Below are 116738 nucleotides of genomic sequence, written 5' to 3'. Positions count from 1 at the left end.
ACAGGACTCACTCGACAATTATGCCTTGAGTCAATGAGTCAGCAAATGAAGGAAAGAAAATTAATTGAAAGATGGTGTGAAAAGGAGACATGAATCATTTTTGATACTGTGCACAGTGTGATTCCTAACTGTAAACACGAATTAGTGTGCACTCGTGCAGGGCAATAAAAGCTATGTATATCGACTCGGCTATTGGTGCTGATCAACAATATATGTATATATTTTATGGGTTGAACACGCTTCTTTTTGGGTGTTACACACATCCACATGATCCACAAATTAATAAATGGGCATTTCCGCGGGTCGCAGACTTTATTTTTATACCCGACACTCAAAATGAGTATTGGGGTATATTAGATATGTGGTGAAAATGGATGTGTGTAACGTCCAGAAGAATCGTTTCCGATCCCATAAAGCATATATATTCTTGATCAGCTCAATAGCCGAGTCGATTGAGCCCTGTCCGTCCGTCCGTCTGTCGTCTGTCCGTCCGTCTGTCCGTCCCTATTAGCGCCTAGTGCTCAAAGACTATAAAAGCTAGTGCAACGATGTTTTGGATCGAGACTTCTGTGATATGTCACTGTTACAGGAATGTTTCAAAACATTGCCCCGCCCACTTCCGCCTCCACAAAGAGCGAAAATCTTTGGCATCCACAATTTCAAAGATACGAAAAAATTGAAAGCGCAGAATCGTAGAGGATGACTATCTCTTTTTGAAAGCAAAATCTGAACCAGATTGTATAATTATTATAGCCAGAATCAAGAAAACAATTTCATTCTTTCTCGCTCTGTCTCTCTCTAACACACAGGTTTCATGGTCGGTTTTGCCAATTGCAAAATATGAGTTCAAGGATCTCAGAACCTATAAGAGCCAGAGCAACCAAATTTGATATCCACACTCCTGTGATATCGGACCTTGACCATTTTGTGTCCAAATTTCGCCACACCCCCTTCCGTCCCCGCAAAGGACGAAAATCTGGGGCATCCACAAATCTCAGAGACTATTAAGGCTAAAGTAACCAAATTTGATATCCACACTTTTGTTAGATCTCACTTTAAAACGTATATCTCAAAATTTCACCCCACCCCCTTCCGCCCCCACAAAGAACGAAAATCTGTTGCATCCACAATATTGAGGATACGAGAAAACTAAAAACGCAGAATCATACATAATGACCATATCTATCAGATTGCTGAATCTGGATCAGATCAGATCATTTTTATAGCCAAAAGGAACAAATCAATTTGCAGTGGCTACGCAGCGCCCGACGCCACGCTCAGACTGATTTTCTGTCTCTCTCGCACGCACTTTTTGTCGTGTCGTTTGATATTAGCGGCGTCTGCCGTAGGAGAGCCATACTGACTAAGTATCGGGTATAAATGTAGAGTTGCGGTGTCCGCAGCAACTCCCAACGTTCCCCCTCGTTTTTGTCTTGGGCGTTGACATGCAATGACTGCATCTTGCAAGAGGCGATGCAATTACTGCACCGTCAAATGGATCGTTTGAAACCAACAGAAGGCTGTTACGCGAGCATGCCGGAAAGATAGCTGCTAGACTAATATTCGAGGAAAATGAGCACTAAAGTTACTAAGAGAACTAGGCATGCATTCAAAATACAATTACCACTACAATTACATATTATAAGACAAGGAATAATTCGATCTAAAAAGTGGAAGGAACAACGGTAGAAAATTTCTAGTAAGTCTAATAGGAATCGTGATTTGTCGTGGAATCGTGAATAATATACCATGGTAGAAATGTGTTCAGAAAACTTTAATTTGGGGTCTAACATAACACCAAGATCATCCACCAGAGTAATTCTCTCAAGAGAACCACCAAATAGGGGATAGGGAGCCAACAAGGGGCTAGAACGATGAAATGTCATAACTTTGCATTTCGAAGCATTAAGGTGGAACAAGTTTGCTTTCGTACGCTTTTGATGTACAAAAATGATTGAAAAAAATATTTACACCGGGGCTTTTTAGGCCATTCGATAGCTCTATGTTTAGTACAAAAGATGGGGTTCATCAAATGATTTTGATTGATTTTGATGCCCCTCAGAACAGATACGAGATATAATATTTTTTGGTGGCCTCAAAATCATTTATACTTTTCTGCTGATACCACATGTTGTGCCGCTTAATATACTTTAAGGCCGATATAACCATCCGAAATGACTTGTGCGATATGGGCACATTGACAAACGGACGACCCTTAGGAAAGAACGACTGATAGGGTCCAACCAGAGCTTCGTAGCCGTCGCCAAGATGATAAGTTCGGACACAACCTCCAGAACCTGCAACGCTCGCATAGTTTTGTCGTAAATCTCATCTTTAATATAATTGCAAAAATGGGATATTTTGATAGCTGGAAATTCTCAAAATTCTCCAATAAATTCGTTTTCGAACAAACGGTTCGTTGCGAAAACTTTTGTGGCATTTGGCTCGCTCTAAAACACCCGGGCTCAAATTCATATATGCATGACACTAGCCTCCTTTTGACCGATTTTTAAATTCTTAGACGATCATGGAAAATCTTATTGATGGACGTCATACTAATGCCCAAGAATGCACCAATCTCTCGCTTTGGGACATGACGATCTTGCTCGATTCCTTCGCTCACAGCATCGATATTTTGTTGCACAACAACTGATCTTGGACGTCCTTCACGGATTTCGTCCTGCAACGAAGGGCAGTGCAATTGGCAATGGTGCTTTATCAATAACAGTTGAACTTAGCTGAACTAAGCAATCTGGAGCTAAGAATCCAGTGTTCTCGGTTTCTCTTAGTTTTTTGCTAATCGATATTGAACGCGACTGTACAAGAAAAAGTTAAGCAATAGCATAAGGCGCGACGATGGTAGGCGTCAAAAGCAGGACGATAGAACTTCTTTGGATGCTCAGACAACCGATGGCAGGCCTGCCGCCTCTCTCAGGAGGCACCATTAAATGTGGAACCTTGGGCAAGCCAGGTCAGATAAATTATTGTATTTAAATGTTAAGTGAGGTAAAACTTGATAGTTTGGTTTGCACAATGTTCCACATTGCATGGTGACTCCTGGCAGAGTCGCCAGAGGCAGAACTCCTCCCTGGGCTCTTTGGTTGGGAAGGACTGGTTGACTGTTGCGCCTCCTAGGCTCTTTCTGTTGTGGTACTGAGGACGCTGTCCTCGCTGTTGTACGGCCTTGCCAGTTCTTTGTAAATAAAATCAAGCACAGCCAAGCATCTAGCTACAAATCTCTCGCCCGCTGTAAAAAGCCGATACGACCTGCTCGCAAGTTTCCGATGTTGGGTGGATCTCTCCGCGATATCTAGAGACAATCATCGTTTCAGCGGACGGGCCTCGAGCCGACTATAACCACGACTTTATCTGGTTTATCTTGGGCTCCAGACCTTTCTGGGGTTAAGGACCCGTTGGTAGAACTAAAAATTATCAGTCAATTAGTCAATAATACAATTTAGGCAAAGAAAATGATATATGCAACTGTTTACATTATTTGTGCCTTCTTGGCAGACGTGTCGTTACATGTTGTTGTCGCTAACTGTTTGCCTTGACAGCTGTCACAGAAGTGCCAAACAATAGAGTGAGTCCTAGCTGTATGTACAACATATCCTGGTGTTTATTGGTTTTCTTAAGTGATTACAAAATACAGTACTAACAACGCACTCACACACTTTTTCATCCATATAAAATCATACACGCAAACAGAGAAGGAGGGATCTCCTGGGCAGCCTTTACTGTATCTCCTCGGTGATGAGCTTCTTGAGGGTGCACTCTCCTGCCCCGAGCTTGTGAAGTATGGCCAGGATGTCCTCGCGATAGCGGTCCTTATGCGCCACCTCCTCGGTCGTGTACTGGTCCGTGTCGAATCGGGTCATGCGCCAGATCACGTTGAGCTTAGCCTCGATAAGAACGTAGTTCGAGGGCGGACAGAATCGCGGACACAGATCGTTGATGAAGTGTATCATGTCGGGAACGCTGCACGAGTTAATCCGATTGTTGATGGTGTTTAGTGCGAAGTCCTGATATCTGGCCATCTTCGAGTGAGGAAAGACATTCTCGCAGCTCAGACATCGCCAGTCTGGCTGCAGGGTCCGGGTCTGAACGGGTATGACCAAGCCCCGACAGCCCTGCTCCCGGCAGAACAGCGCAGACAGGTACGTTCCGTTCTCCTGCAGGGGGCGAAACAGAGGGACGGGTTGGTTTTAGTTGGGGATCAGAGAAATGGCTAATATGGTTTGTATTCAAGTTTCTGTTAAGTTCGGGGATCGGGTTCGCTGACCGCCTCTGTCACTTCACGGCGCAGTTCATTCCACTGAAATCCGAATTTTTCGGAACATTGGCGAACTCGAACTAGAATTCAATGTGTCATGCTTATGGAAATCTTATTTTTGGAGGTGAGTCAAGGAGGAGTTTAGTATTGTCAATATACAGACAGGCATAAGTCCAGACAATTTAAATATAAATCGTTTAAGTATACGAGTATGCATGCATAATGAAGATTTGATAGGCAAAAGACTATGTAATGTGTACTAATCGAAGGGTAAGGAGGGTAAGGGATCAAGGAGGCCCTGAGCTTTCCTTCTGCTCTTGTTGTTGTTTCCTCGTCACCAGCTTGACGCCCCCCTTGGCGACACTCCTGGCAAGTGCAAGAAAAAACATAGAGCTAATTTAATTAGGGAACGCATTTGTGTCAGGTGGCCTGGCCTGCCAACGCCCGAGGCCATTATTCAACTAATCCCGCAGAAAGAGCAGCAATACCACATCATAATGAGCAGATACAGATATATATATACACATTTACATATGTACACCGAGAGAAAAATAGTAGACTCAGTAAAAAAAAGCACAGCGATATTTAAATAAAACATGTGGTTTTTAAATACAAACACGCTGAGATTAAATATAATTGACTTTGATTCCAACATATAAAATTGTATTTAAATGTCGTTTTAATAGAGACCATATTTAATCCAAATTTAAAATACTATAAAATTGATATAATATATTAAATTTGTATGAAATATTTATATATAAGTATATATATATAATATATAATTTGAATATGGAATTATTTAATTTAAGTATGAAATGTCAAAGATAATTATTTAAATATTAATGTGAAAACGAAAGTGAACGTGAAAACACTTCAATTCATAATATTTCCACTCTCGAAATAAATATAATCGCATAAATAATTAAATCGAAGTGTAAATATTAAATATTAAAATTTCAGCCCTTTTTTCTTTAGGTGCATGTATGTATGGATGTGAGTATGTACATATATGCCCACTCAACATATGTACATATGTACATACACGTGCTCGTATAGGGAGATAGAGAGAAAAACAGCGACGTTGACATCTAACGTTGGCCAAGAATATACATATGTATTCTGTTGAAATTCATGCAAAATATTTGTTCGAAATTTCAATAATTGCTTTATACGTAAGTGAGGGCCTTTGCCAGTGGTGTTGATCGAGGGCCATGCCTCAGATCAAGACTTGTGTCGATGGGACGAAAATGCTAAGCGATAATATTTAGATTTCAGCATTATAAAATGAAGCCCTTTTGCAAAAAGGGTAAGTTCCTAAAGCTCTTGTAGCAAAGCTTCTTAGAAAGTAGAAAATCCACTCAAAAAATGTGACTATGCCGTGCAAAGCTAGGAGTATTTATGGAGGTTAAAGCTTCCACTGACAGGATTTATGCAGCAAAATTGTTAAAGGTGATATTCCAAGCTCACGATAATCCGAGCAGTGAGCAGACTAAATCGATATTATATTTCGATAAAGACTGTATCAGTGCCATGCTTATATGTACATGGGCCTCGCGCACACTATTGTCGGAAGAGGAGCCAAAAGCGGAGCTGAGCGTAGGAAGCTTTCAAAATTCAGATCTAAGCTTTTTGACTAACTAACCTGTCGACTAAGTTGAAAGATTATCTGATAGCCGCAAACATATATTATACGTATGTATGTACGTGTATCTCAATAAAACGATGAATATATTGGTGCCTAAAGTGTACATTTTAGTGTGTCGTATTCAAGTGCCGGGGAGTGTATGTATCATAAAGCTGCTGTGGGAACGATCGGTCAAAAACATGTTCTCCTGAGAAAAACATATCTGTTTTTTAGATAATCAAAATAAAAGTTCGCAGTTTTGTAACTTAATGTTTCTATATGGACATATAAGTATTTACTTCAGAAAGATTTGGAAAAATCGGACCACTAATATCAAATATGTAGCTGCCATAGTAACGAAATATTGATGGTAGATATCAGACGCACTTTCAAATGATAAAAACAAACATGTTTGATCGATCAAGCAAAGATGAGCTTATCTAAGCGAGCTTTTAGAGCACTTTTGGGCTCCGCTTTCGACTATAGTGTGCGCGCGCCCTTAGATAGTTGAATAAGAACCTTGCCCCGGAGCCGATTGGCGATTCACCTACTCACAGTGTTGTCATTGCACCTGGTACAGTCACACATGAAGTGCTTCGTCATCTTAAGGAAGATGCCGCGCGTAAGGTTGCCCCAGAGGATCTTGGTGTAGGTAGTAGTAATCTCCCCGCCCTTTGGTATGTCTCTGGCAGCCCGGACTATGGCCAGGCGCCCGTTGTCGAAGTAGTGGCTAGCGTTGGGGGTACACTCGTGGTTCATGATCGCCGTAAGCGGGAACAGGCCCCGTAGTAGCGTCTCGCGGCCGTCGGTGCGGCATGGCGCTTCAAAGGCGTTCGTGTTAAGCACGCCGACAATGCGGAAAAGCTGATCCATGAAGGGCTTGTCTGTAGTTGGAAAGTTGCGGAAGCATTGCGCTGCCTTGATGATCTCCTGACGGAAGCCCCGTTCAGCGTTCGCCTGCATGGCGTCCACCAGGTGGCGCTGCTCCTTTCCTAGATGGAAGACCCGTACGGCGGTGAGGATGCGCAGCGACAGTGGGTTCACCTGCTCTTCCTCAGCGTCCGCGTCCTTTGGCTGCCAGCGGCGGAAGTGCTCGCACTCCGCCCGGTGCGTCACCGATCCGGAGCAGGCGGCGCACACGGGCAGCGTGCAACGCTGCTTGCAGAGAAAACCCTGCGTCGGTAGCAACCGGTGGCAGCAAACGCATGTGCTCAGCTGGCCCTTGCGCGCCGTAGGCCCCACCACCAGCGCGCGTTCCCGGAAGATCAGCTCTCCTGCGACGATGTCCCGAGTGGCGAACACCCCGCGGCCGGCCACCGTCGAGGCGGCCAGCGTCCAGTTGGGCTCCTTCTCGCGCAGCTCGCCCAGGTGCATATCGATGAGCTGCGCCAGTTGCTCCGGTGTTGTATCCCGGCAGGGCGCCATGTGGGCCAGCATAGTAGCCGTTGTGTTCATCCTGTTCTTTGACGTTGCTCGGCGATGTCCGACGATGCACGATGATGCCCTATGCTACCCGACGATGCCCGACGATACTCGACGATGTCAGACTGCCCAGGATCGGACCAGCGAGAGAAACAGATATACACGGACGGAGAAATAGCAACCAACGCGACGGGCGGCAACGCAACGAGTGATGTCGCTTCTCTGGTCTGGCCTGGTCGGGTCGCGCTATGGGAATAGCGACGGAGACAGCGACAGTGACCGCGACAGCGGTGACAGCAGCATGAGCGACGGCGACACCGACAGTGACGCTTATGACGTCGACGCCCTCGGAGAGCATTAAACGCAACTAAAAAACACAAATTAGAGAAAGCAACAGCAACAACAAGAGCAGAATGTGAAAGGAGGAGCAGAAGAAGAACCAATGATAGCAACAAGAAGAGAAGAGAGTGGATGACAAGAGCAGCAGTGCGAAGAAGTAGCAGGGTACAGAGGTAATAGAAAGGAGAAGGAGAAGAAGAAGGCAGCAGTAGCAACAGAATGAAGAGGAAGCACTGGACAAAAACAACATAAAGACGTTAAAGCAGGGGACAGGGACGCGGACAACAGCCACAGTAATCAAAAGGACACGAAAGGGATAACAGCAGCAGCAAGATAAGGAAAAAGGAGACAACAAATGTAACAGCAACCGCAAAAGCTTATGGGGAAGGGGGTGACAGCAGAAGCAGGAACAGCGACAACAGTCAAATATGATTTTTTCCCAAGGCGCGACATACACGCACATTAGTAGAGAAGCACATAGGCACGACACACCACACACGCCACGAGTGCGAGAGGGAGAGGCGACGCCAAGCGGATTTTGCTTTTGACTCTTATTCAATTTGTGTTCAATTGGATTCATGTGGGGTAGGAAATGAAGGGGAAGGAAATCCAACACGCGCCAGGGCAGTGGATGCAATGGAGGAAGGTACACTTATGACAGGGTAAGGCAGTCTGAGATAGCACTTAACATACATATGTACATATGGATGTACAGATGTACAGATGTACATATGTATGTATGCTTAGTATTATAATCCATTGCAGTTGTTCTTGTGTGTGTGACTGTCGTACCTTATATTTGTATGCCTTGCATTGGAGAACATGCTCCTCTCTCTATCTATACATACATATGTATATGCATGTAGCTCTCTGCCTCCGCCATTTAGCAGTTTTGTGCGTTGATCACCTTAGTCGTGGTACATCCCGACCACCAACTACATCCACCCCGTGCGGTCGGTTATGGATGCCATAAAGCGAAACCATAGGAAGGCTGCCGTCACCCCCGTACCCCTTAAAAAACTTGAGCAGCTAAAGTAAAGATTTTCCCTCTCCATCGCCTTGGGAGTCTCCAGCTGGTTGCGGTGCGTGTCGTTGCCACATAAATTAAGACGTCGTCGGCGGGCCAGGCCGGGGCCAAAAGGTGAACCGAGGCACGTGACTAGGTTGGCTGCGTGGACGGTTGGCTTGTCGCCGTGACTGTCACGCATTGTCACATGTCAGCGCCGCTGCCGCCGCTGTCACCGCTTCCAGGTAATCATCCTCCCCTCGGCCTTTAGACTGTTAACGGGAATCCTCTTCTCCACAAACTGCCATGCCTCCAGTGCCCACGCACATATGCATGTATGTATTACAAACCCGTAGGTTTCCATTACCTTCGACTCGAAACCAAGCAACTATACGAGCCATATGTACATATGTACCTATAGGTATACAACACATATACATGAACAATACATATGTACATACATATGTACATATATACGGGACCTTTCGAATGTGAATTTGAAATCTATTTTCATTTTTTACGTGCGTTTAATTGCCCCCAATCGAAGAAAACAAATAGCGAAATATTCCAAACCAAATGAAGAAATCGAAAAGCATTGGAAAATTTTCCTTCTAGAAAACATTGACGGGGAAATACCCTTTAACGAAGAGCCAAGAAGTAGGGGTAGAGGTTTGAAAACGAGCTCCACCAAAGTAGAGATTCCGTAATTTGAATAACGAGCTAATCTCCAAATGTGTTTAAGACAGAACGTGACTAGTTCATGGGGAAATGCTTTTCAGAAATCGAATTAAAATTGCTTAATATGGACACTAATTAAACTAAATTCAATTAAATCTTGGTAGTAGATGTTGAGGCATGTTAGTCAAAATCAATACAACAATTTTGATGGATCTATATGAAAATGGGAGCGGATTCCATTCAAGCAACCAAAATACATATACTTATGTATGTACTCGAATAATTTTGAATATTTCTTCATTGTGTTTTTCGTTTTCATTCTGAAGAATTTTAGCGCAAATTTTATATTTTTAAAAGAATACAAAAAAAAGCAGGAACCAATTTAAGTCTTCTATTTTCGAGAATTTGTGGTGAACGGGGAAGGGACAGGAGCGTGCGGTGGGGTCTAATATGTTATGCGATTTATAACTCGGGTGAGTGAATGAAAGAATGAAAAATTAAAGAATGAGTGAGTGAGTGGGGGAATGAGTGAAGGTGAATGAATGTGTGTGAGTACTTGAACTAGTTGGGCCTCCCCCCGCCTTTGGGTCGTTGGCAGATTGCCCAGTGCGAAGCAGATTTGGATTTAGTTATAATGGATTCAGTCCACTGTTAAGGCGCTAGTTATGTAAATCATTCGGCTGGGAAACAGATGCGCAGCACAGCCAACAAGTTGCCGTTGGATGGCGGGAATGGTTTGGGGAGTCCGTACTATATCCATTTTTATTCATGCATTGAGCCAGCACTCGACCAAGAAAGAGTGCTTCCTTTTGGGGCCCTTCTGTGAGCCTTTTTTGCGTCTGGCGGCTACTCACTGAGATATGGTTTTACAATATATCCGGCTGGATCCACTGCAGAGGGAATCCAATGTGGTTCACTTAAATCCCTTAATTGGATTGATTCTCCTCATAAAACACTACTTCCACATCAATAGGGCTGATTATTCGCTGATTATTTTCCTAGCGGATGCGCTTTTAGCTACACACTTATATAACATACATATGTACATATATACACATTTGCAGAGGCGTCCCGAGCAAAGGGACCAATCCCGTTACTTGAGGAAATGTTCAAAGTTCTTTGACACTTGCTAAGCGAAAAGTCTCCACTTCCATTGGCTAGCGCATCCTCCGCGGTGGCGCCCCTGCTCGATATACAAACATACATATATTTGCGGCCACTTCGATAAAGCTATTTTGGTTTCACGCAGTGATTGCGACACGACTGAATGCACTCGCTCCCAAATTGGATGCTGTTGCAGTTGCAGCTGCTGATCAAGATCCACATCCAAGGGAGAACTCACCGTTGGATCCTGACAGCGGGGACACTGGCACATGAAGCCCTTGGTCATGCCGAGGAATATCTTTCGGGCCACGGTGGACCAGAGCATCTTAGCATAAGACACTGTGATCTCGGCCCCGCAGGCGATTCGCTCCGTGGCGCAAACGATGATGGTCTCGCCGTCCTGAAAGTGGTGGCCGGCATTCGGAGTGCACTGGTGGTTTAACAGCCCCGCCAGGGGGAATAGGGCGCGGATCAGTACCTCGTGACCCTCGACGCAGCTGCGGCTTTCAAACGCATTCGTGTTGAAGGCGCAGATGGTGCGGTAGAAGAAGTCGAGCATTTCCTGTTCTCGGGGGAAGTCCTCAAAACAGGCGGCCGCCCGCTCCACCTCCTTCATGTAGTAGCGGTCCGCGTTGGCCTGCATCGCGTAGAGGAGCCGCCGCTGCTGCTCGTCCAGGAAGAAGCAGCGTACCACGCTCAGAATGCGCAGTGAGCGCGGATCGATCCGTTCCGTCACCTTGGGCTTCCACTTGAGAAACAGATCGCACTCGATCTTGTGACGCGGCGATTTTCCGCACTCCCCGCACACGGGTAGGCCGCAGCCGGCGAGACAGAGAGCTTCCGCGTCCGTCTGTCCCGGCACCAGGCGGTAGCAGAGCGTGCAAGTGCGCAGGTTGGAGGAGCGGTGGGCCGTTGGCCCCACCAGGATGGTGTGCTCTCGGAACAGCTCCTCGCCCTTGGTAATGTCGCGGGTGGCGAATATGCCGCGCCCAGAGATGGGTGAGTCAGACACCCTCCAGGCGGGCTCCTTGGGCCGCAGCTCCCCCAGATGCAGGTCGATTAACTCGGCCAGTTCCCTTGTGGAGGCGCTGATGGCCATTTGCTGTGGCTGCCTGGATAACTGTTGAACTGCAGGCCCCGGATGCTCGGGATACTCGGGATGCTCGGACATGTCGGTTGGGTAATCGAAACTCTCTCTCGCCGATAATCGAAACGCAACTGACCGCGCTGCCAGCAGACTCTGCTCCCATATGGCAGTTGTTCGCCGTCTGTGCGCTGTTTTTCGCTCTCTCTCTTCCGGCCGGGCGCTATTTATAGTCCGCGTGGCCCTCAGATATCCCATGCGCGGACTGGACACGCGGATTCGGTTGCGGGGAGGGTAGGAGTAAAAGGGCAAGTAACATCAGTACGATTCTCAGCCGCAGGGCCATCACAACATAGAATGCAGGTAATAATGAATACATTTGTATGTATGTATGTATGTACATATGTACAAATGTTTGTATGTGCACATGTACATATTTCAATATATGTATATGGAAGTTTCTATAGCTGCTTTATCGTAAAATGATATGATCCACACTACTCTACAAATTTATTTGGTGATGAAATTAGGAGTGTTCAATTTTATACACTCGATGAAGAGTGCGCATTGACTTATTGGCATAGTACATTCAAGATCTTCGCTTTGTGCGGGAAGAAGGACTAATGGACAGCTTTAGGCATAGAAGGTGGTGCAACAGATTATAAAGGTCGCTCGTGCATAGTCCCACACTAGTTCCAAAGTGGTTTTATATACGCGATACTCAAGAAGAGTATAGGGGTATATTAGATTTGAGGATTTGAGAATGGTTGTGTGTAACGCCCTGAAAGAAGCGTTTCCGACCCCACAAAGTATGCCCCAGTATTGATCAGCATCAATAGCCGAGTCCGTCGGTCCGTCTTGTTTCACGCATCGCAAAATGGTTGATCCGGGAAGGGCTTTCAATGGAACTGAGGCCACAATGTCCCTTATTACTCAGTAGCCTCCTACCAGGCAACCTCTCCCTCAGGTTATTTGGCAGCCGTCTCTAATATTCTCTTATCCAGTGTACAATTATATCGTATTACCTAAGGAAATTTTTTCGATCCGAGTATATTGCGTGGGGACTGAATAGATTAATGGGGACTTTCAACGACTCTAAAGAACACACAAAGTTCTTTGAAGATCTAGGACGAATGATCTGAATTTTTGAGACAGCCCCCTGAGATTCAACTTTTTCGGTTTCGTATTAATGGGTAGGCCACATTGATGTGGGAAAGCAAAAGTTGAAGGATATCACGTTAGGAGAGAACCTCTTTGTACATATCTATATTGTTCCAGACAGGAGATCTATGTATGATGACACCTTTCTGCCTAGTTCCTATTTCCACCATCAGGTGGTGCTGTGACCGCCAACCGCTTTGAGAAAAGCCCCTATAGCATGATCTTCGGCATTGAAGTGCGTCACGACTTTCCATCCTGACTTCTACACCGATGTGATATACATACTTTGCCCAATGGATATATGGAAGTCCGACTTGGTACGACAATAGCCGAGTCGATTGAGCCATGTCTGTCTGTCCGTCTGTCCGTCCGTCCGTCTGTCCGTCTGTCCGTCCGTCCGTCCGTCCGTCCGTCCGTCTGTCCGTCTGTCCGTCCCTATTAGCGCCTAGTGCTCAAAGTCTATAAAAGCTAGTGCAACGATGTTTTGGATCCAGACTTCTGTGATATGTCGCTGTTACAAGTATATTTCAAAACTTCGCCCCGCTCACTTCCGCCCCCACAAACATACGAAGATAAATACAAAGATTCAAAGATACGAGAAAACAGAAAACGCAGAAACGTAGAGAATGACTGTATCTTCTATACTGCAGAATCTAAACCAGATCGTATAATTATTATAGCCAGAATGATGGTACGTAGATAGGTAACGGATATACGAGATTTTTCACTGAATAGCCTTTAAGGATAAAGAGTTCCACAAATTCCATCTAAAAATAAACATATCCATATCCAATGGGGCAAGGCTACCCAAACATTTGATAGACGCGGATCGGTTGGCGTTTGATAACATTTGAATATTTACATATTTATTCAATACTTCACAATATTCCTTTTCATGTTCAGTTTTATTTCAATGAAAGGTACATATATTTCTTCTTATATTGAACATGATACATGGGGTAATGGACTTATTTAGTTGGATAGCAACAACTCGATCTCTGATCGATGCCTCTATGTTCCATATTCTATATGTAGTACATTCGGGGTTTTAGTTAGTTATTGTTGAACACAAACAATTCGCAAGACCAGGGCTTGGGCTGGTGGGTGAGTGATTATTTAAATGCTTTTGTTAGTACGCTACAATTAAAAAAGAAAAAGAGACATGTGGGCTCAGATGCATGTTTTCGCGGAGCAGCATGTGCGAGAATGGAAGGACTCCCTGTAGTACATACATACATACATACATACATACATGCATAGGAACATACATATGTACATATTTATGTATGTGTCTTTAATATATAAATATATGTATATATGTATAAGGCGTATATTTCTATTTCACTTGAGTTGGTCCGTATGTACATACATCATCTCTTTTTCGTTTCATTTTTATTATTATTATTATTTTTATTTCCCCTCTACGTAATCTCGCCTTGCTCGTCTGATTTATTGCACGCTTAACAATTAAATATACAATTATCGAAGAGAAATTAGATTAGGAGCGGGCGAGCAGCGGGGAGCAGGAGCAGGAGTCAGTAGTTGGGCGCATAATAAATAGTTAAGGCACTTACATATTCGTGTTGCAGGGGAACAGATTAGGGGATTACAATTTTATATAGAAGTAGGATTCTTTAAGTTTAGTTTTAGTTTGTATGTTACACAAGGCACGTGGTTCGTGGTATTTTGACCGCCCCAGACCTCCCGGACAAGCACCTAGTACTGGTACCAGGGCTGGCGACGCACCCATTGCAGCCGATTGCTAGTCTGATCAGAGCGGATCTTGATGCTGGCTCCCTCAGCAGCACGTACCGTCTCCTTCACCTGCAAAACGAAATAAAAGAGTCAGTATAAGGGTCAGAGACAGAGAGAGAGACAGACTTACACTCTGCATCAGATTCTGGGCATTGCCCACCAGCATTTCGGTGGCTTCGCGGTCCTCATCTGAGCCCTGGGCTCCCAGCATGGTAGCTTTCACCGTAGATAGGATCTTTAGCTGCGTGCCGATGGTGGGGATACGTTCGCACACCTGCAGCAGGTTGGTACGTATGCGTCGGTCCGTGCACTGGCGCGCCAGCTCCTTGGCGAGCCGCGTTACGTCCTCGGAGGCCTCGGCAATTTTCTTGGCCGTGGCAATCAGCTCCCGCTTGCTGCCCCGTGAGTCCGAGAGCACCAGTTCGCTGAGACGGGCCATCAGTATGGCCATGCGCTTGGCGGCCGCAATGATCTCGTTGTCCTTGGACGACCATTGACGCACCTCTTGGTGCAGTCCCCTGGCGGCAATCTTAAAATGGGCGGTAAAATCACTTATTTATCGTTGTTCAGATCTTTTTTCAAGTCTTTGCTTACCAGAATGGGCTGATTGGCATGCGGCATGGTGCGGAAGACGCCCTCGTCCTCGTCATCCGTCTCCGGCGGCGGCGGCCGCACTGGTGCGAGTCCTTCCCTGGGCAGTGGTGGACGAGGCGGCGCTCGCTCAGCTAGAACAATTTTGGCATCAAAGGGAAACTCTTGCTGATGATCCACTGTGCGATTTTAGCCACTTACCATTCTGATTGGACAGGTGCAGGGCACTAAGCTCCGGAATGGGCGGCGGCAGGGATGTTGGCAGCGGTGGCGGCTGGGGCGGCGCGATAGCGTCGCGCACCTCGCGCACGTCCCCAAGCAGGCGCTGGAAGGAATTCTTCCAGGCAGCGGCCGCGGCCGGATCGGCTATGTTGGTTGCCACCAGCTTGGCGTCGCCGACCATGGCGGGCAGGGAGCGCTCTAGCCTGTTGGCGGCGGCGTTGAGGCGCTCGGTGAAGATTGGATCCTCGGAGTTGTCCGCCTCCTGCTTCGCCACCAGCAGAACGCGGTTGATAAGCCGGGCTATGTTCGAAGTGTTGTCCACCATCTTCTGGGGCTGGCGGGCGTGAATGGCGTCCTCGCAAAGCTTCGCGTACACCTGCATGTGCTCCTCGGAGGTCTTGATGAAGTCGGCCGGGTCCGTGGCCTGGTCGCAGAGCGTGCGCATGCGCAGCACAGTGTCCGCATACTGCTGCTTGAGGTTCTGCAGGTGCTCGTCGGCAGCCTTACTGGCCGGGTAGTTCATACGTATCCGGCCGGCGCTGATCAGCTGTGGCGTGAGCGAGTCCACCTGGGCGGCGGAAGAGAGCAGGATCTCGGCGATCTTCTTGTTCCCGCACGCTCCACCCGCGGCCACCATGCGCGAGGTCTTCGAGGCGCGGTCGCTGAAGGCTTGCAAGTTGTTGGACTTTTGGTTAAAGTTCTGCTCACGGCCCGGCGTTCCCTCAGGCAGCATGACCGCCTCCGTGAACTGCTTAAGCGGTGTGCTGACATCCATAAAGTCCTGCACGATGCGGTTGACGAGCGCGTTCTGGATAGCCGCCTTCAGTTCGTAGAGCTTCTGGGTAAGTTGCTTGGCCGCCTGTTTGGCGGCCGGGCCGGAGCCGGCTGCTTGTCGCTTGAGGCGCTCTACTTCATCGCAGAGCTGCATGATTTCAGCTTTCTGATGGCCGGGGCAGCCCTCGGCCACCTTGCGGCCCTCCTCTACGATCAGGTTGATGGCACGCTCCCCGAGGCCGCCGTCGTTGATCTCCGGGTGCTGCAACCACTTCACGGCCTGCTCCAGGCGGCCCTGGATGGTGTGGGCCGTCTGCTGTACGCCAGCCTTGTCCACACCAAGCACAGCCTGGTGGACGAGGCCCTGCAGCTCACCGAGGCGTTCGCGGATGCCTCGGGCCAGGGACTCAGCCTGGGGTGAGCTGCCCTTGCCCTCCTGGCGCAGCTCGCAGAGGCCGTTGGCCATGGCAGTTATCTCGTCGGCCAGCTTGCGGATGGGATAGGAGTCCTGGGGCAGGCAGCGCTCGGAGATCTCATTGGCATTGTCGATCACCTGCCGCAGGGCCTTCTCGCCGACGCCTCCGCGCAGCGCATATGGATTGGAGAGCCACTCGTTGGCCAGCTCCATTTTGTTGCTGATGGCATTGGAGAGCTTCTTGAGCACTGTGAGGTTGTCCAGCTCGCTGGTGTCCTCGTCGTAGGTGGTTAGCTGCAACACGCGGATTATCTCCTGCAGCTCGTCGCTCATCCTGGCCGCCAGGTAGTTGCGGTTCTCGGCCGCCTCCTCGGCGCCCTTGCCCTGCTGCTCGATGATATGGATGTAGACCTTCATGCTGCAGATGAGGATGGGGGCCAGGGTCTTGACCTGCTCGAGGCATCGCACCAGAATCTCGCTATGCACCTGGTGGGTGAGCTCTTTCTCGCGGCCGCCCACCTCGCGCGACACCTTGCTGAGGCAGGGCGAAAGGTCCTTGAGGAAGTGCACCAGCTGCTCCATGGTATTGATCACCTCGGCCACGGCCAGGTAGTCCAGCACCCGCTTGCACTCCTGAATGATCTTGCGCACTTCACTCTCGTCGAAGCATAGCAGCAGCGAGGAGGTGCCCTGCAGAATGCCGCGGCTCCCCTCAATAAGCTTCTTGCGCGCCGGCCCCGAGTAGGGGTCGGCTCGCAACATATCCGAAGCCTCTTCCAGCAGCTGCGAGGCACCCTCCACGCGGTGCAATGCCGAGGGCATGTCCTGTCGCAGGATCTTGTCGTCCGAGCTGTTGATCGTCTCCCGCCCAACCTTCACTAGGTTGGCCACAGCCGCCGACACCACCTGCACTGGCCGGCTGAGATCTGGCATCGCGTTGCCATCCTCGGCCTCCTCGTGCAAGATGACCAAGCGGGATACCTACACACGCAGCGGGGAGAAGGGACAACGAGTAAAGGATAAGTTAGACTCATTACTTAACGGTTTAACACACACAGATCTTTCGACTGTCTAGGGACGATGGAGAGGAGAACAAAATTAAGCTCCTTAAGGGAGAAGATATGCTGCTCTCTGATTACACATGATACACATCTCTCGATTGATCTACATTGTCGGACTTGACTTCGCTGGATGGACAGAATGTTATCTAGTTTCTATTGAAGATCATTGATGACGCCATCAACTTGTCCACTGGGACAAGTTGTTCAGATGCTGATTTATCACCTGTTGTCAGATGAGAGGGGCAATGGAGTGAAGTCACTATGGGTAGGAGATCAGCAGGTCAGCATCGATTAAGTTCTGTATCGATTTATCCAATGTAGAACTACATGTACAGCTACTCGTACGGGGGATCGGACAAAGGGACAAAAGGGGAGTTCGATTGAAAAGGAGTCAGTTATGTGACGGAATCTGTTTCGATCATACAATCAGACACCAAACCATACAATGTACATACATATGTTCCAAAGGGAATCAATTATCCCTCCATTGGTATCTGCTTTGGTCATGCTTTGGGTGCCTCCTTCCTAGTTTGGAGCAAGCCGATATAATCCTGTGCCGATCTATGGGTCCGCGCAGCCGGCTGTATCACGCAACTCCATGTCGAGCCTGAGCTCCACCCGCTTGGGCGTTGAGCCACGACCCCCACGAAACTCTCCACGACGAGCAGGGGAGCAAAACACGGAGTGCGGTGCGGGAGCTGTTGACCATTAGTACCCCGCGCAATCACCTGATCGGTCCCAAACTAGTCGACAGAAGCAAACCCACTCCGATTTGACACTCTCCATTCATTTACAACTTCAGATAATGAGATGCAGATACATTTAAGAGGCATTTAGATATAGATTCAGAGAGATTAAGACGCATGGGCGAACCCAACAACGCAACAAGGTGCATGGCGTGGTAAGGTCACTGGCTCGTTAGGCGTTTTGGCCATTTATATTTGTAGACAGCCGCAAACTAATCTCTTCATTAAGCTCAACTAATCGAAACCGAGCTGCGCACCAGCCCAAGCTGTTGTACCACTGGGGATTAGGTGGTTCGCTGAGTGTCCACGGGCGAGTCTTCAGCGGGGATTACACGGCCTTACCTCTGCTTAACGGCTGCCAGACCATTCTTCTGAATCTGCTTCTGCTCTTTCTTCGGCAGACATTTGGAACCAATTACCGACATGCCCTCTAATTATTATTTAATTGTGTAATTAAGCGCCGTCTGGCAGTCATCCTCTCCACCAAGAGAGGCCTCCCTCGTCCATTCGCCATGTAATTTTACACGCTATACGTATGTAGGTACATACATACATGTACATATGCATATATGTATACATATATGAATGTAAATATGTACATGGTATGTATGCATGCTCGGATAGAGACATGTACATATGTATGTATGTAGTCGAATCTGTTGTATCAATGTGTCGATTGATGTGCTGAATGATCATTTTTATACCCGATACTCAAAATGAGTATTAGGGTATATTAGATTTGTGGTGAAAATGGATGTGTGTAACGTCCAGAAGGAATCGCTTCCGACCCCATAAAGAATATATATTCTTGATCAGCATCAATAGCCGAGTCGATTGAGCCCTGTCTGTCTGTCCGTCTGTCCGTCCGTCCGTCTGTCCGTCCGTCCGTCTGTCCGTCTGTCCGTCCCCTTCAGCGCCTAGTGCTCAAAGACTATAAGAGCTAGAGCAACGATGTTTTGTATCCAGACTTCTGTGATATGTCACTGCTACAAAAATATTTCAAAACTTCGCCCCGCCCACTTCCGCCCCCACAAAGGACGAAAATCTGTGGCATCCACATTTTTAAAGATACGATAAAGCCAAAAACGCAGAATCGTAGAGGATGACTATATGTTCTAGAGTGTAAAATCTCAACCAGATCGTATAATTATTATAGCCAGAATCAAGAAAACAATTTCATTCTTTCTCGCTCTGTCTCTCTCTAACACACAGGTTTCATGGTCGGCTTTGCCAATTGCAAAATATGAGTTCAAGGATCTCAGAACCTATAAGAGCCAGAGCAACCAAATTTGGTATCCACACTCCTGTGATATCGGACCTTGACCGTTTCGTGTCCAAATTTCGCCACACCCCCTTCCGCCCCCGCAAAGGACGAAAATCTGGGGCATCCACAAATCTCAGAGACTATTAAAGCTAGAGTAACCAAATTTGGTATCCGCACTTCTGTTAGATCTCACTATAAATTGTATATCTCAGAATTTCGCCCCACCCCCTTTCGCCCACACAAAGGACGAAAATCTGTTGCATCCACAATATTGCAGATTCGAGAAAACTAAAAACGCAGAATCATAGATAATGACCATATCTATCAGACTGCTGAATCTGGATCAGATCGGATCATTTTTATACCCAAAAGGAACAAATCAATTTGCACTGGCTACGCAGCGCCCGACGTCACGCTCAGACTGATTTTCTGTCTCTCTCGCACGCACTCTTTGTCGTGTCGTTTAATATTAGCGGCGTCTGCCGGAGGAGAGCCATACTGAATAAGTATCGGGTATAACTGTAGAGTTGCGGTGTCCGCAGCAACTCACAACGTTCCCCCTCGTTTTTAATTAATTTGTTTGCCAGCCACAAAGCAACCCAACTGCCACTGCCACTGCCACCGCCACCGCCACCACGTTCCACCCAACAACCACCCAGCGGATGATGACTAAGGCAATGAGTTTGCTTTTTGGCACAGTTTTCAGACCACAATCCTCACTCATCCGCATCCGTAGCGGTAAAAGCCAATATGCCCACACCTACACCTACACCTACACCCACAAGATCAGCACACAGCGGAGGCCAACATACTAGTGCTTGTAGGACAAATAATACCATCTTTCTCCACGCACTATCCATCCTATAGGGAATATATAGAGAGCACAACACAGTATGTACATACATATGTATGTATCCGTATTCCTATTTATTTTGTTCACATTTGTCTTTAATTCTGAAACCGAGAGACTTCCTAGGGATCTTTTTAGTATCTTTGTTTACTTTTCAGAGGGTTCTACTCAGGTACCATTCCCAACTGCTAGGATTTTTCATTCGATGTTCACGCATAACTGACAAATTTTCGTTCAGGAAGGAAACAAAATTGGTAACACCATTCAACAGCCAACAAACGCTAGCATCAAAACGATAGACTTTTTCTGATAGACTTCGGGATCGTGCAATTTTGAATGAATTAATGAATTTAATGAAAACGGCATGTATAAACGACACCTTAAATGACGTTTAATAAACGTATTATCAATTTTCCTAATGAAATCTTAGTATTAAGGTATTATTATAAGTATTGCTTATATCCCAGATGGGAAGCTTGAGCTGCATAGGCCGGAATTTTCAGAACTGCAAAGTACATATGTACATAACTCCAATCAAGGTGTATAATACTCATATAATATGGAAAAAAGCAGGTATAATACTATTAATTCCGAAAATTTTGGTCTTACGATGGTTTCTTTTCGTTTTATTCGAAATCTGTACACACATTTATGGGAAATTTTTTGAAATTTGGCTGTAGTTGATTTTATATTACTCTTCTAAAATGTATCACATAAAATATTGTCCAATCGGGAAGTATCAATCGATTTTCTGGAAGAATATGTTATCCAACCGGGGATTATAAAATTGTACACTTATATCGTACAGCCGAAAAATGAATGATCTGTAGAAAGGATCATTCTACATGACGCCTACAAATTCGATTAAAGTCTTCGATTTCAATAAATCAATCTGCATTGTATCACATTTGTTAGGCACATTTTGTTACTATTTTGATCGTCATTTTCTGGACGAAAATCGATCGTATGTACATGTGCCTACACCTACACCTACACCTACACCTACACCTACACCTACACCTACACGTACACACATAACTTTGTCCAATTCTTTTCACCTCAGCTATGGTGCACCCCCTCTTGCCACGTCTGTGTCCAAATGTTGCTATGATTTCATGGTTGGTTCGTCGTAAATGTTTTTATTTTGGCGCTTTGTTGTTGGATTCTTTAAACGTATTTTATGCTGCTATTTTTGGAACTCGGCCAAATTTCGTCGTCCACCACCCCCCCACCGTGTCCATCACCCATCAGCTCCTCCGGTTTGTGTTCCTCTTTGGCTGTACTTTGGTACTTTTGTACTTTTGCTTTGCTAGGCTTTTCTTTGCTTTGCTTTGCTCGTTTTTCCATTTTCATTTGTGGCGTTATTAAATTAAAATTCTGCCTGTCCTCAGGCTCAGGTTAGCTGGCTTCTGATCAACATTTATTATTTCTACCTCATTTATTTTTAGATCCGTTAAGTAACGGCAGCAACAATAACGAAAAATAAAAAAGAGAGGCCTGCTTTGGACGTCGAAGCTATTCATACCCTTCTAGATCGATCGGTTTCATGTCAGATCGATTTGCATGTGATATCCATATGTATGTACATACATACATATGTTTGTCATCCAATTTCGATACTCTAAACACTCTGTATAATTTTGCTAGAATAAATCCGCTGCGTGTGGTGTCACACAATCATTAAGGTTCCTTTTTTATCCCTGTTCCACCAGGACACGTTCGGCGAACGCTTCTGGATTATACAGAGGCTAGGTTTCAGATGAATATTGATCGGATCTGTTTTGATGATCCAATATTTTGTATTAAATCGACTGACTGGAGCATGTATTACGATTTTTGGGGAACAACTATTTTTGATTGAAAACAGAACAGACACACATTCGCGTAAACGTCGAATGGAATATATGTACATAACATATGTACTTCTGCTTAACAAATATCTGGTCAAATGAAAATACCCTCTGCAAGGGTATTGAAAGATGCAAAGACAGAGTAAGATGCTGTGCTGATCTTTCAAGTTTGTTTCATCTCATGATGGAAATATACATATGTACATAAATAGACACACATACACATATGTATGAATCTATACATGTGTAGGTATGCATGTTGATGGTGCGAAGAAGATCGGGTGGGTGGGGGGAGGTTGATTCGTGTATATTTAGCATAACATCCAACATATGCCACACAGATGCAGTGCGTCGATGTTCTGCGGCGGCAGGTGAAAATATAAACACACAAACACACACACACACACACACACACACACCAGGATGGATAGAAGGATCGGAGTGGAGTAGAGGCAGTGATACGTATTTCGATTTCATACTTAAAAGGAGAAAGAGAGAAATGCTTTTCTATCTATGTATGTATCTATTTATGTATGTATGGACTTGACTTGACTTGTATTGAACTTTACCTTCTTGGGCGCCAATTTGGCCAATAGTTATAGCTAATTGTGTGAAATTTACTTGAGATTACTTTTCAAACCTCAGCCTGAAGGACCCTTCTCCCAGATATGTATGTCTTACCTGCTGGGCGACAGGATCTAATATGCTTTCGATAGTTTTTGTGTGGAAGACGGGCATTTTGGCTTAGGTCTTCTTCCTCTTCTTGGGATTTTGTTTATATCAAATCTCTCTCTCTGTATCTCTTTTACGGGGCAGCAATTGTGTGCTTGAATGCTGAAAAGAAAGAAAACATTGAAATCAGCCAAGAATTCGTCAAGACAAGATAAGACCGACATCCCAACAGGTTATCTCTGTGTGGATTCCGGACATATCCGGAGCCAGGCGAGCAATCTACCAATCACATGAATACTTTCGCAACAAGATTCCCATACTCCACCCCCATACCGGTATCTAGTTGGGGATTGGGGATGCGGGGCTCAGTTCGCGTTAATACTCAATTCCCCACTCAATATCGTTTGCTTTGCGCTGTGAGTGTACTTTTTCTGGTGGTGTGGTTCTGTTCAGTCTGTTTCGGTGTCTGTTCGTTAATTCGTTTGTATGTTTGTTTGGTTTTAACGATGACGCATCTTGTGAGCTCATTCTAAGGCAGAGCGACATCGATGGCCAGACTGCAACAACACACATACATATGTATACGATTATACCCGTATTATTGGTGACGTGACGCATTAGCCCGAACTTAGGCGAACTATGGGTCCGCACCCTTTGCGTGCTTTAGTCCCTGCCTGGCTGGTGGCTGACTACTCAAATAATTGGCAATGATGTACTACAATGAATGAAACACAATGAAACGGAAAGTGAAATCCCAGCCAAAAGACATTGAAAATACGATTTCCTCCTGAGGTGGCGCCGCGAGGAATAGTGCGTGCAAGAAGATAGTGGAAAGGTTTTCTGTTGTCTCTCTCTCTCTCTCTCTGTTAGCTGTCTGTCCTCCGCAGTTCCTGCGGTTGCAGTACATCTTGGTTTGGATTTCCGGATTGTTGAAACCTTTGCACGCCCGACACTGCCATGTGTAAATATCGAAACATATGTATGTACAGAGATCTTTAAACAATTTCTAGAAATACTTTTTGATGCGCCTCTGCCACTTATGGAATTTTGCGTTCAATTTATTTTCGCCATTCGGCCAGCTCGAAATTCATAAATGTACAACAGCCACAGCCGCCACAAACAATATGTGGGCTGGGGTTTATTGACTTGGGGCTGTTCGCTTATAACCATTTATGGCCAACAAACTGTTGAAACCGATAGGCCACAACCGATGGTGACAGCGGAACAGGTTGATCCGATCGAGGGTCACGGTAGCCAGCGACTGATCCCCTCTCGATCTGAACCGATCCGATTCGCCGCAAGTCAAACCGCTCAGAGGGAAGGGAAGCTCTATAAGTGCCGCTCAGCCAGGGGGGCAGGCCCTGCTTTTTGTTTATTAGTGCAGCAAACGGCTTCATGTGGGATGCGATAGGAGTAGGGAGTCGCCTGTTTGCAGCTGTGGCCCAATATGAGGGGAAGTGATCGTTGTCCGCAGAGCGCACAACAACAGTAATGCATGCGATCGTCCGCGTGCGCGCTTCTCTTCAGCGCACACACACTTGCTCAAATAATTGCCGCTACACTCACACCCACTCATGTAGTATGTACATTGCTTGTGCATGCATATTTAGGGCAGCGCTTGATTTTTAAATATTTGGGTTGTGTGTAAACACAAACGAGGGAGAGGGGGCTCGTTGCTGCTTTTTACATTCACATTTCTTCAATAGTCTCATAAATTTGTATGGTTGCATATTCCGCTTTTGATTCTGCTTCTGTTCTGGCTCTTTGTCATCTCTTCGCACGAAATATTAATCACAACACTAACACACTCTCACATTGAGCGAGTGGCAGCGACAATGGGCTCAGTTCACGTTCACAGATACAACAAGAAACAAACAAAAACGTAGAAAAATGAAAAGCAATGAATAAAAAAAAAAAAAACACAATATTGGGGTTCTCTTCTCGGTTCGCGACTGTCAAATCAACAACTAATTTACGGTCAACGCTCGACAGTGTGTACATATGTAAGTTCATATGCACATGTGTATGTAAATAGGTTCTGCCGCTATTTACTTTTGTACGTTTGCTCTTCGCTCTGGCCGTCGTTTGTGCAGCTGCGCCCCAACTTGCTTGCCCGACTTTTGAATACTGACAGAAAGATTCCGATTCCGATTGGGGGGCACACACTCATCCAGCTTGCGCCATCAGCGCTGACGCTTTTATCGTTGTGTTGCTTTTTTGCAGCTTATTCTTTTCCTCCTTCTGCTTCTTCCACCTCTGCTGATGTTTCTGCTTCTGCTTTCTGGTCTCCAACGTTCTAGCATGCCGTCTCTTCTCTTTCACTCTCTTTCTCACTATATACCGTCATCTGGCCCTATCGATAAGTGATATCGATGAGTATTCGAATTCTAAAAAATGATCGCATTTCAAACGGAGAAATACCTTAAATTGAATAACACCCTCAAAATCCACTGTACGATTGCATAATAGTTGGGCCCCAACGTGCATGCGATCTGTTTGTTACGTCGTACTGGGTTTTCTACAACACCAGTCATGTATTTAACGCGAGCTGCACCATGCAACATAAATAAGTAGGTATTAAACACATACCGCACTCCAGCTTATTTCCGTTGACTGAGTTTGAGCTGAGCTTCAGCTGGGGCTCGCTCGGGTGCAGGTGCAGGCCTCCGTGCCTTCCGTCTGCGTGAGCGAAGAAGTTCACACACAACAGTCGAAGGAAACGAAATAACGGAAAATAAAGAAATAAAAGCAGTTAGGAAACATCTCCACCGATACCCCCATTCCATGTGACGCTGACGATGAAAAAATGAATCTTAATCCATATCGATGCTGATTTAACCTGTTACTTCATCTTGAACAACCAATCGAAACAATCCGAAGGAAACAGAGGATCGCTCTCCTCGAGTGTAGGGTGTCAACGGAGTGCGGCCAAAGTGCTTTGAGGAATTCGCAGTGGCAAGAAACCACCCACAATCCATGAGGCAGCCACATCACATATAATGGAAATTGTGGGTTTTAGTGGTGCGCGTGCGCATGCGCCTGCCTATGCTGCGGCACGGAAGCAAATCCAGCTGCCGGCGGGCATTCCACCAGCCCAGCGCCACATTCCAGCCTAGCTCCAACGGCTAGGTGCTGCTAGCGGGGTAATATATAAATGAACGAGTTGCATGGGGCCAGCCACCAGAGCATTTGGAGCCTTCGCAGCGGGCACATCGTCAGAGTCTTCAACGGCGCATTCGAAACAAAAACCAAGCGACATGGATAATCGGAGCGCGGTAAGCCGGAGATCGAGATCGGAGCAGGGATCTGGATGAAAAAGGATAACAACGCTCTTTCTTTGCAGCTGCTGAGAATCGCTGTCGTGATAGCGATGGTTCTGCTCTTTGTGTGTGTTCAGGAAACGAATGCCGGGTATATATCGAAGCCGGATGGGGGTTGTGGGTCCGGGTTCGAAGGGGCACTCACCTCTTACTCCCTACTTCCAGCAGTCAACAGAAGAAAAAGAAGATTGTGATACACGTGCCGATTCACAAGAAAATCGAGAAACATATCCATACGGTGGTGAAGCATGTGCACCACCACCACAAACCCCTTGTCCTGAAGGAGGAGAAGAAAGTCATCCACGAGGACCATCGTCCCATCCAGATACACCAGACCAAGGAGCTGGTACACCACCACGAGAAGCACGACCATCATGACCATCACGACCACCACGACTACCATGAGCACCAGCTCCAGCACCCGGTGTCTGAGGTAGAAGAGGAGGAGGAAGAGCACATTCACCACCATCACAACTACGAGCACAAGGGCCGGGACGATTTTATCGGCGGCGATGGGAGTAGCAGCGAGGAGCGCTGACTATGCGACGCCTGCACCGAGTGTCGGGACTTAAAGCGTCTGCGCAGACTGATCTTTACGTAAAACTACCCAAAATAAAATAAGCGCCCTAGATGCTGTTCGGATTTCTCATTTGTGATTTTATTAGGTCAAGCCTGCATTATTTGTCTTTTTTTTTTTGTTTTTTTTTTAATAATTTAGAGCGCAGTTTAAGTGTGGCTATGGCGACAATCAATAAATAAGGGAAGATATAAATTAATAATTTAAATTTAATTTTAATAACAGTTCGATAGGTGGAGGACCACATAAATAGCGAAAACGATAGTTGGCTACTTGTATCGTAATTGTCTTCTATCGATACGATAGCAACCAGTTGTCGTCCGCATATGCCCCACCTCTAGATACCAGACAAGATATGAGAAATCACTCGAGGCAACAACAACAGCAATAATAACAACGGGCAGCAGAAGCAGCAGAAGCAGCACTTGCCATCGATAGTTTGCCACCTCTAATACTTTGCGAAAAAAGAAAAGAAAAGTAAAACAAAAGAAAAAATTACAAGATTGGGTGCGATTTTCGATTTTGTTCGTTCGCTGCTGCATTTCACATTCGCGTTTAAGCCGTTGTCATCATCCTCGTTCAGCGGAGCCCCCAGCCATAGCACCAGTATCAGCCTTGCATTCGCTTTCCTCCCCAAGGCAACCACAGCAACGCCTTCGTCCCCGTGCCCATTCGAGTGCCGTTCCAGCCAGCCCCTTGCTTGCCAGCCTTCCTGCCTGCCTGACCTCCAGCCTTCCTGCCAGTGCGAGCCCCTGCTTTATCAGGAAAACCAAAAAACAGACTTCTAACGAATTCTGACTAAGCACAGCGCGAGTTCAAACTCGGTGAAATCGTCGAAAGAGCTTCCCATACATACATAAGCAGTGGCAGCAGACACCGTCATATCCGCTTTCAACAATTAGCGACCAGGGACGGCTCAGTGTGGATACCCGACCCTGTAACCGGCCCAGGCAGGCCCCGGCCCCGCCCCAGGCGTGCAGCAGCCACAGCCCCAGCCCCAGCCCCAGCCCCATCCACAGCCCCATCCTCAGGCCCAGCCCACTGGCGAAGCTGTGCGGGGAACAATAGAGATGCAGTATAGGCCACCATGGGTTCGCAGACCTTGGAGATACTGCGCCAAGGCGTGTGGGCCTCGCTGACCGGCGGCTACTTCTACGATCCGCATCAGGGAGTCTTCTGCAACGTAGTGCACCTGTATCTCTGGCTGTATCTGGTCTGTTCGCCCTTTGTGGCGTACTTGGTAAGTCTCTATAGAATGGAATAAACCATAATCCCTTGGTTTACTCTCTCTACTCCCTCTTGCAATCCTCCTAGTATTTCCCGAGCACTTGGCTGACATGGTGCCTGTACTGCGTCATCACCAGCCTCACCATTCTGATGGTGAAGCTGGCCAACCTGGCCCTGCATCGGCTGTACGATCGGGCTCAGACCATGTCCGAAGTGAACCTGAAGAGCCAGTTCTTCAAGGTGACCAAGGAGACGGAGCCCCGGCATGACGATGAGGGTGGTATCGAAATGAAGGTAATACGGCCCGGCGGCTCGCGCATCTCCGTGGAACAGGCCATAAATGAAGCCAGCGAGGAGAACAGCATCATGTCCATTGACAACGTGAACAGTATCATTGGTGAGTCTTTGAGTCGCACAGCTCCACTGTCGGTTTGTTCAACTTACTCGTTCCTCGGCTGCTTGCAGATCTCAAGGTTGATGTGCATCGCAAGAACAGCTCCGAGTCCATCGAGCTCATGTTCTATGCCCCATCCATGCTGTCCGGCGGTAGCCAGCAGGACCAGCAATCTCTGGCCGGCTCCGCCAGCGTCACCAAATCGATACGGAGCGCGAGCGCCGCCACCAGTGCCGCAGCCCAGGCAGATCTCTTTAGTAAATACCTTACCGTCTATCCCGAAGTGGTGGAGGCGGCCGGAAGTAGTGCCGGCAGCGCCGACGGTTGTGCCAGCAGCGGCGGTGACAGCAGCAGTATGGTGCCACGATCCGGAAGCGGAGCTGTAGCATCAGCAGCTGGCGGAGGAGTCTCCGCGCCCACAAACATCCGCACTGGACACCTCTCCCGCAAGTGCTCCGAGGTCTTCAGCCGACGCCATCGACGTCGTCTGGAGCGCCAGAGCAGCCTGGATGCCGCGGCAGCCGCCGCGACCATCTCCCATGACCAAAGGCTGATGCGCAACCAGTCGGACACGATAGCCACAGCTGCCCCCTCCTTTCTGCACTCGCAGCCGGCGGGCAAGGCCCGAGGTCAGGCCAATGCCAGTTCCCGCCAACATTTCATTGCCAGCACACCGGCCGAAGGTGGAGATGGAGACACCGCTACTGCCTCTGGGACGGCATCTTCCTCCACAGCGGTGGTGGTGATTGCCCCACACTCGAATTCCGGCTCAAATCCAGGCCGATCGTCGCGCCTGCAGCGGCACCGCAGCTCCGAGACCCACGACGAGCGCCTGAAGCACCAGAGCCGCGGCGGGCTCTTCCAGCCGATCCTGCACCACCAGCATCAGAACGCGGCCAGTAGCATCGGAGCCCTGGCCGTGATCGGCGGCAACAGTGGCCCCAACGACGTGGAGGACATGGAGCTGGGGCTGGCCCGAAACTCGGGCAGCGGCGGAGTGTCCGACGCCTGCACCCGGGCCCTCCAATCCTGGATACTAGGTAAGCGCATGCCACTGAACCAATGACTGTCCTCCTCTAATCCTCTCCAATCTTTCAGATTCCTCGTCGGATGTGTACCTGGAAGACGATAGCTATACCAAATCGGATCTGGGCATCGAGCAGCCGCACCTGCCGACGTTCCGCCGCTCCCACCTGCACCATCGGTACCACCACCATCACCACCTGCACCACCACCTGGGCGGAGGGGCCATTATCCGCAAGGATTCCACCAGCACCATGTCGGCGCTCCAGCTGGCGGGTGCGGCTCCGCCTGATCCCACTCGAGGATCGACTGGAGGAGGAGTCGGAGGCTCTGGCTCTGGCGGAGCTGCAGGTTTATCTGGATCTGCTGCGGTTATGAAGGGACGACGACATTCCAATGCCACCAGCTACCATCACAAGTACAGCGGCCAGGCCTCCAAGTCGGCTCTACTGTCGGGTGGAGGCCACTCGTCGACAGGAGCGGCTGCTGGAGTAGGTGGCAGTGGTGGTGGTGGGGGGCAGCAGACTGGCGGCGTGCGGAGAATCAAAAGCACCGCCCTCGAAGTGCTCTGTCCGCAGCCGTCGGTGTCCAACCTCAGTCCGCATCCCAACAGCGTGGAGGCCATCTCGGGCCAGCAGCAGATGCGGAATCCCCTTCCACCGCCGAGCAAGAGCCTCGTCCGGAACCAGCATCTGAACCTCTACACCTCCCAGGGCTATGCGGACTCTAGCCACCCATCGGGAAGAGGAGTTCCAGGAGGAGGAGCGCCAGGAGGAAGCACCTGCAGCAGTCTCTTCTTTGGCAGCTCAAGCGCTTGTGGATCCACGACAGCCCTCCTGTCTGTCGACCCCCCCGTATACCCCATAGTGGAGCATTCGGAGAACGAGAAGATCGGCCGCGGGGAGCAGCCTGGTCCCCCTCAGCAGGAGAATGGACATGGGAATGGGAGTGAGAATGCCGAATGCGATGACGACGAGCTGGACGACGTGCCAATTCGGCGACGGACCCGCGCACTTGGCTGCAGCCAGACCCACCGCAGCGCCGAGTCGGATGTGGGTGGGATCCTGGCCGACGACGATGATGATGTTTTCAAGGACTTTGACGACAACCTGGAGCACATACTCACTGAGCTGCAGCAGACCCACAGCCAGTTGGACGACCATCTCAAGAGCTGCGACATCTCTGCCGCCTCCTCCCACCACCAGCACCACCATCACGATCAGCCCCATTTCCACCGTAAACTGGCTCCAGCGGAGGGATTGGGATGTGGAGCAGGAGGAGGACCCGAAGCCACTGTAGGTGACGACGAAGACGAGGAGACGGAGAACAACACGGGCTCCCGTTCGCCGCTACTCAGCGAGCGCAACCGGCAGCAGGCGTCGCTGCGGGAGATCGTGGCGGACAAGATGCTGCGCCAAGAGCTCACCCAGTCGGGAGTGGGAAGTTCCGCCTCCGGATGTGCGATGTCGTTGGTGCATCTACCGGCGGCTCAGATACATCCGGCCCATCCAGTCGCCCAGCCCATGCGCAGCGAGGCGGACTCGGGCTGCCCCTCCAGCGACTGCGAGCAGGTGAGTGCCAGCTCGAAGGACCAGCTGCTGGCCGGCATGTGCATGGAGCATCATCAGGCGAGTGTCCTGGAGCTGGACGAGGAGCAGCCCTGCACCTCAAAGATGGCGGCCAAGAGTCTGGGGGCCATACCCAAGGTCGTCAAGTACCGGGAGGTGGACGAGCTGCGACGCCGCCGCCTCGTGGGACTGGGACTGGGATCGGAGCAACAGGACGCAGAGGGCCCAGCGATGGCTGGCAACGAACTGGCCCTGGTCAAGTCGCAGTCGAAGCTGCAAGCCGCCGCCTCTCGCAACTCCTCATCATCGAACTCGACGCACAGCATCAGCCTGACGGACAGCCTCACAGCGGACATCCACAAGATGCTCTGGCTGATGCATGGCGGGGCTGTCGACGAGCGCGGGCGGCCCATTGCGGGCATCGCCTCGGACGGCACCCCCATTCCGGCCAGCAGCAGCCTCGTGCCGCCGAACATGTCCAGCGCCCACTTTCAGTTCTACCAGGACGCCATCCAGGCCCTCCAGGGCACCTATCCCGCGGCCAGCTCCATAGAGCACATGACCCACATCGAGCGAGCCCTCGCGCGCGACAAACTGCGGCTGGACGCGAAGCTCATGTGCGAACAGCTGGCGGCCGCCGCCGAGGCCAACTCCAACTCCAACACGCACTCGCACTCCCACTCGCAGGTGACCAACGCCTCCTCTACGTGCAGCTCGCAGCCACTGCCGCAGCCACAGCCTGGATCGACCCTAGGCATGCTTATGGGCGGCGGTCCCTCATCGCGACACGCCTCCACCACCGCCTTTTCCGTGCAGGGCCTGATCAACGTGATCCGGAGCGATGCACTTCAACAGCTGCACGACGCCGTGGCGGCCAATGCCAGCCTCCACGAAGCCGCCTCCGGAGTAGTCGTATCGGGCGGAGGAGGAGGAGGCGGTGGAGGCGGCGGAGGTGGTGGTGTGCTCCAGGCCTTGGGTCTCGCGAACCACCCCAGCAACCAGATCAGCCACATCGGCCACATGAGCCAGCCTATTCTGAACGTGGACGGGCACTTTGCGCCGTACTGCGACTACTGGCGCCCCGCCTGCCTCCTGTCCGCGGCGGAGAAGCCGGCGGCCCCGAAAAGCTTCTACAAGTACCGCTTCAATTGGTTCGGCCAGGAGCGGGAATTCAAGATCGCAATGGACCGACTGGAGTTGCTAGCACTCTTCGACCGCGACCTCCACTGGCTGCACGTGCTCCTGGCCAGCGTGCTCTGTACTCTGGTGGCCTGCCTGGGGGCGGCCATTCTCCAGCACGACCACTACAAGGATCTCTGTGCCCTGCTCTTCTGCTCGGTGATCGCCGGGGCCCAGTACTCGCTCGTGAAAAGCGTCCAGCCCGACGCGGCCTCGCCGGTGCACGGCTTCAACAAGACGGTAGCCTACTCCCGCGCCATCTACTTTTGCCTTTGCGGGGGCCTGCTCCTGCTGCTAAAGCGCTTCGACACGAATTACGCCGCGAGGCCACCCGATCGTTTGACCTTCTTCGGGGTCCACTACTCGCCCGCGGACCTGGTCGGACTTCTGCTGCAGACGCTGTACGTCCTGCTGCTGTGCTTCCCCATCATCTTCTCGGTGGGGCTGTGCCCGCAAATCAACACCTTCCTCATGTACCTTCTGGAGCAGATCGACATGCATGTCTTTGGCGGGAATGCGGCCAGCAGTCTGCTTGGTAAGTCCATCCACCAACCCATAGTGCCCCTGCTCTGGCTAATCATACTATTATATTCTGTGAAGGTTCCTTTCTTTGCGTCGTACGCTCTGTCCTGGCCTTGATGCTCCTGTACGGACCCCTGTACGGTGCCTTGGACGAGCAGCGAGGCACCCAGTACATCCTGTTCTCGATATTCTGCGCCATGCTCATCCCCCTGGGCTACCATCTGTCGCGCTGCGCCAGCGACTTTAGCCACCTGTGGCGCCTCATCAAGACCTGCATCGTCAGCACGTACCGCGATGACGATGACGAGGAGGAGGACGAGCTTAGTCATGTCCACACTGCTGCTCCCACTGCCACCGCTGCCACCGCCATCCAGCTGGCCAGCAGCACTCCCAAGCGGAAGAGGCAGCAAGCGGATGACAGAGCAAAGGCAAAGGAGGAGCCGCCGCAGGAGCAGATCGAGCTGGGCACGCTTGAAAAGCAGCCGGATGAGGAGCCGGAGCCGGAGCCGGAGCAGGAGCAGGAGCAGGAAATGCAAAGCAAGTCGAAGGCCTCCTCACTGGGCAGCAGCCAGCAGATTGCAAGCAGCAGCAAGCGGCCCATAACCGCTTCCAGTTCGTGTGCCTCAATAGCACAAGGAGAGGCAGGAAACGAGGCGGAGGCAGAGGCAGAGCCAGATGCTAAGGCTGAGGTTCCTGGGGAAGGTCAGGCACTGGACATGCTGACCACACCCCAGCATGAGCATGAGAATGAAATGGGGGACTCCCACGAAACAAAGCTGGCCACCACAGAGGAGGCCGAGGACAAAATGTCCTCGTCATCGACCACCAATCCCGTAGACATGTCCACCCTGACCGCTGGGGCGGGCACCGGCAGGGAAGAGGATGTAGAGGATGATGATGGACACCACCAGACGACCCATGGCGAGGAGAGGTTGTCCAACCAGCAGCATCAGCAACAGGAGCAGCAGCAACCCACCAACTGCACCACGGAGGCCAGCGACAGGAGCAGCAGCAGCCGAAGCAACAGCAGTGGGAGTGGCAGCGGGAACGACTTGCCCGATCCGCTGCCCCGGAAACTGCAGGCGACGGTGACGACGCGACTGAAGAACGACCTGGTCGTGATGACGCTGCTGGGGGTCAGTGTCCTGGGGCTGCACTGCAGCACCGTGTTCACCGTGCTCCAGCCGGACCTCAACGTGGTGCTGTACGTGTTCATCGGAGTGCTGGGCTTCCTGCTACACTATGCCGTCCCCCAGATGCGCAAGCACATGCCCTGGCTCTGCTTCGCCCGCCCCCTGCTCCGGCAGCGGGAGTTCGGCCAGTTCGAGGTGACCAATGCCCCGAAGATCATGTGGTTCGAGAAGCTCTACGTCTACCTGAGTGTGCTCGAGCGGAACGTGCTCTTCCCCCTCCTGGCCATCTCATCAATCACCGCCGACTCGCAGCTGATTGTCGAGAAGTTCGGCCTGCCCTGGGGCACCCTTATCGTCTCCATCTGCGCCCTCAAGTGTGAGTAGTCCCATCGCATCCCATCCCCTCTGTCTCTGTCCATCAGTCCATACAAATATGGAGATTCGAATATGTAGATTTATAATTGTATCTCTTTATAATCCATCCCTGTCTCTCTCGCTCTCTCTCTCTCTCTCTCTCTCTCTCTCTCTCTGTCTGTCTTGGTCTCTCTTTCGTAGTTGTGAGGAACGCGTACTCGGATCCGACAAACCAGTACCTAATCATCATCTTTACGGTACTATTGTTCCGCATCGACTTCGCTATGGCCACAGAGACCTTCATCATCGACTACTTCTTCGTGTCGCTGGCCTTTCGCAAGTGCTGCGACTTTCTGCTAAAGGTAAGTGCATTTGCAGCCCCTTGCTCCGACACCCGAATGTATTCCTATTCGCAATCCATTCCCTTGCAGCTCCAGTTCATTGTCACCTACATCGCCCCCTGGCAAATCACGTGGGGCTCGGCCTTCCACGCCTTCGCCCAACCGTTCAGCGTGCCCCACTCGGCCATGCTCTTCCTGCAGGCTGGCATCTCTGCGCTGCTCTCGACGCCGCTCAATCCGTTCCTGGGCAGCGCCATCTTCCTCACCTCGTACGTGCGCCCGATTAAGTTCTGGGAGCGGGACTACAACACGCGCCGCATCGATCACTCCAACACGCGGCTCAGCTCCCAGCTGGAGCGCGACCTGGGGGCGGACGACAACAACCTGAACAGCATCTTCTATGAGCATCTCACCCGCTCCCTGCAGCACTCGCTCTGCGGGGACCTGCTCATGGGTCGCTGGGGAAACGTTAACCAAGGGGACTGCTTCGGTGAGTGCCATCGGCCGTGCCATCTCAACTCGTCGTCGAATCTCCCTATATATCGAATCTTTCAAAACCACTTAACTTGCAGTGCTCGCTTCGGATGATCTCAACTGCTTGGTGCACATCATCGAACTGGGCAACGGCCTGTGCACTTTCCAGATGCGCGGACTGGAGTTCCGGGGCACCTACTGCCAGCAGCGCGAGGTGGAGGCCATCACCGAGGATGTGGAGGACAACGATGGCTGCTGCTGCTGCGATCCTGGCCACCTGCCGCGGCTACTTAGCGCCAACGCCATGTTCTCGACCCGCTGGCTGGCCTGGCAGGTGGTCGCCGCCCAGTACGTCATCGAGGGCTACTCCATATCGGACAACCTGGCCAGCGCCACCCTCCAAGTGTTCGAGTACCGGAAGGTGCTCATCACCTACTACATCAAGAGCATCATCTACTATGTGGTTAGGAATCCCAAGCTGGAGCAGTGGCTCGCCTCGGGCCCCATCCAGGATGCGCTTCAGCACACGCTGGGGCGCCAGTTCGTGGACCTCGATCCTGTTTTCAACTTCAATCTGGACGAGGACTTTGACTTCCGCGCCGTCGGCATCACGCGCTCTAGCTTCTGCTACGTGTACCTCAAGTGGATAAACTACTGCGTGGACATGCGGCGAGATGCGGCTGCCTCTTCCTCCATGGCGCCACGAGCCCCCCCGCCAAGCACACCAGCTGCCGCGCATGCAGTCCCTCAGCCCCAACCGAACTCAACGCCTGCCCACAATGACTCAAAGAGCACGCCGAACCTCTCCTCCCATGGGGGCTCTACCGGAACGGGCTCCGGCCAGTCCAAGTCGCAGTCCCAGCAGCAGCTGCGCAGCGGAGGAAGGACTCAAAAGTGTGCAAACCAAGACGGAGGTGGAGCTGGAGCCGCAGGCGGAGGACTAAGTGCCGCAGGAGGTGGTGCGGGAGCCGGAACAGGAGCGGGAGTGGCTGCTGGCGGGGATCAGCTGAGTGGGTCGCACAGCTTTGCCAACATCTCACGCCAGACTTCCGAAAGTGCGCCCGGCCTCGGAGGCTACGTCACCTACAGGGACCAGAACGTGTTCGTCAAGCTGGCCAAGGCCACGACCACGAACACAGTGACGACAGGAACAGGACTCCAGGGACCAGGAGGGGCCACGTCCATCATGACGACACCCAGCGGCAAGACGCTGCGCAAGGAGGATTCAGTGACGACGGCAGAGAGGGAGAGGCCTGTCCCACTCAAGCTGAAGCTGGCCAGCGTGGGCAAGGACGCGCCGCTGGTGTCCCTGTGCCTGGCCTTGGGTCTGCTGGCCCGCCGCTCCTTGGCCACCGCCTCGCACAGCTCCATGTCGGGGGTGGAGTTCTTTCTGCACGGTCTGCACGCCCTGTTCAAGGGCGACTTTCGGATCACGTCGCCGCGCGACGAGTGGGTCTTCGCGGACATGGAGCTGCTGCACTCGGTGGTAGCGCCGGCGGTGAAGATGGCGCTGAAGCTGCAGCAGGACCACATCACGAACCCGGACGAGTTTCTCGACCCGCACGCCCTCTACGAGGCCATCGACAACTGCTCCAAGGAGCTGGTGATTTCCCACGAGGCTGATCCCGTGTGGCGAAGTGCCGTGTTGCGGGGAGCCCCCAATCTGCTAGCCCTGCGCCACGTGATGGAGGACGGCTCGGACGAGTACCGCATCATCCGCCTGACGAAGCGCTTCCTCAGCTTCCGCGTGATCAAGCTGAACCGCGAGTGTGTCCGCGGTCTGTGGGCGGGCCAGCAGCAGGAGCTGATCTACCTGCGCAACCGCAACCCGGAGCGGGGCAGCATACAGAACGCCAAACAGGCCCTGCGCAACATCATCAACTCGAGCTGCGACCAGCCCATTGGCTACCCCATCTACGTGTCGCCGCTGACCACCTCCTACGCGGACACAAACGCCCAGCTCTGCCAGATCATTGGCGGGGCCATCACGCTGGAAACCATCCGGCAGACGGTCCTCGGCTGGTGGCACCGCATCCGCGAGCGGTGCCGCCAGGGCTGCAGCTCGGGCTCGGCCCTGGAACAGAACTCTGCTCAGCAGCAGCCGCAGAATCCCCTCCAGATGGGGGCCACCTGCAACTTTGGGAGTGGCGGCAGCGTTGTGGGTGCCACCTCCACGGCCACTGCCGTAGGAGCATCCACTGGATCCGGAGTAGGTGTGAGTGTGGGCGTGGGTCTGGGTCTGGGTGTGGCTGCTCCTGGCACCGCCAGCAGCACGGGTGGCGAATCCGGTGAGCTGGCGCCCGTTTTCATCTCGGCCCCGCTCTACAACACCCTCACCGTGAACAGCTACTACGGCGTCCGTTCCAGCAACGTACCCGGCTCCCTCGCCACCCACAACGGTAGCTACGTGAGCGACAGCCTGGCGGTGGTGCGCGGCGGCCTGGCCGTGATGCCGGTCAAGCCCACCTCGACAACCCTCATTGCGGGCCTGCTCAACCGGGAGCGCGACCAAGAAACGGCGGCGGCAGCCACTTCCAGCACGGGCTCGGGCTCCACCATCACCACCAGCCTCAGGGCCAGCAGCAGCAGTAGCGGAGTGCGCGGCAGGAGCCAGCTCCAGCAGGCGGGAATGGGAACCAGCAGCAGCAGAGGCAGGGATCACGAGCGAAGGGCCACCCTGCCTATAGCCAATGGTGAAGGACCAGGAGGAGGATCAGATTCGGGCAAGGAGCTGGCCATGCCCTACACGCAGTTAGACCACGACCCGAGCCCTCGCAGCGGCAAACTGTCCTCTTCCTCGGGCAGCCTTGGACTTGGCGTGGGCCTGGCCATAGGCAATATCATAACCACGCCGGGAGACTATCCGCGGAAGACGAAAGGCCCCATCTGCCTCACCTCCGCTCCGCTGAGTGGCGAGCCGGGAACGGGACCTGGACCTGGACCTGGATCTGGAGTGGGAGTAGGACCAGCAGCTGGAACGGGAACGGGAACAGGAACTGGGCCATTGGCCGGATCTGGGCCCACTAGGAAGCCGCGCATAGAGATTTTCAAGAAGGTCATCATAGTGGATGAATCGGGGGTAAGTAAGAGTAAGAGAGAGCACAGCTGGAGAACTGCGTACTGTACTGATTTGCTCTGATTGATCCGTTTGCAGATCTACGACTGCCTGGACGTCATTGGTGCCGTCGTCTGGCCGAGCGAACTGATGCGCAACAATGGAGGCCGCCTCTCGTGGAAGGACTGGGAGCCCAGTGCAGGGATGGTGGGCCATGTGGTCCATTGCTGGGCGCCCAACCACAAGGATGTGCGCTTCCGCTCACATGTGAACCGCTGCGTGTACCTCGTCGAGATCGGGGACCACTACGTGCCCGTTGAGGAGCTGGGCCTGCGGGAGTACAACCAGATAATGAGCAGCTCCGATGAGATGGCCAACTCGCGGCGCAGCTCCATCCAGCGCGAGTTCCACGAGTACAACATGCAGCTGAAGCTTTCCGGGCTCACCCCCATTATTGGAGGTCGGTCGTCGTCAGGCAACGCAGGTGCAGTGGCAGGGGCAGGAGCAGGCGCATGCGAGTCAGCCAGCAAATCGCACAAGGCCAAGATACGGGCCGTGAGCAGCAGCAGTTCTGAGGACGAGAGCACGCCCTCCGCATCCGCCCGTGGACTGCCTGGCCTAGGTGCCAGGTCAGCGACCGGACCCCACTCCGCCATCGACTTGATGAACTTCAACACCCTCCTGAGCATGTGGAAGCTCATGGCGGACAAAAGGAAGCAGGCGGCAGCTGAAGGCTCTGGGTCCACAGTCCCGGATGACTTCGAGGGATTCGATTATGTTGGAGAGCTGTCCCCGGAACTGCTCCAGAAGCTGGACGAGGCTGCTGCGGCCCAGGAACAGGAGGAGCAGGAAGGACCCGACCAAGCCCAGCCCCAGGCGGTGGAGCAAGTGGTAGCTGGAACCGCGCATGTGGATGAAGAGGAGACAGAGCAGGAGATGAATGAACATCCGGACCACCCTGATTTGGAAGTCGATGAGACGGATGAGGTGCATGTGGAACTGGGACAGGAGGAGGTCGTTATAGAAAATCCAGAGGAGGAGATGCCACCCAGTGGCACAACCCCACCCTCCCCACCTATTTGTAGCCATGTACCTCGACCTGTACCTGGCCCGGCCACTGACCCAGCAGTAGGAGAAGAAGAAAGCGAAGAAGAATCGAAGAGTTCCACCATACAAGTGGAGTCGGAGGACAAAGCTGAGAAGGAAAAGGGGAAGGATGCGGCACAGCCGGAGGAGGCGAAGAGCGATGAGACCGAGATGGAGAACGAGAACGGGAACGGGACAACAGTCTAAGGAACAAAGGATCGTGGACACATGACTATATATCTATAAAGATTTGCATTTGTTTGCCAAGCAGACGGTGCGTGCACCGCACACAGACGCTCCCTTAGAAAGACACACATGTAATACATATCAGAGAAAGAGAGAGAGACACAGAGAGAGAGAGAGAGAGAGAGAAAGAGAGAGAAAGAGAGAGAGAGAGAGAGATAGAGATAGAGATAGAGATAGAGAGAGAGAGGGAGGGAGGGAGAGAGCGGTAGAGAGAGAGAGAGAGATGTGTGTGTCCGAGAGTGTGGAAATTGGAGCCAGGAGCAATCGATGCGACAACAACAACAACAATTGAGAAGCACTTCCAAGAAATCAAAGTAAAGTTTATAAAACGACTGCGTTTAGTGTAATTTTGGTTACCGGTTATCGAAATCTAAATCGCGATCGAGATCAGATTGTATAAGTTCATATTTGATATATACCAGACTATATAGACATACATATATATACATGGATATAGATACTAAATTCGCACGAGTGTAAATACCCACTATATAGATACATATAGTATAGATACATATATATGTAGATAGGATTAGATTAGGGACAGAGAGAGATTTGTTATATCAGCTCAGCGCTTTCCTTGCTCGAAGGTTCTGGGCCTGTGTCTGTATCTGTGTCCTGTGTGTATATACAAAGGTTTGATTAGCTTTTTCACCATCTCTATTAACCCTAGATATGCTTATCTCATATACCGTATACCATATACTATATATGTATATGTATATAAAGAAACAAATTTACAATAATTATGATTATGAATATAATAGAAATTATTAAGATTTTATAGGAGAAGAGAAGGGAGGAGGAGGAGGAGGAGGAAGAGGAACTACGATAATTCTAAAGAAATACCAACAAACAATACATTTTTAGTATTACAGAACACTTTATAGATCATACTAAACATATACATATACTCTATTGAATATACATGCATGCATACATACATACAAATAGCAAACACAATTAAAGAGCGCGAATCCGGGTGAGGATGGAAGGGGCAGAGGCAGAAGCAAAGGCAGAGGACGAAGCTCTATACCTGTTTCTAAGAAATATTTAACTAATAATTGTTATAACCCAAAACCAAATGCTTCTCACATGTATTTTTTGTTGTTCTTCTCCCCATGCTAGCCAATATTCGTGCAGATATTAAGCAAACCTAAACAAAGAATTTATATATATACATATTTATATATGTAATCCATACATACATGCATACGTAAATTTGTGTATGTATAATATGCGTACCTATAATTTAAAGCTTAAAGTTAAAGAACCCAAATTCACCCATCCACCCCTCCACAATCCACTCCACCAACATACATCCGCACACAAAACATACCAAAATAGACAGAAAATCTATAATATGGAAAACCATATATAAAATAAATTGAACATCAACTTAGCGAGAAGATGCAAACTAAGGAAACCACTGAGCACACAGATGGAGCAGAGCAGAGCAGGAACGAAGGGATTCGAGTTACAAAACCGCATACAAACGCGTATGAAACACACACACAACTCCTAGGTGTAAGTAAGCGTTGATGGGACAGGAGAAACAGGAGAAGGTAGTAGCATAGGAGTACAGGAGAAAGTGGAATGAATGACGACACGACAAGCTCTCACGTTGCCTTAATATATTAGACTGATTTTTTCTACACACACATATGTAGATGTATATATAATATAGTATGTATATATCTAAGCAACGTATTACTATATACGCGTATATGTGTGTGTGCTTGTGTGTGCGTGCATACATGTGTGACCAGAACCCTCGAAAGTTTCACTGGGCCCAGATCCCATCCATATCCGCATCACGATCTGGGCTCAACTCATATCAACCCTCATCAAGCCGGAGACTCCTTCTGGAGAATAGAACGGCGGATGGCGGTGTATGCTCATACTAACCATAAATGCAGCATTGTTCAACATCTGTATATAATAATGCAATGCAATGACAAAGTATAAGTACGTTAAATCTATAGCAAACAGAAGCCTATTCGAAGCAAAACTTGAGCATGATACCTACTGATGATTACTGACTGGAGGATGGGTAACGCGATTGATTACAATTACGAATTAAATTATACTAGCAAATGGAAGAATGAGCACTCCTGTGTATATCTACCTATATTATATGTGTACATATGTATCATTAACTAGGGCAGAGCTTTGTGCACAGCAATACCAAGCACCAAGCAAGATCCCAAACAAATCCTAATCCCAATCCCAAATAAAGATATGTGAAGAGACGCCACCTGTAAATAATAGTAAGGACTGTAGCAAAGCGAACAAAGTTAACGTTTGTAAGCCAAATTCTGAATTGATCGATGGATATTCGGTATTCGATATTCGATCCGTATCATATGGATGGATATGAAAGATACATAGATGTGAATAACCAACCATAATCAAATAGCCAAATCTCTCGCGCACACACAACAAAACAAACAGACAGGAATATATATATGTACATACATATACATATATATATATACATATACATATATATAAATGTGTGCGTAAATATGTACGAATTGCATTAAACTTAGTCGCTAACAAAACCTAAACATTTTCCCACAATATTCCAATTCCTACCCCGGCTTTCCCCCTTGTGACCCCAATACAGTTTTTAGTTACATTTAAAACAAATTTCATAATAATGTATAATATACACAAAAGTATATACATACATATACATATATATGGTATATCAATTAAATAAATATAATGAAACTTGTTATACAAAAGTCCCATTTCGTGTGTTTTTAGGACATTGGCAGGGGCTGGAGCAGGGGTGGCCACAGGGATGTCAGCTCGCTCAGGGCCACGTCGTACAGCAAGCCGTGGTACTCCTCCAGCAGGACTACAATATAGAAGGGCATTAGCGAAATGTGTTTTCTGGCAATCTAGCAGATTATACTCACAGTTCGGCTCGCTGGCCCACTGCTCGTGCAGGGCGTGGCGGGTGTGGATCTCCTTGCTGATGAGGGCGCGCTTGAAGCGCAGCACCTTGTCGTTGAGGTTCGACCAGCTCTTGATGAGTGTGGCGGGTGTGACCCTCAGCTTCCGCTTGAACGCCGCCAGCCGGGGACAGATGTCTCCAGCCAGCAGGAACATGCCAAAGTAGCTGTGAAAAAAGGTGTGTAAATAGTTAATATCTATAAGTTCTAAATAGATAGCATCACTTACCAGCAGGCCTTCTCGCTGAGTGGCATTTCTATCTCGCATAGAGGAAGTGGCCAGCCAGCCTTGCCGAACGTGGCTTCCACAAAGCAGAGGAGCTTGCCCGACGAGGCTTCGAAGCGCGGCGGCGGATCGTCGCGCACATCACGCATATTGCACAGAAGAGGGACATAGAGGAGCAGCCACTCCGGCTCAATGGCGGTAATGCCGCGCAAGAACATCTTCTCAGAGTCATCATTCCGCAGCTCGTACGCCTCCTGATAGATGATCCACTCGGGCGTCTTCTGCTTGAGCACCGAGGAGGCGTGCAGGAAGGCGGGATCGACCATGTCGGCGCAGTTATAGGCGTACTTTAGCCGTCGCCGTTCCTCTTTGTCAGCGATCTCAGCCAACGGCACCTTGCGCGCCACTCGATCGCCCATACCAGCCAGCAATATCTGGCGCAGTAATCGGGCCTGTGAATCGCTGGGCGGCTTTAACTGGGGATCCACGCTCAGCTCCACCCCGCTGACGTTCAGATTTATCTCGTTGGTCAGCTGGACGCGTAGCTTGCGCACCTCGCTGATCGCCTTTTGGCGCAGTCCGTTGTTAACACAGAACTCAGGCAGCTGGGCCCTGGAGCCGGCATACTCTGCCGCCCCCACAGCTCGGAGGAGGACCATGGGATCACCAAGCAGCTGGAAGTTGCCGCCCGCCGCCCAACGCAGGCGCTTTTCGTGGAACTTGTTGGCTTTGGGGGCCACGTCCTCGGTCCGCTGCACGCCTGTCTCCTGCAGCAGCTCCTGCACAGAAAGCGCGGCCACCAGGCACACGGTGTAGGGCAGCAGGTCCTGCTGATGAGACAGGGCCAACATCTTGCCGAAGCGAGGTGCCACCGGGAAGCGGGAGATAACCTTCCCCAGCGGAGTCACGGCCGGAGGGAAATCCTTGGCGTCGTTGGGCGTAGCCTGCAGGGCGCCCAGGACCGTGAGACGCTGCTCGGCGGCTTGCAGCTGGATTTGCTCCGGCGGCGTGGGGAAGGGGAAGTGGACGACGCGGTCGATGCCCATGGTGCGCATCTGCAGCATCAGGTCATCGACGGGCTTCTGCTGGATATCCGGCATGCCGAACTCCATGAACTGGTGCTCGTACACGGAGCTGGAGTACAGGCGGTAGCAGTGGCCAGCGCTGATGCGGCCCGCCCTACCAGCCCGCTGTTCCGCCGAGGCCTTGGACGTGTAGGTGACCACGAAGGCGCTGACGCCGGTGAGCTTGTCGTAGAGTCGCGTCTTTTGGCGGCCGCAGTCTACGACGTATTTGATGTGGGGAATGGTCAAAGAGGTCTCAGCCACATTGGTGCTGACCACGCACAGGCGACAGCCCTCGGGGACGGGCTGGAAGATTCGGTTTTGCTTCTCGGAGGAGAGCAGCGAGTAAAGGGGCAGCACCCAGAGTGGCTGCTTCGGGCCAGAGGGCATGCTGGACACCTCTGCGCCTCCCAGTCCGTCATCATCATTCTGGTCATCTGCGGAAAATGCACCCTCTTCGTCATCCCAATTGGGATCCGAGTCCCCCTGATCGTGCATGTCCGCTTCGGTGTCGTCGCCGGGCAGCTTGTAGTCGTCCAGGTTGATCTTTGGTAGGGACATCTGAGCGAGGAACTTCTTCTTGGACTTGCGGATATTGCGAATCACACGCTTCATATCAAATTCAAGTTCCAGCTCCTTAAGGTCCTCCGCAGATTCATTTTGCATATTCTCCTTTGCTTCTTTCTGCTTCACGGGATCAGAGTCGTGATCCAGATCGCCGTTTTTGTCTGTGGGACGACAGGGAAAAGTTCGACGTAGCTTGCGCACGAGCTGATTGACCTCTTGCTGGCCAGTCACGAAGATGAGAATCCCGCCCTCAGGCAGCTGGTTGTGTATCTTCAGTGCCTTGCGGTATGCCTCGGCCACGTAGTCGTCGGGGGTGCGCTTCTGGAAGTGGATGGTGACGGGAAACTGGCGGCACTCTACATTGATCAGCGGCGGGGGCTGCTTGAACAGCCGCGTATTCTCTGTGAAGTCGGTGACGCGGAGCGTGGCAGACATGATTATGAGCTTGAGGGGACTTCCGCGCTTGTGTCGCAGGGGAACTATGCGGGACAGCAGTCCCACGAGGATATCCGTGTAGATACTGCGCTCGTGCGCCTCGTCCAGAATAATCACAGAATATTTGTTTAGCAGAAAGTCGCTCTCGATCTCCTTCATCAGGACGCCGTCCGTCATGAACTTTATGCGAGTGGCCGGACTCACGTTGCCCTCGAAACGTATGAGGTAGGATACCTCGCGCTCCGAGAGATTCATCTCGTGAGCCACACGCTTTGACATGGCTATGGCAGCCACTCGCCGCGGCTCGGTTACCCCGATAATCTTGTGCTGGGCGTATCCTGCCTCGTAAAGGAACTGCGGCAGCTGGGTCGTTTTTCCCGAGCCCGTCGCACCGGCTATAATCACAATGGGATTCTCGTTGATCGTCTCCATCACCTGCTGCTCCTCTGCGAGGATAGGCAAGCGCAAACGTGCCTCCTGCACCTTATCCATGCGATTCACGGGGACGTAAACTGTTTGATGGCTGCATTTGGGTGTGGCAGCAACAGGTTTCGGGTCTTCGTTCTTGGGTATGCGGTCTTCTTTCACTGGTACGGTCGTGGGCTCTATTTCTGATAGAGTGAGACCATCCGCAGGTTCTGGTGAATGTTCTGCTGCAGATTCATCATCGTCACTCGAAGAGGCACTCTCCTCTTCGTCGTCTTCTTTTAAGCTAATTATATTAGGATTCTTTCGCTTGGCATCCAGCTCCTCCTGCTCCTCGGTAAGCAGTTTACGCTTGGCTGCCCCCTTGATGGCGTTCACACGACTCCTGGGTGTTTTCTCGGCCTGCGCTTGAGCCTGCCGTTCCTTCTTCTTGGCCAAGTAGTCGTCCAGAGTTTGCAGGCGCTTCAGACCCACCGTTTGCACCTGGGTGATGGATGTATACTGCTGGAGCTCAGCGTCAGGTATTTGTACAGATGCCAAGTCTTCTAGCAGCTGGGCTCGCTGTAATTGCATGAGAGGATATGTGATGGGGTATATTTTGGGACTTGTACGTTACTCACGCCTTCCTTTTTCTTCTTCTTGTCTACAATCGCCTGCAGGTGCTTGCGCTGCTTCTTAGTCAGGATCTTCACATTCTGCGTCTTCCCAACTACAGTCTTGGTTGCGCGCTTCTGTGAGGGCAGCACCAAGGCATTAGCCTCATCGTAGCCAGCGCCGATTCCGCTACCCCTGCCCGCGCCCCCGGCCACAGAGTCTACATCTATTTGAATCTGGAAATGTTGGGTTGGTCAGTCAGTAATACGAGTGACGTGATTTTGATGGGAGTATTTGACCTTTTTAACTCCGGAATTGTCTACAATCGTTTGTGGATTTTTTCGCGCTTTGGCATTGTGAACTTTTTTGCCCATTTTTATGATGCAGTAAACATTTACATATATTTGTTGAATAGAATAGATTTAATGGACGGCAATGTTTTTAAAACATTGAAGCGAAATCTGTTGCACGTGTAGGGTAATAGTTATGACACTTAATGATCCGATGTATCAATACAAATTTCTGGCGATACCAACATTTACTATCGATACAAAACTCAAATATCAAATCGAAGTCCATGTACATTAAAGCATTTTTTTTCCACAGCAAGTCTAACCTGTAAGTCAGCACAGAGTTGAAAATGTTAGATCGCTGCTGCAAAAGCTTAATTGGCAAAAGTCTGATGTCATGTCCACGCTCGATGTATCGATCTTACATCGATACACATCGCAGCTGCTAGTGGAACCTATCAGTTCCGGAAAAGTTTTGTCATCACTAAATTGTTCTTAAATTCGTAACCCGTCAAAATAGAACTGAATGAATGTTTTATTTAATCGTTAGCAGTACGTATAGTAACAAATATTTAGTGTGATCCTTACTGCGGATCGTCTCTGTGTGGCCCAGCCGCGTCAAATTCGTTTTGCTCGTTAAATGGTATTCAAATATAACAATCAGCAGAACCGGGCAATGCAGCAAAATCAGAGCCAGCAGCACTCTCACAATGCTCGTGCCGCAGCTGCTCCGTACAGAAAACCTTTTCGTGGGGCACCAGTGGCCGGGAGCAAAGCCAATCAAATGATGTACTCATCGTGCCAGATGCCCAGCGACCCACTATACATAGACTTCAACAGACCCACGACCGTACCACCGACCAAGTCTGCAGCCGGGTCGGCAACCCAGAGCCAGGCCCACGTCCTTACCGTTCCGGCTGCCAGGCACCAGGGTACTGCCAGTCCGGCGGCCAAGCCCCAAGTCACTGCCTGTTCGACAGGCCCGCTCAAGACCAATGCCAATCCTGCCCAGTCTACCGCCTGGGAGATGGCCAGGAAGAAGCCGCTCAAGAGTAAACAGCAGCCCAAGGGCAAGCACCAGCTGCCGCTGCAGCAAGCGTTCTCAGGACATTTGAGCGGGAATGTACACGCAAATGGAAATAGCGAGGGCGTCCACAAGTGGCCTCCTAAGCAGCGCTTTCATCCCCAAAATCGCTTTAACGGTGGTGGCTTTAACAGGCCTCCACCGAGCCATGCTTGTCCACATCACATGATGCCCGTCATGGGACCAATGGGACCGGGCCCACGACCACGCTGCGGAAGGCCAATGCCAATGGCGCCCTTTCCACCGATGCCTTATCCACCACAGATGGTGCCGCCCATGGCCATGCGTTGCCCCATGCCACCGATGGGTGGTCCACCGCCACCGCCTCACTTCATGCGCCACAACGGTCGCGGCGCTCCAATGCACATGATGGGCGGTCCACCCATGCACTTGATGGGTCCTCGCATGCCGCCGCGTGGAATGCCGCCCGGGGGACCCTTTGGCGTTGGAATGAACATGAATGGCGGCCCAAACGGGGGCAGGATCAAGAAACCGAATCCGGTGCTGATCAAGCAGGTGGTCAAGGGAAAGAGCACCATCAAAACGCTTAAGAATATGGTGAATCAGTACCCGCTGGACAAGCCTTGGGTGACGGAGCAGATTCGCGGGGAGCACGACAAGAAGGTGGACATCGAAAACCGTCTGAAGGGCAACAAGGACGATGAGCTATTTGCCCAGTTTAAGGTGCAGCGCGATAAGTTCGTGGAACTGTACGAGGGGGCGCGCGAAAACTATCTGAAGCAGGAGGCAGCCTCTGTTATGGCCAAGGTAAGCTTGATTACCTCACATTCCGACTAAATTTAGGATTTAATTACTTATCTTGCAGGATGCTAAACCAGACAAAGACAAAGAAAAAAACACAACTCAGAATGCCGCCCAAGATGCAGCGACTCCAAGTCCGTAGGCAGACCAATTAATGCGCAACGAAACGACCGAAGATCCAATCAAACATACAGCAACAGCGACAACAATGAGAAGTACAAGAAGTCTGAAAAATGAATTAAAAACTAGCCCGAAAATAAACACGAAAACAGTGATCATGTGCCAGAGCTGCACCAGAGAACAGAGAAACAAAAACTGATCTTACGAAAGCTGCATGCACCGAAATGATGATACCCTACCCTGCCCTGGCCTGTCCAATGCTGTTGACTGTCGGGTCTCGTCACAATAAGTTTTTGATTGCGTCAATGTAGTCGCACTATACACAAACAGATATATACATACATACATTAAAGCATACATGTATGGCATCTACGAGTATAGCCAGCCATATTTATGATTCTTATTCCCCTCCCGAGAGCTTGCTGCTGATCGCGTGGAGCGAAAGAAATGAAATAGCGATAGAAGACCCGTACGCGAAGGAATGGAGTCCCTACTGCATGTACCCCAGCAACTGAACTGAAATCCTTGATTGTATTTTTAGGTTCACTCTTAGAAATCACAAATTAAGAACACTATGTAAATATGCTTTCCGGCTGATTGCATTCACGGATTGGTATTTTTTTTTTTTTGCTTTGTCTCTCTCTGTCCCCGTCTAGCCTAGCCTAGCCCGCCCTCATATCTTCCAATACCTACTACCTGCCTACCTAGCGATATTAGACGTAAATGCAACCTCTTGTAAATAGACAGACACAAGCCAACGCATATATGTAGAACCTAAATGTTGGTTAATAATTCCACATTGAGAGAACATTGAGTATTCATACACCCGTCCATGCACCTGAGCACTCAAACACTCATCGCCCATCCATCCCCTCTACACGCACTGGCGTGGGCGGAAGCCATAAGAAACAGTCGACACTGTAATTGTCCCCCGCCTGTCCCCGTACCCATACCCGTTCCCGTCCCCACGAGAAGGAAAGGAATTTCAAGAAATAGAGATTTCAAATGAAACTGAAAACTAAAAAAAAATACCATTGAAGGCTTTTTATTGGGAGGGTGAAGTGGTGACGGTGGCTTCCTTTTGTCCATTTTCCCAGCCACTTAGCGAACAGAACTTTTGGCCAATATTCGTAACCGTAACCGGCAATTGCGTAAACAGCCATAATGACATGTACATTTAACCAAATTGCCTACATCTACGGCGAATATAGGCCCCGGCCTTACATCCAGTTGACCAGACCAAAAGTCGACCAGAACCAGGAGCAGGACAACGATGCAGCCCGGAAGTGAAAACCAGCCCGAACTGAACACCCACTCCGCCGTGGACTATCACTGGCGGGTCTGGCAGCTGACCGGCCTGATTCGTCCGGCAGGCATCTCGAAAAGCCTCTACCGGACATACGCGATCGGCCTAAATCTGATGGTCACTCTGCTCTTTCCGCTGAGCCTGCTGGCCCGGCTCATCCTGACGCGCAGCATGAAGGAGCTGTGCGAGAACCTAACCATCACCATCACAGACATAACGGCCAACTTGAAGTTCGGAAACGTGTACCTAGTGCGGCGCCACCTCGGCGAGATCCGCTCGCTAATCCAGCAACTGGACTGCCGGGCCCTGGCGATTTGCGATCGCGATGAGCTGTGCGCTCTCGTCCAGGCTGTGACGACGGCCCGGAACACATTCCGCACCTTTGCATGGATCTTCGTGTGCGGAACCTCGCTAAGCTGCGTCCGTGTGGCCCTTGCCAGGAGCCGCCAGTTGCTCTACCCGGCCTGGTTCGGGGTAGACTGGAAGAACTCGAACGAGGCATTTCTAGGAATTTACGTGTACCAGCTGTTCGGCCTGATCGTTCAGGCGGTGCAGAACTGCGCCAGCGACTCGTATCCGCCGGCCTACCTCTGCCTGCTGACGGGCCACATGAGGGCCCTGGAGGTACGGGTGGCCCGGATCGGCTGCGAATGCGGCAGTGGTCGGCAGAGCTACGATCAGCTGCTGGCATGCATCCAAGACCTGACGCTCATCCACCGGATGCACACCATCATCCAGCAAATCCTGTCCGTGCCTTGCATGGCCCAGTTCGCGTGCTCCGTCGCCGTCCAGTGCACGGTCGCCATGCACTTTCTGTACGTTGCCGACGCCGACGACCGGCTGGCTATGATCCTCTCGGTCATTTTCTTTGTGGCCGTCACCCTGGAGGTGTTCGTCATCTGCTACTTCGGCGAAAAGATGCGCACGCAGAGCGAGGCCCTTTGCAACGCCTTCTACGCGTGCAACTGGGTCGAGCAGCTGCCCCGCTTTAGGCGCGATCTTCTCTTTACCCTAGCGCGGGCCCAGCGACCATCGCTTATACTCGCCGGCAGCTATATTCCCCTCACTCTGGAGACCTTTAAGGAGGTACGTGCCCCTTAGTGACCCCTAATGCTGTCCGTGGCACATTCTTGACTTTACATTACTTCAAGGTTATGCATTTCGCCTACTCTGCTTTCACACTCCTGCTGAGGGCCAAGTGAGGATGTTCCAGCCAATGCCTTGCCAACAAGTAAAAGAGTTGAGAGCGCACAACCTGGGCAGTTCTTGACCACATTACACGCAGCCACTCCTATCCTCACCATTCTTATCTCCAATGATCAATATAAACAAAGGTTTCCAATCGTTTTTCCGGCAAGTGAAAGAGCTTAGAGGAACAAATTTGGGCAGATCCCGATTGAAAAATACAGATTGTAGTTGCTTGCGCTATTCCTTATTGCACTTCGACCATGTGGGCAATTCGACAATGTCGCACGGGACATGCGTGCACATTTGGAGTGAAAAAATCGTTCAAAATGGAACGGATTTTTATGTTGACATTAGGTTTAATTAATTAATTTTAACTGTTAATTAGACCTACAAATCTGGCAAAGGCAGAGGTTCATGTTGGGCAATTTTTCGTTTTAAAGATAAATAATTGCAAAACACCACAGAATTCAAACGGCCCAGCACCAAAAGGGAAGAGAGTGGTTTTTGCGGTCAACGATTCAAATCCCGATTTGAACGAAACCTGACGCAATATTCAATCTGACCTGGAAAGCTGTGCGCATTAATGTCTCTTAATATTTGGTTTGGAATTACATACATAATACCAAAAATGATTTACGTTGTTTTAATTTATTTTTAATTTTATGATAAGCACATTCGCCAAGGACAAACATTTTTTGAAGCAATAAAAGATCAAATCTATAGCGTTGGTCAATATTGGCTCAAAATCTGGAGTTTTGTTCAGGTATTTTGTTCCAATACGTACATGTATGTAATAAAGAAGAACTTTTATCATGAATCATCCTTCTTCAAGGATAAAGTGAAATCTGATATTAACAACAGAAGATTTCAACCCATATCTGCCAAAGCACACGCTATGTAGGCGGTTTTCGCTTTCTCGGAGAGCGAATACGTGCCCACAGCTGTTTTAAGGCCAACAAATGTTGCAGTTCCCTTGACAGAATTACGCTGGTTGAACTAAAGTTTTATGAACACCAAGGCATCTACCAAGGAAAAGGTCCAGCTCCATGCGGCTTTCAAAGTAATTTATGGACTCCTATATAAGAAAGAATTTATATCCTTCAATCCACCAACGCAAAATTAGAAAGAATCAGCTGCCATATTGGGTTATGGTGGAAGTTTAATGCAAAGTGGAATTAAGGAAAGGAAAAAAACAAATATCAGCCATCCTCCTGCTGCACCTCGGCAGGGGCAGGTACTGGATCTTCGTCGGGTACGTCCTTTTGTTTTTTCCACATCTTGGCAGCGGCGAGGAGCTTGAGGTTGGGTCGCGCCATCTCATCTTCGGGGAAGATGTAGTCAAATACTTCCTCCCATCCCTCCTCTACGCCATCGTCGGAGACGATCTTCTGTCGTTTCTTGATGCGACGCGGCATCTTTTCGAGCACCTTTTGCAGGCACTGGCCATCATTGGCATCCCGCTCGAAGTCACGCCAGGCCTCCAGCAGAAGGACGCGCGACTCCTTGTCGCCCAGCTGGCGGAGCATATCGTTGGCCCGCTCATAGACGCGACGGGCCAGGCGGACATTGAGTCCGGCATCGAGCCCGCTGTCGCCGTGATTGAGGCCCATCTCGAATTTGGCAAATGACATCCAAACTTTGACGTGCTGAGTGCGCTCCAGGAGACGCTCGTACAGCTGGCGAGCTAACTCCGTTTCGCCAAGGGCCACCTCGAAGTCGATGAAAGCCTTCCAAAGCAGCTCCGGCATGTCGAGACGAGGCTGATGAACGGCCAGCTCGAATATGGCCCTTGCCCGCTCCGTGTCGCCCAAGAGGTTCTCCAGCTCGGCGAATTTCATCCAGGTTACGCAGTTTTCGGGTCCGAATTCGAGGAACTTCTCGTAGAGCAGACGACAGCGCTCGAATTCTCGCAGCTGGATCTCTAGATCGATGTAACCCCGGAAAAGCTTGTCCCGGGGGCACATACCGATGGCGAAACCGAGCGTCTTGCGGGCCCTTTGCAGCTCCTTGCATCGGATCTCAAATTGGGCGTAGAGCAGCCAGACCTTGCTGAAGGTGAACTGCTTGTGTGGCATCAAGTCGAGACAGGTCTTGTAGATTTGGCGCGTCCGCTCAGTGTCCTCCGTTTCCAGCTCCTCGTAGAGGGCGTAGTTTATCCAAAGGTAGATATAGCGACGCCAATAGTTCTTTTCATTGGCTGGCGGAACGTTGGCGATGGCCCGCTCGTAGGTGTCCCTAATGAGGTCTTTCTCGCCATCGGCCTCGATCAAACGTAGATAATCGAACCAGGCATCGTAATTGGTGGGATTGGCGGCCACCTCCTGCTCGTACTGGTACTTCCGCTTGGAGACGATGACGTCCTCGATACCGTCGCGGTCACCGTACTTCTTCTCGTGTATCGTGTAGGCCTTGAACAGTTCCTTGGTACGTTCCTTGGGCAGATGGTCAAGAGCGTACTTGTAGATGATGCGGGCGCGGTCGTGCTCCTTCTGGCCTTCCTCGAAGCGCGCGAAGCCGATGAAGAGGCGCTCCTCGATGTACTCGTCGCCAAAGAACTCTACGGCCCTTTCGAACACGCGCCGCGACCCATGGATGAAGCCATGCGCCTCCTCGAACCGGGCAAACTTGATCCAGTTCTTGACGTCCGGATGAACATAGACGAACCGTTCGTAAACCTCGCGCGCCCGGTCAATCTCCTTATAGCGCAGCTCGAAGTTCACGTATGTCTGCCAGGCCTGCTCCTCTGGTTGCCACTCCATCCAGCGTTCAAAGACTTGCCGGGCTCCGGCCACATTCTCCAGCATCTCCTCCATGTAGGTATACTTATACCAGAACTGATTCACCCTCGGCATGATAGTCACGGCCCGGTCCCACAGGTTGCGGGCATGGTTCACCTGTTTGTTTTTCATTTCCATCTCAGCGTACTTAAGCCAGATGGTGACGTTGCGGTGCTCATTGTCCAGAGCGCGCTCCCAGATGGAACGGGCCCGCTGGATCTCCTGCTGCTGCTCCTCCCATTGGGCGTACTTGATCCAGTGGCTGACTACCATGCGGTTCTTGCGCAGATTGTCCTCGAAAGTCTTCCGCTTTCTCTGCTGGTAGTCGGCCAATTCGGCTGGATCAGAGATCTTCTGTTTTGGCGGTGGCGGCAGAATCTCTAGGTCACGCTCCTTGGCTTCGCGCAACAGCTGCTCCGCCGTGATCTGCACCTCGGCCGGCGCCTTGTTCTTCACCTACAAACAACAACAAATTGGTCAAATCCACTGCACATGTGGGCGTACCGTTGATACTAACCTTGGCCACCTTGGGCATCTTCTGTGGCCGGTCCATTTCCGCCTTTTAATATTTGTTTTTAACTTAATTTAACAATAAAAATTATGTGCCAAATAAATGCAAAGACAACGTAGAGATGTGATCGTGAATGTATATTGCTTAATCGATACATCGATATACGTACTTTTTACGATACATATTTTAGGCAGAAAATATCAGTATCGATGTTCTTGTTCGAAATTTAATATTGCCAAATGAAGAGTTTTGTGATTTATTTAATTAATGGTCGTATTAAACCGGACTTCAGTTCAACTAAATATCAGATCAGATATTAAAACATTCAGTGAGTGCGAGAAATATATGAGAGCATATACCCTCCCCGAACACCCCGGACACACTAAAAATGTACACTTCAGGCACTAATATTTCTGACACAAGACAAAAAAAACGGTGAATTTGAATTATCATCAAATCTCTTTTCAATTTGGCATAAATTAAAAAAAAATTGCATTATTCATTAAAGTAGATTAAGGAAAACAATTTAATTAAAAGAACTCAAATTTCCGTTCTTAAAAAATGCGACACATTGAACAATTATTTATTTTGCATGTGGTCGCGACCGGACATAGATTTCACTGGTTCCCCTAAACTGGTGGCTGAGCTCAAGCCGTTTGGAGGAAACAAAATACGCAAATAAACGTTGATATTGTTTAATGATGACATTATTTAATATACCGTTTATACAATTTCTAGGCTAGACACTGACAAAAATGTTTGAAAGAGAAAAAAAAAATTGAGACTCAAATTTTGAACTCATCTAAAAATTCTCCATGAATGACTGCCGTTACGCTTCTCAGACTTCTCCACCAGCCAGTGGTTAGGGTTCATTAGATAATCGCTGAAATAAGAAGAAATTAGTGCCCGGTTTCTATGGCTGATCACAAAACCCACCGATGCTCGACCAAGGTCTTCTTTGTGTGCGCTCGCAGCGTGTCCAGCGATCCGGCCGAGCCACCGTACTCCTCCGGAAGCATTTCGCGTGGCACAAAGGCGTAGAGCGATTCCATGCTGACTGTATGAAAACGTATCTGGAACGGTATTTGAAGGGACTTCTTATATTTTGCCAGACCAATGAGAATCCTTTGAGAAACGCACCAGCTTGAAAACCTCGTCGCTGATGAAAGGCTTCACTACGCTCACGATTCTGTCGAGATACGATGGACAGTTGACCATGTGAATAGCCCGGAGACGCACGGGAAATGCCAGCTGAAGGAACTTGATGTATGCACGTAGCGTGCTGATGGTTAGGCGCGATATGTGGCGCATGGTGGTCCCCTTCATGTCAAAGATCTGTACCTCGCCTTCGGATAGGGTGCCCGGTCGGGCTGGATCGTCCGGAGTGATGAAGCGACAGTCGGCAACCATGAAGAAGGCGCGCGTGTCTTCCGTGTGATGCATCTGTGGAGCAGAATCTCTCAGTTGGTTCCATGATAGCGCAGATGATTACTCACCTTTGTGGCCTCAAACTCCCGAAAGCAGTACAGCGACACCTTGTAGTTATCCGGCGTGAGGCCTGGGAGCGGCAGTATGTCTCTGAAATATTTATGTATACATCTAGCAATCACCAGCCACTCTCGGTCTTCCGTCTCAGCCTCAGCAATGCTTACGCATAATCGAAGGTTCGCTGGCTGTCATCGTCCAGTGGATCCCGCTTGATGAACAGATGGGGATGACGGTTGCGCAGGGAGTAATTCACCTCGATGAGCTTCTTGGTCTCCTCAAGGTCTCCGTACATGCACTGGTAGAAGCGCCGCAGCAGCAGGGGCTCTGTAAACAGTATTCCAGCATTAGTAGGTTTATCCGTCAATGACGTAACTCGGGATGGGCATCGCAATGTTGATGGTCTGTTCAGTTGCTGCTCTGCCTACTAACAACCTCATTAAGACTTATGGACGTGCTGGGTCTACTAGGTAACGTGTATGTTGTGTTTGGTAGAAGGAGGGATGGTCCCATAACGCCGTGCGGCCTGTCGCGTGGAGCACCTGTCCCATATTGATGTATTGTCGGCTCTGCCTTTTTTACACCTTACCGCGACTTTCCCTGCAGGTTTTCTTACCAATCTCTTGCGGTAGCTTATCATTTCCTTGGAACCACTCAAACAGTTCGTTCAGATCGCGTCTCAGCTGTGTTCCATTCTCGCTTTCGCCACTCATTGCCTCGGCCAAATCGATTCGCCTTGCTATCGATTGGGGTATCGGTTCTTGTATCGATGGCTGTCCTGTCCTATCGCTGCTCAGGGCGGGCTCCTCTTCCGATGACAGACCGTAGTGCTTGGAGCCTGTCGGGCAACTGGCGATGTCTAGGGTTTGATTTCCTTTACATATCATAATATATATTGGAACGGAAATATTGATTTCTGCTGCGTGGGTGATTAAACACGTAATTTTTTAATTGCTTTTCGCCGGCATTTGGCTATGGCTGCCGCTTAATAGTGCCTAAATATGACTTGCGTCGTTTCTCCAGCCAAGCCCTGCCCAGGCTGGGCCAAGTACAGCTTCTATTGGAACTCAATCTGTGCCGAAATCTACCTAATCGCCTGGTCGTGTTCTGAATCTAAATGTTAAACCGAAACCAAATGGAACGTCTTCATATCGATTTTTGGAATAATGCGGCTTCGTCATTATAGTTACCTGATCTGTATGGTCATCATTGGGCCCGATCTTACACTAAATGAAGGCCATTAAGCCCAAACTGATGTAGCAATTTGACGGCTCATTTAGTGAGTTAATCATTGTAGGATTGGTTACGAGAGCTAGAGGATCGGCGGAGGGAATGGGCTGTACCAGAGCCACTGGGAGAAAGATATACTCGAGAAACATGAGCAGCCCGCCAATCGCCAAAGGTTAAGGCGTATCGCAATGACAAGTGGGGACGATACCGGTATCGATCCATCAGTTTAATGGCGAGGATCAGTGCATTTTGGCTTACAATAAGTATGTTGGTTTCTGCTATACCATAGGCTATCCAGGTAATAGGCATCAGCAGCGAGAGCGTCCAGATGGAGGTAGCCTGTGGCAGTGTGTTCCACTTTTGAAGAGTCCGCATCGCATGGTTTATAATGATGGTTGCCAGCAGAATGTAGCCCATATGAGCTTCAAGCATCCTCGAATCCTCCTGAAACGAGTACCACATAAGCCCCCCGATTGCTGCTCCAGTAACAAAGCACTTTCCTCTAAGAGCGTTTTTCAGTCTTAAGGGCACAAATTTGAAGACAAAAGCAATATGAGCCATGTGGAAGATGGTGTTACCGAGGTAGACTCCCAACATCACATTGTCCCCGCTGAGGATTGCTAGCCGCAGCTTCAACATTGTAAGTATGAGCGATCCGAGCAGTATCTCCGGATTACACACCACCGACGAGTGCACACCGTCCAGCACGAAATCCTTCATGCGGAGGAACAAGTCCACGATGTTCATAAATACGACCGTGTTTCTTAGACTGTCCTTAAAGGGCGATAATGTGGCGGAGTAGAGCGAAATATGGGCTCTGAAGAAGTCCATGTTATGGGTAACAGAAATAATTTTTTCCGAAAAATTTTATGATTAATGATTAATAATTCGCGAGATTAAAAATATTCCATTGAAACATTAAATATGAAACTGATTCAATTTTATAAAAAAAAAATAAAGAATACGGCATTTTCAGCGCTCACTTGGACACAAAACAAAGGATTATTTGTACGAATATGATATAAACTAATCATAGCTCCGAGTGGGGTCTGCTCATTGATCACATTTGAATATCACGACATCGGCCGCAACCATCTGCTGAGAGTTGGGTCCTCCTCGGCTTCTTGCTCAAAACCAAGACCAGCGACTTTTGCTCAACCCCGTTACCTTCCAATACCGCTCATCACACAGGTAGCCGCTGACAGAGAGGGAATGAGGAGAAGTTGAGGCCTCTTTAGCTTCGAGGGGCTTAGAGGAGCTGTTCGCCTTACCTCTTCTCCTTGATGGACTGTATCCCCCTGGCTTTGAGCTCGGCAATGGTGCCGGCCTTCCCACCGTACTCCTCGGGCAACATATCCTTAGGTACTTGCTTGTACAGGCTATCCATGCCCTCGGTGTGGTATTGGACCTGCAGCAATCAGAGAATCACAGTTAATAGCTAAAAATGAGTTGATAGACGGGGGAAACCATCGATCGTACCAGATTCCGCACTTCCTCCCTCAAGAAGGGGGCCATCATAGAGATGAGCCGATCGAGATACGAGGGGCAGTTGATGACGTGCATGGCCCGCAGGCGCGAGGGATATGCCTCCTGCAGGAACTTCATGTAGATACGCAGAACGAAGATTGATATGTAGGCCAGATGCCTGAGCGTGTATCCCCCGATGTCGATGATCTGCACGTCTCCGTCCGCAATGTCCGAGTCGTCTAAGTCGCGCCACTCCCCCACCTTTAGCTCCACGTCCGGCATCGTGAAGCGAGCATCGCTCATCATGAAGAAGATTTTGGTTTCTTCCACCGAATTGCGCTGCCAATAGATACCAAAACCAAGGGAAGTGTCATCAACAGTTTTCAAATATTTGCCCCATTGCTAATAAATCTTATACGAGTATAAGACAGGAGGTAGAGTATTCGCCGTACCGTATGTGGATCCAAGTCAGCCATGCGGAAGAAGAGGAGCTTGTTCCCCTCTGGCGTCAACCCCGGGAGTATCAGCAAGTCACTACGAAGAAATCAAATAAGATTGGTTAAACTCGTGTCTCTCATTGGCTACCGTCCCCTTCCCTCCATCACTCTGACACTCTGACAGACACACACAGGGGGTCAATGGTTTCCTTTCCGCTTCGGCACTTACGAAACTCGTAAACCCTTGGCCGTCATATCGTCCTCCATGTTGCGGTCGATGAACAGGTGCGCATGCTTGTTTCGCATGCTGTAGTTGAGCTCCACCAGAGGCTTGGTCTTCTCCACGTCGTACTGCACGCATTTGAGGAATCGCAGCATCACAATCGGCTCTGGACCAAATTAAAATGGAATGGGATACCTATTAGCAAACATCATCTGAGGGGATCAAGAGTGTGCAGGAGTATGTATGAGCTTTGGCACGAGCATTAACTTCCCTCTAGTGTGTAATGGCGTTACAAGGTTAAAGGTCTGAGGGTGGGGCGTATCGGGCGTAATGCCATTAATACGCCATTAATTTCTGTGCTTGCACCGTCTAGACACTCGACTGGTTATCAGTCGGAGCCGCACAGTCTCTATCGCTTTTGGTCACTATTCGAAGTGGCTAATCGAACCTACTGCTTGGGGAAGCTTACCAATCTTTTCGGGAAGATTCGGATTGCTCTCGAACCAGGCGAGCAGCTCCTGCAGCTTGTCGCTCCAGGCGGAATCGGTGGGAATCGGGCGGGAACTTCTTGCCGTGGCCATGTCGAATACGTCTTGCTCCGGCGGCAACAACCGCAAACTAAGTACCGTACCCCATTTTCATTCTCGTTCCCACTCAATTGATAAAGCTAACGAGCCCACACACAAGCAACACACACACACTATTACTCCATCCACTAACAGCGCTCATTGCAAGCGATCTCCACTGGCTTTTCACGCTACGATCGGCGATCGGCAAGAGAGCTTTTGCACGAAAGCCCTCAGATATGACCCTCCGTATCGCGTCTACTTACTTACTCTCAGGCTAATGTAATCGAGTAAAGCTGCCGAGCGAGTTTTCATTTCTTTTTTTTGGATCTGAATCCGACGGAATGGTGTGTGGTATTGGGATTGGGCGAAGTCGGAATACATTTATCCCTAATAACATTTATAGATTCTTTATTGAATACTGGATCAGACATCTATATGCATAGTATAATATAATACACATACAAACATATACATATACATACATACATACATATGTATGTATGCATATTGTAGAGCGCGGCTACAGTGTCGGCTGTGTCTTCTTCTGGTTCTCATCGGGATCGGGCTATCACTGCCGTTTCTAGTTTAACTTGTTTAAGACTTGTGTTAGTTTTTCACAATATTCAATATTCAATATGCATCCAGCAGATGACACCTCTGCTAAGAAAAAAAAAGTATTATTTATATTTATACCTTTACACGTTTGTGTGTGTGTGTGTGTGTGTGGGTGTGTGTACAATATGGTATATAGTATTTAGTGTAGTATGTATATAATATATAGTATACGGCAAACAGCACATGACTGTATGCATGCATGTATTGTACATATGTATGTACACATATACCCTTGCCGAAGTATGAAATCGCATTCCAATCTATCAACGGTCGCAAAATGGTTACAAATTTTAAAATGTTAACATTGTTCTTAGACCTTAGGATTTCACCTTGTTATCAATAACAGCTGTTGCTACACCTATCTAGATCTGGAAATGGATATGGATATGGTGAGGATAGTAGGGCCAAAAGATGACAACTGTTCCTCCATAACGCACATATGTAGGTACATCCATATGCACATATGTATATATGTATGTACAAATGGAACGATAGATCGATATATGTATGTATGTACGTACGGTACGGTACGGTATTGGGATACCACATGAAGAACATCAGGTCAGCGGCTCGGTAAACCTAATCGTAAACTTAGAAACTACGTCAGAGGAATACACTGTTTGTAGCACAAAAGTATATAGCTGCCATAGTTAACCAAAGCACTGTGGCAGATTACATAGACATAACATATTATATCATATCGTATCAGATCGTATTATCTCTTAAACTATTGACTATAGACTTATTGCAGCTTGAGTTGACACCACGGAAGAGACCACAAAAAGCTCTCTATTTGATAGAGAAATTTTCGGACATGGAACATGGAACAACATTTTTGGCACTGGCAAATGCTAGAGTTAAGAATGCACACATCGACAGAATGGGGCGGGCTCACGGATTCCCCCCATTCCAACATTTATACATGCAATGTATATACATACATACATAGATCAATCTTAGTGTCTAGTCATACGAACTCTTAACTGAATGACTCAGGACTCGATGGCCGAAAGTCCTGGATGTAGGGGAAAGAGTGCCCCTAGTCGTCCTGCCTGTGTGGATCTAGGGCCCATCTCTGGGGCTGCATCTCAGAGCGCCAAGGAAATACTGAATTGTACCCTGACTCTAGTCTCTCTATCAATACTGAAACTCGATCAGGTCGGGGGTGGTCCGGTCGGCGGCAATCCTTTGGACCAGGTTAAGCCGCCCTCACATGGTTTGGGTGCGGGCCACGGTGCCCCGCCGCTGGCGTCGGGACTAGCTGAAGATGCTCCGTCATAAACTGATGAGCGTGGCCTTGCGCTGGGTCTCCAGGCGGATCTCGAGCGTGGCGTAGGGAGGCACGCTGATGACCAACAGCACCACCAGAGCGATGATCTTTAGCGACTCGCAGAGGAAGCCGTGCCCCGCAAAGGTGATACCCAAGCCCAGGAAGCGGAGGGCCTGTAGAGGCGCCGATACCTCGGTCACATGGTTGGCATGATTGAGGGTGACCAGCGAGAGGAGCAGAGTCTCCCACATGCCGTTGCAGGCGCCCCATGAAGCGGCTATTACGTAGAACAGTGCACTGTCGTCGTTCGACGGCTTCCAGCTGGAGAGCGCGAGCAGCAGGCAGGAGTGGAAGAAGAATCCGGCCACTGAAATGTTAAATGAATGGAGAAGCAGGCATGAGCGGGGTAGCACATAGATCTTGGATGGATACCTACAGATCACCACGATGCGCTTGACGTGCCGTAGCAGCATGCTCAGCGTGCAGGAGACGATCAGCTGCATCAGTCCCATGCCAACCATGGCTCCAGCTATCATGCCGATGCCCAGCGAGCAGGAGACGAAGGCCCGCAGGAAGTCGCCAAGCATGTATGCCTGCTCCGTACCCACGAAATAGGCCAGCGGTCCGGCAAAGAGCAGCGTATCCGTGATGCTGACTTCCCTCAAGCCCAAGCTCCTCTCCTGTCGCGAGGAGCCCGTGAAGGCGGCCCCGTGCGCCCTGCCGCCAACTACCGCGACCAGGGAAAGGATCAGCGATACCAAGGAGAACAGCACGTACAGCCATAGCAGCGACTGGCCACCAGCCCGGGCGCCGCTCTCGATGAACCCGACGTAGATAGAGCGCTGCGTGAAGCTGGATCCGGTTCCGTTGGCCCAATCGGCCACCAGCGGTGTCTGCACCCTGAGCGGGCACATGTCTGCCCCGCAAATACGCTCGCCGTGCTCGTTCCGGTTAAAGAAGTCCCGCAGCTGGGGCGCAGTCGCAGACCCATTGCGAGTGTCCCCCGCTCCGGAGCAACTCCAGTCGCTGCCGTTGCATACGAGCAACACCGAGGCCAACAAGGCACCCACGATGAGACCTAGGTCCTGGGAGGCGCGGAACCAACGGGCCAAGCGTCGCACCTTTTGCTCCCGGTTACAGAACATCTTGTGCTCCTCGTTCAGCACGTCCACGGCGGCCTGCGCTTGCTGCTCGCAGGCGGCCTGGGAGCAACTCAGCCTCCCACCGAAATGGACAATGAGCGCCGCCTTGCAGCCATTGGCGCCGCTGATGGTAAGGCCCAGCAGTAGGTAGGCCGGCAGCAGCGTGTATATGGAGGCGTATATGTGCGACAGTACGAAGAGCATCACCGCTAGGTAGTTGGCCGCCAGAAGCGGCGTGTATCCGTAGCGGCGCATCAGCCATGCGCTGGGCAGGCACATGCCGGCAGCCAGCAAGAACAAGGTGCTGAGCAGCAGCGACCCGATATCCGGGCCGATGAGCAGCCACTGCTCCCGGTGGTGCCACACCGCATTGGAGCCCTGCAGGGCCATCATTGGCAGCAGCACGGCGTTCATCAGGCCGTGGGCGATGGCCAGGTAGCTGAACTGGCGCCACACCTTCTGGCGCACATGGGCCGGCACTCGGTGTCGGCAGTTCCGGTTGTTCAACGTGATCAACCGGCGTATGGAGGTGGCCCCGATCGAGCTATTGATCGACTCACGGCGCCGTGACGCCGCGAGGGCCGCCTGAACCTGGTACGAGGACACCGGATTGATGCGGTGCGAGCGCGTGGATACCGGCGATGGCGAGTACGCAGCAAAGTGCGCCTGAAAAATAAATAAATCAAACGTTAAACAAGAGCAATACGGAGTGCGAAGAATTACGCGGCTCAGCGGAGCTTTGCGATTCACAAGCTGCTTCCGGAACCCAGTGCAGCACACACAGCCCTGGGCTAGGGATTTCCACCCATCCACAATCCCTGCGTCGATGTGACTGTATGTCCACCCACGCACCCCGGCACTTTAATTAAAGTTGAGAGAAGTCAACATGGGGGACTGGACGACTTAATTATTTGTTGTGCAACTGGGGAAAATAATCCGTTTTCATCTTCTGACATTTGCGGGATATCCCTGTCCACCCTCCGCCTCTGCATATTCCTCCTCCGGCTGTGATTCCGAGTCTCAGTCCGTCTTTTTTGTTGACATTGAAGACAATTGAAGCAGAAGCTCAATCTGATTCCGTCTCTGACTGTGACGCGTCCGATGCGGGGGCTCACTCAATTCCCATTATCCGATTTGCACTGATTCTATTAATAAATGAAGAGTGCCACCAGGCAAGCGGACACACCACACCACACGACACCACCCACTCACCTCCATCATCTGGTCATCCCAAACGTTGTGGGCTCCACCCGAGCTGCGGGTACGCAACACGCGATGCCTAGTGGTTAACGAATGGCGATGCTGGTGATGATGATGCTGGTGCTGATGCAGATACTGGTGTTGATTCTGCTGCGGAGGGACGTTCTGGTGGTGGGAGTGCGATGTAATTCTCTTCGTTGTCCGCCCCAGCATGGTAAAACCGCTGAACGTGCTGGTCGTTGTGGTTGCCATCGTTGTTTTCGTCGTAGTGCAGGCCATGGCCTCTGATTGCGCGGGACCACCTCCATTGGCGATGGGGAGATCTGCGTTTCCAGCTCCGGCAGTCGAAAGGCTCAGCGAGCCGCCGCCAACTCCCAGGCCGGCCATGACGTAGGCATTGTACGAAGATTGCTGCAAGAAACCGGAAATAGTTAGGTAATGATTCCAAAAATGAGTAAGGATCGATAAGGAGTGACTGGAGGAGGAGTTTCTGCATCGAGTCATCTATCGAGTGTCAGAGTTTAACGATCTGGACTCACCTTGCGCTGCTGGGCAAATGCGGAGAGCCGCTCGCGCTCCCTACTAGTGTCTCTGGCCCGCTGCTCCAGCAGCAGCTCGTACTCCCTACGCTTCTCACGCTTACGCTCGGCCGCCTCCAGCTCGTGCAGATTCGGCAGACTGCCCATCGCGGCCGATCGCTGTGATTTCAACGCCTTCCGTTAATGTTATCGGTCTGTGGCTTCGCTTCAATGGTTTCCAAATCAGAATCAGAGAAAACGAGACCGAGAGCGGGAGCGGGAGCGACTGTAAATTCCGATGCTGCTCAGAACGAATCACTGGCGTCCGAAGGTGCCGGAAACGGCTCTTGAGGCGCTGGCATGTCCCCATGCAATGCGAAACTGTCTCGCTGGCTGTAGGCTCCTCCCTATCGGTGTCGTTTTATTCGGTTTCGTCCCCGTAGTAGTATGCGTGGTCATGGCTGCCGCTGCCACTGCCACTGCCCCCACAGCACAAGCATCCTAATCTTCTGCGTTTGCGTATGCGTTTGCGTCTGTGTACGATGCGCTGATTTAATTACTTTTTGCGCTGTATTGGCGCGGGTTCATTGCCCACCGTTGTGGGGCCGCCAGAAGATTTCTCTTGACTATATCTGGTGACGCTCGATCTCAAAATGCAGTCCAATCATACGATATTTGTCCCTGGGGATGATATATTAAAGTCATGTACACATATGACCCCACTTCCCACTTATCTGCATGTATGTATCTGTGGACATATAGTTACAAACACACATCATATCATCAGGTGTGTCCATTTTGAGTTATCTACACATGTGCACACCGCCCACACACATGCATGCATAAATGTACATACACACACACACATCATTCATGCATGCACATGTAGTTATTCTTGACCTCAAAGATTGGACCACCTGGGCCAGACCCACTTTTGGCGTCCATTGCGACCACATTTTGAGGTCATAATCATCTCATAAACAGTCTTACTTCGTTTTTATCATCCTGAGTTAGCACCCGTTATCCACGCCCCTTCCCCAGGCCCTCGGCCCATGGCCCACCCAGTGCCCTCAATTGTGGCGCAGTTGCGATTCTGTGCCACACGCCCTTTGGGGGCGGCCTAGGGGACTCGCCCCAGAGACAGGAGAGAAGAAGGCCATAAAAGGAAACACAAATGTAAAGCGTAAAATGAGAAATGAATAAAGAATATGAATATTGGAAAGACCTTCCTCCGAGCAGATGAAATGCATGCTAATCTAGGGAAAATATAGGGTATATACATATAGAGACCTTCTCGATATTGGTTGCAGTTCACTTCTCAGGGCCTCTCTGGCACATCTCTACTTGAGTTATATTTCCTGGATTCGGGTTCGGGTTCTGGCTGGGCCCTGTTGCCGCACTTCACTGGGGTCTGGTCTCACTTTATGTGTCAGCAAATTGTTTATAAGCCCCCCACTGCACCGCACAAGCAACAAAAAAAGAACCTCAATAGCCAAAAAACCGAGGGTCATTCCACTCAGATTCAATGTCAGTTTCAGTTCCGTTCAACACAGACACAAGCATAAACAGAACCGAACATCACAGCACAGCACAGCATAGAAGAGGGCAGGACAGGACAGGACAGAACTCCTTGGTCTCCTTGGTGCTGCCGCGCTCTCAGCCTCACGCAAACTACTCGCAGAATACACTGAGCACAGGAGATTACTGCTGCCGCTTCTGCTCCTGTTAACGGCTGTCATCTCGTGCCTTCGATGGCATCGCCTTCCTTCGCGCTGACATGCGCACAACTGATTGATGCTGTACACCACCCTCACCCTTACATGTACGAAGCCCCAGCCCATGTGTCAAAACCACCCACTGCATACAGGTGGAGGGTGGGGGGAGCGGGGAATGGGAAGCACCCTTAGCGCTTGTGTGTCTGTTGATTTAATTTTATTTAAAACTATCTGCAAATTGGCTAACAAAAACGTGCTTAATGTGATAATTTGAACATTAGATAGATCGAGTGTGGTGGCATTGCCAGCACAGATTATAATATGTTTGTATGCATATGTAACGGGGGGGAGCCGGGAACACGAGATGCGGTATAACAGTTATCGAAATGCAGTTGTCATGATGTCTGATGTCTGTTGTCTGTTGTCGGGACTATAGTCAGACTTTTGTCATTGGGATACACAGTCGATCGTAGTAATATGCACGTATGTATGTATATCTGGGTGCAGTCAAAAAATTGCAATATCTCTCTGTCAGACACGTTCACACACACACACACGAGATAGATTCACGTATTGCCATCGATGATCCCAAATTTTGAGCTTAAAAACGGCGATTTGCGGCAGGGAGGGGTTTCTAGTTTCGCTGGGGAGCCTCGGGAACCGGGTAGGCAAAGTGGAGGTGCAGGTTGCACCAGCGCTGATGCTTGCAGCCCAGCGCCGACTCGGCCTGTCGCACCGCCTCGAGGAAGGGATGCGTTCCGTAGTCAAACTTGTTCAGCTGTGACTGCAACTCGTTGGCCGCCGCCGCCGTATGCGCCGGGAGTTGGAAATGTTCGTCAGCCAGCCCCGTTTGTAGACGAACGCACTGGTCCACGATGAACTTAAGCGCTGCACGGCGGTGCAGCTCAAAACAGTCGCGCGGTCCGTACAGAGCCCGCTGCTCCAAGCACAGGCGCATGTCGTAGGCAGCCACGTTGCAGCAGTATAGGAAGGAGCGCAACCGCTGGCAGCTGACAGCGCTGCGGTTCATGTTGGGCAGCAGCAGTTGGATCAGGGCCTCGGTATTCGGCTCGCAGGAAAGCCCGTACTCTGCTAGAAGATCAAGGAGACTGGCCAGCTGCGGCTGTGACTCTCCGTTGGGCATAAAGAAGCAGAGCTCGTAGGCCCGCGCGAGCAGCACCTGGCGATAGTGATAGCAGCTGTAGTCGCTGATATGCTTGCGCAGGAATTTTTCCGTTCGCAACAACTCCGACTGGAGCAGGCAGGGGCCGCTTCGCAGCACCCACTGGCGATGTGACCAGGCATGATAGTTGCTGGCACAGCGATCGGCGGACCGCTCGCAGATGCTGATTTCATTGGGCCAGTCAATGGCATCGGCGCCTGCAAAACGATTAAGAAAAAGTTTAAGCAGACACTCTGAAAGATGCACTGGACTTACTTTGAAACGAGTACAGCCAGCGGCGGTAGGCGAACGCCTCGTTCGACTTTGGTTTGATGGAAAGGACGAGGGCCGAGAACTGCAACTCCTTGTTTATGCTGAGCCGGTTCTTCTGCACCAGCTGGCGGCGGATATGCCAGAATGTGGTCACGTCCGGATTAATGAGCAATGCAACATTCAGATACTTAGCCAGGGCATCGCTCTGCTGCTGTTGCTGGAGCGTGCGCAGCTGCTGCTGTAAGGTCTGTCGACGATGCAGGATGAGGGTACGGTGGGCGTGGTCGTAGACATGCTGGGCGCACCACGACTCCAGGCCTAGATTGTGCTCCACGTGCACTACCGGCGACTTGTTGCAGTTCGTCTCCTTCGGTATTATCTCGAACGACGCACTAAGCAAATTAAACGTGATAAGGGGCCTCTCTGATGCAGCGAAGTGTACTTTTTGAACTTACAGATCAGCGTCCTTGACGAAGACTGCGTTAATATCGCGTATGATTTTCTCGCAGAGCACTCTCTTCTCATTGTTAAGGTCGACTTCCATGTCTTCCTCCATTGCACTATCTCTGTGTGGGCGATTTTCCTGACTTTGGCTGGTCCAGCTTCCTGGCTGCTTCCGTTTGGTCTTGTTGATAGCTTTCGTTTGATTCGAATGTATAGGCACATTGATTGCTTTCAATTAACATTCGGCTGCTCAATTCCCTGAGGCCTGGTCTAGAGGGGCTCCAGTTAATTAAAGAATCCAGCCTTGGATGAGAGGTTGTTACGGAGGCCCCAGTAGCAGAGCCATCACAACAAATAAATTTCAATTAAAAACGAATTTATTATTCCTATTCTAATAGGCAGACGGTTGCGGAATGAAAACGAGGTCGGGCATAGGACCGGGACCGGGAAGAATTTGCGATCTCGCAAAGATCAGTCCAAACTTTAGTTCGTGCAGCTCTCGTCTGTATTACTTGCATCACACATGGCGGACAATTGCTCCCTGACCAGTCACAAATTTAAGCAGATCCAAATGCCAATTAGGAATGTTTAGGGGAGCGACCATATGTGGATACCGACCACTGTCCACTGTTGTTGTCGTCGCAGTGGGTGTGAGAGTGTCTAACATATGTTTGGCCAGCTATCGATGTACCGCCTATCGGTAGGCTAATGCAATCGACTCTCACAGTGTGACCAGAGAGGAAACGCCATTCCAAATAACTATTTACAGCTATATATCTATCCAATTTAAACATTAAAGTTATTGATTATTATCAAAAAAACATATATACATAGCTCGTTTGATTTTGTTCCCTCTCTAGGTCACACACCCACACCATTCCTAAACTTTCGTAAATAGTAGCGATATTTTATATACAAATTATATTATGATTTTGCATAAAACTACATTAAATTATATCTACAGTGCTGAGGGTCCTAGCCAGCTAGTAATACTAAACAGAATATCAAACTCAAGGAATATCATTGAGTATCATGAACCAAAAATAACGATTAGGGTGAACTTATTCAGTTCGTTCACTGCAGTGAATAGTTCTTTTTTGTTCCATCACTAATTGAGGGATTCCAAAACACACTGCACGTGTTTCTCGCTGCACGAGAAATTCAAAATATCTCAGAATGGACAGCCGGTTTTATGCTCTGAATATACGAAGGTATCAGCAGCGGGCGCAGATAGAGACGCCCGACACAATCTATTGGGAAAGGCTAGAGGTAACCGAGACTATGGCTAACTGGAGACCAAATTTCCGAATCCAAAGAATCAACTGTTGTTTTTATTGCATTGTAGAAACCCGAGTTCCTCAAAGAGTGCAACACCATCGACTATTTGGACTTCAGCCCCAGCGACCCAGATAACTTTGTCGTGACTTGCTCGGTTCGCGTCCAAATATACAATTTGGTTACCAAGCTGGTGGTAAAGAACCTATCAAGGTTCCAAAAGACCGCCTATGGGGCGACATTTCGGCAAGATGGCCGGCTACTGGCGGCCGGTGACGAAGAGGGCCATGTCAAGCTATTCGACACCACCAGCCGGAACATCTTGCGAATCTTTAAGGGCCATAAGGCGCCCGTGCATAGGACTTTCTTCACCAACGACAAACTGCAGCTGACCAGCTTCTGCGACGACAAGTCGGTGCGCCTGTGGGACGTGTCCAACGAAAAGGTGGTAAACACTTATAACGATGCCCACACGGACTACATTCGCGCTGGGGCCATGCATCCGCTGGCGGGCAACATGTTTGTCTCCGGCGGCTACGATGGTAAAATTAATCTGTATGATACGCGTGCAGAGAACGCGATTCAGCGTACCCTGGACCATGGCAGTCCGGTGGAGTCACTTCTCTTCATGCCCAACGGATCCATATTCATCAGCGCTGGCGGCAACCAGGTGCGTGTCTGGGACCTCATAAGCGGCTGCCGCCTGCTCACGATGATGTCGCAGCACCACAAAACAGTGACCTGCCTGCGCCTGGGAACTGACGGACGACGCCTGTTCTCCGCCGGCCTGGATCGGCATGTTAAGATCTACGACACCACCACTTACAAAACCGTCCACACGCTTACCTATCCCAATGCCGTTGTGAGTCTGGGCGTGGCCAGCGGCGATCAGGCCGTGGTCGCCGGCATGGTGGATGGTCTCATCTCAATCAAGCGTATGATCGTCGAAAACAAACCGAGTCTCCTGAACAAGATCCGTGTGAGTCATGCGGCTAAAGAAAAGAGGAAGCTCGTCAAGAAACTGATGCGACCGGATACCTCGCAAGCGGTGGACCACACCATCAAAAACAGGTTCAAGAGTACCAAACTCCAGACCTACGACGTTCATCTCCGCAAGTTCAACTTCAAGAGGGCTTTGGATGAGGTTCTCCTCCCTCTTCAGGTGGAAAAACATCCAGAAAACACTGTGGCCGTCATCACAGAGCTGCTGCAACGCCGGGCCCTGGACAAGGCCCTGACCGAACGACCCGACGTAGTTCTCATCCAGTTTATCGATTTTCTTTGCACACACATGGGAGAAATCCGTTTTATGCGACCGCTAGTGAATGCCGCCAATACCGTCCTCGACATCTTCGATGGCAGTTGTGTGTCGTATAGTTTAAAAGTGATGGAAGCACTACAACGACTGTCTACCGCTATCCAGGCGGAAATCGCACTCACTGTCGAGATGCTCCAGCTGAAGGGAGCCATGGATACGATTATTGGCGTCTCCCTGAACGACAACTACAGGCCGAAGACGCGCACAAGTACACCAAAGGAAGTCCGAATGCAACCGTCAGCGCGCGCGGAAAAGTACGTGATCTATGTTGATTGACAGCGAGAAGTTAGGGAATGAAGGGAACAAATTTGACCTTAAGTAGACGGAGACGCATTGGAACGGCCTAATAAAAGAAGAGGCTCATAGGGGACCATTGGTTTGACGACGGGTGATGATCGTGTGAAGTCCACGCCTATCCATTTAAGATTATAATGAATAATAATTAAGTTTTGAGTTGACCGCTCTTTAGTTTTGGAATAAATATTGCCCCGACTTGTATGCATATATTGGGTTTTTTTATTGCTGCGGACACCGCAACTCTACGGTTATACCCGATACTAAGTCAGTATGGCTCTCCTCCGGCAGACGCCGCTAATATTAAACGACACGACAAAGAGTGCGTGCGAGAGAGACAGAAAATCAGTCTGAGCGTGACGTCGGGCGCTGCGTAGCCACTGCAAATTGATTTGTTCCTATTGGCTATAAAAATTATCTGATCTGATCCAGATTCAGCAATCTGATAGATATGATCATTATCTATGATTCTGCGTTTTTAGTTTTGTCGAATGTGCAATATTGTGGATGCAACAGATTTTCGTCCTTTGTGTGGGCGGAAGGGGGTGGGGCGAAATTTTGAGATATACGTTTTATAGTGAGATCTAACAGAAGTGCGGATACCAAATTTGGTTACTCTAGCCTTAATAGTCTCTGAGATTTGTGGATGCTCCAGATTTTCGTCCTTTGCGGGGGCGGAAGGGGGTGTGGCGAAATTTGGACACGAAACGGTCAAGGTCATATATCACAGGAGTGTGGATACCAAATTTGGTTGCTCTAGCTCTTATAGGTTCTGAGATCCTTGAACTCACATTTTGCAATAGGCAAAACCGACCATGAAACCTGTGTGTTAGAGAGAGACAGAGCGAGAAAGAATGAAATTTGTTTCTTGATGCTGGCTATAATAATAATACGATCCAATTCAGATTCCGCAGTCTTAAAGATATGGTCATTATCTATGATTCTGCGTTTTTAGTTTTCTCGAATGTGCAATATTGTGGATGCAACAGATTTTCGTCCTTTGTGTGGGCGGAAGGGGGTGGGGCGAAATTTTGAGATACACGTTTTATAGTAAGATCTAACAGAAGTGCGGATACCAAATTTGGTTACTCTAGCCTTAATAGTCTCTGAGATTTTTGAATATCCCCAGATTTTCGTCCTTTGCGGGGGCGGAAGGGGGTGTGGCGAAATTTTGAAACAAACTCGTCTCGGTCCGATATATTAGGAGTGTGGATACCAAATTTGGTTGCTCTAGCTTTTATAGTCTCTGAGATCTAGGCGCTAATGTTTTACTCTAAGCAAAGCCGCCTATGCTACGTGTGTGTTAGAGAGAGACAGGGCGAGAAAAAATGAAATTGTTTTCTTGATGCTGGCTATAATAATAATACGATCCAATTCAGATTCCGCAGTCTTAAAGATATGGTCATTCTCTACAATTCTACGTTTTTGGTTTTCTCATATCTTTAAAATTGTGAATGCCACAGATTTTCGTCCTTTGTGGGGGCGGAAGTGGGCGGGGTGAAGTTTTGAAATATTTTTGTAGCAGTGACATATCACAGAAGTCTGGATCCAAAACATCGTTGCTCTAGCTCTTATAGTCTTTGAGCACTAGGCGCTGAAGGGGACGGACAGACGGACGGACGGACAGACGGACAGACGGACAGACAGACAGACAGACAGGGCCCAATCGACTCGGCTATTGATGCTGATCAAGAATATATATACTCTATGGGGTCGGAAACGATTCCTTATGGACGTTACACACATCCACTTTTACCACAAATCTAATATACCCCAATACTCATTTTGAGTATCGGGTATAAAAACGAGGGGGAACGTTGTGAGTTGCTGCGGACACCGCAACTCTACAGTTATACCCGATACTAAGTCAGTATGGCTCTCCTCCGGCAGACGCCGCTAATATTAAACGACACGACAAAGAGTGCGTGCGAGAGAGACAGAAAATCAGTCTGAGCGTGACGTCGGGGGCTGCGTAGCCAGTGCAAATTGATTTGTTCCTTTTGGCTATAAAAATGATCTGATCTGATCCAGATTCAGCAATCTGATAGATATGGTCATTATCTATGATTCTGCGTTTTTAGTTTTCTCGAATCTGCAATATTGTGGATGCAACAGATTTTCGTCTTTTGTGTGGGCGGAAGGGGGTGGGGCGAAATTTTGAGATATACGTTTTATAGTGACATCTTAAAGGAGTGTGTGTACCAAATTTGGTTACTCTAGCCTTAATAGTCTCTGAGATTTGTGGATGCCTCAGATTTTCGTCTTTTGCGGGGGCGGAAGGGGGTGTGGCGAAATTTTGACACAAAATGGTCAAGGTCCGATATCACAGGAGTGTGGATACCAAATTTGGTTGCTCTGGCTCTTATAGGTTCTGAGATCCTTGAACTCATATTTTGCAATTGGCAAAACCGACCATGAAATCTGTGTGTTAGAGAGAGACAGAGCGAGAAAGAATGAAATTGTTTTCTTGATTCTGGCTATAATAATTATACGATCTGGTTCAGATTTTGCACTCTAGAAGATAAAGTCCTCTTCTACGATTCTGCGTTTTTAGTTTTCTCGTATCGTCGAAATTGTGGATGCCAAAGATTTTCGCCCTTTGTGGGGGCGGAAGTGGGCGGGGCAAAGTTTTGAAATATTCTTGTAGCAGTGACATATCACAGAAGTCTGGATCCAAACCATCGTTGCTCTAGCTCGTATAGTCTTTGAGCACTAGGAGCTAATAGGGACGGACAGACGGACGGACGGACAGACAGACAGGGCTCAATCGACTCGGCTATTGATGCTGATCAAGAATATATATACTTTATGGGGTCGGAAACGATTCCTTCTGGACGTTACACACATCCACTTTTACCACAAATCTAATACACCCCAATACCCATTTTAAGTATCGGGTATAAAAATGAACAATTCATGTCGTTTGCCAATTGCCGGTTTGTAATGTACAATTCAATTTTGTCTGCCTTCGTTGGAGTAATACAAAATCGGAGCTATAATGGAGGAGGCAACCACCAAACTGCTGCCCTCGATTTAACTTTGTGTTTATTATATGCTGCGACTGCTATATGATTTTTCATTTACTTTCACTTCTGGTTGCTCCTTCTCCCTTCGAGTCTAGTCTACATATGTACGTATGAGCATATGTTAGCTTTACTCGTATTTAAATGTAGATTTAGATTAATTGTAGGTTTACTTTATTTTATTTTAATCTATTTTATGGTACGATTATTTGGAAAGACGAATTTACACTTGAAGTTGCTCTCATCGAAGTTGCGACGCATCGTTCTGTTCTGTTCTGTTGTTTTACTTTTTAGCTTACATTTAGTAAATAGATATTTGTATATGTATATGTATAATTATGTATGTGTGTTTCTAGGTATATATTTATATCTATCTCGCTATATCTGTGCCTTATATCTCAATGCTGCTTGCATCGCCTGCAAGCCACTAGAGAGAATCTTATAAGATTACACAATTTGTTAAACTAAATAAGAATACAATCAGGACTTACGACTTAACTAGTTACACTTATGTGGGCGAGTTTTTGTGGGTACTTTGTGGCTCCACGTGTGTAAGTGTGGGTATGTGTGGGTGGAGGAAGTAAGTGGAAGTGTAAGCGGAAGTGAAAACCGAGGAGCCACAGCATTTACAATTAAATTACAAATTACATTCATATACATAACAGATATTGCCTTTACATGTTGCACTCTGTTCCTCCTGCTGTTCCAAAACTCTATACAAAACACACCATCATGAGATTGGCATGGGTTCGGGATCAGGGCTGGGACTAAAGGACTCTGCCCCTACTGCTGCTGCTGTTGCTTTCGATTTTTGGCTCACTTAACCGCTAACAGATTATTTATGTCCGTGTTCACACATAACATATATACTATCCATGCTTGAAACATAACTTGTCTACAAAAACGGATCAAATAATATAGGAAGCTGGATACAAATATAATATTTGCTATACATAAAGAAAATACAAATTATTGTTTGGGGACTGTCCGTCTGTTCATCTTAGGGATCGTCTAATAAACAACTGATCAAAAACTGTGTGGGCCAGAAAACAGGGGGCGGGGCAAAACATGTCTGTGCTGATGCTGTTTTTTGCGGTGCTGGTGCTGGTGCTGGTGGTGGTGGTGGTAATGGTAATGGTGTGTAGAGGCGAATCCGGACTGGACTGAACTGCCTTAGCCATCCTCCTTGGGCGGTGTAAACCAACCTGCACGTGGTTGGAATGGGATAGTTTCAGTTGTGAATCTTCCTAAGCAGCCAAGCCATCATTTTTACTTACCGTTCTTTTCATGGATCTGCACAAGGGACTTGAAGCTTTGCTGGGCTCGTGCCAGGCTGTACTGGCCTTGGGTCAGTGCCTGTTCATGATGAGACTAGAAGAATTATTTCATTATCTCCTAGCGGAAGACAACACAATGCCTACCTTGGTTGCCCCAAACTGTATCCGCGCCTTGCCCTTGACAAGGGTGGCGGCTATCTGCATGATTACCGCCTCGACAGTGTAGGCTGAGCTCCAGCCCTGTTTGGTCAGCAGCTCCATGCAAATGGCGCCGCCGATGAGCACATATCCACCTACATATTAATAGAGATCAAATTAAAATTCTTCTTTGGTCCCTTAAATGGGTGATTGATTGAACCTGAGATGATTGGGTGCACGACGCGGACAAAGGGCGGCTCAAAGGGATAGGTCTCCTTGAAGAGGATGTTAAGGAGTATGCTGTCTTTGCCTTCCTTCTCCTTGAGCATTAGTAGATCACTGTGCAGCGGACTGTCGGGGTCCACTGACTTGAGGCGGATGTTCCACTCGTAGATCGAGTCGTTGACGAGCTCAATCAAATACATATTCTTCTTGAAGGCGTCCGATCGATAAATATCACGTAGTTCCTTCATTAGGCGATCGGTTGCCTGCACGGAACCTGAAACGGAACCCTAAATCAAATCAAAGGAGAAGAGTGAGTTAGTTAGTGCCACAGCCAAGTAGCGCACATGCCCAAGGGCAACCCACTTTTAAATAGTCTTGTCTTTGACTTTGACGCAGTCTTTCTAGGGTCGCTAAGTGCTCCACTTCCATGTCATCTTTCTGCAATGATTCAAAATCTGATTGCAATCGGCTTTGCGATTAACTGAGCTTTGCCACGCACCTTATTTGTACTCCGTACATCATCCATTTCCAATGGCAAATCCTCGTCGCCCTCGCTCTCCTGTTCGCTCTCGCCAATGGGGTCCTCGATCTCATCCTGATCGGAATCGGTCTCCTCGTTGCCCCCATGCGACCCCATTTTCCTCTGTTCGCAGCGCAGCGGGGAAGCCGATGGCGGTGGCGTTTGCAATGGCAACGTTAAATTGTCTACATCGGGTGGCAGTGGAACGTTGTGTAATCGGCACAGCTCGCGCAGCAATATGCCAACCTGCAACATTTCGATTTGCGGAATTGATGAATTGGTAAATCTATGTATGCTCCTATTCCTGGCGGGATAGCTTTACCTGATTGATCACGTGATTATCACGACCATTTGTATTGCTAAGTATTTGAACAGCATTGGTGACGCTCGTCTCCTCGCTCTCCGCAAACCACACTGGCGGCGATGAGGGATACGTTTCCTGTGGATGAAATATCGATGAGGTTGTTTATCTATGTCACGTTTAAGTGTATTCATGGGGAATTTGAGGGGAACACCGATGTTTCTGTTTGGGGTGGGTCAAGGCCTTCTCACTGTATGGATTATTCACCTCGCTCCCTCTCCCAGGTTGAATCGTGAACAAACATACATACGTCATGCCAAACGTTGAGAGAGAGAAAGAGAAAGAAATAACGAGAACAAGCAAGAAAGAGATGTAGCAGGCAGAACAAAATTATAACCTTTAATTAGATCGTTGAACCAAGTCGAAAGCACTGCACAGACAAAACAGGCGAAACTCAGGGAGGCGAGGGTCCGTTGGGGCGCGGGGACGCTGGGGAACGCTTGCAGACCACCGATCTGGTGAAATGAATCATACATTACTTTACTTTTTGTCTCCTCCCAAATCCTCTCCGGTAAAGGACAGGACCAGGCTAAAGAAGAGCCAGGTGATAGCGCGAGATGGGGATAGCGAGCGGATGGCCGAAGGGCAAAGACAATCTTCCATCCCTCTCGCTCGTTTACTGGTCAGCGTGGGAATAAAGAATAAGCAGGTTCTTTGGTGCGAGTAGCGACGCTTTGAAGCCGCTATAACCAATATCGATATGTTCCGAGCCGATTTTAATTACCACGTCAGGTACTAAAGCATTTCACGGATTCTATACATTAGGACATTTTCCCAGCCTCAGATCAAGAAGAGTTCCATTCCATCCGTCTACCAATATTTCCTTTAAAAGCTGCAATCAATGACCTGACCTTACCAATGACGATCCCAGTCGCCTACCAAAGATAATATTCCAGATACTGCTGGAATTGCTGACTGGTAAATGGAGTTGAGATTTCCTTGGTATTCGGTTCACAGGGCAATGGTGAAGTAGCCTCCCCTTTATATGTAGAGTTCTGTGTGTAGATTTCTCCACTGTGTGGAGTTCTCCCCTGTAGACTGTAAGAGCGGACTATAGAATGATCCAAGCCTGAATAAACGCATCATTGGGCAATGGAATGCAAGTACAGAACCGGACAATAAGGGAATCACACCATAGTCTAGCCAGGGGCCAGGCCAGTCGTTCCGTAGGACTAGTGTGGAAGATACGGACGGCTACCAATCTACGATACAGATAAGTGTGTAGACCCCGTCAGGGAGGAGTGCGAAAGGAAGTGGGGTGGGATGATAAGGTGTTTTAAAAGAGTTTGACTTACCGTTATATTCGCATGGATGTCGTAACGCTTGCCGTTCTTATCAATGAACCTGCACAAGAGCTCGTCGACGCTGGAGTTGAGTATCTGAAAGCGTTCGTGATTCTTCGGGAAGATCTTCTCCAGAGTTTTGATTTCTTGCTTTAAGGTGTTAAGGCACGCCATATTGGCGGGCAAGGCAATTGGTCTAGTCTGATTTGGTCCGATGGTGCTGCTGTGGGCTGTCTGTCGTTTCAGCTTGCTCCCACAATGGAGGAGCTGCTGCTGCGCTACTGTCCCCCAGGTAAGGGTATGGGCGCGGAATCAACGCGGAATCAATGACAGCACCACACAACGCACGCTACAATGGAAGACAACAACGAAAGAAAGCCAAAAGTCGCAGTCGTTGGCGCAGACGTTGTAGTTGTATTTTTCTTACTTGCTGTCGCAGCAGAAATTATTGTTTTGCGGCCTGGTTACCCGACTCGACTCCCTTGCTCCTCACCTTACTTCACTCACCGCACCACACCACACCGTACGAGTTCAGCCTTCTGCTGGTTCACCTCTCCTCCTACTACTTCTATCATGCACAACGGCCTCTTCTCTCGCCGTTTTTCGTCGTCTGTGTCGCTCTCCTCTCGATGAGGTTGCGGATGGTCGGCGACAGATGGCGTTTCGGCGCTAGCGCTGGTTTCCTACTAAATTACAACAATGATGACAGCTCTATTTTTTGTTGTTTTCTTGGTTTTTTAAACCAATACTGTTGTAATTCCGCTGCAGTGTAGTATTTGTATTGTTCGGAGGCAGATTATAACAGTTTGTGGATTTTTGTCTACGCGTCCTTAATAGACACTGTCCTGCTCCACTTTTGTTTACTCTTTTCCGGCCTCTGCGCCACTGTACGTGTACGCTGCGGCACTCACACTGATGCTGCGGCACTCACACTGATGCTGCGGCTGCTTCTTCTTCCTCTCCTGCGGCGCACAGCATGCGCTCTTGTGTGTGTGTGCGTCTCTCTTCTTTTGGCGTTCAGTTTTTTGCACTTTGATTTTGCTGCTTCCTTGCGGCTTGCCTTTCGTTACACAGCTTTGACTTTGACCAATGTCCTGGTCCCGGCTTCAATTCACACTCTGTGCGTTTTAGTAGGTATTGGTAGAATAAAACAGAAATATAGATACAGAGAGTAAGAGTGAGATGGATAAGCACGTGTTTCACTCTAGCTAATAGTTTCTATCGCTTCAGTTGTACTTTCCGTGGCAATCCGAAGCCAAAAACAACAGTTACATACACCCAAACAGACACACACACGTACACTTGCCATCGCACTGGTCTCCCGCACATAAACACACACATTACTACGGTGTTACCTCTTTCTCTTCCGCCGTTTTAACCAAAACTGAACTTAAAAAAAATCAAACAAATTGTGCCAGGAAAATCTTGGTCGCGTTGGAGTCTTTCTTTTTCTCCCTTTTCCTTTGGATATTTTAGCTACATACATATGAACATAACTATAGAGATAATTTTTGACTCTGTATTTAATCCAAACTTCGTTTCAGGGGAAATCATTGTTATAACAAAAATAAAGTTTTAAAATGCCCGACAAAAACTCAGAGCCATGGCAGTCTGATGGGATAGAAAAATGATGGCGAAAGAAAATCCGTCGCAAAGAGGAATTGAAAGTCTGGCAGCCAGTTCGGTCTCAGCCCCTCCACTTTGGTCATACACACACATACATATCTCGCAACTGTCAAAATCTCTTCGAGGCTCCACTGTGCGCTTGCGGCAGCTGAGAAGCCAGCTGCTGTCGTGCCGTATCATGCATAACCTTTTTTCCATTCGTTTTCAGCATTGCATACACACACACACACACACACACACGCATGGGTACACTCAATTTGTAAATAGCTTTAATTATTTATCAATATTATGTCTCTGATGCACTCAAAAACTAACTTTTCCCAAATGCCCCCACTCCCATCCGCTCCACAGACAGCGAGAAAGATGGAAAAGCAAAGAACTCCTTTGTTTGCGTTTTATTGGCATTCTCTTGCATCCGCAAGAACACGGCGGACCAGAAGACACACAAAAAGAAACAGTAACTCCTTTGACGCACCCCGATAGTGTAGCACAACCAGTTCGTGTAATTTTCCAAAACTTTCAGAGTATTACAACGGGACAAAAATATGTAAGTAAAGCCCAAAATCGCAGGCCAAGAAAAAGTTTACAAAAAAAGAGAAAAAAAACAAAATAATACACGCACACACCAACAAAATGTATGATACGAAGTTCCACGCACGTCCACCCGATTTACCTTTGCACCACCGACAACAAGACGACCTGATCATAGAGATGTCAGTCAGTCCTCTGCAGTTGCTATCGGCCCCCAAGTTCAGCCATTTCCCCATCGTTTACCATCGATAGCACTATCGGTTGTTTGGCGAATGCAACCCAGCAACCTCAACCCAGCTAATTGGAATACATTTACCTGTGCTTGATTGGGAAACTTTTCTGTAGGATATATGCATTCAAATACAGCTAAATTGCACAAATATGTTCATAAATTATGTGGTAATTTTACGTGGAGGTTGTGGTAAGCATCTGTGGACTGCTGCCTTCGGGAGATACGGATTTCTTATTGTTATTGTTTACTTGGCATAAAGGGTTTTTGGTTCGAGTTTTTGTCAATTATGCGCTGATTAAGTGTTTGATATTTCACTTTGTGTAACGATATGTTCTACCCTATTATGTATTTTGGCACGGCACTTCTGCAATTTCTCGGAATTGTAATTTGCTCCTCGGACGATTGCTTATTGAGATGTGTAATAACTAGGGCTGCACTGCCACTATCGATAGTTCGCAGCTGTATATCTGCGATAATGATAGCTTGCACCACTGCAATTTCTCGAAAATATATCTGTTTGTTCAGATGCACTGCACTGGGATATATATCGATCAAGCAATACCCTGGTAGAGTCTCGCAGTGAATGGCTGGCGCAAAGTAAGTCTGTGTCGAAACATTCAAACATTTATTTATCATACCCTTCCTGTAATAAATAGTACTTTCAATTGCACTTGAAAAATATACTGAAAGTAAAGATTGAAAGATATCGAAGGAAATTAAAGAACGAATACAGAATACTACTCCGGTTTCAGATTTATTGGTTTTGAGCTTTCCTAGTTGTGTCGCCTCTTTGTTTCTCCCTAACATTCCTTCTGCTTCAGCCATGTCTGCTCCATGGGATTATGTAAATACATACATATACGAGTACAACATACATACATATATGTACAAACATTTACACATGTGCATATGTACATACATTTATATCATATGTACGGGGTAGATCATATAGATAGATAGTCATGGGTCTTGGGTACTTTAAATTTTGTTTTTATGCAGATCGAAGAAGGAATAGTTTAAAGCACAACGGAATGGATTAGAATTGGATTTCGTTTGTTAAATTTTACATTTTGTTTGTTTTTGTTTTATTAGATTAGAGATAGATTAGCATAATTAAACCCCGACTTTAGCTAATTTGAATACAAAAAAACCGTAGAAATATATCTTGCCTGGCGCGAAATGTTGTGGTCCGGAGACCTGTACCGATCGGATCCCCTACCCCGCAAAGATTAGAAATGATCAGATTTTCGCCTCCCCATGAAGTTCGTTTCCGCATCCTGTTTGGCAGTCGCCGTTGACGCATCTGGTCAGCGGCGTCCCGCGGCCCCCGCCCTATGTGCATTACGAACATCCATTAATCGTCCGGTCTCTCCCAGCATTTCGCGCCCTGCCTTTATCTACCCCAGTGTCGGGCTTGGTTTAGAGTTCGCTGTGTGGTGTCTTGGATTCAACTGTGGGCGTGGGTGTGAGCTCCGGCTCGGCGTCTGGCTGCTGCTGCTGCTCAGAGTTCTCCTTTATCTGCTCTTCGTCGCCGCTGCCAGCAGCTTCTCCCTCCTTTTGCTCCTTCTCTTTGTCAGTCTCTTTGGGTTTCTTGTCCTTGTCGGCGACCTTGGGCTTCCAGATCTTGATCTTGTTCACCAGATACTTGACTTCGCGGTCCAGCAGGCTCATCTTGGCGGTGATTTCTTTGACCGACAACCTAATATCGGCATTGCGTGGGAGCTTCTTCTGGGCGGCGGTCTCAGTCTTGAGCCAGGCACTGCTCTCATCGATTGCCTTGGCGAGGGTGTCGATCTCCACTTGGGTGTAGACATCTTTTTCGGGATTGGTGTCCTTGGTGAGGTTACGGGCGGTGACCAGGAACTTCTCGGCGCCGTCGAGCATGCCCTTAAGGGCCTTGGTGGCCTCGGGCCGTTCTTCGTGCTCCCAATGACGGGCGAGGAAGACACCCGAGAGCTTCTTGAGCTCGTGCAACTTATCCTCGTAGATCTCCGGCTTAGGATCTTCGAGATCCTCGTACAGCCATTCGGACAGTGTGCTGCACTCGGCCAGGAGCTTCTCCTTTTCCTTTGCAGTGGCACAGCTCTCATATGCATCCTCAGTCAGCTTCTGCTGCACCTCGATGATGTGCGACTCGAGAGAGTTGAAGGCGGACTCAAGGCGCACACGCTCCTCCTCGATCTTGTTGATGGCCGTCAGCTTGGCCAGCGAGCTGTCGTAGGCGGACCCGGACAGGTTGGCCGTAAACAGCACATGGGTGTTGTGCGCCACGGGAGCCTTAACGGTGACCAGCTTAATAGCGTCGGGTTTCTCCTTGGCCTCGCCCTCTGGGTCAGAGTCCGTAGTCTTCTTCTCCTTCTGCTCAGCCTCAGCAGGCTTCTCAGTCTGGCTATCTTCCGTCTTGGGTGTTTCACCTGCTCCTCCCGTTGACTCCTCGGGCCCAGCGTCGTCCTTTATGTCATCAGTTGAATCGTCCGCCGTGTCGGATTTCTTGGTGAAAAGCTTGCTGATGGTACTGCCCAGCTTGGCCAGAGTGCTGTCCTCGTCCGCATCGTCTGGCTTCTGCTTGTCGTAGATATATTCAACACCAGTGCACCGGACGATGCCCGATTCGTTGAGCTCGAAATATGCCTTGATTCCCTTGTTCTCGACCAGGTCCTTCTTCAAACTCTCCAGCAGTTCTTTGACCTGCCTGATTTCCACACGCGTAATGTTCAAGCTGCCCATGGATGCGACTGTCTCTTGGCTGTAACGATCCAGGTCGCCGTAGTTCACAAAGAACTCAAAGTCGTCCGAGTGCTTGTTAAAGGTGATCACCTTCTTCTGGGGATAGGGATTCATCAATCCGAACAGGACGCGCTTTACCTTCTTCGCAGAAACGCCATCTGCGGCAACGCTGTCGAAGACCACTTGGAGGGGATATAGGACGGCGTCCTTAACCACAAACTTCTTCACCTTGAAGCCAGCGGAAAGATCGGCCGCCTTGTAAACAGCGCCCATGGTGGCCGACTCGTCGGCATTAAGATTCTTGCCCAGCTCCTGCTTGATAAGAGCCTTGATGGTCTCCTGGACACGGGGCACGCGCGTGCCGCCACCGAACAAAATCACTTGATTGATCAGGTCGAGGCTCAGATTGGATGAGGCAAGGGCCTGCTTTAGGGGATTGGTGGTGCGTGGCCACAGATCCGCACAGATCTCCTCCAGCTTCTCGCGAGAGACCGGCAGCTTGAAGTCGATGTCCTCCAGGAGGTTCTCGATCTGGGCATAATGTTCGTTATTCGCCGACAAAACGTTCTTCAGCCGCCCGGCTTCCTTGAAAAGCTTGGCCAGGGCCCGGGGACTGGTGGTCACATCCGTCTTGGTCTTCTTTAGCGCATTAAACTCGGTGGCCAGATAGTCGCGCAAACGCAACTGTATCTCCAAACCACCCAGCGTGCGATCGAATCCCACGCCCAGCACCTGCACCACCGGATTCGTCTCCTTAGTTTGCTTGTCCTTTACCAGTTGGTAGCTCACGACTGCCGCTGACGTCTTATAGGCACCCATGTCGTAGAACAGATAGTACTGGGCCGTCTCGTTGATCTCGCCGCGATGGAAGACCCCGTAGTTGAGGGCCACTGCCGCGTAGTCGTTGATAAGCTGCAGCACCTTCAGGTTGGCCAGTTGGGCAGCGGCCAGCAAAGCCTCCCGCTCGGCCTGGCCAAAGTAACCGGGTACAGTGAGGACACATTCGGCTATGGACTGCTGTGTGGATATTTGGGCGTACTCCTTGGCCTTGACCAACATTTGAGCGATGAGTTCTTCTACTGAAAACTCCTCGGTGTCGCTTTTCTTGAACACCACCGTATTGCGTTCCGGGTCGCCGACAATGTTGTAGTAGGGGAAGCGTTTTCTGTGGTTGTCGAAAAAATGTTATAATTAAAAAGGGTCCTCTAAAGCAGGCAGTCATTCACAGAGTGTCCGAGTCATTCAAGCTAATCTTGGCCATTAAGCACTGACGTGGCCCAAAACCACACCGACTCACACGCACACACACATAAAAAAACAAAAATAGAGGCATCCACTTACCGGTAAAGATCCACAATGGGGTTATCGATGGTCTTGCCGAGAAGATCCAGCAAATAGCCGTAGGCCGAAGACGGTTCACGAATGCCAATGGTCTGGGCATCCTCGCCAACGGTGCGAACGCCATCGCGGAATGCGATAATGGCCGGCGTCTTACGCTTGGACTCACGGTTCAGAGCAATCTCCATGGGCACGCCCGGCGAGACGACGCCCACCTTCATCCACTCGGTACCCAAGTCCACGGACATAACAGCAGCCGACTGGGCAGTGGGCAGATGCAGCATTCCCACGAGAACGGTAACGACACCCAGCATAAGAATCTGTGTGCGCCACGAGCGGCCCGCACTCGCTAGCAGCTCCATTTTTCTGCACGGAATTATACAAATTATAAATTAATGCAGATTGAGTCGCATGATGGGAAGAGCAATAACCTTTTTATTTATTTCCTCCTACTTCTTCCGCTATTCTTTTGGTTTTTTCTCCCTCTTTTTGCAACGCAAGCAGCTGTCGAAGCACCGCTCCCCCTGTACCTGCTCAATTTTTTTTTTTAAGTAGTTTTTACTTACGTGTCGGTTTTAGTTGGCCAGTGTCGTCAGACAGTGGGGTCTGTGGGCTGTGCACGTCGATTGGAAAAGTCAGAAACAAATGTTTTATGTCAATTTAAGATCCACAAGACGCATCAATAATTTAACACTTAGCGAAAAGTCGCGCCGACGTTCAGGTGCTGAGCGATGCAAGAAGAAGAAATCGTTGACGTGTTGATTTGGGGGTTGTCGTCGCCGCCAGAGGTCGCTACCAGCTGCTATCGATGACATATCGATATGAAAACAGTGCTGCAATTTCATTTAAAAATTCGTTTTTTTCGCTTAAAACTCTTTTTGTAAATGGAAACATTTTGTTGAATATACAAATTGAAGCCACGTATTGACGCTTCAGCATTCCAACGTTGACCGAATTTTAATACTTTTACGTACATACATATTTGTTTATATGTTTTGCTGACACAGTAAAAACAAAACTTTGCCTGCAATTTATATTTTAACAATTGTTGGAACGGTCATGCAACTACTTATTTATCATACTGACAAGAAAAAACCCATCGAGCAGGAGAAAAATACACCCTAACTGCTCTATTTTTAAAATTAGTCATCGCGAAAGCATTACTTTTAATTCTGAATGTGGGAGACCATTGAGTTTCCTTCTGAAATTTACAATGCACCGAGAAAAGTGCATCAGTTTGTATGATCAGAAATAATTTAATGCCATCATGATCATATTAAATATAACATTTCTTGGGCTATGTCTACACTACTATTTTAAGGGACGGCGGATTTCATGTGTATTTGTCTAATCTCTAAAGTCATACAACAAATAAGAAGAAGAAATGAAAATGTAATGGGACTTACCCTACGTGTCTGAAAACAGTTTTCTAAGCTGTGAGGTGCTGCTGTACTATTTTTATAAAATTATCTATATATCTATCTAAGGTAATATTTTATTTACTTATATTTCGAATGTAAATGTGCAAAACGTTCTCATATTAATTACTAACAGGGTATGAAACTGGTCTACTTTGGATTTTTATCCCGAAACGCCGAGTCAACAATTAGTGGGTAAGGTGAAATGGCTTTGAAAACTGATCGATTCTAGTGAATTAAAAAATAGTCATGCCAGATTTCGACTTGCGCAATTTTTCGTGATTTCGAAATTTTTGCTGATTTTATATCTCTTTTTGTTTATATAAGAACTGCCCTGCCACCTGATTTCAGTTTACATTTTTAGATCGACCATCATCGAACATGAGCGGACCGCGCCTCCCATCACTCCTGGCAATCGGATGCCTGTTGGCCCTGGTCTCAGCGGAGTCTCTGTCCGAATATTATAAGCAGGATTTCGAGGACTTGCTCATCCCTGAAACCGAGCTCGATGACCGTCATGCAAGATCGTCGTCGGGCATTCCTGCCCAAGCATATGCCGCGCCCGTCATCTACAATTCCCAATCCAGCTTCTCAGCGCCTGCGGCTCCATCCTATTCAGCACCTGCAACCCCATCGTACTCAGGACCAGCGGCTCCAAACTATTCAGCACCTGCAGTTCCGAGCTATTCAGCACCCAAGTCTTCTTATTCATCATCAGCAGCTCCAACATACTCGGTGCCTGCTGCTCCGAGCTATTCCGCACCTGCCGCTCCCAGCTATTCAGCACCTGCCGCTCCAAGTTATTCTACGCCTGCCGCTCAAAGTTATTCAGCACCTGCCACTCCGAGCTATTCAGCACCTGCCGCTCCAAGTTATTCTGCTCCTGCCACTCCCAGCTATTCAAGACCAGCCGCTCCCAACTTTGCACCACCTGCCGTTCCAACTTATTCAGCACCTGTGGTTCAAAGTTATTCAGCACCTGCGGTTCCGAGCTATTCAGCACCTGCGGCTCAAAGTTATTCAGCACCTGCCACTCCGAGCTATTCAGCACCAGCCGCTCCAAGTTATTCTACGCCTGCGGCTCAAAGTTATTCAGCACCTGCCGCTCCGAATTATTCTGCTCCTGCCGCTCCCAGCTATTCAAGACCAGCCGCTCCCAACTATGCCCCACCTCCCGTTCCCACTTATTCAGCACCTGCGGCTCCGAGCTATTCAGCACCTGCGGCTCAAAGTTATTCAGCACCTGCCGCTCCCAGCTATTCAGCACCTGCGTCACCAAATTATTCAGCACCTGCGGCTCAAAGTTATTCAACACCTTCGGCTCAAAGTTATTCAGCACCCAAGTCTTCGTATTCATCAACAGCACCGTCATCATACTTGGCGCCCGCTTCAAGCTATTCAGCAACTGCCGCTCCAAGTTACTCAGCTCCTGCGGCTCCAAGCTATAAAGCACCTGCAGCTCCAACTTATTCAGCACCGGCCACGCAAAGTTATTCAGCGCCTGCCGCTCAAACTTATTCAGCACCTGCTGCTCCAAGCTATTCAGCGCCTGCGGATCCAAGCTATTCTGCTCCTGCATCTCCAAGTTATTCAGCGCCTGCCGCACCAACATATTCGGCACCGGCCGGCCAAAGTTATTCAGCGCCTGCCATTCCAAGCTATTCAGCACCTGCTAGTCCAAGTTATTCGGCACCTGCGACTTCATCTTATTCCGCACCCGCAGCCCCTTCGTACTCTGCTCCCAGCAATTCAGCACCCAAGTCTTCTTATTCATCCTCAGCAGCTCAATCCTTCTCAGCGCCTACAACAACAGGCTATTCAGCACCTGCCGCTCCAAGTTATTCAGCACCCAAGTCTTCTTATCCTTCCTACTCAGCGCCTGCGTCATCAAGCTATTCAGCTCCCACCGCTCCCACGTATTCCGCGCCGAAATACTCTGGCTACGCTCGCATGGGGGATATGCTGGGATCGGCAAGGACTGCTTACGGATCCGCATCGTCCGGCTACGGCGGACCCCCATCCCCGACCTCCATTCCCGCTCAGCCCTGTCCTAAAAACTACGTTTTCAGCTGCCAGGGTGTGTTCCAGAAGGCTCCTTGCAGTCAAGGCTTGCAATACTAAGAGAATTTCGCGATGGCATTATAGAGAAATTATAGCAATAAAGTTGAAGGGAAAAAATATTGATCAATTTTCAAAAAGTTATGCTTTCCCGGTTACACAACGCTACTAATACAGTCTAAACGAGGGGGAACGTTGTGAGTTGCTGCGGACACCGCAACTCTACAGTTATACCCGATACTAAGTCAGTATGGCTCTCCTCCGGCAGACGCCGCTAATATTAAACGACACGACAAGGAGTGCGTGCGAGAGAGACAGAAAATCAGTCTGAGCGTGACGTCGGGCGCTGCGTAGCCAGTGCAAATTGATTTGTTCCTTTTGGCTATACAAATTATCCAATCTGATCCAGATTCCGCAACCGGATAGATATTGTCGTTATCTATGATTCTGCGTTTTTAGTTTTCTCGAATCCTCAATATTGTGGATGCAACAGATTTTCGTCTTTTGTGGGGGCGGAAGGAGGTGGGGCGAAATTTTTAGATATACGTTTTATAGTGAGATCTAACAGGAGTGCGGATACTAAATTTGGTTGTTCTTGCCTTAATATTCTCTGAGATCTAGGAACTCATATTTTGCAATAGGCAAGGCCGAACATGAAACCTGTGTGTTAGAGAGAGACAGGGCGAGAAAGAATGAAATTGTTTTCTTGATGCTGGCTATAACAATATTATGATCTAATTCATATTCTGCAGTCTAAAAGATATGGTCATTCTCTACGATTCTGCGTTTTCAGTTTTCTCGTATCTTAAAAATGTGGATGCCACAGATTTTCGTCCTTTGTGGGGGAGGAAGTGGGCGGGGCGAAGTTTTGAAATATTTTACACACATCCACTTTCACCACAAATCTAATATACCCCAATACTCATTTTGAGTATCGGGTATAAAAACTGTAGGAATGCTATGCTAGGCACGCCTTTGTTCCGAACTGCCACTATTAATCCGACAGTTATTCTTCACAACCGGCGCTAGCCTCGCGACCGGGGCTCGGGCCCGAGAACACGATAACAAAGTACACGGCGTGAGTGGACCCTTCTCGAACCCGAGAACCTGAAAAACTAAAAAGACACTTTTTTGTTGGTGTTGGTGCTTTGTGCTTCTTGGTGCAACAACAGCAATGCCCAGCTCTAAAGACAAGAAAAGTATCTCGCTCACACTTCCTGGTCTCGCCAATCTGGTCTATCTATCTATCTATCTGGTCTCGCCAACCTTCCAGTTTGTTCCAGAAAGACAGTGGAATGTTAGACAGTGGAATACGAGTACAACCGTACGGAAATAATTTAGACCGAGTTGGAACGTGAGTGGCACGTGCCTCCTGCAGTATACATATGTATATGTACGATATATTCTTGCACTCCGTCTATACTCTATACTATATGAACTGAAAATATTCTATATATTAAAATACATTTCCTTTGAATTTCTCTATCTTCCCACCAACGAAGTACCATCTGGCCGTTATACATATCCCGCTCACTCCGCCATCTTAGTGATCGATAGAGATCGAGCACGTAGGATTGAGTCAGGTCAGTCACGGGAAATTTTGTTCTTCATTCTGACTATAATAATGACCCGATCTGACCCAAATTTGACCCCATCGTATCTGATGAAACATTGCTTTTTTTTTTGGACTCGTCCTTTCAGTTCAGTGTGATATCATAGGAGGCCACAAACAAGACTGTCATCTGGCCTCATGCTTATCAAGAATATTTGTACTATATAAGATCGGAAACGAATCGGATATAAATAGTATGTGCACATAACTGGAAATCCCACAGTTCGAATTTTTTATCAATCGCCCCAATCGATATATACTTATTTGATGATCCCATTCGATACCGGATCCTTTATTTAATGCATGTAATGCACAAATGAATCGATTTGTGATCCCAGCTCAAAAGTAAAGTTGAATACATGGAATTGGTTTATGGTTTTCTTATAGTTTATTTGCAAATCCTTCTCCTACGTCCTTCGCTAATCAATTATCACACTAAACGCAACGGAAAATAAATTAGTACAGTTATGTTTATATGTCTGAATATGTATATGTATATGTATATGTATATGTATATGTATATGTATATATATGATCTATCGTCTATTCATGTATGTTTTTATGTGGTAGTGTGAATGTTCTGTAAATTGTGTTTCTTACATACAAGTTTCTTGTCCCCCTTCGCCACCACTTCTTGATTTCTTCGTTTCTTGCGGTCTATATATTTCTTTAAAAAGCACTTATGTAGCCTTAGGTCAGCAATAACTAGCTCTACAGGTTTACATATACATATATGGATGTACATACATACATATATATATATATATGTATCCATAAATAAATACGATGTATATGTATCGCTTTGTAGATAAATCATTTGCAGAATGCATGTTTTCTCAAAACGGAAATGAAACGATAATTTGTTCAAGCCCAAGCTTGCGCGTTTTCCGATTTTCGATACTATTACCTATCAATACAAAAATTAATTATTGATCTATATGCATATACATACACATGTTCATACCCATGCACTTGCATGTATATTCTAGCGACTGGTCCATAGATTAAGAGGTATTATTCAGTTGGCAAATTATAAGTCTTAAGCAGAAGTCAAGGCTCTTTGTTCCCTCAATGATCCACCATCTGGAAAATGTTTGTCCTCTGATCGATTTGAGACTATAGTTTTTTGGTAAAATGCGTTTCTATGCGGAATTTCTGCGATAATATAGCGAATAAGCTTATAATTACTAATTATATGGCGTGAGGTGGGTGGATAATCGAATGCAGCCATTTCTCGAAAGCATCTAATATCGGAAAGCACCAGTCACCGGTCCAGATTAAAGTAATTAATCGCACAAAGCGCAGCTATCCAACTAACAGTAACAATTATTTAATACATACATAAGGCCATTTGTGCAACCTTTAATAGATTAAGCGCATTTATCATGAGATTAAATTGATAGAATAGAATGAAGTCGGATATCGAATAAACGCTAACGAAAATTGATCGAATAAGGCCACTAGCGGATTATTGATGTTACATATGTATCTATTGAGATTTTTTGACCAATTTTGATCGAAATCGATCAATAATTCAATTGTGCCAGTTTTGGAGTTAATCACATTATTGCCAGTTTTGTATACCGCATTATCGCATTGATTTTATACGTTTGTATATTATTTGAATTCCCTCATCGAATTTAACGCTCTGTTGTATCGTTTATATCTCGTTTTTTCCCCAGATCCGCCAGAATACCGCAAAATGGAATTTATAGATATTTTTCTCAGACTCATACTGATGAGGCTCAATGCCAAACGAGCGAAGAAAAACAACGCAGCTCTACTCCCGATTGGGTTCAAGCTCGAACGATGAAGAGTGCGATGAACGGTATTGGCGGCATTGGCCAAAAAGCGAGGCAAAGACCCATCTATAAACTGGAGTGCGTCGCTGGCAACAACGGAATAAAGCAACAACAAAAATAAGGAAAGGCTAACTTTGGAGGCCGAAGCTATGATAGATATGGTATCGAAGCTTATTCGATTCGGCTGGCAAATGCGGAAAGATCTGAGGTTACGACTAAGGGAATGATTGTGTAGCAGGCTTCAGGTGAAAATAATAATGCCCTTGAACAGGGTGTAGAAATCATAATACATTTATTCTAAAACGGAATGCAGTCAACGGAACATTTCTGTGTGAGTGTGTGCTGTGTTTTGTCGCTCACTTTGCTCTTCAATAAATGTTGACCCCCAAAAATGTATAAACAATACAAAAGTAACCAGCCTGGCCCTGAGCTAGGTCAGCAGCCACAGACAGCCACAAAGATCGGATGATCTCACGGATCGCCAGGGAAACGATAACGCAATGATTTCATGAGGCAGAAAATAAAACGAGGAACAGACGGATATGAAAATCGAAGAAAATTCGTCAAAGAAAAGTGATGAAAAATCAGAAAAAAACAAAAACCAAGAAAAGTATACATATGTACGTGTTAAAACTAGGTAAGCTTTATCGTAGGACAAAGCCTTTTGGTAAGACATTGTCAATTGATGTAGGATTGATGTAATACCTAGAAAAACACAAGTCAACCAGCAATCGAGTAAATACTTGTAAAGCACGAATTCGTATATGCATGCATGTACATCTGTATATTCAAAATCCAACTGACAAATTAAAGAAATAAACATTATTTTTGGTCATTTCTTGTTTTTGTATAATTTATTTTGCCGTTGCAGCGCAGCTTTTTGAATGCTAGTGGATCCGCAACACGACCAATATAGGGGATCGGTCAGGGTACTATATGTATGCTTGTATGTATGTATATGTATATATAGGAATATTAACTAAAAATGGAAATACATATGCATGGGTTCACTCTAGATATACGTACATAGGTTCAGTAATTCTGCTAGTTGATAACACAAAATCATATTAATAGTCGTAATCGTATTTAATACTAAAGCATAATTGTAAAATTATAAAAAAAAAACTTAAGAATTAATTAAAATATTTCATTAGGTATCAACCAAGGGTATGCTCTGGGTATGGTGATTGGATAGCTCTATGGGATCAGTGATCTCTAGTGGAGGGGGCAAACTCTATAGCTCCCTCCTATTCATGTCCCTGATACTATACTCTTGGCAACCGCTTCATATAACTTTAACTGTTCTTCGCGCATTCGAATGGGGTTGTTGCTGTATTTTATCGATGCCAAATCGATCTTTAGGAACGTAGGGCTCCCCCATTCTGCACTTCTTTCTCGTTATACCCTTAACATTTCTGAGGGAACAGAGCCGATTTTGTTTAGGCCAAAGACGTGAAATGAAAACAAACGCGAGAAAACCGCGGAAGAGAGAAACGAAAACGAAAGCTTAGGCGAGGCGACTAATAGAAAATTCGCAAAAAAAAAAGACTATTTATACATCTGTATAAAAATATGTACATATGTATGTATGTATATAAATTCAATGAAAGCCAGGCGAGCGAAAGTTGCACAAGAGAGTAATCCTCTCTGTCTCTTCGCTCGGAAAGAAAGTGCAACTCTCTCGTTTCTGCCTCTTGCTCTTTATAAATATTTTGTTTGTTCGCTAATACTAAATGTTAATTTTATACATAGATCATAATATTCATGATTTTCTGCATTTACATTTTGTTGTTGTTCTTTTTTTTAATATTTTTTTTCTTGGTTTGTAATCTTCTTTTCTTTTAATAACAATTTGTGGTTGTTTTTCTTTTTCATTAGTCAAAAAAACTTAATTATTCTATCACAGCCATCTCACTTTTGTTCGAAGAAAAAATGTTTGTTTCTCTACCTTATAAATATTGTTGCTTCATTTTTCTGTAAGAATTAATATATCTTAAGATTACGTTCATATTTTTATTAATTTGCTTGATTTTCGTTTAAATCTTGTTTTGAATGCACTTTTGTTGGTTTTCTTTCTAGTTTTGTTTGTTTTTGTATGTTTGTTTGAGGCTTGCTTCCACATTTAAAAAATTCTAATTGCACTTTTTTGTATTTTTTTTTGTTTTTGTTTGTTTTGTTGGTTTTATCTCATTTTAATTTTTAAATTGCCATTTTGAATCAACATTGTTGCAGGTGTCTTCGAACATGAACATTTTCCTTTATAATCAATCTCGTGATGATTTTTTGTTGAAAAATTGGGGGAAAAACTATAGTAAAACTAAACCAATTCGAAAAAATATTCTTTCTTATTTTGTTTTTTTTTTAACAATTTACACAATTGAAACCATTTTTGTTATTATTTTGTGTGGTTTCACGAAAACTGTTTTCTTTCGCTTGAATTCAGTGACTAGGATAACGTCTTTTATCCATATATGTGCACATACATACATATGTATTTATTTATATGTATATCCTTGAGATATATACAAAATTGGTTGTTGTATAAAATATTTTTTAAAAATACGGAACAAAATAAACAATAGTGTTCAGAACAAAGTTCAGTTTAGTTCAGGAACTAGGCGAGAGACTCCAAGGACATCTCAGTGTGTGGAAAATGGGTGCAAAGAAAGCGAAGCGGAGCATCTACTGGACATACCCTGGAATGTGCTTGGCCTTTGATTGATTCGATTGCTTAAAGTTTTGGATTGGAAGTTCATGCTGAATGGAGTTCTCTGCGTAACCAAAACGGAAACCAACTATTGTCTTATCTAAATGGAGATATATTTAAGTATGTATGTATTTATAAGGAGATATACAATGAAGCTTACAATTCTGTTACTCTCTTTAAAAAAATAATTTATGTGTGTTTTGTTTTTTGTATTTCTTTCTCTTTCTTTGCATTTTGACTACAAATTCTTTGATTTTTGTTATACTCTTTTTTCATTTGTTGTCTCCATTTGTTCTTTGTTCTCTCTAAATGTAGTTATTTTCCTGCTTCTTCCTGCTTTCTATTTCTTTTCCGCTCTTTCTTTGATTTATCTTCTAAAATATTTGACGTTTCTTTGTACAATCCGCAAGATACCGCTGCTCGCGGCTGGCTCTCTCTCTGTGGCCATCATAGGGCGCCCCATATGCTCGCAATGAGTAATACTGGCATCTCGCTCGCTCTCACTAGATGCTAGTTATAACCTAGAGATGTTTGTGTGTGCTCTACACTCTCCGATCCTCAGCGTACTGGTACTCATCTTTCAGAGGGATTTACTGATACTTTCATGTCTCCAGCGAGGTGACCACAAGATTGTGAAACACACTCGCTGACTCGCTCAACATGGCTGCCTGGCCGCACGAGTCATTGGCGCCGCTGGGAGACGTGGGTGTGCCCAGGCGCAGGGCATCCATTATCACTTCAAAGTCCTTCTGGTTCTGGTTCATGTCGAAATCGTCCAGCTCGAGATGGTGATGGTGGTGGTGGTCGACGGACAGCTTGTTGCGCTTGCTGTTTGGACTGTCCATGGAGGCGCCAGCGCTCGATCCAATGCCCATTCCCATGCCCATGCCCATGCCCATGCCCATGCCCATGCCCATGCCCATGCCCATGCCCATGCCCATGCCCATACCCATGCCCATGCCCATGCCCATGCCCATGCCCATGCCTACGCCCATCCCCATGCCCAGTCCGACCACGTCCAGGGGGCATTCCTCGATAGCCGAGATGAGGCGCTGCGGCGGTATGTAGAACTGGGATAGGGCTTCACGCACCAACCGGTCGCTCTCGTCCTCGCTGATGCTGTTGCTCCTCATTCGCTTGCGGGATGCAGAGAGGGAGGCCTTCTCCAGTTGCTCCGCCCCCTGGGTGATCTCCGGGTCGATGAGCAGCATGGGCGCATTGATTGCGCTGAGCTCGCGGTCTAGTATCTCCAGGTCGTTCACCAGATTGCTGCTGGACAGGTTTCGCTTCCGGACGACCGCCGTGGCGGATTGCGCAGCGGCTGATGCGGGAGTGGTCGGCTGCTGGCGCATCGGCTGGTTTTCAATGGAGCACATGGTGCGACCCGTGGAAGAGCAGTCTCCGTATTGGGATTTGGCGTTGCTGTTGATGTTGTTGTTATTATTGTTGTTGTTGTTCGGCTTGGCATCGTCCATATTTGGCTGGAAGAGATTCTCACGAGCCAGTTCCGGACTTCGGCCGTCAGTTCTGCACAGAAAGAGAGAGAAAGTGAAGGGAAAGTTAGTCAAGAGTTGGCCACAAGCACACTAAAAAACATGGATGTAAATGGCTGCATGGCTACAATGTTTCTGTTTCTGTTTCAGTTTCAATTTGAATTTGAATTTCAATTGAAAGAAGGATGAAGAGAGGCCGTTTTCCATTATTACCATCGATTCCTATGCAATCGATTTTTACTGATATATAAAAATAGTGTATCGAGCATACCATCACAAATTGAAGCCCATCAATAGCTTATCGAGTATATACTACTTCCTCTAATTAATGAACGTTCATCCCATTAACATTGTCCCCCCTCAACACCGATATTTTGCAACTTCCCCCCACACCTTCTCCTTCCCAGAAGACCTGACGCCTGACATCAGCTCCGTTTATTTGGTTCCTTGGTAAGGGTGGTTCTATGGGGTAAGAGGTAATGGAGCCATGGCGATACAAGAGAACTTTGGGGTCTCTGCTTTTAATTAACTGGGCCAACTGTTTGCGGCATTGCCGTTCGTGGCTTTGGTGACCTGCAGCGAAGTAAATTTCAGTTAATTTCTCTTTCAATAAAAGAAAACAACAACAACTGTATGTATGTACATATGTATGTATGTACGTATGTATGTACGTCTGTATGTATATATATGTGAATTCCCGGGGGAAGTCGGGAAGGTTGAACAAATTCGAAGAAGTAACAAATGAAAGGCAACCGCGGCGCCTCGAAGTTGTTGATACTCTCCTGCTGGCCAATGGACTATTCTATTCTACGACCTTATTGAATTTAATCAAAACTGGCCAAAAAACATCTAATTTGAGTTCACAGATATTGATGGGATTTATCTGTAGTATTTCGATCTTGGTAGCCTGCAATTGGTAACGTTTGAGAGTTTCAACGAATGTACATTTATTGCCAGAACTTACACTGTAACTAATAAAATAGTTTTCATATATGTATGTACCCCTAGAGTTGAGGACATTCGGGCACGTTCGGCCAATGATGCGAACTAAGTTAATTTGCTGTACAAATTGTCCATAGCCGAACGGACACATGAATTGATCAATCAACCAACGAAATCAAAATAGTCCTTAGCTGGCTAAACTAAATATTTTCTATCCTAAATAACAACAAATAACAACAAAAAGAAGCCACAATTGTTCATGGAAAAGGAAGAGAAGTAAGCAAGCTCCTGACGGCTCCCTTCCCCTGGTAAGAGCCCTAAAGAAAGGCGCATTATTTCCATAGTTGATCCGGTGGAGATCAGCCCACTAAGCAGCCGGTCAGGCCCATAGATTTGGTCCACAATGGTCCTTCGATCCTCTAGAGAGGAGGGATGCCCGAGGCGGCATCTGCACTCCTGTGATTCGAGATGCGATTTGTGCGTCGAAAATATCATAGTACCCTCTCTGTGTAGGGCCAAAAGTAAGGGACCTCCACCTGTGTGGAGGAAAAAGTCGCACTGATGGGTGGCGTGGTGGCACTGTGGCGGGTGGCGGGTGGCGGGTGGCGGGTGGCGGGTGGCAGGTGGTTGTGGAAGAGGGGAGGGGTCAGATGGTGGGGTGGTGGGGTGAGCACGCATTAAAATACGCAGCAGAGCATGTCAATTTTGACTATTAAAGCGAAGCAGCAAACGCAGCAGCAGCAACAGCAGCAACAACAACAACAGTTACAAGACAAGCAATAACTGACAGAAATAATGCGGCGGCAGTGAGGTGCTGGAACGGTGGATGTATGCCCTGGGTACGCTTCAAGGGTAGGATGAAGGAAAGTGGGCAGGCGCTACATGCATACATACATATGTACATTCGTGTGTACTGCTGTAGGTTTGTAGCGAAAACAAAAACAACGAGGGGGAACGTTGTGAGTTGCTGCGGACACCGCAACTCTACAGTTATACCCGATACTAAGTCAGTATGGCTCTCCTCCGGCAGACGCCGCTAATATTAAACGACACGACAAAGAGTGCGTGCGAGAGAGACAGAAAATCAGTCTGAGCGTGACGTCGGGCGCTGCGTAGCCAGTGCAAATTGATTTGTTCCTTTTGGCTATACAAATTATCCAATCTGATCCAGATTCAGCAATCTGATAGATATGATTATTATCTATGATTCTGCGTTTTTAGTTTTCTCGTATCCTCAATATTGTGGATGCAACAGATTTTCGTCCTTTGTGGGGGCGGAAGGGGGTGGGGCGAAATTTTGAGATATACGTTTTTTAGTGAGATCTAACAGGAGTGCGGATACCAAATTTGGTTACTCTAGCCTTAATAGTCCCTGAGATCTAGGAACTCATATTTTGCAATAGGCAAGGCCGAACATGAAACCTGTGTGTTAGAGAGAGACAGGGCGAGAAAGAATGAAATTGTTTTCTTGATGCTGGCTATAATAATATTACGATCTAATTCATATTCTGCAGTCTAAAAGATATGGTCATTCTCTACGATTCTGCGTTTTTTGTTTTCTCGCATCTTTAAAATTGTGGATGCCACAGATTTTCGTCCTTTGTGGGGGCGGAAGTGGGCGGGGCGAAGTTTTGAAATATTTTTGTAGCAGTGACATATCACAGAAGTTTGGATCCAAACCATCGTTGCTCTAGCTCGTATAGTCTTTGAGCACTAGGCGCTGAAGGGGACGGACAGACGGACGGACGGACAGACAGACAGGGCTCAATCGACTCGGCTATTGATGCTGATCAAGAATATATATACTTTATGGGGTCGGAAACGATTCCTTCTGGACGTTACACACATCCACTTTTACCACAAATCTAATATACCCCAATACTCATTTTGAGTATCGGGTATAAAAACAAGACAAACACACAAAAAGCGAAAGTATAGATGAATCTTTACAACAACAAGAAAACGAAAGAGAGGAAGAAGCAAAACTAAAAGCAGCAGGGAAATACGAAAACTACAAAATTTCTCGTCTTATAGAAAGAAAGAAAAAAACAGAAAGCGTACAACAGAAGCCGTGTCCAGACGGGGGGAGGGACAAGAAGGAAAAGTGTGTTGGACAGACAGCGAGTGGTAAACGAAGAGGAAACAAATGGGGGGAAGGCAGTGGCAGTGGCAGACATAGAAAAAGGGGAAAAGAGGAGGCATTCCCATAATCGAGTTGCATATTTTCTTCAGCCACTTTCAATGCATTACACGAAGAGAGCGGGGAGATAGAGGGAGAGAGAGAGAGAGAGCGAGCGAGAGAGAGAGAGAGAGAGAGAGAGAGAGAGAGAGAGAGCGAGCGAGAGAGAGAGAGAGAGAGCGAGCGAGAGAGCGAGCGAGAGAGAGAGAGAGAGAGCGAGCGAGAGAGAGAGAGAGAGAGAGCGAGCGAGAGAGAGAGAGAGAGAGAGAGCGAGCGAGAGAGAGAGAGAGAGCCTCACCTTGCACCTTAATACACTTTGGCAAAGACAGGGAGACAGAGCAAGAGGACAGGTGGAGGGCAAGGGAGCGGCAGCCAGCGTGCCAGCAAGCGAAAAAGTGTGTTAGTTTCATTGTTGCTTTTGCTGCGTTTAATGCTTGTTGTTGCCTGGTCGTCGGTAGGCGCACCGTTAACTTGAAATGATGGATGGCCAAAAGAAAATGGGAGCAGCCGAGGCACCAGCAAAAGCAACAGCTCCAAATTGAAGCCACAGTCGAAGCCCACAACGAAGACGTACATTATGTACACATGTACATAGGTATGTATGTATGTGCGTGTGTATGTATGTATGTATGTATGTAGATGATGACGAGGGAGGTCGGAGACGAAGATGCAGACAAAGAGCAGCGCAGCGGACTGACCAACCAAATGAGGTGCCAAAAGGCAGACAAGACCAGGGGACTTTGGGGAGCCGGAAGAGAAGACGAGCCTCTGGAAAAAGGGGAGCGGGCTGAAGGTGAATAGAGAGCCCAGCATTGCACAAGTTCCCACAGTGGCAGTGGCAGAGGCAGAGGCAGAGGCAGAGTTTGTGAATGTAGGGTGTGCTTGGATATGAGCCTCGCTACCAACGAATGCTCACAATTCAGCAAAATGAAATTAGGGAGAGGTGGGGTGTGATTATAAAGATATTAAAGGTGGAATGATGTGAGGTACATATGTACATTATGTACTGGTACATATAATCCACTGGTCGTCACTGAACTTTATCAGACCCAAGCGATAAGATCTTGATAGCGGTTGGATCTAGATTCTAGATCTATTAAAGTCCACTGTATTATCTCCGCGACTCAACTTAGTCTTCAGGACAGTGAGCTTTGTTTTCTCATCGACCAATTCTGCGAACTGACTTCGAATATGAATATGTACACACACACACACACACACACACATTTCCCTCCCTGCCTGTCTCCCGTCCCACCATGACGCATTCGCTTTTGTGGTTTTTATAACACTATAATAGAAGAGATCATCCTGAATGAGTCAGAAATGAGGAATACACCCAACCCACGAGCCACAATCCACAATCCACAGCCCACAGCCGACAAGTGATGTACATAAAATCTCCAAAGACGCCAACCACATTGTAGATCGTGACATAATAAGCCATGGGCATGGGCATGGGCATGGGCATGTGGCTGTTTGTGTTTGTGTTTGTGGGGCGAGGGGGGGAGATACATAGCTGTAGAGAGACACTTGCGTACAGAAACCAATCGGCTATTTTGTCGACTCTCTTTGACACTGGGAGAGGCAGACAGACAGACAGACCAGACCCTGCCCTACCCCGCCATGCCCTGAACAGCATGCATGTTCGTGTGGCTGTTCTGTGTATGCGAATGTGGGTATGAGGCGTGCGACCGATAAGCAGGCGACAACTGGCCAATCCTTAGGTGGAGTGGTCGGGCGGGGGCGATTTGGGTGGAGGGATAGCTAAAGAACACGCTTTTCATTCTTTGTCCTTCGCGCGGTTTGCCGTCGTCTGTCTATCTTTCCCCGTCTGTCCATCTGTCCGTCTTATCTGTGTTTTCGTTTTGCGCACGTTTTCGATGGTCGTCGGTGAAATATGCCGTTGCTTTGCTACTCCGCGCCCCCCGCGCCATAGACCACGGCTCAGCACTCTGTTTCCCGCCAATCAAAGCTTAAATTGGGGCATACTTATTACGCGTTAACCTCTCTCTCCTCCTCCTCCTTCTTTTCCTCTTCCTCTTCCGCCAGCCTTGGTCAACCTTTTGTGCGTTATGTTTGTGTTTGCTCCCCCACCCTATTTTTATTTAAGGGGCTTTCAGTTCAAGGCTCTTTAGCCGTTCCCTCTCTCCCCCCTACCTTTGTTTTGGGCTCTGATTAATCAAATTGAGAGGCGAATTTTTTTGAATTTTTGCTAGAAAAGGCGGGACGGACGAAAGGCAACCAAAGCTAGCAAGCGAGGCTTTCTAGGCAGCAATTACATACATGCATATGTACATACATACATACATACATATGTACATACATACATATGTACATACATACATATGTGCACATGTACATACATTGCAATCGGAGGTGAGAGGAGAGATGATAAAAATGAAGAGAGGAGGAGTGGAGTGCGGTTAGAGAGTAGTATTAAGGAGAGTTTGGTACTGAGATTGAGGTTCGGCGGTCAACCTCTAGGTTAGGAATGAGTTTTTAGGAAGTACCCTACCCCTAAGCCAGTGGGGGGCAAGGAAGCAGCAGTACTGAGAGTGAGAGTGGGGAAAACCGAGACGAAATGCTGTCAAACGACAAGTGTAGAAAAGCAACGAAAGAAAAGAGAAGCACAAGCAAAAAGGGTGGCGGAAAAAGAAGGGATGGTGATGTGTGTGTGTGTGTGTGTGTGGGGGAGTAGGAGTGTGCGGGTAGGGATGCCAGGCAGACAGTGGCTTGAAGGCAGCACCGCTGTGGTGTGGTGCAGTGCAGTGCGGTGCGGTGCGGTGCTAATGCGAGAGAAAATCCCGAATATAGGACGCTGTTGGGGGTCATTGCGCGAGTGAGCGAGCGACGCACGCTTTCACTGTATGGGAACAGTGGGGGAAGGTAGGAAGGAAGGAAATCCCAATAGTGGAAAAGGGCAAAGGAGAGCTAAATACATATTATGTAGATATGCCTCTGGCAACCTCGTCAATGGATTGGACTCGCATTGACTGGAGCGGAATGCAACAATTCAATTCCATTGGGTTTTCGGTTCGTCTCCGTTTCGATGTTTTGTTTAGCGTTCCGCATCGTTTCCAGTCGCCTATTGCAATGTGTGCTACGGAGATTTGTGTTCAATTAAAAATAAGAAATAATGGAAAACCTTGTCGACAGGCCAACCGCTCGCCACAACCACGCCCGCCCCTCTATCCACATCTTTCACTGCCTTTATGACTTTGTCGTCGTCATTTACATTCCGTGTACATAGTGTACATACATACATACATACATAGATATGTACATACTATTTCGATAGCGAGATAAACGAGTGAGAGTGAAACGTGCCTATCCTCTGACTAGGTGGAAGTCCAGCCGATGTTCCATCCCGAATACAAGATACCCGCTCCACGGAACAACCCTTATAAAATGGGAATTGGAAACTTCCTTTTATTATCCTGGCTGTAATAGAACAACTAGAATAACAGATCAAAACCAGTTCTCAGTTACAGCTTCCTCCTCTCTTTTTTTTTTATCTCCGTCCCTACACCCCCTCACAGACGTTGTTTCATAGAATTGTTCTAAATATTTCACTCAATGCAGTTGCGAGGCAAAGCGAGATAAGATTTCCTCTCCGTCTACTGTGTATGTGTAAGTGGGGGGGGGGGGACATTTGATTGTTTTGTGGTGCAATTCGCGTTACCGAATAGATGAGATGAACAGCAACAACCGTCACTTCTTTGCATCGCCTGGCGGTGACAGAGTGAAACAACAGGAGACACAGACACAGCGACAAACAAGATAACACAAAAAACAGAAACAGAAAGAAAAAGAAAGAGAAAAAGCAGCAGAAAGGCAGCAGCACAAACAACAACAAAAACTGTAAAAACGTCATCGCAGTCGCGAAATTATTACGACGACGCCGCAAAACGGGCGGCCTGAGTGGGTTACACAAAAAGCTGTCGTCTATGGGTGAGTGCCAGTGGCAGTGCCAGTGCCAGAGCTATTGCCAGTGCTATTGCCAGTGTGTGAGTGCCAAAGAGCGAGAGCACAAAAGAGTCGAAGAAGTGCGAGTGGGAGTGGAAGTGGGAGAGCAAGAGCAAGAGCAAGCTGGTGAGCAGCTCTGTGCAGTTGTCTGCTGAATGAGTGAGTGAAAGAGATGGGATGGGGCGGGTGAGTGGTGATCGTTAAAGCAGTGTAGAGCACGGCTAGGCTAGAGATTTGAGGAAGTTTGGTAAGCGATTGAATAAGAGCGTCTCGCTGCTGCTGTTGTTTCTTAGCGTTATTTCAAGCGTTTTAGACCATAATTTTTTTTTTTTAGGGAATCGGGCCCGCATAGCCTTGATGGATGGAACGTCGTAATCCCATTTAATCCGGGCTTGTTTTAGATAAAACAAAGCTGGGACTGTTCACCCGAGGAAAACTATCGATAAATTGGCTATCAATAAAATTAAAAACAATATTTCGATCATTCGATCATCAGGCGACAGCAACGACAAAGCCAGCTCTTTCTTACCGTCAAAGCCAATCAATTAAGCACTCAAATGGAACATGCTATTCGATCCATTCCACATTTTTCAACTTCTGGCTCTCCACTTCCGATTTCTCCACTTTATGTAATTAATTTATCGATTGCTGGATGAAAACTACATCAGCCTGAATATTCATCTTCCACAGAGAGGAGGGGAGAGAAGGGGAGGGGTGCAAAACATTTCAAACCAAGCAAAACGAGGCAAAAATTACAAGAATAAAACACTACAGACGAGTCTTTCGATTATAACGGAAAATTAAATACATATGTATGTACATATATATGTATGTACATATATATGTATGTACATATGTATGTATATGTAATTGTAATATGTATGTAAGGAGCAGATGATGGAGGACATTTATTTACAATATATGTAGGTCATTATTTAATTCTGGTCGTCACCTGAATGCTTCTACGCGCTTTAACGCTACATACCTTTCTTATGCTCGACAAGAGTCCAGGGTATATCAAATAAACGGAAACCCAGCGCACGAACGCCGCGGCGACGCTGGCTGAGAAAGAGCGCGCGCTGCCTATTGCAGCGCCAGTGGCAGCGAGGGAGAGGCAAAGACAGTCGAGACAGTCCAGAAGGAAACGCGGGGTGGAATTAACTTTGCAAAAGCAAAAACAAAACCGAGCTTAAAGCGTGTGTAACGGAATTTTGTTGTTTGTTTGTTTGTTTTCTCCATCGTTTGGCGGCGCGGCGCGCGATCGAGAAAAGAAAGCCAAAGGTGGCCACTGCCACTGTTGCTGACGGATAATGTACATATGTATGTATGTATGTACATACATTCATAAATATAAATATGAGAGATGGAGAGAGGCGACACGAACAGGTGTTGTGGGCAAGTAGTCGGATGACTTAGGAACGGCCAGGGGCGTAAGCGACAGTAGCTCACAATTTTTCCACGGCCGTTGAAATGCGTAAGCCAGAGCAGAATCAGCCGAATATAAGGGCAAAGATGAGAAACAAGAGGGATGGAAGAGCATGAAAAATAATACGAATGAGGAAAAGAGACTGAATAGCAGGAATCTAAAGAGTCCAAAGAATTTAATGTCAATCTGCAGACAAAGGATATAATGAAGAAAGCCGTAAGGGCTAGGGAATATGAGCAAGAAGGAATATAATACGAAGAATATAAGGACGAAAAACGAAGGAATGTCCGTAGAAGAAGGAGTTGGAAATGAAGCAGAATAGGAGCTGAAGTACGAAGCAGAAGCAACCAGTGAATGAAAGTTAACGGTAAAGGAAATGGAATAACCAGCAACCCATGTACGCACACGCATACACACACGAACATATATATGTATATAGCATATATTACATATATGTATATATGTATATATACATATACATACATATGTATATAAACCGAAACGATCTAAACGAAAAGTTCAAAAAGCTGCGCTGCTGCTTTTGCTGTTTATGCTCTGCCAGCAGAGCGCCAACAACTGCGAGTGGGCCAAAATGTTTTAGCAGCTGCAGCGCAGAGACGCAGCAGCGACCGACGACGATGGCGATGGACGTGCATAAAAGACAAGACAAAAATAATGATACACAGGCAGGCACACTTATGCTCGTGTATGTGTGTTTGTGTGTGTTTGGATATGTGAAGGTTCGGAGCTGCAGCCACTGCTGCGATTTGGCTAGGAGAGCGCTGCTACTGCCTAGAGTATGTTGTTGCTGCTATTATTGTGGTTGCTTTTTGTTGCAAGTGGAACGTGATTATTTCAACGAGCGCTACGCTTCTTTAGTGCGCACACACACACACACACACACACACACACACACACACACACACACACACTCACACACCAACACCAACACAGACACAGACACACAGGCAGATAGACACAGTCAAAGAAAAACAAAACAACATCCATGGGATGTATGTATGTATGTACAAACATATACATACATACATATGTGTGGTTGCTAGAGATGAACCGCGGACTAGGCTTTCAAGGCACGAACCAACACGACCACAAAACGGAACTTATGACCACAAGCTCACAGACACACGATGATTTATCATACGCACGCGAGTATGTCGTGTATGTCGTGTAATGTATGTATGTACATGCATACAATATATACGCACAAGTTCTGAGTGAACTCTGCAGAAGAAGTATTACTCAATTCTGGCGGGCGATACCTGATAAGCAAATGGAGCAGCACCTTCTTAAACAATCGTTTAACGTTGCAACGCGTTGGCACTCATACATTCACATGTTTTGTAGTGCTTTTGCGCGCGTAGACAACAGGCACAAAGCGGAAGCGCAGCAGAGGAACACCACTGGTATATTGAGTATACATATATGAGTACATATGAGATCATTGCCTATTATTTTATGGACTCTGAAGTTACCTTATGTACATATGTAGATATAAGAAGCCTCCCATCTCTAATGGGATCTGTGAATCTGCCGAGGATATACATACATGTATATGTATGTGTATACTCAAACTCCCATGCGATTCGTGTTTGCTTATGTTTCATGATGCGTCGTTTGCATTGGGTTCCTATCCTTTCTTGATTAAATTCTTGATTCTTGGTCACCGTACTACCTATTATCTGATTGGCCCTGTTTAAGCTCGTAACAAATAAAAACTCAGCCTTCTAATACCAAACATTTCAAGAAACGCACAACTCTTTCTTCGATTGTTGGTTTTTGTTTTTTTATTGTTTTTTTGTTTTCGGTTGCCCGTTTGTGGTTATTTTTTTTTTTTTTTGTAATTGTTTCCGTGTGTCTTTTTCTGATTACTTGGTTTTCGCTTGACTTTTCCCTTTGCCGCTTTGATGTGTCTTTACTTTGCTTTTAATTCGGTGTGTCTTTGCTCTCCTTTTATAGTTGTGTCTTTTTCGCTTCTACTATAGTGCACCCCTTTTCAGTCTCTGCTTTTACTTTGGGATAAAATTTGAGTAGTTTTGGTTTTTCTTTGGTGTTTATATGTTTATACATCTTGTGTTTGTGTTTGCGCCTCTTTTTCTTAATTTGTTTGTCTTTGATTTCTGTTTTTGTGTCATACTTGCTATGCTTGCCATTGCTTTGTCGTGTCGTTGCTTTGACTTTTCTTTGATTTCTTCATTCTTGTTTTTATATTGCATTGTCTATGTGGCTTCGTCTCTGTCTTGCTCATACTTGGCTTTGCCCTGTCTTTGCTTTTTTTATTTTATTTTGCTTTAGCTTTGCCCGTACTTCTTTGCTCGAATTGCCTTTGGCTGGCGGCCTGAGCTTGGCCTCAATGTTTCTTCGCTATGAAAATATGCCGCCGCCGCTGTTGTTTTTGTTGTTGTGTGTTTGTGTGTGTGTGTGTGTATGGTGCAAACGGGTGTCTGCGTCTGCGAATGTTTTTTGTGTGTTTCTGTATTCGTTTATGTTTGTCCGATTGTTGGATGTTGCTGCAACATTGCAATACTCGACTAAGGTAAATGAGAGACGGAAAAGCAGTGGAAGTGGAATAGGATGGGGATGGCCGAAAGAGAAGAGGAAAAAGGCTGGTGGCAGAGGAACACAAGTCCTTGTGGAAGCCATATACTACTGCGGTGCGCTGAATCGGGTTTGGTTTACTGCTCAAGCCATTTACTGTTTCAAAGCGGCTAAGCAGTTGCATCACCCGACATCCGACTGTTTGTGGCAGTAATCCCAACAGGAGTATTCCATGAATAAATAGAACGTCATAAAAACACTGCGTTGTACATACTGAAATCAGTTTTGAGAGAGAGATGAAACTAGTCCAAACATAATTTCGAAACCCGTGCCTTTTATGCCATAAACATAACTGATTGCTAATTTGGAGACTTGGCGCACAAACAGGCATGTAATAGTCTTGCAAAATGCCCAAGTCAACCCCTGAACCGCTCAAAAGCTCATTTAATAATGCTGCTGCAGAATTTATAACCTTACATTTACGTCACTGAATTTTTCTGTCATTAATTGTAAACATCCCTTCGTACCATTTCTCGGATTCAATTGTGTACTATGGTTTCAGTCCATCGATTGCATCATCTCACTGATGTAACACGACCATCTTGACTCACTGAACTGCTGCTGGGAAGTAGGACTTGCTCAGAGAAATTTCACAGTTGAACCTTTCATCGATTTGAAGCAGTTCCTGGTGCTGCTACAGTTAAGTGGCAGTTTGAAATCATCTCACTTTCGATATCTGTCGGTATAAATTCTGCCTGGCCATTGGTCTGTGATTAGACACTGCTGAAAAGGGCAGTTGCCACCTCCTGCAGCCACAGGAACGAACCCCCTCAGACACACGCACAGACACACACACAAGCACCTTTAAAGAGCACACTGGCAAATTAATCGCTCCCCAAGTTCAGAGTTCATCATGAACCGTACACCTACGCGTACGCCTACATGTCTGCTGGCGTGTGTGTACGATATGCTACTTGACACTAACCTGGGCAGATTCTGCAGGTGACGCAGCTGCTTCTCGCGTCGCAGCTCGTCGTTGAGGCGACAGTAGGTGTTGTTGATGCAGACGCTGCGCCGCAGATTTGTCTCCGAGTCCTTGATGCGCTCCATTTTGTGGGCGCAGAGCTGCAGGATCCGCTTGCGCTCCTCGCGCTGCCGTAGCTTCGGCGAAATCATCGGTACGCGCGATCGATGATGGTGATGGCCCATCGGCGGGGAGCAGCGGGGCGGGCCGAACATGTCCGAGTCATCGTCGCTGCCACTGCCGCCATTCGCTGCGACGTTTGTATTGGTTGGCAAGGTCATTGTGCGTTTTTATTGCTCTCGCTATATGTGTTTATGAGTGTGTGTTGAGCGTGCGAGAGTCGCTCTCTCTCTCTGCTGAAGACTTTTGATTATGTTTTGGTTTATCGGCTGCTCCGCTGCTGCTGTTGCCAGTGACTTAAAACTGCAACAATTATGCTGACAAGGCAAACCAAAAATTGTTCAAAGGCGTTTTGGTTGTCGTTTGTTTGTATTTATGAGGAAGCAACTTTTTGCATCACGTAAATGAGCTAAGCTCCTCTGACGCTGTGATGCTGCTGCTTCTTCAGTCTGAGCGGGAGCAAGAGCCGCCGTTGCCCGAGTGTTTTTTTTTTTGCTTGAGATTTCACTTTTCTGTTTATTACCGTTAGGTTAGCGTTCCTGCTGCTGCTGCTCTTCTTATTTTTCTGTTATTTTTATTTTTTTTGCAGAAATTCAAAATAATCCAGGACTTTTGAATTTAATTTTAGTTCTTTGGCACAAAGTCATTCAAAACGGTGAAAAAAAATAACAAAAAACATTACAATATCTTTCTCTCGTCTGTCGCTTTTTTATTCCAACTGTTCTTGATTTGGCGTTTGGCCGCGACTCCAGGCTGTTGGTGAAACTAGGGGCTCCCGGGGAGCCGATGATGATGATATTGCAGCACAATCGGAAAGGTCGCGACTTAGAAAAAATACGAAATTAATTATGTTTGCTGTTTTTGTCGCGGCCCCGAGTTTCCCCACTGTTGATATGAATATTTTTTAGAGGGATATATCAACGGAAATTTCTGAATTCAGAAAAAAATTTGACAAGGCTGTGTTGTTTACACGTCCGCGGCGAACAAATTTGTGCATGCTGCCCATTCCGTGGCCATGTTGCGGGACATGCTGCTCGTTTTCTCGGTAAATGAGTCTGGCTCATACAAATTAGTGTTGCCGCAACTTTTGTGCATGGAATGTTGCCAATGTAGCTAATTTCTCGGCATCAACATAATACGTGAGAAAACGGAAGTGAGTATGAAATGTAGGGGCATTGCTGCGATGAAAAATCCACAACGAAAAAGAGAGCAAATCCAGTCCCAAAAAAAAAGAGGAACAACAGGCCTTCGATACAAATTCGAACAAATTTGTGAGAAACTTTTTCCGGCTACAATGTGCCCAATGCATGTTTCTGACTCATGTTGCTTGAAAACCGGTTGCACTGCAAGGCTGCAAATGTTTCCTTCTGCTTAAATGTTGCTGTAACACGTCTGTAGGGTATGTGCAAAAAGGTATGGATAACTTGGTAAAGCCCCCAGCGACATATACCCGTTTTCTTTACTTACCTTGTGGCATTTTTCTAGGAACATACACGCGGACGGCCCACAGCAACATTTTGGAGAGAGAAAGAGAGAGCAAAATCGACAACGGAGAGGCAATGTACAGATGTTCGTCTCTTGTTCGGCTTAGCTTAAAGAGCGCATTGTGAAAGAGAACGCTATACTAACCCCCTTTCTACCACACCTCGGGCACAACATAAAGAGAACAACGCATCTTGATATGGCGTACGTGCCGGAGCGGCTTCTCCCAAACATATGCATGCGATTGTGTATGTGCATGTGTGGGGGGATATGCAAGTGGCGCAAAAGATTTTGGCACCGCATGGCTCTGGCTGTGTACGTGTGTCCATATGTAACGGAAGCAAAACGCAAGCACACGCGAGCCTTTGACCATCAAAACGGCTGCCTTGCTAGGTGGGCCAGTGGCGGAGAAGGTTAGGGTGGGCAAGGCTTTGGCACGCGCTGCACGCGCTCCAGCGTCTGTTTTCTTTGATTATTCTGCTCTGCTCTGTCATCTTTCGCCAGTGTCTCTATTACATACAATTTTTCGACCGAGTCTCTATTTTTCTCTTGAAACTCCCTCTCCTCACCGACCGTGTCTTCTTCTTTATCATCACCAGCCACGGTCACTTCTTCCTATCTAACTCATGCCACTATATCATCGTCTTCTTTTCCACCAGGGCTCTCCTTTGACTCTTGCTCTTCGTCACTATCGCATGCCTCTGACCTGACACTTCTTCCCCTCCATCGTAAACATCCTCATCGTCTCTCTGTATGCGATTGCTGGCTTCTTCTTCCTCTTCCGTCTCGCTCTTTGTGTTTGTTTGACGTTTTATTATTACATGTATGTAAAAAGTGAGCGGCCCTTGGGCCCACCGTTCATTGTTGTGGAGGTGGTCTGGTCTCCATAGAGGAGACGACACACTTTTCTCTACATCAACGTTTTATAGTTGCGTCCATGTATCTAATTAGCCAAAGCGGGATATCTTGTCAATAGTTTCACTTTGATTTTAGGCTAAGCAGATACACACACACTCGCACATAAACAGAGATAGTGGTAGTGTGAGAGCGAGTAGAAGGTAAAGAGCAAGTGCCAAATTGCGAATGTAAAAAGAATTAACAAATCAAAACAAAACCAAAATCAGTATCAGTATCAAAGCAACGCCTCAAAGCAACCATACGCCTACCCCTCGTCCAACTCATCGACAAAATACAGTTTTAGAATGATTTCCCAACAACAATTCTGAGGTCAGTTTTGGCAGCCATGAGAGTGGCGTGAGTATGCGTGTGTGTGACTCTCACACAAAGAGACAATGCAAATTTTCACTCAAACAAAGAGACAAACAAAGATGAGCAAGAGCGAACGAGCAAGCGAGTTCATGAGTGTGTTCGTTTTGAGTGGGGCGGTGTGTTTACACGATCTTTGTACTACGAGTATTATTAAGTCAGAGAGGATGATTGTTACCGTTATTTATGGGACGACACACTCATCAACAAAATGGTGGTCCCAAATAATGTTCTTTATCAGGAAATGAAATTCCCCTGAAAAAGGGGAAACACCTTATCAGGCTGATCAATCTCTCTCTCTCTCATTGTCTCACTTTTTCTCTCTCTGTCTTATCTCTCTCTCGCTCGCCGCCTTTGTCTTTTGCATTTCTTGCAATACAAGATCAATTCAAATTACGTAATTAAGCAACAAGCTAACAAACAATTAAATATTTATTGCTTCCAATTTGCTTTTCGATAACGGAACAACTGAAACGAATTGAAGCAAAACAAAAATGAAATGAAACAGAAACAGAAATGAGAAAATTAATACGATCCACACACACACACGCTCACACACAGTGTCGTACATTTAGGCACGCGGCTACCTGCGGACGACAGCGTTGACGTTCACGTCGACGACGACGACGCTAAGAAATCACCGGGATTAATTTGGTGTTTTGTTTTGGTTTTGCTTCGAGATGTTCTCTTCGTGCACATAAGTATGTACACTACTGGCCAAAATAATAAGTACACGCTTATAAGCTTTCTTTCATCTCCTATAAAACTTTTCTAATAAACATAATTAAAAAATCAAAATTACTTTTAGTTTTCTTACCTACAATAGACTATAAAAATGTTTATCATAAGCATTTTTCATTTCAAATATATATTTTATGATCGATTAAACCTTAAAATCATAAATAAGGGCTGGCCAAAATAATAAGTACAGCAATTCTCCAAAGCGAAAAACTAAAAGCGTTTCAAATTTTTTACACTTTTTTCTTATAATTTACAATCTTTTAATAGTATCCTATATAGCCACACTTATTTTGGATGATTTTGGCCATTCTTCTTGGCATACTAGCAATAAGTTTGCGGCAAGTCTCCACTGGAATCTCATACCACGTTTTTTGCACAAATTCTCCACAATTCTTTTTCTTTTCGAAAATAATTTTTACCAATTCGACGTTTTAAGTCACCCCAAAGGTTTTAAAATGGGTTTAAGTCAGGAAACTGACTTAGCCAAGCCATAACGTTTACATTTTTTCCCGTAAACCAAGCCTACACCACCTTTGAGGTGTGCTTTGGGTAATTTTCCGTAAGAAAGACCCATCTTAAGGGCATGTTTTCCTCAGCTTAAGGTTGTATAATGACTGTCAATATGTTTTTATACCCGAATTGGATCACATGATCAGTTATGCGATGTACCGGCTCAACGCCATGCCAAGAAAAATGGCCTCAGATACCTATGTATACATCGGTCTCCGTTCTTAACCATTTTCTTTGTGTACCGGAAGTCGAATTCTTTGCCTTTGGGTCGTTGTATACATCTTTTGGAGTCATTATCAAAAAGATTTATTTTTGTTTCATCTCTCAATAATATATTATTCCACTTCTAAGACCCATCTGACCCAGACCATGCCAAATGATTTTCAACGACTTTTTGCATCATCTTCAAAATTTTTACTCGGAGTAAGGGAACTTTTCGGACATACGTCCTGTTAGGTCTATATATTGAAGTCGCCGACGAACCATCAGACCTGATTTTTCTTTGCCAATTTGAGCGGATATGGCCTTGGAAGACATGAACTGATCCTTTTTTGCAAGACTGATTATGCGGGTGTCCGTTGTTTGTAAAGATTTCGTCTTCCATCCTCGATTTTCAATAACCACTTTAGATATTAAAGCATTCTGAACAAAAAATTCCGAGCGTCCAAGACTTTTCGCAATTTCCCGGAGAATTTTCCTTTCTTTTTGAAGACTTATGGAAAACTTATTTTTTCTTCAGGAGTAGGGCCTAACTAAAGAATTTTTTTAAACTCTCATGTACTTAAATATGAGAGAACTCAATAAAAAGCAACAATCCTTTGACCAAATCCTTATCTAATCCTTCAAAATTTATAAATAACACCAGTGTACTTATTATTTTGGCCAGACCAAAAATGCCCATTCAGCAAAAATGTATGCATAGAATTTTACTAAGATGGTTCCCCACTTTAATTTTTGATTTAAATAATTGGCAAGACTGTAACCTTTCCGAATATAAACAATTGGCATCAATACATTTACAAACATTCGAGCTATTCCATAACAAACTAGCACGACACCGATGTACTTATTTTTTTGGCCAGTAGTGTACATATGTACGTATGTACATATGTACATACCCTCCGTTCTATACTGGTTCTATACTGCACGATAATCGACCGAAACTAAACAATCTGTATCTGTTTCTTTCATAATGAACATGACAAATAAGATACAAATTAGAAGAATGTATACATACATACATATGTACATATATCATCTGCAAGGGTATCAAATGCCTCGGCCCCGAATCGAAGCTTGCTCCTCTTCTGTTTTTGCTACTGTTTTTGTAAGTTTTTATACGCGTTTTTGGCTTTTTGCCACACCATTGGTGTACAAGGAGGGGGGATTGTGGTTGAGTGAAAATGAAACTGTTGCAGCGGCAGGGATGACTGTGACTGCCTCGCTGCGTGACCATCCGTGGCATGCCTGAGTGCCAGCCAGCCCCCACAAAAAACCGTCGCAGGCGCTTTTATTCTTTTCAGCAAAGACAAAACGAAAAAAAAAAACAAGTTTAAATGGAAATACAATAACAATTTCCCGCAGAAGTAAGTCCGTCCCCTCCAGCATTGGCTGGCAGCACGCTTTAATTATCAATAACAACATATTTAAGTTTAATTTGCTCTCTCACTCTAGCGCTATTTCTCTCTCTCTCTCTCTCTCGCTCTTTTAGTTTCCTATGAGCGCGTGCTCTTTGTGGCTGACGCTCTTTGCTTTGGCAGCAGAGTCAGCGCTTGGGGAGTACAGTGGGACTTAGGAGATAAAAACGTTTTTGATTGAGATACATACATATTCTACATGCATACAGATTGTGTATGTTCTTTATAACGTTGCATTGACGAAGAGAGAGGTAAAACATCACTAAGAAGAACTCTAGACTACAGCCCTCCATTATTTTCCCATAGGTGTGGCAGCTTTGTGTCAGTTCTGTTCGATTGAGTTCGGCTCCATTCCACTGTGCTTCATGTGAATGAACATATAAAAAGTGAGAGCGTCGACTGCTTTTGCTGGCTCAACCTCATAAACGAAAATCAATGATTCCCATACGCCTGGCCCTCGTCTTCCTCGTCTTCCTCGTCGGCCTGCTGTGCCATCTCTGACTTCGTCTGCTCTGCTCCCCGCTGCCGCTGGGCCTTCCCTTCCTCGGCAACCCGCTGGTTGACGTTCTGTTGCTGCGGCGGCCGCCCTCGGTGCGTCCCAAGTAGACCACAGAAGCAGTGCTTCTCGTCGGCTAAGCAAGCAGTTATAAATGCCTTAGCGTGAGCGGCGGCGTCGTCAGCCTGCGCATGGATGTATCTCCATACTTATGCATGTACATATGTACATACATATGCATGTGTCTGTGGATTTGGCTGCATTAAGAAATGACTTGTGTTTGGAGCATTGTTAGATTCGACTCTATTTTAAGTTGATTTCTGTTTTGTTTTTTTTTTTTGACTTGGTATGCTACTGCGTGCACACTCGCAATCTCAGAAACTCACAAACACACAAACACATGCACAGTCTGACTTAGGCATTGTCGTTAGCAGCGCTGTTTCGAGTTTTTTTTTTTTTCTTCATTTTGTCGTTGCCATTTTTATAATCGCTTTTTTTTTTGTTGCTTCTAACTGGCGTTTTCTTGGTGCTGCTGTTTCTGTCGTCAAGCGTATCGACCAAGAGGTACACAGTTGTTGGTGCATGTTGTTGCATTGTCCACACGAATTCCCTTCAGGACAGAGAGCAGCGATTGCTCGATTATACGCATAATTATGTACATTATGTACAAGCCTACCATCAAACATAAAAATCGCTGGTTACCATTTAGCTTATCACAGCTTAGCGGCATCACAGAATCTATTGGAAAAGAAAGATGGATAACGAAACCTAGTAATATATAATATAACGGTAAGGCTGCCAGCATTTGCATTTCTTTCTAGCTGCTCTCGTTCTCGCTGTCACTCTCCGACTCTTTGTGTGTTTATGCTTTTAACATTGATACGTGCCGCAGATACACTAAAACACACACACACTACAATCTTGCGCTAGGAAGGGGGCCGGAGACAGCTGGGGTAAGTTTGTAATTAATTGCGGCCTTGCCAGACACCCTCTCACCCATCCACCCCACCCACTCAGTACAGCTGCCTCCCTCGATCGCCATGTGAGAAAGCAGTCGCCAACAGTTTGTTTTCTTTTCTCGCACTCTCTTTTGGTCTTTTGAGTGTCGGTGAGTGGGGGAGGGGCGGCGGGCAATGTTGCGCTTAGTCCAATGCTCCACACTCGCACTCCCCACCACTCGTTCGTGCTTGCTCGTCTGCTGTCCGAAAACGGACAAGCAGCGACCGAAGCAGAGAAAGCGCGCTAGTTACAGTTACAGAGAGCCAAAGACAAAGGTAATGGTTCGCTTAACGGTAATTATGCTGGCAGTGGACGAACTTTTATTTTGGGTTATGGAGTGGGGTGTAACGCGACGCTAATTGAGTGGGATGAGCAGAGTCTAAATGTGTAGTACATCGCGCACCGCAGCACACTTTCTTTTAAATCCGAATGCCCTCTCTTTGAGTGAAAAAGTCTAAAAATATTTGGCGAACGAGCGAGTGAGCGAGCACAGCCAGCACATGAGCCAAGGGCACTCTTCAGCAGCAGAAGCAACACCCTCCCACAGCACCCATAGCCCTCTGCGATCGACAATCATACGCTTCGTGCATTTATGTGTGTGTGTGTGCGTGTGCTTGCTCGTGCTTGCCCATTTTTTCAGTGCGCCTCACTTCGGTACGCTTTAGCTCAGACTCTTGAGTGTGTGCTTATGCTGGCCCGCATGCATGCATGTGTCTGTTAGTGTGTACGTACATACATACATACATACATGTCCATATGTATGCATTAATGAATTGGAAGTGATTTGTGCAGCACTAGGCGTGTTTGAGCCGTACCGTAACGTAACGTATTCAGTTAATTGAGAGGCGGGGGTTGTATCGAGTGTGCCCTTGCAGGGGCACCAGGACGCATTAGCGCGACCCGAACTTGGAAACGGAAGCACTTTCGGCACTATAACGATATGCAAGCATGTTTTTCTTGATCAGTATTAACAGTTGACTCGATGTACATAGCCACGTCCTTCAGTCCATCCAAATTGCAATGCATTTTGCCAGTTGCAAGCGGGAGCGTCTCCACTCACATAAACCCGATACTCAGTCTGTGTGTGTTGCTATCTCACTCCCCTGCGCCAAAGGACGCACACTACACCAGGAAGAGTGTGTGAGCGAGTGCGAATGAGTAAGCGCGTGGAAGGGAGCTGCGTAGCTACTGCAAATTAATTTTTTCCTTCTGGCCACAATAATGATCCAAGGAGTCTTACAGGAGTCTGGATAGCAAATTTTGTTTCTCTAGCTCTTATAGTCTCTAAGATCTAGGCGCTTATCAAGACCAACAGACACACATGGCTATACCGTCGCTGGCTATGGATTCTGATTAAGAAAATATGTACATACTATGTACATACAATATATGTATATGTACTTTATGGGGTCGGAGACGCTTTCTTCTGGGTGTTACACACATCCACTTCCACCACAAATCTAATATACCCGTATACTCTTTGGGTATGATAGAACTGATAGATTTACATCAGTGGTCGGTACGCCATTCATATGTTTTGCAGTGTGTTTGAGTCCGTGAATTAGAACAATATAGACGGAAAATGTTGTTGTATTGGTGATGATTACTGTTGTACATACATTGTTCGTGTAGCGGCACCGGATCAGCAGACCTACATACATACATACATATGTACATATGTATGTTCATAAGATAGGGACGTGCGGTCCAGTGCTTTGCATACTGTATTGAGATACATATGTACATACATACATATGTACATACACCTACATAAATCTGTTTTTACACGGTAGATTGGTTCCTGAAGAAACCGTGTAAAAAATAAAATTGATCGTATACAAAAATAGCTGATTGGTTCCTTATCTCTAAAACCTATTAAAATCGGGGAAAAAATTAGGAAACGTTGGAAAAACAAATTTGCGTATAAACATGTCTTTACCAAACAGGTCTGATTGCATTTATAGTTCACAAAATTCGAACACATTTCTATTGCAAAAATGGAATCCCCTTAAATTTCCACAAAAAGGGAGTTCCGCTAAATTTTTGCTACAATCTACAATTGTAGCTCGGACCAGTAAATTTGCTTGTATGTATGGATACACAAAATAAAACGAAAGAGAAATAAATACATAAATACATATGTACATAGTATTCGCTTTATGCTCTTTCTGTTTTTCGCTTGGTTTCTATTTGTGTTGTTATTTTGATCCGTGCTAGCTGGAATAAAATCGTGTAATAAAATTTAAAATTTTGGATCTTCAAACCGTGTAAAAAAGACCGTGAAAAAAAGAATTAGGTGTACGTACATATGCTTATGTATATATACATATGTATTGTGATCTTTGGAACCATGTATCCATCGAAGTAATCTTGAATTCCAACCGAAATTTACATCCGGAATATTGTATAAAAAGTATGTATGCACTATGAACTCGTAATGTTGATATCGATCCGCTATCGATAAAAAACCGTCCTTGTGAAAAATATGACCAAAAATTGGATGGCTAAATATACACTTAGTGTGCATACATACTTATGTACATATATGTACATATATAGGGTCAATGTAAGCTGGTATTAAGCTGTTTCTGTTTTATGCTGGGACGCTTCTCCATCTCTCCCGCCGTATTCTTTTTAACGTGCTGTCAGCCGTCTGCTGTGCTCCTCTTTCTCTTTCTAT

The 116738-nt window shown here is 47.6% G+C and overlaps 17 protein-coding genes across 28 annotated transcripts; 6 read left to right on the top strand and 11 right to left on the bottom strand.

Moving 5' to 3' along the window:
• Positions 1–3595: 3595 nt before the first annotated feature.
• LOC108159554 (SET domain-containing protein SmydA-8) lies at positions 3596–11674 on the bottom strand. Of its 2 annotated transcripts, none has more exons than XM_017292984.2 (2): positions 10688–11674; positions 3596–4172 (listed from the first exon to the last, which is right to left on the bottom strand). In XM_017292984.2, exons 1-2 carry the CDS (start codon positions 11618–11620, stop codon positions 3735–3737), a joined length of 1371 nt encoding a protein of 456 aa, XP_017148473.1. In that variant the 5' UTR covers positions 11621–11674; the 3' UTR covers positions 3596–3734. The 2 variants fall into 2 exon arrangements, with proteins under 2 accessions (XP_017148473.1, XP_017148482.1); XM_017292993.2 differs by lacking the exon at positions 10688–11674 and adding an exon at positions 6456–7637.
• Positions 11675–13580: 1906 nt separating this feature from the next.
• Positions 13581–25154, bottom strand: LOC108159550 (vinculin). Of its 2 annotated transcripts, none has more exons than XM_017292970.2 (6): positions 25027–25154; positions 22904–23056; positions 15242–17432; positions 15044–15174; positions 14580–14978; positions 13581–14518 (listed from the first exon to the last, which is right to left on the bottom strand). In XM_017292970.2, the coding sequence occupies exons 2-6, from the start codon at positions 22958–22960 to the stop codon at positions 14411–14413; spliced, it is 2886 nt and encodes a 961-aa protein (XP_017148459.1). In that variant the 5' UTR covers positions 22961–23056; positions 25027–25154; the 3' UTR covers positions 13581–14410. The 2 variants fall into 2 exon arrangements, with proteins under 2 accessions (XP_017148459.1, XP_017148448.1); XM_017292959.2 differs by having other exon boundaries at positions 24947–25036.
• An 86-nt stretch (positions 25155–25240) lies between these two features.
• On the top strand, positions 25241–26884 carry LOC108159564 (histidine-rich glycoprotein). Of its 2 annotated transcripts, none has more exons than XM_033387015.1 (3): positions 25241–26169; positions 26238–26305; positions 26383–26884. In XM_033387015.1, exons 1-3 carry the CDS (start codon positions 26062–26064, stop codon positions 26750–26752), a joined length of 546 nt encoding a protein of 181 aa, XP_033242906.1. In that variant the 5' UTR covers positions 25241–26061; the 3' UTR covers positions 26753–26884. The 2 variants fall into 2 exon arrangements, with proteins under 2 accessions (XP_033242906.1, XP_033242905.1); XM_033387014.1 differs by having other exon boundaries at positions 26380–26884.
• A 279-nt stretch (positions 26885–27163) lies between these two features.
• LOC108155398 (protein pecanex) lies at positions 27164–40795 on the top strand. The gene is made up of 9 exons (XM_017286195.2): positions 27164–28031; positions 28106–28415; positions 28484–29452; positions 29511–32717; positions 32783–34213; positions 34393–34553; positions 34623–35022; positions 35105–38085; positions 38161–40795. Exons 1-9 carry the CDS (start codon positions 27879–27881, stop codon positions 39352–39354), a joined length of 10806 nt encoding a protein of 3601 aa, XP_017141684.1. The 5' UTR covers positions 27164–27878; the 3' UTR covers positions 39355–40795.
• A 1234-nt stretch (positions 40796–42029) lies between these two features.
• Positions 42030–46168, bottom strand: LOC108155406 (probable ATP-dependent RNA helicase kurz). The gene is made up of 5 exons (XM_017286206.2): positions 45968–46168; positions 45695–45904; positions 42586–45635; positions 42321–42523; positions 42030–42259 (listed from the first exon to the last, which is right to left on the bottom strand). Exons 1-5 carry the CDS (start codon positions 46040–46042, stop codon positions 42162–42164), a joined length of 3636 nt encoding a protein of 1211 aa, XP_017141695.1. The 5' UTR covers positions 46043–46168; the 3' UTR covers positions 42030–42161.
• Positions 46169–46416: 248 nt separating this feature from the next.
• LOC108164642 (DNA-binding protein K10) lies at positions 46417–48392 on the top strand. Its single transcript, XM_017300492.2, has 2 exons — positions 46417–47810; positions 47869–48392. The coding sequence occupies exons 1-2, from the start codon at positions 46599–46601 to the stop codon at positions 47944–47946; spliced, it is 1290 nt and encodes a 429-aa protein (XP_017155981.1). The 5' UTR covers positions 46417–46598; the 3' UTR covers positions 47947–48392.
• Positions 48393–49148: 756 nt separating this feature from the next.
• LOC108151546 (odorant receptor 2a) lies at positions 49149–51095 on the top strand. The gene has a single exon (XM_033390916.1). It carries the CDS (start codon positions 49198–49200, stop codon positions 50329–50331), a length of 1134 nt encoding a protein of 377 aa, XP_033246807.1. The 5' UTR covers positions 49149–49197; the 3' UTR covers positions 50332–51095.
• A 457-nt stretch (positions 51096–51552) lies between these two features.
• On the bottom strand, positions 51553–53848 carry LOC108164630 (protein crooked neck). Its single transcript, XM_017300475.2, has 2 exons — positions 53713–53848; positions 51553–53651 (listed from the first exon to the last, which is right to left on the bottom strand). The coding sequence occupies exons 1-2, from the start codon at positions 53746–53748 to the stop codon at positions 51618–51620; spliced, it is 2070 nt and encodes a 689-aa protein (XP_017155964.1). The 5' UTR covers positions 53749–53848; the 3' UTR covers positions 51553–51617.
• A 539-nt stretch (positions 53849–54387) lies between these two features.
• Positions 54388–57273, bottom strand: LOC108159290. Its single transcript, XM_033387828.1, has 7 exons — positions 56482–57273; positions 55808–56129; positions 55359–55518; positions 55203–55284; positions 54847–55149; positions 54643–54779; positions 54388–54589 (listed from the first exon to the last, which is right to left on the bottom strand). Exons 1-7 carry the CDS (start codon positions 57250–57252, stop codon positions 54505–54507), a joined length of 1860 nt encoding a protein of 619 aa, XP_033243719.1. The 5' UTR covers positions 57253–57273; the 3' UTR covers positions 54388–54504.
• Positions 57274–57331: 58 nt separating this feature from the next.
• On the bottom strand, positions 57332–59173 carry LOC108160210 (alpha-tocopherol transfer protein-like). Its single transcript, XM_017294060.2, has 6 exons — positions 59018–59173; positions 58555–58714; positions 58341–58422; positions 57901–58227; positions 57693–57829; positions 57332–57619 (listed from the first exon to the last, which is right to left on the bottom strand). The coding sequence occupies exons 1-6, from the start codon at positions 59127–59129 to the stop codon at positions 57550–57552; spliced, it is 888 nt and encodes a 295-aa protein (XP_017149549.1). The 5' UTR covers positions 59130–59173; the 3' UTR covers positions 57332–57549.
• A 335-nt stretch (positions 59174–59508) lies between these two features.
• LOC108160177 (UNC93-like protein) lies at positions 59509–65662 on the bottom strand. Of its 3 annotated transcripts, none has more exons than XM_017294005.2 (5): positions 65153–65662; positions 63884–64543; positions 63357–63755; positions 61439–62810; positions 61008–61369 (listed from the first exon to the last, which is right to left on the bottom strand). In XM_017294005.2, the coding sequence occupies exons 2-5, from the start codon at positions 64028–64030 to the stop codon at positions 61008–61010; spliced, it is 2280 nt and encodes a 759-aa protein (XP_017149494.1). In that variant the 5' UTR covers positions 64031–64543; positions 65153–65662. The 3 variants fall into 3 exon arrangements, with proteins under 3 accessions (XP_017149511.1, XP_017149494.1, XP_017149503.1); XM_017294014.2 differs by having other exon boundaries at positions 65347–65662; XM_017294022.1 differs by lacking the exon at positions 65153–65662 and having other exon boundaries at positions 59509–61369; positions 63884–64030.
• Positions 65663–65778: 116 nt separating this feature from the next.
• On the bottom strand, positions 65779–68122 carry LOC108160206 (protein prenyltransferase alpha subunit repeat-containing protein 1). Its single transcript, XM_017294046.2, has 3 exons — positions 67468–68122; positions 67016–67404; positions 65779–66957 (listed from the first exon to the last, which is right to left on the bottom strand). Exons 1-3 carry the CDS (start codon positions 67566–67568, stop codon positions 66212–66214), a joined length of 1236 nt encoding a protein of 411 aa, XP_017149535.1. The 5' UTR covers positions 67569–68122; the 3' UTR covers positions 65779–66211.
• Positions 68123–68545: 423 nt separating this feature from the next.
• LOC108160196 (U3 small nucleolar RNA-associated protein 15 homolog) lies at positions 68546–70553 on the top strand. The gene is made up of 2 exons (XM_017294034.2): positions 68546–68725; positions 68802–70553. The coding sequence occupies exons 1-2, from the start codon at positions 68633–68635 to the stop codon at positions 70323–70325; spliced, it is 1617 nt and encodes a 538-aa protein (XP_017149523.1). The 5' UTR covers positions 68546–68632; the 3' UTR covers positions 70326–70553.
• Positions 70554–73527: 2974 nt separating this feature from the next.
• On the bottom strand, positions 73528–79970 carry LOC108161191 (ubiquitin-conjugating enzyme E2 Q2). 6 transcript variants are annotated; one of them, XM_017295451.2, is made up of 10 exons: positions 79470–79597; positions 77598–78288; positions 77183–77519; positions 75849–75965; positions 75506–75772; positions 75370–75444; positions 75002–75293; positions 74788–74936; positions 74644–74737; positions 73528–74571 (listed from the first exon to the last, which is right to left on the bottom strand). In XM_017295451.2, the coding sequence occupies exons 3-10, from the start codon at positions 77342–77344 to the stop codon at positions 74540–74542; spliced, it is 1188 nt and encodes a 395-aa protein (XP_017150940.1). In that variant the 5' UTR covers positions 77345–77519; positions 77598–78288; positions 79470–79597; the 3' UTR covers positions 73528–74539. The 6 variants fall into 6 exon arrangements, with proteins under 6 accessions (XP_017150940.1, XP_017150926.1, XP_017150911.1 ...); XM_017295437.2 differs by lacking the exon at positions 79470–79597 and adding an exon at positions 79737–79970 and having other exon boundaries at positions 77183–78288; XM_017295422.2 differs by lacking the exon at positions 79470–79597 and adding an exon at positions 79644–79717 and having other exon boundaries at positions 77183–78288.
• Positions 79971–80294: 324 nt separating this feature from the next.
• LOC108161764 (hypoxia up-regulated protein 1) lies at positions 80295–84370 on the bottom strand. 2 transcript variants are annotated; one of them, XM_017296101.2, is made up of 3 exons: positions 84191–84370; positions 83628–83990; positions 80295–83451 (listed from the first exon to the last, which is right to left on the bottom strand). In XM_017296101.2, the coding sequence occupies exons 2-3, from the start codon at positions 83984–83986 to the stop codon at positions 80979–80981; spliced, it is 2832 nt and encodes a 943-aa protein (XP_017151590.1). In that variant the 5' UTR covers positions 83987–83990; positions 84191–84370; the 3' UTR covers positions 80295–80978. The 2 variants fall into 2 exon arrangements, with proteins under 2 accessions (XP_017151590.1, XP_017151599.1); XM_017296110.2 differs by lacking the exon at positions 84191–84370 and adding an exon at positions 84056–84151.
• Positions 84371–85385: 1015 nt separating this feature from the next.
• LOC117194847 (DNA-directed RNA polymerase II subunit RPB1) lies at positions 85386–87230 on the top strand. Its single transcript, XM_033399320.1, has one exon. The coding sequence runs from the start codon at positions 85424–85426 to the stop codon at positions 87161–87163; it is 1740 nt and encodes a 579-aa protein (XP_033255211.1). The 5' UTR covers positions 85386–85423; the 3' UTR covers positions 87164–87230.
• Positions 87231–93823: 6593 nt separating this feature from the next.
• Positions 93824–99478, bottom strand: LOC117186716 (serine/threonine-protein kinase pakA). The gene is made up of 3 exons (XM_033387826.1): positions 99453–99478; positions 94317–94748; positions 93824–94079 (listed from the first exon to the last, which is right to left on the bottom strand). The coding sequence occupies exons 1-3, from the start codon at positions 99476–99478 to the stop codon at positions 93824–93826; spliced, it is 714 nt and encodes a 237-aa protein (XP_033243717.1).
• Positions 99479–116738: the final 17260 nt, after the last annotated feature.

This window comes from Drosophila miranda, chromosome XL (genome assembly GCF_003369915.1).
Source record: "Drosophila miranda strain MSH22 chromosome XL, D.miranda_PacBio2.1, whole genome shotgun sequence".
Classification (NCBI taxonomy): domain Eukaryota; kingdom Metazoa; phylum Arthropoda; class Insecta; order Diptera; family Drosophilidae; genus Drosophila; species Drosophila miranda.
This window is presented reverse-complemented; position numbering and strand designations above follow the sequence as displayed.

Coding starts and splice junctions, on each gene's coding strand:
- LOC108155398 (XM_017286195.2), top strand. CDS start 27,879: ATGGGTTCGCAGACCTTGGAGATACTGCGCCAAGGCGTGTGGGCCTCG. Junction 35,023..35,104: donor TAACCAAGGGGACTGCTTCG/GTGAGTGCCATC, acceptor CTTAACTTGCAG/TGCTCGCTTCGGATGATCTC. Junction 38,086..38,160: donor TCATAGTGGATGAATCGGGG/GTAAGTAAGAGT, acceptor ATCCGTTTGCAG/ATCTACGACTGCCTGGACGT.
- LOC108160206 (XM_017294046.2), bottom strand. CDS start 67,568: ATGGAGGAAGACATGGAAGTCGACCTTAACAATGAGAAGAGAGTGCTC. Junction 67,405..67,467: donor TTCGTCAAGGACGCTGATCT/GTAAGTTCAAAA, acceptor TAATTTGCTTAG/TGCGTCGTTCGAGATAATAC. Junction 66,958..67,015: donor CTGGCTGTACTCGTTTCAAA/GTAAGTCCAGTG, acceptor ATCGTTTTGCAG/GCGCCGATGCCATTGACTGG.
- LOC108164630 (XM_017300475.2), bottom strand. CDS start 53,748: ATGGACCGGCCACAGAAGATGCCCAAGGTGGCCAAG. Junction 53,652..53,712: donor AGATGCCCAAGGTGGCCAAG/GTTAGTATCAAC, acceptor TGTTGTTTGTAG/GTGAAGAACAAGGCGCCGGC.
- LOC108159550 (XM_017292970.2), bottom strand. CDS start 22,960: ATGCCCGTCTTCCACACAAAAACTATCGAAAGCATATTAGATCCTGTC. Junction 17,433..22,903: donor TAGATCCTGTCGCCCAGCAG/GTAAGACATACA, acceptor CTGCGTGTGTAG/GTATCCCGCTTGGTCATCTT. Junction 14,979..15,043: donor ATGCCAATCAGCCCATTCTG/GTAAGCAAAGAC, acceptor GCCCATTTTAAG/ATTGCCGCCAGGGGACTGCA.
- LOC108161764 (XM_017296101.2), bottom strand. CDS start 83,986: ATGGAGCTGCTAGCGAGTGCGGGCCGCTCGTGGCGCACACAGATTCTT. Junction 83,452..83,627: donor CCCATTGTGGATCTTTACCG/GTAAGTGGATGC, acceptor CGACAACCACAG/AAAACGCTTCCCCTACTACA.
- LOC108160196 (XM_017294034.2), top strand. CDS start 68,633: ATGGACAGCCGGTTTTATGCTCTGAATATACGAAGGTATCAGCAGCGG. Junction 68,726..68,801: donor TCTATTGGGAAAGGCTAGAG/GTAACCGAGACT, acceptor ATTGCATTGTAG/AAACCCGAGTTCCTCAAAGA.
- LOC117186716 (XM_033387826.1), bottom strand. CDS start 99,478: ATGCATGCTGTTCAGGGCATGGCGGG. Junction 94,749..99,452: donor GCTGTTCAGGGCATGGCGGG/GTAGGGCAGGGT, acceptor CTTTCTGTGCAG/AACTGACGGCCGAAGTCCGG. Junction 94,080..94,316: donor AGCGAGGACGAGAGCGACCG/GTTGGTGCGTGA, acceptor CATTGGATCGAG/CGCTGGCGCCTCCATGGACA.
- LOC108160210 (XM_017294060.2), bottom strand. CDS start 59,129: ATGGCCACGGCAAGAAGTTCCCGCCCGATTCCCACCGATTCCGCCTGG. Junction 58,423..58,554: donor GCCAAGGGTTTACGAGTTTC/GTAAGTGCCGAA, acceptor ATTTCTTCGTAG/TGACTTGCTGATACTCCCGG. Junction 57,830..57,900: donor GGGAGGAAGTGCGGAATCTG/GTACGATCGATG, acceptor TGATTGCTGCAG/GTCCAATACCACACCGAGGG.
- LOC108159564 (XM_033387014.1), top strand. CDS start 26,062: ATGGGGCCAGCCACCAGAGCATTTGGAGCCTTCGCAGCGGGCACATCG. Junction 26,170..26,237: donor ACATGGATAATCGGAGCGCG/GTAAGCCGGAGA, acceptor CTTTCTTTGCAG/CTGCTGAGAATCGCTGTCGT. Junction 26,306..26,379: donor GTTCAGGAAACGAATGCCGG/GTATATATCGAA, acceptor CCCTACTTCCAG/CAGTCAACAGAAGAAAAAGA.
- LOC108151546 (XM_033390916.1), top strand. CDS start 49,198: ATGCAGCCCGGAAGTGAAAACCAGCCCGAACTGAACACCCACTCCGCC.
- LOC117194847 (XM_033399320.1), top strand. CDS start 85,424: ATGAGCGGACCGCGCCTCCCATCACTCCTGGCAATCGGATGCCTGTTG.
- LOC108160177 (XM_017294005.2), bottom strand. CDS start 64,030: ATGGGCAGTCTGCCGAATCTGCACGAGCTGGAGGCGGCCGAGCGTAAG. Junction 63,756..63,883: donor CATTTGCCCAGCAGCGCAAG/GTGAGTCCAGAT, acceptor GGTTTCTTGCAG/CAATCTTCGTACAATGCCTA. Junction 62,811..63,356: donor GGGATGACCAGATGATGGAG/GTGAGTGGGTGG, acceptor TTTATTTTTCAG/GCGCACTTTGCTGCGTACTC.
- LOC108159290 (XM_033387828.1), bottom strand. CDS start 57,252: ATGGACTTCTTCAGAGCCCATATTTCGCTCTACTCCGCCACATTATCG. Junction 55,519..55,807: donor TAAGCTACCGCAAGAGATTG/GTAAGAAAACCT, acceptor TACTGTTTACAG/AGCCCCTGCTGCTGCGGCGC. Junction 54,590..54,642: donor AAGACCTTGGTCGAGCATCG/GTGGGTTTTGTG, acceptor TTCTTATTTCAG/CGATTATCTAATGAACCCTA.
- LOC108155406 (XM_017286206.2), bottom strand. CDS start 46,042: ATGGGCAAAAAAGTTCACAATGCCAAAGCGCGAAAAAATCCACAAACG. Junction 45,905..45,967: donor ACAATTCCGGAGTTAAAAAG/GTCAAATACTCC, acceptor CAACATTTCCAG/ATTCAAATAGATGTAGACTC. Junction 45,636..45,694: donor AGAAGAAGAAAAAGGAAGGC/GTGAGTAACGTA, acceptor ATGCAATTACAG/CGAGCCCAGCTGCTAGAAGA.
- LOC108161191 (XM_017295437.2), bottom strand. CDS start 77,344: ATGGCGTGCCTTAACACCTTAAAGCAAGAAATCAAAACTCTGGAGAAG. Junction 75,294..75,369: donor AAAGACAAGACTATTTAAAA/GTGGGTTGCCCT, acceptor GATTTGATTTAG/GGTTCCGTTTCAGGTTCCGT. Junction 74,572..74,643: donor GCAGATCCATGAAAAGAACG/GTAAGTAAAAAT, acceptor AACCACGTGCAG/GTTGGTTTACACCGCCCAAG.
- LOC108164642 (XM_017300492.2), top strand. CDS start 46,599: ATGGTATTCAAATATAACAATCAGCAGAACCGGGCAATGCAGCAAAAT. Junction 47,811..47,868: donor CAGCCTCTGTTATGGCCAAG/GTAAGCTTGATT, acceptor CTTATCTTGCAG/GATGCTAAACCAGACAAAGA.
- LOC108159554 (XM_017292984.2), bottom strand. CDS start 11,620: ATGTCCGAGCATCCCGAGTATCCCGAGCATCCGGGGCCTGCAGTTCAA. Junction 4,173..10,687: donor CCCGCTGTCAGGATCCAACG/GTGAGTTCTCCC, acceptor CGCCCCCTGCAG/GAGAACGGAACGTACCTGTC.